We start from the raw sequence: 109,293 nt of genomic DNA, 5'->3' as shown, positions 1-109,293 counted from the left end.
TTTTAACCATTTTAAGATGTATTGTAATCTATTTGCAAGAAAGTAATTGTGGAAGTTAGGTAATTCTAATCCTCCACAGCTTTTTGCAGATTTTAAAGTTTTTAGACTAATTCTTGCAGGTTTATTGTTCCATAAAAAGCTTGATATGGATGAGTCTAATGTTTTGAACCATTTTAATGGCGGTTGTGTGGGAATCATTGAGAAGAGATAATTAACTTTGGGTACGATTTTCATTTTTACTGTGGCTACCTTGCCCATAAGGGACGGAGGCAGGTTGGTCCAGCGTGTTAGATCGTCCTGTATGTTTTTCAGTAATGGGGTGTAGTTTAGCTGCACCAGTTCTGATAGTTTGGGGGAAAAATTGATACCTAGATATTTGATATTTCCTGATTTAAATGGTATTGTGAGTCTTTGCTCCGCATTATTGTTCAGTGGTAATAAAACAGACTTATTCCAATTAATGGAATAGTCTGATATAGAGGAGAATTCATTAATGATTGTTGCCGTTTCATTTACAGAATGTAAATTACTTAAAAACAGTAATATGTAATCGGCATAGAGACTAATTTTATGATGGCTGTGTTTGGTTTTAATTCCTTTAATGCTCTCATTCTGTCTTATTGCTGCAGCTAGAGGCTCAATAAATATAGCAAAAAGAGAAGGAGAGAGTGGGCAACCCTGTCTGGTTCCTCTTCCAAGAAAAAACCTGTTGGAAGTCTGTTTATTAGTTCTAACTGATGCATTGGGGTTGTGGTATAATATTTTGATCCAATTGATGAATGATTCTCCAAACCCAAACTTATGGAGGGCAGCAATAAGGAACTTCCAATTTACTCTATCAAAGGCTTTTTCAGCATCCAGTGATAGTATAGTCATTTCCTGTTTTTTGAAGGTGACAAAGTCTATTATGTTAACGAGTCTGCGGACATTGTCATCCGAGTGTCTGCCTTTGATGAATCCAGTTTGATCAAAGTCAATTATGTGAGGAGTGACTTTTTCTATTCTCTGTGCTAGTGCTTTGCAGATAATTTTTACATCAGTCATTGGATATGTCTCTTTCAATCCAACCCCAATAGTTTTGCTCCATTCAAGTTTTGTCCTTTTCCTCTTAAATGTATTTTTTTTTTCTTTTTCTGATTTGTTTAATTCAGTCAATGGTGGGTAATGACCCGTCAACAGAGAAGCAGTTGGATCCTGATAAGGAGGTGGTGAGAAATCGTCTGGATTCTGCTACCCCATTCTCTTAACTTGTTCATCCTCAGGCTGCAGTTCTGCTGCAGGCTTCTGCAGGAGTCTGGGTTTTGTCACAACTGACTCATCATCTTCTCTCTTTGCCACCAGACATGCTTCTCATGTTTAACTTTTCTAAATGGCATTCTTTCTTTTTGTTGCTTCATTTAACCACAGCTTTGCACAAGTTAATTCTTCACTATTTTTGTTTATTTTTTATTGAATTTTTAATTTGTAACCGTTGAACTAATTAAAATTGTAGTTTTTATCCCATTTTCTCAACAATTTACTAGAACCTGGATAAGCCCTTTCCATGTACTTTGGATCCCCTGTTAATTCTAGGTTTGTATCCAAATTCCCCATTTTGTATTTATTTATTTTAGTCACAGAGTGATCAGAACCAACAGAGAATGCCTCTCTGGACCGAATTTCACTCTCCGTGCAACAAGATTCTAGGACAGGCCGATTGTTTTTTTGCAACTTTTAAGTTTCTTTAAGAATTCTAGGCCTTTTTGGGACTCTAACCCTTAGCTGTCTCAACCATTCAACTATTAAAATGTTCAGACAATTATTATCCTTTAAGTTTCATTTTCATTCAGCAATATTGCATTCAACCCTGCATTTTCTTCTGGAAATGCAGCTCCTTCTAGTTAGTATTATGTTTACATGTCCCATCTTATTTTGTTTCCTGCTCTTTTTGTTACAGTGGGTTTATAATTGTTAGTCTTTCATTGTTTGTTATTTCTCTCATTTATACTCATATAGTCTTTAACAGATATATAACAGGGAAAGGCCGATCCCAGCACGTGATGCTGTAGTATCGCGAGAGCCGACGAGAGGAGTGTGGTGAGTTTACTTGGCGGCGCGTAAGTTGTGAACAAACATTTTTGATTTATTTAATTACACCGCCATATTTAAATAATCCAGAAAGTTTAAAAAATAAAAATCTGAAAAAGTTTGTCAAGCATTTGCCAGCCTGGATGACCTGGAGGACCTGGAGGATCTGGAGAATTACATCGACGAGTGTTTCAATACCTGCCTCATGAAGAAATCCAACACCGCCACTCCGTCCACCAAACGCAACCGTCCCGAAGACTCCCCGGGGGCTGCCTCCTCCCCAGGCAGCAACATGAGTGATATCCTGGATTCAATTGATAAAAGGCTCTCCAGCCTTGATTGCCGTTTAAATCTGCTGGAGATCCTCCATAAGGAATTCCAAGGTCTGCGAGAGTCTCTGGAGTTCAGCCAACAGCAGGTACAGGAGCTCGCAGCGGAGAACCAGGCCCTCAGAGAGACCGTGAAGATCTTGGGCCACGACACCGCCCGTCTCTCTGAGGAAAACCGATCCATCAAGGAAACCCTCCTGGATCTTCAGGCGAGGAGCATGAGGGACAATCTAGTGTTCGCAGGGATTCCAGAAGAGGCAGGGGAAGTCCCGGAGAACATTGTTAAGTCCTTTATAGAGGTCCACCTGAAACTCCCCAAGGAAGAAGTCCAGAAGATCTCCTTCCACAGGGTTCACCGGCTCGGAGGAAAAAGGCCGGACAATCAGCGTCCCCGTCCTATTGTTGCTAAATTTGAACATTATAAACAAAAGATGCAGGTAAAAAGCAGAGGGCGCGAGCTGAAAGACACACAATACAGCGTGAATGATCAGTTTCCAGGCGAGATCCTCCGCCGTCGGAAAATCCTCTTCCCGCTGAGGAGGAAGCACCTGTCTGCTGGAGCACGCGCGGTGGTTGCTGTTGATAAACTTTTTGTGAATGGCAAGCTGTTCCGGGACCCCGAGGTAACACCCTGGCTGTGCTGAAGGCTTTCAGAGGCGCACTGACATCTGCGCTGCCCAGAAGAAACCCGCAAACTTATTTAACTAGGAAATAATCGGATCATCAATAATCCACACCTCTCAGGAAAAGTGTTTTTTCTTTCTCTCACATTCATGTTTCTGTTGTTGTTTCGTTGTTTTTGTTTTTTGTTCTTTCTCTTTCCCTCTCTCTTTTCTCTTGTCCCCCCCCTTCCCATGTCCTCATATGTGAATCAGGTAAAGTCAACGCAACCATGGTGAGTATTTATTTATGCACGGAACGGGCGCGCGCGCATACTAGCGCGCATAAGAGCATGCACACGCGATCCCGCACACACACGTTGATAAACTGCAAAAACCTCACTTAGGCTCACACAGGACGCACATAACATGCAGCTCATAGCCAAGACACGTTCACCCACAACGCATAGCGCTTGTCAGTGTAGCAGGCACGCACAGCGGGCACGCGCACACGGACGGGCACACGCACTATTTAGCCTTGCACTCTCCCGGTTAGAACAGCTATGAGCAGTCTTAACATCGTTAGCTGGAATGTGCGTGGACTTGGTTCTGGGCCAAAGAGATTGAAAGTGTTAAATAACCTGAATGATCTTAAAGCAGATATAGCTCTGCTGCAGGAGACCCATTTATCTTTATCAGCTGGTCATCTCCTGTGCTGTTCCCAGTATCCAGCTATGTATTCTGCCAGTTTCAACTCCAAACAAAGAGGGGTTGCAGTTTTGATTAATAAAAATGTTACATTTACTCATAAGGATACAGTTACTGACCCAGAAGGCAGATTTGTAATCATTAATATATCCATTCAGAATAAAGACTTTTGCATCGCCAGCATCTATGGCCCGAATGTTGACGACTCTTCCTTCTTTCACAGATTCTTCACCTCACTCTCAGTTCACTCTGACTCCACAATCATTATAGGAGGAGACGTCAACCTTGTTTTGGACCCTGAACTTGACAGACTCAGCACAGCAGCAAACCAGCGTACATGGCAGTCTGCAAGTATTCTAAAGCAGTACATGAATGATCTGGGTCTCTGCGACGCTTGGCGCTCATGTCATCCAAGCACTAAGGGGTTCACCTTTTTTTCTCCAGTTCACCATTCACAATCTCGTTTAGATTATTTATTAGTCAGTAACTCCCTTTTGAAAGAAATTAAAAGTTCCAACATTCATCCAATTATTATCAGTGACCATGCACCAGTTTCTGTTACTATTTCAAGGGAAGTACCCAGACCCTCGGGTTCAACCTGGAGGTTTAATACGTCTCTGTTAAAAGACCAGGAATTTATTGAATTCTTTAAAAAAGAGTGGGCAACCTTCTTAGAATTCAACGATACTTCTGAAATATCACCAAGTATTCTTTGGGAAGCAGCAAAAGCAGTCATGAGAGGGAAAATCATCTCTTATTCAACGCATAAAAAACGCAAGGAGAAAGCAGATTTATTAGAATTAGGAAATAAAATAAAAACTCTGGAGACTGCTTATGCTGCTTCTGCACAGGAACACATACTGGGCGACCTGAAAAATTTAAAACTGCAGTTAAATGACATCATCAATAAACAAACACAATTCCAGATACAAAGGCTTCGACTGGAAAGATATGAAAACTCAAATAAATCTGGCAAATTTCTAGCTAATCAGCTTAAAATTAATAAAGAAAAATCAACAATCACTTCGATTATGGACCAAACAGGGAATGTCACCCATGACCCGGTAAAAATTAATAATGCGTTTAAAGACTTTTATCAAAACTTATACACTCCACAGATCAATCCATCAGAACAAAGCATCAACTCATTTCTCAACAATATAAACCTGCCCAAGTTAAACGAAGATCAAATCACAAATTTAGACTCTCCGCTCTCGTTGTCTGAGCTTCATGAAGCTCTGTTACTTATGCCTAATGGTAAAGCACCAGGGCCTGACGGCTTTCCTGCAGAGTTTTATAAGGACTTCTGGGAACAACTGGCACCAACGTTTTATAAAACGGTAAAATTTATCAATGAAAGCCAATCTCTACCACCTAACATGAACTCTGCCAACATTATCCTTCTTCTAAAACCAGACAAAGACCCCACGAGTCCTTCAAGCTATCGCCCCATTTCTTTAATTAATGCAGATGTAAAAATTATCTGCAAAGCACTAGCACAGAGAATAGAAAAAGTCACTCCTCACATAATTGACTTTGATCAAACTGGATTCATCAAAGGCAGACACTCGGATGACAATGTCCGCAGACTCGTTAACATAATAGACTTTGCCACCATCAAAAACCAGGAAATGACTATACTATCACTGGATGCTGAAAAAGCCTTTGATAGAGTAAATTGGAAGTGCCTCATTGCTGCCCTCCATAAGTTTGGGTTTGGAGAATCATTCATCAATTGGATCAAAATATTATATCACAACCCCAATGCATCAGTTAGAACTAATAAACAGACTTCCAACAGGTTTTTTCTTGGAAGAGGAACTAGACAGGGTTGCCCACTCTCCCCCTCTCTTTTTGCAATATTTATCGAGCCTCTAGCTGCAGCAATAAGACAGAATGAGAGTATTAAAGGAATTAAAACCAAACACAGCCATCATAAAATTAGTCTCTATGCAGATGACATATTACTGTTTTTAAGTAATATACATTCTGTAAATGAAACGGCAACAATCATTAATGAATTCTCTTCTATATCAGACTATTCCATTAATTGGAATAAATCTGTTTTATTACCACTGAACAGTAATGCGGAGCAAGGACTCACAATACCAGTTAAATCAGGCAATATAAAATATCTAGGTATTTATTTTTCCCCCAAAATATCAGAACTGGTGCTGCTAAACTACACCCCATTACCTGGACCAACCTGCCTTTGTCCCTTATGGGCAAGGTAGCCACGGTTAAAATGAAAATCTTACCCAAAGTTAATTATCTCTTCTCAATGATTCCCACACAACCGCCATTAAAATGGTTCAAAACATTAGACTCATCCATATCAAGCTTTCTATGGAACAATAAACCTGCAAGAATTAGTCTAAAAACTTTAAAATCTGCAAAAAGCTGTGGAGGATTAGAATTACCTAACTTCCACAATTACTTTCTTGCAAATAGATTACAATACATCTTAAAATGGTTAAAAAATAATCCAGAAACCAACTCATGGTTAGACTTGGAACAGGCGTTATGTGGAAAGATCAACCTGTCAGATCTTCCATTTATTAGTCAAATAGTTAAAAAACAGGATTGTTTCAAAAGTATTAATATAAATGCCACTTTAACAGCCTGGTGGGAATTTCTCAAAATATCAAAATCATCAATTCAACCGTGCAAAATGACACCCATCTGGAACAACCCAGACATCCTCATAAACAAAAAAATTATCCACTTCCCAGCTTGGCAAGCAGGGGGCATAAAACAACTAGAGCACATAATTATTGATAGAAGATTCATAACTCCCCAGGAACTTCAAGACAAACATGGAATATATAACTTCTTGGAATATCAGCAACTTAAATCAATTATTACTAAAAAGTTTAAATACAGAGACAACGATTTAAAGCTACCAGATGTAGTTACCACTCTGATCAATTTCTCAATGAATAAAACACTCTCCAAAATATACAAACTTTTATGTAATTTAGATAACAATATTTCACTTCCGACAACAAAATGGGATGCGGATTTGAGCATCAGCACAGATGAAAGTTTTTGGTCAGAACTTTGTCTAAACACCTTTAAAATGACAAAAAATCCAAATCTGCAGCTAATCCATTTCAAAACTCTTCACAGAATTTACTACACTGGACAGAGGATGTTCAAGATGGGTCTCAGTAACTCAGACATTTGTCAGCACTGTGACAGTAATCTACCCGACAATTACATGCATGCACTATGGTTCTGCACGCCTGTCCAGGCTCTCTGGCAGCAGGTATGTGCCGATCTATCAGTCTGGCTTAAGGTTTCAATCACAGCTTCACCGTCACTTTGTGTGCTTGGTGACATGAGTGCCATCGATGTAGAAGGAGGATTAGGCTCTATCATTTTCATAACTCTTTGCATTGCTAAAAAAACTATTTTAATAAATTGGAAAAGCAAACAAAATATAAATATAAGTCAACACAGAAATCTGCTGCTTGATCATATCAGCTTGGAAAAAATGTCAGCCCAAAGTTCAAGTAACTTTGAAAGAATTCGGTCTCTCTGGTCTCCCATAGCTAACTCCGTGACTTAGGGGGTGGGGGGGGCATGGTCGTCGCTGCTCCTTGCCCTTCTGCCGTGGGCCGGGGTGGGGGTCGGGGCCTCCGGTGCCTGGCCGGGGGTGGTGGGGGCTCCGTTGGTCGGGGGGTCGGGTCCGGCGCCTGGGTGGGGCGGCCTGGGGCGCTGCGTGGTCCTCTGGGCTTGGGTGTGGGGGTGCGTGGTGGGGGGGGTGGGGTGGTGGTCTGGCTTGGCTTGGGGGGGTGGTCCCTTTGCCTGTGCTGGGGGGGTTGGCGGGGGGCGCTGCTCGGGGGGGGGGGCCCAGCGGCGCTGGATGGGCTTCCCGTCTACACCTGGGGCTGGGATCGGCCCTTCCCTGGCTCTGGGGCGGGACGGGACAACCCTCTTGGGGCCCCCGGTCGCTCTGGGTGTCATCCGCTTCGGCTGCGGGGTCTGGGGGTGGGGTGGGGTGGGGGTCTTGTCGGCCCTGTCCTGTGGGGGGGCATTCTGGGGGAGGGGGGGGGCCACTATTGGTACGGGGCAGGGGGGGTTGACGGGTCGGGGTCTCCGCTGAGGCCATCGGCGGTTTCCCCGGCCGGTTGGCTGCCTCGGTCCCGTCGAGGCCTGACCAGAGCTCTTCTAGGGCCGGCGTTTGGGGGTGGGGGCCTGGGCTTGCTCCGGGGGGGGCCGGCGCTTTCTGGCTCCCCTCTCTCTGTGTGGGGGTGGTGGTGCTGGGCCTGGGGTGTCTGCGCCTCTGGGGGTGGGGCCCCGGGGCTGGGTGGGCCTGGCCCCCTTGCTGGGGGGGGGGCGGGGGACGGCTGTTTGACCACCGGGGGACAGTCTATCATCTGTCCCCAACTTACCCCCTTCCTCATATAACCTCATAATAGGGTGAGGGGGTGGGGGGCTTAGCCTGCGATGAGCCTTGGGGGGGGGGTTTACTAGGCAGTGACCCCCCTCCTGTGGTTGCCGTATGGAGTGGGCCCCCCCTCTTTCGGTTTTATTTGCACCTTAGACATGTAGGGCCCTTGGTAGGGGGGGTGCTTGGACATCACTGCCAGCAAGCAGCGGATGTCCTCCTAGCACCCTACCCGCCAATTTTAACCGCACCTTAGACATTTAGGGCCCCTTGGTGGGGAGGGTGAGGGGACGTCACTGTGAGTAATCAGGAGACGTCCCCTTAGTGCCCTACCCGCCAATTTTAACCGCACCCCCCTTAGTACACACACCCCTCCCCCCTCAATATATACATCCCAACATAAACACACACACATGCACACACACACTCTCTCAAACACACATACACATTTTGCAAGGAAGGTGGGACCTAGGACCATCTGTCCCCTGCCTCTTCCCTGGTGGGGGGTACGGGCCCCTTTGCAAACGGCGGCTGTGTCCCCGGGGTGCTGGCTTCCTGGGCCCGGCGGTGCTCTCTCCGCGCGGTGGGGGGGTTCACATTACATCTGAGCCGGGGGTGTTCGTGTCCCTGGGGGGTGGGTTCTGGTCCTTGCTCCTGAGTGCTGGGCCCCGCCAAATTTCCAACTGTGGCCGAGCCTGGTCGGGCCATATTTACAACACCCCTTGTGGGCCCTCTTTTTTCCCCGGGGTTCCCCCCTCCTGGGCGGGGGCGGCGGGCCCCTGCCTCGCTCCTCCCTGGACCAACCGTTGGCCGGGCGGATGGCTACCTGGAGTGCGGAGTGGGTCTCCCTTGGGGGGTCCTGGCCCGTACCTGGGGTTGGGGCGGGGGGATGCCCGGAACTCCTGGGTGGTGGTGGGGTGCTCGTCTGGGGCTGTGGGCGTCCTTCTCCGGTGGGGCCCTGCGTTGGGTTCTCCCGGCGCGGCGGGGGGGCTGCTCTCCTGGTTGGGCTGGGGCGGCGCCCTCTTTCCCTCCGTGCCTCCCTGCTCTCTGGCTCTGGGGGCCTTGCGGCGGCCCTGCTGGCCCTGGCCTGGGTGGCGGGCTTGGTCGCCCGGGCGGCGGTTGTTCCCTGCCGGTTCCCGTGTGGTGTTGGGGGGAATCCGGCTGCCGCTGCTGGTGCGGTGGGGGTCTTGGGGTGGGGATGGCTGGGCACTCTCCCTCCTTCTTTTCACGTTCCACCATCCATTTTAGAAGAATATAAACACTCACCTGAGCACAGGTGTCAGCTCAACAGACTGAATGACTGAAATATTTCACACTAGTTGGTTTTAAGGCATAAGTATGCGTGTGAACACTATCTGTTTTGTGTACATGTCGACAGGTGGACATTTTTGCAACTAACAGGTGTGTTTATAACATTTGAGTGTGTGTGTGGACAGGCTCCGCCCTTTTTTTGTTTTGTTTTTTTTTTACATTTGAACCTTACCATAATGATTAACAACCAGTAAACTTGTTGCTTTATGCTGCTTCATGGTCTTATCCCCCTTCCCCTCCTATTATCACCCCCTACCCCCCCTCTCTCTAACGTCCCTCTTTCTTCTTCCCCTCTTTCCTTTTCCGTCCGGTCCAACACCAAAGATTTTCAGACATGTTTGAAATTAATAAAGTTTGGCCTCAATTACAAAAGGGGTTTATTCAGACATACCTTTGGTTTGTCTGAAGATTAATAACCCCTCTTGTTAAAGTAAAATATGTCCAACCCAAGAGGCCCTCAGCTCTCATCTGACTGCCTAGCTGTTGGACAGGACAAGTTAAAAAAAAAAAAAAAAAAAAAAAAAAAAAAAAAAAAGAAAGGCCGATCCCAGCCCCAGGTGTAGATGGACAGCCCATCCGGCGCCGCTGCCCCCCCCCCCCGAGCAGGGCCCCCCGCCAACCCCCCCAGCACAGGCAAAGGGACCACCCCCCCAAGCCAAGCCAGACCACCACCCCACCCCCCCACCACGCACCCCCACACCCAAGCCCAGAGGACAACGCAGCACCCCAGCCCGCCCCACCCAGGCGCCGGACCCGACCCCCCGACCAACAGAGCCCCCACCACCCCCCGCCAGGCACCGGAGGCCCCGACCCCCACCCCGGCCCACGGCAGAAGGGCAAGGAGCAACGACGACCAGGCCCCCCCACCCCCTAAGTCATGGAGTTAGCTATGGGAGACCAGAGAGACCGAATTCTTTCAAAGTTACTTGAACCTTGGGCTGACATTTTTTCCAAGCTGATATGATCAAGCAGCAGATTTCTGTGTTGACTTATATTTATATTTTTCTTGCTTTTCCAATTTATTAAAATAGTTTTTTTAGCAATGCAAAGAGTTATGAAAATGATAGAGCCTAATCCTCCTTCTACATCGATGGCACTCATGTCACCAAGCACACAAAGTGACGGTGAAGCTGTGATTGAAACCTTAAGCCAGACTGATAGATCGGCACATACCTGCTGCCAGAGAGCCTGGACAGGCGTGCAGAACCATAGTGCATTCATGTAATTGTCAGGCAGATTACCGTCACAGTGCTGACAAATGTCTGAGTTGCTGAGACCCATCTTGAACATCCTCTGTCCAGTGTAGTAAATTCTGTGTAGAGTTTTGAAATGGATTAGCTGCAGATTTGGACTTTTTGTCAGTTTAAAGGTGTTTAGACAAAGTTCTGACCAAAAGCTTTCATCTGTGCTGATGCTCAAATCCGCATCCCATTTTGTTGTCGGAAGTGAAATATTATTATCTAAATTACATAAAAGTTTGTATATTTTGGAGAGAGTTTTATTCATTGAGAAATTGATCAGAGTGGTAACTACATCTGGTAGCTTTAAATCGTTGTCTCTGTATTTAAACTTTTTAGTAATAATTGATTTAAGTTGCTGAAATTCCAAGAAGTTATTTATTCCATGTTTGTCTTGAAGTTCCTGGGGAGTTATGAATCTTCTATCAATAATTATGTGCTCTAGTTGTTTTATGCCCCCTGCTTGCCAAGCTGGGAGGTGGATAATTTTTTTGTTTATGAGGATGTCTGGGTTGTTCCAGATGGGTGTCATTTTGCAGGGTTGAATTGATGATTTTGATATTTTGAAAAATTCCCACCAGGCTGTTAAAGTGGCATTTATATTAATACTTTTGAAACAATCCTGTTTTTTAACTGTTTGGCTAATAAATGGAAGATCTGATAAGTTGATCTTTCCACATAACGCCTGTTCCAAGTCTAACCATGAGTTGGTTTCTGGATTATTTTTTAACCATTTTAAGATGTATTGTAATCTATTTGCAAGAAAGTAATTGTGGAAGTTAGGTAATTCTAATCCTCCACAGCTTTTTGCAGATTTTAAAGTTTTTAGACTAATTCTTGCAGGTTTATTGTTCCATAAAAAGCTTGATATGGATGAGTCTAATGTTTTGAACCATTTTAATGGCGGTTGTGTGGGAATCATTGAGAAGAGATAATTAACTTTGGGTACGATTTTCATTTTTACTGTGGCTACCTTGCCCATAAGGGACGGAGGCAGGTTGGTCCAGCGTGTTAGATCGTCCTGTATGTTTTTCAGTAATGGGGTGTAGTTTAGCTGCACCAGTTCTGATAGTTTGGGGGAAAAATTGATACCTAGATATTTGATATTTCCTGATTTAAATGGTATTGTGAGTCTTTGCTCCGCATTATTGTTCAGTGGTAATAAAACAGACTTATTCCAATTAATGGAATAGTCTGATATAGAGGAGAATTCATTAATGATTGTTGCCGTTTCATTTACAGAATGTAAATTACTTAAAAACAGTAATATGTAATCGGCATAGAGACTAATTTTATGATGGCTGTGTTTGGTTTTAATTCCTTTAATGCTCTCATTCTGTCTTATTGCTGCAGCTAGAGGCTCAATAAATATAGCAAAAAGAGAAGGAGAGAGTGGGCAACCCTGTCTGGTTCCTCTTCCAAGAAAAAACCTGTTGGAAGTCTGTTTATTAGTTCTAACTGATGCATTGGGGTTGTGGTATAATATTTTGATCCAATTGATGAATGATTCTCCAAACCCAAACTTATGGAGGGCAGCAATAAGGAACTTCCAATTTACTCTATCAAAGGCTTTTTCAGCATCCAGTGATAGTATAGTCATTTCCTGTTTTTTGAAGGTGACAAAGTCTATTATGTTAACGAGTCTGCGGACATTGTCATCCGAGTGTCTGCCTTTGATGAATCCAGTTTGATCAAAGTCAATTATGTGAGGAGTGACTTTTTCTATTCTCTGTGCTAGTGCTTTGCAGATAATTTTTACATCAGTCATTGGATATGTCTCTTTCAATCCAACCCCAATAGTTTTGCTCCATTCAAGTTTTGTCCTTTTCCTCTTAAATGTATTTTTTTTTTCTTTTTCTGATTTGTTTAATTCAGTCAATGGTGGGTAATGACCCGTCAACAGAGAAGCAGTTGGATCCTGATAAGGAGGTGGTGAGAAATCGTCTGGATTCTGCTACCCCATTCTCTTAACTTGTTCATCCTCAGGCTGCAGTTCTGCTGCAGGCTTCTGCAGGAGTCTGGGTTTTGTCACAACTGACTCATCATCTTCTCTCTTTGCCACCAGACATGCTTCTCATGTTTAACTTTTCTAAATGGCATTCTTTCTTTTTGTTGCTTCATTTAACCACAGCTTTGCACAAGTTAATTCTTCACTATTTTTGTTTATTTTTTATTGAATTTTTAATTTGTAACCGTTGAACTAATTAAAATTGTAGTTTTTATCCCATTTTCTCAACAATTTACTAGAACCTGGATAAGCCCTTTCCATGTACTTTGGATCCCCTGTTAATTCTAGGTTTGTATCCAAATTCCCCATTTTGTATTTATTTATTTTAGTCACAGAGTGATCAGAACCAACAGAGAATGCCTCTCTGGACCGAATTTCACTCTCCGTGCAACAAGATTCTAGGACAGGCCGATTGTTTTTTTGCAACTTTTAAGTTTCTTTAAGAATTCTAGGCCTTTTTGGGACTCTAACCCTTAGCTGTCTCAACCATTCAACTATTAAAATGTTCAGACAATTATTATCCTTTAAGTTTCATTTTCATTCAGCAATATTGCATTCAACCCTGCATTTTCTTCTGGAAATGCAGCTCCTTCTAGTTAGTATTATGTTTACATGTCCCATCTTATTTTGTTTCCTGCTCTTTTTGTTACAGTGGGTTTATAATTGTTAGTCTTTCATTGTTTGTTATTTCTCTCATTTATACTCATATAGTCTTTAACAGATATGTGTTCACTTTTACACTCATACACTTACATGCACACACATCTACACACAAATACATATTCATTTTCATAACTTACAGACATACATTACCTTTTATAACAATTAATTTATTTTAACAATTAACTTGTTATAATTCAAGGAAGAGAAGAGTCAGTATCCTCATGAATAAAATAATTAATTTTGTGGTCAATAAAACAATCACATACCCGGAGGGATGCTTTGTATATCTATAAATATATAAATATATCTATCAACAATAACACAGTAACAATTGGTAATATTTATGGGTCCAATATAGATGATCCACTGTTTTTCAGAATTTTTTTCAGACATTTTAGATATTTTCACCTGTCCAATCAACAAAAAGAATAGTACTGTAATTTCCGGATTATAAACCGCTACTTTTGTCACATGCTTTCAACCCTGCGGCTTATTCAATGATGCGTCTAATTTGTGAATTTTTTCTAACGGCCCCTAAGGGCGCACGAGCAGAAAAGGTAAGCGTGAGACAGGGGGAGTGCGGTATATGTGTTGGGGAAGATGCAAGTTTATTGTGTAATCCCACTTAATGAACATTTAGCAATAACAGAGCTGAGCTGTACGTCAATTTAGATGACAGTCTGTACTGGACAGTCAATTATGGCCTCATCCCACAATCCCTTGCTGCCATTAGACCCAACGTGCACGTGACCGCAACTACAATATGAAGCAGCTTCCAAGTTAAAAGCAATCGTTAAAAGCAGTGTGAAAAAATCCACCATCACCAACGGGTTTGGAAAAGCCGGTCTGCTGTGTGACGGAAAGGACAGCACAAGCTCAGGAGTGAATTTGCCTCAGGAAGAGCGTGACACTGGAAAGGAAAGACTGAGAGAGTGTGTGGCGAAGAATGTCTGACGATTCCAATCCGACACTGAGGAGGAAGACTTCCATAGTTTCAGTGCACAGGAGGAAGATAAGGAAAGCTGTTAGTGAGTCACAAGTTACCGCTGCTCTCATGTTTTTTTAACCAGCCCTGTTACTACCATATTACTGCCGTGTCACAGGCACTTTTGGAAAGAAAAGCTCAGGTTTATTATTATAACTTTGAAAACTCTTTCTGTGTACCATCTTTCTTTGTAAAATTCCGCCGCAGGCGGATCTTCTTGGTTGTTCACTTCCCCGTTTGGAAGAAAGAATAGGGTTAAAAAAGAATAGGGTTAAAAAAGAATGGGTTAATAAAGAATCATTCATCGTTCTTCTGAGGGAAACCTTCTTTTAGTACAGTTCTCTTTCACTCTGTATAACAAACATAAACGCACACCCCCCACACACTTTCACTGCTCTTGCTCTCACTCCCTCTTGCGCTGCACGCACGCTCTCCCCTCCTTCCACTGCAGCGCTCCCTTCCTTCTTACAGACGCGCGCGGTTTTAGCACATACTCATCCTCAATCTACGACACATGTTCCAACGTGGGCACATGCAGCTTATAGACAGTAGACATGTAGAAAATGGTTTATCATTTAAAAATGTAATGGGTGCGGCTTGTAATCAGGTGCGCTCTATAGCCCGGAAATTAAGGTACAAGTATTTGGGAATCCACAATTACAGTAAAACAGTTCATGGAGGAATTCGGCCTTGCAGATTGTTGGCGATCACAAAATCTCAAAACCAGAGAGTTCACATTTTACTCATCAGTCCATTGTACTTATTCTTGCATTGATCTCTTTTTAACCAGTAACTCTATTATATCAGAGTTCTCTGATTCAAAAATCCATTCAATCATAGTTAGTGACCACGCTCCCCTTACGTTTCAGTGGAATCTGTTACATAGGTACAAAAAATCACAGCATCAGATGGCGATTCAATACATAGCTCCTTCAAGATCCTGAATTTAATAATTATTTTGAGAAAGAATGGGGATCCTTCCTAGAAATTAATGACATGCCAGACTTGTCATCCAAAGTGTTATGGGAAACAGGTAAGGCAGTTCAACAAGGAAAAATCATATTATACTCTCTTTATAAGATAAAGAAACTTTATCTTATTTTATAAGATCTTCTTCAACCTTTTTGAATAATAATTTTTTTTTTTTTTTGAAAAGAATGGGGATCCTTCCTAGAAATTAATGACATGCCAGACTTGTCATCCAAAGTGTTATGGGAAACAGGTAAGGCAGTTCAACAAGGAAAAATCATATTATATTCTCTTTATAAGATAAAGATAATTTATCTTATTTCATAAGATCTTCTTCAACCTTTTTGAATAATTATTATTTTCAAATCCATTAGGGCAGCTACCAATTAATTTTCATTAATTTGTTCTTTAGTGAGTTGAGGATGCTCAATGCTATTAAAAAGTGAGTGAGAAGCCATGGACTCACTTAATTGATATGTAATTATCATCTGCTTACACGCTATTATCACCATAATATGATTGTCTCATTTTTTCTTTCAGTAAGAAAACAATGACCTGAAAAGTTCTGATTATACAAGAATATGATGTTCCTGTTGTTCCTGATTAAATAACCCACATTAATGTTTGCAACCTTCAGCTTTCAATAAAAAGAGGCTCCATGCACTAGGAAGGCAGAACTCCTCTGTGACAATTCGCGCTGTCACACACTGATTCTCCTTCTATAGAAGTCTAGCAAAAGTTCTGATCTCCTGCGTGGTTCTTCTCTTTATAAAGGAAAAATTCATAACCCTAACACACTACATGGGCATGCAAGGCGGGAGTCAAACCTGCATTCTTAGGACCATGGGTCGACAGCCCTACCGCTACACCACGGCCACCCCCAGCAGTCAAACTGGCTTTGTTAAAGGAAGACAATCCTCTAGTAACGCAAACAGATTATCTAATTTAATACATTTTTGCAGCAAGAAGACACCATTTTAGCTACCTTAGATGCAGACAAGGCCTTTGATAAAGTCAATTGGACCTTTCTCTTCAATGCTATGAAAAAATTCTGTTTTGGGGAGCCATTCATTAACTGTATCAAGACTCTCTACAACGCCACTTGAGCCACAATAACCACCGATGGTATTACATCCCAGAGCTTTACGTTGCATAGAGGAACTAGACAAGGTTGCCCACTCTCTCCTTCTTAATTTATTTCTTTTTACTGATCCATTAGCAGCAGCTATTTGACAGAACCTCAACATAACAGGAATCCAGACATCTCAAGCCCACCATAAAATTAGTTTATATGCTGATGATATTTTACCCTGAGGCCTTATTGCTTCAACTTTTAGTTATTGTTTGATGCTATTTATTAATTTGTAAATACATTGGTTATTTTATGGAGACAATCTTTTGGTGTTTTTGTTTAAAAAAAAAATTTCTTCTATCTGATGCTCCTCTAGGTCCCCATGGATATAAAAAGGGGCATAACAACACAAATTAAACAATTTCGGGAAGAAATTACCCAAACTTTATCTACCTTCTTGGGCTCCCTCATCTCATTATCACCCACACTGGAGACCTATGAGGATACCTTTCAGAGCTATCACTATTGAAACTTGACCAGTCTAAAACTATGTTTATTCTTGTTGTAGCAATAAAAAATGGTAAAAAAAAAAAATACAATAAAAAACTATCTCTATGAGCTGGAAATCACAGAACACCATAAACTTGTCTATGTGGAAAAACCTGTGTCTTGAATACATTTCTTTAGCCAATTTATTACCTTCTTCCACTGATATGACTGAACTACAATCTGTTTGGTCGGCTCTCACTGAGTTCCTAAAAGAACATTGGACATTAAACATTCCTAAATGAACATAAGACTAATTAGTAAGTAAATAATGAAAAGAAAAACTTAGATTATGATGAAATGCAAACTTTATTCACATCTTATAGAAAATCTCTTTAACAGTTGTTTCATGTTTCAGAAATACTGTTAAAATGTTAAATCTGGATCTTCTCCCTTATTCTGCACTTTCAGACTGTAAAGAAAAATCACAAAAATTACCAGTCACACATGAAGTTGATTTAGATTTTAACCCTTGTGCTATCTTAGATGACCCCACCCTTGCATTGACGTGTTCTCCCTACCATGACAAAGGTGGATAAAGGTGGAAAAATTTCATGTAATCCAAGGACACCGGTGAGGTTCACAAATCATTGAAGAAAAAAGGTTCACCGCACTGTCTAGTGGGTCTAAATGACCCAACTCCCAATGTTAAAGTGCCTAGGATAGCACAAGGATTAATACTAAAAGATTAAACAATAAAGAATGTGTAGATTATAAACAGGTGAAAAATCAATGTTTTGGAGGGTTTGTATTGCATAATGCATTATCATTTACCTTTCCAGCATCACGACTCTTGACTCTCAGCTTGTTAACCTGGGACTCTGCAATGTCAGCACGTTCTTGAGCTTCCTCAAATTCATTCTGGACTTTTCTGAGCTTTGACATATGTGTGTTGGCCATCTCCTCCTGTGTAAAATTACATTCAAATAAGTTTTTATGCTTGTTTTACTTTTCTTGTCTGTCACTGCAAAATTGTCATTCTTTAAAAACTATTTTACTTACAGCTTCCTCAGCCTGTCTTTTGTAAGCCTTGACTTTGAGCTGCAGCTTGTCAACCAGATCCTGAAGCCTGGCCACGTTCTTCTTGTCTTCCTCAGTCTGGGTAAATAAATAAAAATAAAACAGATACTTACACACAAAATCCTTTTTTTTAGTTGTTAGATGTAAAATTAGGTATGTACCTGATAAGTGAGCTCCTTCACTCTCCTCTCATATTTGCGAACTCCTTTGATTGCATCAGCTCCACGTCTCTGCTCAGATTCAACTTCACTCTCCAGCTCACGCACCTGTGTAAAAATAATGAAACAAATGTTTTGCTTTTATTTAGGGTACAATCTTTTCCATTGTTTATTTAACAAAAACACAAATCATTTTAATCTCATACCCTAGACTCCAGTTTCTGGAGCTGCTTCTTTCCACCCTTCATAGCCAGGTTCTCAGCTTCATCCAGACGATGCTGCAGGTCCTTCACTGTGACCTCCAGGTTCTTCTTCATCCTCTCCAGATGAGAGCTGGTGTCCTGCTCCTTCTTTAGCTCCTCAGCCATCATGGCAGCCTGAATTAAATGTAATTTTAAATTATAGATTGAAGGGAGCATAAACAAGACCTGTGCAAATCTATATCAAAGTATTATGAGAAACAATGAAGAACCTACATCAGTAATGGCCTTCTTAGCTTTCTCTTCTGCATTTCTTGCTTCTTGAATAGCGTCATCCACTTCACCCTGAACCTGGACAAGATCAGACTCCAACTTCTTCTTGGTGTTCAGAAGACTGGTGTTCTGAAAAGAGGAATTGATAACAGAGTTTAGTGATTCTCTAGTTGTGGACAGCTTTTAACTGTTTCGTGAAATATCAACCTGGGAGTGAAGCAGTCCGACACGTTCACTGGCATCCACCAGCTCCTGTTCAGCCACTTTACGTCCTCTCTCTGTCTGTTCCAGAGCGGCTCTCAGCTCCTCAATCTCAGCCAACATCAGACCATTCCTGCGCTCCACCATGGCAACCTGTTCCTTCATGTCCTCTTGTCCTCTCAAAGCATCATCAAGGTGCAGTTGGGCATCCTGAAAACAACAATAAAGGTTAGAGAGACACAACTCACTTTCTATTTTATGAACATTTGAATGCACTTAAAGTGTCTTCAAACTCACCTTGAGTTGTCCCTGAACATTCCTGAGTTGTTTCTGGGCCTCAGCAGCCTGCCTGTTGGCATGGCTGAGCTGAATCTCCATCTCATTCAGGTCTCCCTCCATCTTCTTCTTGACTCTCAGGGCATCATTTCTGCTCCTGACCTCAGCATCAAGAGTGCTCTGCATGGATTCAATCACTCTCTGACTGTTCCTCTTGATCTGTTCCAACTCCTCGTCCTTCTCTGCCAGCTTCCTGTCAATCTCACCTTTGACCTGGTTGAGCTCAAGCTGTACTCTGAGAATCTTGGCCTCCTCATGCTCCAGAGTGCCCTTAATAATTTCAAACAAACATCAAAAAAGTCATTTACAATAATAAAATAAGGCAGTTAACCAAAATGTGTGCCGACATTTCAGTGGTTGTCAGTACTCAGCATGAAGAAGTTTTACCTCAGCTTCCTCCAAAGCTGTCTGAATTTCACTCTTTTCAGTCTCCACCGACTTTTTGGCTTTCTCCAGCTCATGGATGCTCTTTCCAGTCTCACCAATCTGCTCCGTCAGGTCTGAGATCTCCTCTACAATGAATAAAGTTTATAAAGCCAATAGTTAAACCATTTATTTTTATAGTATAAAATTCTCTATCATTTTAGATGAAGTCTAAATTGTCTTAAATGTGCATATATCGGCACTTTCCATTTATGAGTAGTTATATCACTTCTGAAAAACATACGTTGCAGGTTTTTGTTCTCCCTCTTCATGGTCTCCAGCTGATCCAGGGCCTCCTCGTAGGAGTTCTTCATCTTGAACAGTTCTGTGCTGAGAGAGCGAGCCTCTTTTTGAGCTCCTTCAAGCTCTGCCTGGCTCTCCTCATACTTCTGCTTCCATTCTGCCAGGACCTACAGGTTATCCATTGGTTGCAGGTTTGTTACTAAAGTAAGTGTATCTTCCCAACATGTTTTACTTTTTTTAACTGTCAGATGAACATGGTACCTTGTCAAAGTTTCTCTGTTTCTTGTCCAGGTTTGCAGCAAGAGAATTAGCTCTCTCCACATCAATCATGAGGTCCTCCACTTCACCCTGCAGCCTCTGCTTGGTCTTCTCCAGAGAGGCACACTTGGAGTTCACAGCCTCAATGGACTCCTCAGCCTCCTGCAGGCGCTGGGCAAGCTTTTTCCTGCAGCAAATGGATGGAGTGAATGTTTTAAAAGAAGTAAGAAACAGAAAAGTTTGATAAAATGATGAACTGCATTGACTAACTTGGACTCCTCCAGTTCCTCAGTGCGCTGGATGGCATCAGTTTCATATTTGGTTCTCCACTGAGCCACCTCACTGTTGGCCTTGGACATTCCTCTCTGCAGCTCAGCCTTGGCCTCCTGCTCCTCCTCAAACTGCTCTCTGAGCAGATCACAGTCATGGCGGGCTGATTGAACACCATGAGCCAGAGCGTTCTTGGCCTGACAGAATAAAAAAAAATAGATCTAAGTAGTGGTCTCACCAGTCACTCAATTCTGTAAAACACCACAACTAAGAATATAAACAGTAGTTAAAGGTTCCCATGCCTTCACTTCCTCCTCCACAAGTCTTTTCAGCTCCTCAATCTGCTGAGTGAAGGCCTGTTTGCCTCTGGTCAGCTGAGAAACTAGAGCTTCTTTCTCTTCAAGCTGGCGAGAAAATTCACCTAGAAATTTAAAAGTAAAAGAATATTAATTGAAATATTCCAAAAAGGGACTTTTTTTCTGTGTCAAGTGACTGACCATTTTCGGTCTGAAGTCTTGCCCTCTGTGCATTCAGGTCATTCAGTTGCCGAACGTTTTCATCATTTTTGGCCTTGAGCTCACTCAGCTGATCCTCCAGAGTTCTGCACATTTTCTCCAAGTTGCCCTTAAAAAATTACATGTTTAAATTTAGACATTATATGTTGACAAAGAACATTTAAAAGACTGAACAAACAAAACCTTTGATTTAGCAACACCCTCCATGTTGCTGCTGAGATCATCAATCTCCATCTTGTACTCGCTCTTCTCCTTCTCCAGCTTCTGTTTGACACGCTGCAGGTTGTCGATCTGTTCTCCCAGCTCTGCAACGCTGTCGGCCTGCTTCTTGCGGAGAGCTGCTGCAGTAGCTTCATGCTGCAGCGTGGACTCTTCAAGATCTCTCCTCAGCTTCTGGAACTCAGCTTCCCGCTTCTTGTTCATCTCAATCTGAGCAGCTGTTGCCCCTCCAGCTTCTTCAAGCCTCTCACTGATCTCCTCAAGCTCTCTTGAGAGATCAGCTCTCTGCTTCTCTACTTTGGCCCGAGCAGCTCTCTCAGCCTCAATCTCCTCTTCCAGCTCCTCAATACGAGCCTAAAATTAAAGTCCAGACAAATATTTTCAAGGTGTCTTTCGAAACAACTTTTGACAATTTCAAAGATAAAAGTACACATAGAGATGTATATTTATATTTATAAAATTACCTGGAGTTCCTTAATCTTCTTCTGAAGCTGAGCACCAAGGGATTGTTCATCCTCAATCTTGCTAAGAAGCTGACTGATTTCAAAGTCCTTCCTGTTTACAAAGTGATTAAAAAGTAGAAATACATTTTTAAAATGTATATAAGCAGCAGATTTAATCAAAATTGTTTCTTAGAAACAAATTGTGTTTGGTTATATCAAAAATCAGGTAAATCAAGATTTTGTCTGTCCCTATAAAATTATTCAAATTAATTTTTATAAATATTGAAAAAACATCAACCAATGTTTGGACAGAAATTAATATGGTTTTAAATACCGTTTAACAAATCATACTCAATTTTACAATCAAACTAAGATTTTGTTGATCAATGTACACTCATTATGTATGTTTCTTCATTAGCAGATTTCCTCATATGTTTGTTAGAACAAAGTTTTTTTTAAATTGTGTTTGGCTGTATCAAAGTCAGTTAAATCAAGATTTTTGTTTTTCCCTTTACAATTTTTAGATTGATTTTATAAACAGTGACATAACAAAAAAACAAAGTTTGGATAGAAATTAGTCAATACGGTTAAAATACCATTTAACCTATAATACTCAATTCTACAAACTATCATACTTCTTGATCTTCTCATCAGACTGCTGCTTGTCATTTTCCAGATCCATTATGGATTCCTGGGCTAGTTTCAGATCTCCTTCCAGCTTCCTCTTGGCTCTCTCAAGATCCATGCGGAGCTTCTTCTCTTGTTCCAATGAACCTTCAAGCTGTCAGATAAAAATATTTCATTGTTAAATAACATCTTCAAATCATCTATTTCAGACAAATTTTACAAATCAAGTGATTTTTTCTTACATCATCCACTTGCTGTTCCAGCTTGGTCTTGGCTTTGGTCAGAGTGTTGACTTTGTCTTCCTCTGCCTGGAGATCATCCAGTGTTTGTTGATGGGCCTCTTGGAGGGCTTTCTTCTCCTTGGTCAGCTTTGCAATGGACTCATCTTGAGAAGCCATTTCCTCAGTCAGGTTTTTCACCTTTGTTTACCATAAAAAGTTAAAATTTATATTTTTAATATATATATATAAAATTACAAAACATTTGTTTGTGCTGAATATACTAGTTCAATATTAACCTTGTTTTCAGTGGCATGTTTCTCCTTCTCCACTTTAGCCAGGGTGAGCTCCAAGTCATCAATGTCCTTCTTCAGTTCAGAACATTCATCCTCCAGCTTCCTCTTCTTAGCAGTCAGCTCAGCATTGATTTCCTCTTCATCCTCCAGTCTCTCAGTGGTCTCTTTGAGTTTGGCCTCCAGCTGGATTTTGCTTTTAATGAGTCCCTCACACCTTTCCTCAGCATCTGAGAGATTCTCAGTTTCCTGTAGTTTTAACAAATTCAACAGCTAACGGTCTGCAACTTATTGTTGTCATTAAAAACAAAAAATGGTTTAGTGCTATTTTGGTTGTAATCAATGTCCTCCAAAATGGACACAATAGAAAAATGAAAGCATTTTTATTTATTAATGTAAATGTTTTACTTATAATTTCATCTACCCTTTCAACAGATTAATGACAGAAATGTTTTAGGTAATTTTCCTTTCATGTTTGCAGCTACTTCTAACTTACAGAAGCCACTTGAAGCTGCAGGTCATTCTTCTCCTGCATCAGAGAAACCATTTTCTCCTCCAGTTCCTTCTTCTTGGCCAGAGCAGCAGCCAGGTCTGTTTTCATCTTCTCATAGTTTCCTTTCATCTCCTGCAGCTCCTTCTCAGTCTCAGCGCTTTGCAGAAGAGGCTTGATCTTGAAGTAGAGTTTGAGCCATGGCCAGTTCTTCACATTCATGAATGAACGGACGTTGTACTGGATGGTGTAGATAGACTCTCTGTTTGCACAAATACACAGTGTACATTATAATACAAACATTTTCCGCTGTAAACTTGCCATTAAATACGTTTGAAAAAAATCTCAATTAGTTTACCTCCTCTCCATCATCTTAACAAACTCCTTCCTCATAACGTATCCTCTGCAGAGAGCCTGAGTCATGGTCACCAGTGAAGCCAGTTTCTCATCTCTCATCTCCTCAAGTGTACCCAGCAGACCAGCTTTGAAGAAAACCTGAGATTGACATCGAACAATAAATTTACTAAGTCTGCACATGAATTACTCGTTTCATTTGCAAAATTATCCTGTTAATAACATTTCTTTAAATGATACCTTAGTGTGTCCGAACTTGTACTGACTGTGGTCAACATCAATGGAGCCAAGCAGCTTCTCTGAAGCTTTCTTGTTGTCGATGAACTGTCCCTCAGGGATGACACTGGCATTCAAAACTTTGTATCTAAAAAAATAAAATAACATTATTTTTTTTTTTGTTTTGATTATTTTGTTAAGTCATTTACACTGATTCCCTTTTACATAAATCCAGGTTTTACCTCTGCTTGAAGTCACCATAGAGGATTCTGCCAGGAAAACCCTTTGTGCAGATTCTGATGCCCTCCAGCACACCATTACACCTCAGCTGGTGGATGACCAAGAAGTTCTCCATAAGACCTGAAAAAAAATGGATTAAGTTCACAATAAATATAATGAAATCTCAAAATAATTATGTCAAACATTAGCACTGTGGCTTTATAACCTGGAGTCTTTGATTCATTTGGAATCAGGCAACGCACAAAGTGGGGATGAGTGCTCTTCAAGTTTGTCATCAGTTTGGCCAAGTTCTCCTGCGGGTCCATATTAGGACATAAGAGGTCTTTTTTTCACCACTGCTATATTGTTTCAAATAAAAATATTTCGGAAGACTTACCCTGAAAAGAGCAGACACAGTCTGGAAGGAGCCACCCTTCTTCTTGCCACCCTTCTTGGCACCACCAGCATCTGTTAAAAAAACAAAGATCTGAATGAAAAATGGCAGAACTGTGTTTGTGTTTAATCTTGTCTCGCATGAATGTGTTAAGGTAATCAGTGATGAGCAGTATTAAATACCCACACTTTTTGGGTGACAACATTACGCAAGTCATTTAAAAATAATTGCTAATTTGGGAGGAAATGATACAAACTTGACTTGATAATTGTATCACATTTTCTTCGTTTCCTCCTATTATGATATATTAAGCATGAAATGAAGGAATTAATTTTTAATTTTATACAGCCACTCTGAACTTCAGTACCTCTCAAAAATGAACATAGACAACATAAATCACATGTTCATACAATATTTTGTGAAAAAGAACAAAAAAGCTTATATCTCAGTTTTAAGACGAAAGTATTTTCATAAAGCAATTACACATCATTTTGATCACTATTCCTCGAACATTTGCAAGTTTTTATGTGGTGACTTCCATTCTTACCTTCAGCTCCTGCATGGGCTGCATAGAGGTAGCACAGCAGTTTGTTTGAAGACTTCTGGTAGAGCTGCACCACTGAGTCATTCAGTGGGTCCTTGTTCTTGTCCAGCCAGCCAGTGATGTTGTAATCCACTGTTCCAGCATAGTGAACCATGGCAAAGTGAGCTTCAGCTTTTCCCTTTCCAGGTTTAGGCTTCTCAAAGGCCTTGTTTTTGCCAAGATGCTGGTCATACAGCTTGTTCTTGAAAGTTGTATCAGAAGCCTTGGGGAACATGCACTCCTCTTCAAGGATGGAGAAGATGCCCATTGGCTTGGAAGAAGTAATATTTCATGTTAAAATAGCTGAACACCTCCCCATCATTTCTGTTGACCTAAAAATACAAGTAATTAAATGGTTCATCACCTTCTCAATAAGCTCAATGCAGGCAGCCAAGTCCATGCCAAAGTCAATAAACTCCCATTCAATGCCTTCTTTCTTGTACTCCTCTTGCTCCAGGACAAACATAGTGTGGTTGAAAAACTGTTGCAGTTTCTCATTGGTGTAGTTGATGCAGAGCTGCTCCAAGCTGTTGTACTGTAAGTAAATGTAGGGGAACATTTCAATCAGCTTGATTTCCTGCATTTTTTTAAATCTTCTCAGCTGCAACTCACATCAAAGATCTCAAATCCAGCAATGTCCAGCACTCCAATGAAGAACTGTCTTGGCTGCTTTGTGTCCAACATCTCATTGATGCGGATGACCATCCACAAGAACATTTTCTCATAGACAGACTTGCACAGAGCACTGACAGAATTGTTGACCTAGACAAGAAAAAGTTTAGTATCATTTGCATATTCAGTATGAGCTCTGTTTATTGTCAATGGCCACGTTATATTCTCAATTTTACCTGTGGGACGGTCTGACCTTTGGTGACCATCTCATTTCCAACCTTGACTCTTGGGTAGCACAGAGCTTTCAGCATGTCAGCTGAGTTTAGGCCCATCAGGTAGGCAATTTTATCAGCCACTGAAGAAAAGAGGAATAAATGTGTTAATGAAAAAACATTTTTTTTTATCTCTGACATTACTTTGGTAATTTGGCAGTTACCCTCTGTGCCGTCAGGTTCTGCCTGCTCCTCTCGCTGCTTCTGCTTAAACTTCATGTTACCATGATGCATCACAGCACCAGTCAGCCTGTAGATGCCTAACTTTTCCTCACCGTTAAAGCCCAAAATATCAATGGCAGTCTAGATTGCACATCACAAGTACAGATTAATGTATCTGATCTTCTCTCTCGATTTTCAAAATATAATTTAAGAAAAAGTATAAAGTATTTGTTTTACATCAGTTGCAATGAACTCCTCAACGTCATTGATGCTCTTGACAGTGATTTCACCCATGCTGATCAATGGGAAGTCATAGGGGTTGGTGGTGATGAGAAGAGCCTCTAAAAGAGAAAAAATACATTTTTATGGGCTTGTAAGATAAATGTTGAGTTTCCATATATTCAAGTTTTATAATATCATACCCAGGAGCTCAGGTTTGTGGCCCGTCATCAGCTGGTAGAAGATATGGTAGCTCCTCTCAGCAGACAACTGGTAAGTGACACGAGACTTCTCCAACAGATCTGCAATCAACCAGTTAAAAGAAAGTTAGTATTTCTGAATTACAATTTAGCTACAGAAGTACATGTTAAAGACCAATAGAGGCTGTTTTTCATGCCACTTGTTTCTCTGTTAACTTACAAGTTTCAATATCAGCGGAAGCCAGTTTTCCACTGGAACCAAAGTGAATCCTGATGAATTTACCCTGAACAGCATAATGATAAACATTATTGCATGTAAGAGGAAAGTGACTCATATTCTCAAGCCATTAGATTGATTCAAACACTTACAAAACGGGAGGAGTTGTCATTCCTCACAGTCTTGGCGTTACCATAGGCCTCCAGCAGAGGGTTGGCAGCAACAATCTGATCCTCAAGCGAGCCCTGCAAGGATACAGGATATTTTTACATTACATGCATATGCAATCACATTACAGCAATCTCAGACCAATTCAATGACTTTACCTGAATTTTTCCAGAGCTTTGCTGCTCCTTCTTTCCACCAAGAGCAGCAATTGTTGCAAAGTACTGGATGACACGCTTGGTGTTGACAGTCTTCCCTGCACCAGATTCTCCACTGGGGTACACATTTCACATTTTATGCCTTTAGGGTAAGTTTCCTTAAGTTGACAAATCTTTTGTATTTAAATATGTCTAATACTCACGTAATCAGGATAGACTGGTTCTCACGATCTAAACAAGCAAACATCCAAGGGTTACATAAGTTTCCCCATAACATAACCAACATAAACTTGTTATTATGTTTGAAAATTCAGGGTCACCTGTGAGCATAAATTGATAGGCATTGTCAGAGATGGAAAAGATATGGGGCGGAGCCTCAATCCTCTTCTTTCCTCTGTATCCTGACACACATTGAGCATCATACACAGGAAGCCACTTGTATGGATTCACGACCACGCAGAACAACCCAGAATAGGTCTATAAGAGAAAACAAAACATTATTTTGTTTTTTTTCTAAAATGGAAAATTGCAATTGCAATTATAAAATAAAGTAAAACCAGATAAACTAAAACTCACATAGATCATCCATGATGCATAACGCTCTTTGAGGTTAAACAGCACAGAGGGCTCATTAAGGTGGGTCATCATGGCCATGTCCTCCATCTTATCAAACTTTGGAGGGTTTCTGGGATGGATATCATCCTCTTTCACAGTGACAGTCTGTAGAATAATAGTTTAAGTTGTATATTCAAAAGATGTCACATCATATCACATCATAAAAGCCCTTTCATATTAAAGAAGTGATAAACTAAGTTGACCCACATTATAAAGTTAATATGATCTCCTTTTTTCTTTTTCTTACCTTCCCTCCTTCAGTCTCCACAGTGGCTTTGCCACCCTCCCTTTTGATTAGTTTACACTTGAGATACATCTCATCTGCATCAACAACGAAAAAGGCCGTTTTGGCATCAAATGGTGACGTCTGGGCCTCAATCCTCTCCCTTTCTGGCTTCCGGAGGTAGATGGCCGCCGGGCCATACTGCTCCATTTCAGCATCCGTACTCATGATGGCACTTTTAGTGGGGCCTACAGTTTATAAAAATAATATTCTTTGAGAGCTTCTTCACAGCAGGAAAAAAACAAAGATCCGTCTGATATAGTGTACCTCAGCAGATGGAAACCCTTGGTATGATGAGTACCAGTATATCAAAATGCTGCAAAAACAATTTTCCGCATATTACATGATTACTTAAATTGTAAATTGCAAAATAAGCACATTTCCAAGCAAAACTTTTTTTTACCTATAATGCTAACATTTATACAATATGATTGATAATAACACATTTTATCTTAAAAAAAAAACTTTTTTTGTAATTAACAACTAGATCATTCATACCATACAGAAGCACGGAAAAATTGGAGAGTTTATTGCACTGACCTGTCTGAATTGCCTTTCAATTAAAGCACATGCCCCATGACTGCCGTTCTTATATACTGCATCTCTGCTTCATCAGCAAAAGCCCCCACTAGATTTGGTCATGCAAGCTTGACACCTTGCTGCTTGATATCAAAGGAGTCAAAAATAAACAAATATTTCTGCTTTATGTTTCATGTTTCATGATATAATAAATACACATAAGTGCATATTTATTTCAAGAATATTTAATTAGCAATACAATAACAATGTCACTGCTTTTTACAGATGTATTAAAATGATTGGAGTTCAGTTTTTGAATAATTTAGAAGTTAAAAAAAATCAGAAATCTCCCATGATTTTGATCAATCTTAGTATGAAAAAAGTTTAACATGATTTATTTATTTGTTTAATAAAAAAGACATTATTGTTGTTAAGTGTCACCTTTTTTGTTTTAGATTAAAAATACCCCTTCATTGTTAAGTACCTTTATGATGTGAATCCATTTGGGAAAAAATGTTTAAAGATTCTTTTTCTATGTCCTCCTAATTTTAATACAACAGTAAAAAAATAAAGTTTTAGATTCAGAGAAGGATTGGGAGACCAGTGGTGTTTAGTTACTGCACATAAAAGGTAATGACATCTATAATAATATTCCAGTTGGTCTTTCCATTTGCATTGGATAAGTATTGCATGTCCATGTGTAATGAGATTAATGCAGAATTGGCAGCTGACAGTTCACACCCAGCAAAAAATGACAAAATAATTTGTGACAGTTAAAGACAAAGTAATAAACTGTGTCTAATTTTTTTTTTTTTTTTTCATTTCTAGTGAGCAGGTAACCTGGGAAAATGTCAAAAATTGTCTATGGTTGCCAAGTTTAGTGTGGACTGGTCTTATAATTCTCTATTTGGCAGGTAACGATGATGGTTTTAGTGTGCTCGAAATAAATCCACCTTTAGCAGAGAGCGCTGAGTCATGTTTGTCGTTGAGAGAACTGCTTATTTATAGGACAGATTTAGAAATGTTGTTAACCCATTGCCTAACTTTACTGAGGCTTGTAATATGAGTTTTAAATTTAAAACATTCTTTTTTATCTTTAAGAATAGAATGCTTTTTCTTTGTATTTCTCAGAAATCCAGAATTTGTTGTAATCTTAATCTAGGTCTAAGTAGAAATGTTAGCACAGACTGTAACACTTAAATTACGACCAAAAGGACAACATGACAGAACCATTTTATTAGTGTGAAACTGTCTTGCAAATATTGCTTTAAAAGGCTTTTTGTTTTAGAAAAAAATGCACCACAAGTAAAAAACATTTTTGATCGTGATGTTTTTATTTTCATGAGATTTGGGGTTGAAGCACAAATCAAAACCAAACGGCTGACCTTAAATCAATGATACTTTGGTCGAATGTCAGTTGTGTAAAATATTTACGTCCTGCTTTTTATTAAAGGTTTTTGTTGTGGTTAGCTAGGGAGGATAAACCCAGGAATAGGAAGACTCTGACACATCCAGATGTTTTCAAAGATTCAATCAAATGCCAAGCATAGGCGACAGCATACAATATGCTCCATAACCAAACACAGAATGAACAGTCCTTCAAATAAGGAAGCTAGATTAGATAAGTGCAGGCAGCTGTGACCAATTCGGGAGAGGCCACAGCCAACCAGCAAAGAAACAGGACCTAACAGCAACACTAGGGGGCAACCCATCACATGACCCCTCTAACAAAATCTGGCTCCTAGACATGTGAGGTTGGTCAGAGTGGTCCCGGCGGTAGCGTTCGATGCAGCTTCCCCTTTTTCAGCGGCACATCGGGCGAAGAGAGAGACACTCTGTCTTTCACCCTGTATTCAGGAGCAGCTGACTGATGACGGTATGACACTGCAGTGAATCTCTCCTGATTTTGTAGAAGCTGGTGTCGATATCTGCTCCATGTATGCCAACAATGGCTCACAAATGCAGCGGGACCAGAGGTAGAAGGTGATTGTTCCTGGTGGGGAAAAAGGGGTGCCTGATAACTGTAGGCTGCTTGAACAGGGGAATATCACGAAGAATTTTGGAGGGTGTAATGTGAATACACAGCCCAGGGCAGCTGAGAAGACCAAGTGCTTGCAGAATTCTCTCCAAAAGGTGGCAACAAAATGCAGTCCTCGATCCAAAGTTATGTTTTGTGGAAGGCAATGTTAACAAAACACATGTTTAGTGACTTAAACAGCCAACTCCTTGGCTGATGCAAAGGCACAGCATCAACCAGTTTGGAAAACCTATCTACAATGGATAGGATAACAGTGTTACCTTCTGAGATGGGTAACCCAGTAAAGAGTTCCATCAGAGAATTCCACCGAAGAGAAGGTCCGAAGAGAAGAGGTAGAGGTTGTTGGTATCCAGCGGGTGGCTTTCTGGATACAAATACACTTGGACACACAGGGCACGAGGACAAAAAAGCCCTAACGTCAGAGGACATGATGGGCTACCAAAACGTTTGAGCCACTATCAACGCAGTCCTCGGCACTCCAGGCTGGCAAGCTAACAGAGAAGAGTGACCCCACTTGAAAAGTGCAGCAAAGAGAGGGAGGAACAAACAGGCAGTCAGAAGGACATCCTACAAGAATGGTAGTTACATCAGGAAAAGAAGCTTTGACCATGCAATCCAAGGCCCATCAAGAAGCTCCCAGCACAAGATAAGGAAAAACAATGGTGGCAGCTGCAGTAGAATCAGATTCGTCCTCTCACTGAAACTGGTGTGAAAGAGCGCCCGGCTTGAAATCTTTACTGCCCGGCCAGTAGGAGAGGGAGAAATTGAACCTGTCGAAAAACAGGGCCCATCTGGCCTGGTGTGGGTTAAGGCTTTTGGCTGTTTGAATGTATTCCAGCTTTTAAGGATTATTCCAAATCAGAAATGGTTATTCAGCCCCCTCCAACCAGTGACGCCACTACTCCAAGGCTAATTTTACTGCCAGCAGCCCTCAGTCACCTTTGTTGTGGATTTCCTCAGCAGGAGTGATCTTGCAGGATGAACTTTATTTTCAGACGCTCTCTGACACAAAACTGCCCCCACTCCAGACTCAGACGCATCCACCTCCACAATGAACTGTTTGGAGAAAACGTCTTTTCAGCTCAGTAAACGCCTTATTTGCTCCCTCATCCCAGACAAAACGTACCTTAGCCAAGGTGAGTCTCTAAAAGCCTTGCATGAAATGCCTGTCGAAATTTGCAAACCCCAGGATGCGCTTTAACTGTTAACATCCAGAAGGGACAGGCCATGCGAGAACGGCTTTAACCTTGACCATTTGCATAGTCCCAGGGGTAATCACGTGGACAAGAAACTTGGTCTGAGTGGTGTGGAACTTGCATTTTTTTTGGGTGGTACAGCTGGTTCTTGAGAAGGCTGTGTAAAATGCCTCTGATATGCTGCACGTGGGTGTCGAGATCTGGGTAGAATATCAAAATGTCATCAAGGTACACAAACACAAATTTGTTTATCATATCCTTGAGTACTTCATTGATAAGACTCTGAAACATTGCAGCAGCATTTGGGAGTCCAGTGACCCCGAAAGGTACAAACGCATTAAAAGATGAATGAACTCATGCCACAGATGCTTAATATAGGACAGGGGCCATCATTCAAATGCAAATTTATGATAATAACTAATGCCACAGATGCTTATCTCTTTGTACTCTTTATTCTGTTCTTCCTTTATTTCAGAATGCTGAAATCAAAGTCAACTTTATTGTCGATTCTTCACATGTGCATCACATACAATGAATCGAAATTCCGTTTCTTACTCTCTCATGTCTGTTCAAGAGAAGAAAAAAATATATATATATAACCCAGGATGAGAATTTTATTGACAAGAAAGCACAATGTAATCGATGACATTGTTGTGATGGCACATTAAATATAGATATTACTTTTAAATGTAGAATATATTTAGACTCTTGTTAATATTGGACAGAGGGATAAGGTATATAAGGTATTGTTGAGATATTTTTAAGATTTAAATAATTTTATAACTGGAATTTAAAAGTTGACATGAAACACACCTTTAAATAAAACAATGTTTTCAGTAAAATGGTAAATGGTAAACAGCAAATAATTGTATATTGTATAGGGCTTTTCTACCTTTCTCGAAGGCCGAAAGCGCTTTACAGTCACAGTCCCATTCACCCATTCACACACGTTCACACACTGATTGTGGCTCTGCTGCTGCCGAACACTGGCACCAACCTTCCACCAGAGGCAAGTTATATATATGTCATTAACCATATGAAAATTAGCTTTTATGACTCCCCAACATCTTTTCACGAGGTATATTTGGTGTAAGTACAAAAACTTTTGGATACATGATTAAAATAGTCTATGTTAAAATATGCACATTTGGCTACCCTCCAAACTGAATACTTGTTGACTTCAAAGCTAAGATATATAGAGTAAAAAATGAAAGTAAACTCTTTAAAATAATAGGTGAAATAGTAAAGTCTGTCAAAAAAAGAGCTAAAAATCATACATTCTCAATTGTTTTCTTTAAAAATTAGTTTTGCAACAACATTTGTAATTTTTTTTCGTTATGTTTATATGTAATGTGATGTTGTTTACTAGAAGAATTGACTGGCATTTACAGAAACAGGACACCAGTCCTCTTAACCTTCTGAGCAGAAATGAGCAGTGCTGTGGGGGAGATATCATGTTATGCAGCTGCCTGTTAAATTTATTGGATGACCATCTACATTTTTCAGACTGGGGCAGGGTAGACTCCATAATCAAAAGTAGGACAGTGTCAGCAAGTGTTGCTTTATGTATCAGGGATATAAAATGATGACGGATGATCTCCCACAGCATTTGAAAGGGGTCTGTGAGCCCTCGTAGTTGGCTCATTTTTGTTGACTCAGTTTTTAACACAACTCTACATCTTTTTTTACTCCATAGCAGATGCAGTCCTGTAACAACTTCATGAATTTGAGGTCCTTAGTGCCTGAAAAGTAAGTGTTTGAAGACTTTAAGTGACCTTACATTGTTTTGTTGTTTTTTGGTGCCGTTTGTCTTGTAGTAAAATTGTTGCCTGCTGACAGCTCTGAAATGTTTTTCACCTTGGGAGATGTAATGTGGCGTGCTCAGTTAACTGTGACACAGCATGACACACAAACTTGTTTAAAATATTTGCCTCACGTGTAGTAACTTTAAGAGTTTACATAGATGTTAAATGAAAAACTGCCGTGGCTGCCTGACAACTTGAATTAAGGATCTTGGTCAAATATGCAGTTTGGGAAATTGTAAACAAAATATTTCATGACATTTTCATCTTTTTTCCTCAGAAACTATCCTAGGGTATTTCTCCAAAGTTTTAGAATTTTTTGGTAACTGGTCTAATGGAAGGAAAAACGTGTGGAAAACATCTGTCACATTCCTGATTCTTATTTGTTATTTCACTGATTAAAACTTGTTGAGGAAAACATCTCTGTGTCTTTTTCTTTTTTTAATTACATAATTCTGGGTTCAAAAGTTGATTTTTGTGATGCTACCTGTTTATTAGAAAGACAATGTTTGAGGACAAATCAATAGATGGTTCATATTTTATGACCAGTGGTGGTTCTGGATGAAATGACGCCCTGGGCGAGCCACACCAGTTGCGCCCCTCGGTGCTCCCCAATCACGACACTGAAATGTACAATTGCTTATTATGGTTACTTTATTGTTCAAATATTTAACAAATTAAAATGATCAAAAGTGCAAGTAGATGCTTGTAAATTCTTACAGCTTGTAGGACTGTTCTATTCTAAAAGTAACAATAACTCTTTCAAGGATTACATCACGCATGTTTACTTGAGATTTAAAATGAACTCATTATAAAATTAAAAAAAACTATATTGAGACAACTATTGTTGTAATATTGGGTTATATAAATAAACTTGAATTGTATTGTAAATTCACAATCCACTTAAATCCTGAAACAATCCACACAACTGGGCCAGTAAGGGTATTACATATCTTAAACATATTTTTAATTCCAGTGGTCTAATCCCATTTTCCTATTTTATCCAGGAATACAACATCAGGAACAGTGAATTTTTTAGAATATTTACTACTTAAATCTTCAATTGAAGCTAAAAATTTCTGCAATTAAAATGAATCTAGGTTCTTCTGCCTGCAGTAACAGATTAAAAAAAAACATCAACAAAGAAACTTCTCTCTAAAATATACAAAATAATCGTGCTCTCAGATGACTTTTCATCACTTCCTAAAATATAGTGGGGAAATGATCTTTTAATTTCTCATAATACTGAGTACTGGGCTCAAATATATAAAAATATCTATATAATGACAAAAAACACTAATTTACAACTAATACATTACAAAACCCTCCATAGAATTTCCTACACAAGATGAAAAATGCCAAAAAAAGGGATTTGAATCAGAGATTTGTCCAGTATCCGGTATATTCACTCTACTTGGGACAGCCAATTGAGAGGGGCGTGCGTCCTGAGTTTAGGGGCGTGTTTTGTGTGGAACGTACTGAGTTTGAGGGGCGCGTGCCTTGAGGGGCGAATGCCTTGAGGGGCGTGCGTCCTGAGTTTGAGGGGCACGCTCTAAGTTTGTGTGGCGCATCTTGTGTTGTACGTCCTGAGTTTATGTGGCGTGTCTTGATTTTGTGTGGCATGCTCTGTGAGAGCAACCGCTTTCTGTAGATGCTCGTTCTAGGATAAATGCTTCTTTGGGAAAGAAGTTTAATTTTAATCTTGGGTAAGTGGGTGTGACGGCTGTGGCCGTGTTTAGTAGACTTTTTCTTTTTTTTCTGTCTTGTTCAGGCCCGCTCTGAGTAATCTTTTGTTTGTAGTTATGTTTAAGTGAAGCTATGGTGGGAACTGTCCTTTTCTTTCACGTATGTTTTATTCTGTTTATGTTAGTCTAGGGAGGTTAATGTTTTGTCAGTGATTTTCCTTCTTTTTTTTACAGGTTAGGTTTCATATTTCAGTTAGGTGGGGTTTTGTTTGTGATTTTGGCCTTGGTTTACCCTGAGGCCTTTTTCCTAGAACTATCACTATTGAAACTTGAACAGTCTAAGAATATATTTATTCTTGTTGTAGCAATAACCATTGCAAAATTTTTTTTTAAAATAAATAAATAAAACTATATTTATGAATTGGAAATCAAAAAACACCACAAACTTGTCCATATGTAAAAACTTGTTTCTTGAATACATTTGTTTAGCCAATTTATTACCTTCTTCCACTGGTATGACTGAACTACAATCTTTCATTTAGGAACGGCTTGTCTCTTAACTTTGTGCTTGTAAGGATTGTATGCTACCACTTGATTTACATTTTTCATTCCTATGCCGGTTCCAGGTGAGCAGTGGGGGGGGGGGGGGGGGGACTGTCTCAGCCTCTCTGGTATTGGGTGTGTTGACCTTGCTCTCCCGTTTCTCCCCCGACTCTCTCTACTGTACCCCATTCATGTCATCTGAAAAGGGTCTGAATAGGGCATCTGATGGTTGGGGGTAACTACTCGATATTTTTTGTAATAATGACAAGATGATTTTTGTTTCTATTGTTGGTTTTGTGCTTGACTTTTCTATTATCCTAAACTTTCCTTTCTATCTATATGAATCTCTATTAATGTATCCCTAGATTTGTATAGCTATCAGAATGCATGATTGTCGGTTCAAGATTGTGTGTATATAATCGAATGGAATTCTCTCTCTTGTTGTCTTATTCTCACATGCACATGCATACACACCCACACACACAGAAACTTTTCCTCTTTTCCCCCTTTTTTCTTGCGTTTGTGATGGTTGTTATCTTTGTTTATCAGATCTGTTTGTCCAGTGTATTTTTTGTTGTTGTTGTTGTCTCACTTAAATAAAAATTTGGGGGGAAATGAACAAATAGTTTCTAATAAAAAATATTTTGGAAAGCATACTCAGAAGACAACAGACACAGTCTGGAAGTCCAAAAACATAGGTTAGATAGTGACTCTGAATTGTTCCTTTGGTTAGTTCAATAAAGTTCATAGTGTCTGTATTATTACTGGCTTTTTCGTTTTTTTCTATTATTAGACACAGTTGTGTTTTTTTTACATACCTGACATGTTTTGACTGATGTCTTCCGTCTTTATCAGAGTCGTCATCAGATGGTAGAGATGTGACGTATATTAAAGCAGATGATTGTGACCGATGCGGAGTCACCTGTCAAACTTTGACAGGTGAATCCGCCCCTTGATGTCCGTTTTCTACTGGAGGATGTTACTCCATGTTTGAGAGAGCAGGAAGGCCCCCTCATCCCGGTTCGTGGTGTGTGGGCTCGCTTTTGGATCTCCACCGCCTCCATGATCCATCTGTGGAATCTGTTGTATCAGTGTGGAGGACTTTGGCCTTTTCCCAGTCCATGATGTGGTTTATTGTTTGCAGTGGTCCGTTATGACTGATTTCATGTTTTCTTGAGCTGCCTGATGTCGTCTTGCTCTTGTTAGTCTTTTCTTTGTTTCCTTTTTGCACTCTTTTTGATGTTCATTTTTTTTGTGATGAAGGTGCGTTCTGTTTCTCCGATGTATGTTGTGTGGCAGGTGTGACATGGTATTTCGTGGATGACGTTTCATTCATTGTTTTGTTCAATCGTCTTTTGGCTGTACCAGTAGTAGCCTGAGTATTTTATACGATTTGACAGGGGTGCTGATGTCATGTTTTTTCATGGCCCTTTGGATGCATTCTGTTACTCCTCTGATGTATGGTAGTCTGACCATTCCTTTATTTTCTGTCTTCTTTGTCTATTTTTTCTTCTCTGTTTCCTTGTATTTCCTCTGTGTGGTCAAATAAGGTTCTTACTACAGATATCTTGTGAGTGGTAGGGTGTTCTGATATCCATGATAAATATTGGTCGGTATGAGTTGGTTTCCTGCATACTTTGATTTTTTATGTCCCTATTTCCTGTGTGAGTGATGTTTATATCCAAGAAATTGATGGAGTTGTCCTTTTCCTCTTCATGTGTGAATTGGATCTGTCCCGTGTCGTCCATGGTGTTAAAGTTGTCTGTGATCTGCTGTGTGTGTCCATTTTTGATTTTTCCAGAACGTTATCAACGTAGCGTTTCCATTGGTTTGGCTGGCAGTGCTAAAGTGCAGATGTTAGTGCGTTCTTCTCCAGATATTCCATGAAGAAGCTGGACATTGTGGCTGACCCACTGTCAGCCATAATGGTCATACACACACACACACTCAGACAAAAAAAACGTATTATCAGTGGTTATTTTTAGCTTCCTCAGGTACCAGACTGAATAAAATGTATTAATTTCACTCATATTTAAAAAATGTCAAGTAATCTGTTAAAATACAGCCGACATATTTTGAGAAATAAAATAAAGTCCTCTTATTCGGATCCAAACGAATTTTAAAATATTACAAACTGCATGCAATTTTCCAGGATTGTAAAATTTTGACAAATGACAGGTCTGTGTCTATCTATTAGAGTGTCGGCAAACTTAACAGCCAAGTTTACTCCGAATGCTCCAGTAAAGCTGCTGCCTGAACTCCTTTCCTGTTTGTGTGTGTCTTTGTTTGCACTGTCAGCTATTTTAGTTGGTGGCTTGGCAGTGGTTTGACAATTCACAACAATTAATTGAAATAGCTGCTGTCAGCTTGTTATTATTAAAAAAGATTCCAAAGTCTTCTAATTTAAGATTTACAAGTATTGTAAGTGTTTGTGTAGATCGTAAATACATAGAAATTTTAGGTTTTGTATGTTTATCCTGAGGTTTTGAACTAGTGATGAAAATGGAAAAAAACAAAACAGAATTAAATTTTTAAGACTAATTAGTAAATAAATAATGAAAAGAAGAACTTAGATTATGATAAAATGCAAACTTTATTCACATTTTATAGAAAAACTTTTTAACAGCTGTTTCATATTTCAGAAATACTGTTAAAATGTTAAATCTGAATCTTCTCCCTTATTCTGCACTTTCAGACTGTAAAGAAAAATCACAAAAAATACCAGTCACACATGAAGTTGATTAGATCTTAATGCTAAATGGTTAAATAATAAAGAATGTGCAAATTATAAACAGGTGAAAAATCAATGTTTTGGAGGGTTTGTATTGCATGATGCATTATCATTTACCTTTCCAGTATCACGACTCTTGACTCTCAGCTTGTTAACCTGGGACTCTGCAATGTCAGCACGTTCTTGAGCTTCCTCAAATTCATTCTGGACTTTTCTGAGCTTTGACATATGTGTGTTGGCCATCTCCTCCTGTGTAAAATTACATTCAAATAAGTTTTTATGCTTGTTTTACTTTTCTTGTCTGTCACTGCAAAATTGTCATTCTTTAAAAACTATTTTACTCACAGCTTCCTCAGCCTGTCTTTTGTAAGCTTTGACTTTGAGCTGCAGCTTGTCAACCAGATCCTGAAGCCTGGCCACATTCTTCTTGTCCTCCTCAGTCTGGGTAAATAAATTAAAATAAAACAGATACTTACACACAAAATCCTTTTTTAGTTGTTAGATGTAAAATTAGATATGTACCTGATAAGTGAGCTCCTTCACTCTCCTCTCATATTTGCGAACTCCTTTGATTGCATCAACTCCACGTCTCTGCTCAGATTCTACTTCACTCTCCAGCTCACGCACCTGTATAAAGATAAATAAAACAATGATTTGCTTTTATTTAGGGTACAATCCTTTTTACAGTTTATTTAACACAAATGCAAAGCATATTAATCTCATACCCTAGACTCCAGTTTCTGGAGCTGCTTCTTTCCACCCTTCATAGCCAGGTTCTCAGCTTCATCCAGACGGTGCTGCAGGTCCTTCACTGTGACCTCCAGGTTCTTCTTCATCCTCTCCAGATGAGAGCTGGTGTCCTGCTCCTTCTTTAGCTCCTCAGCCATCATGGCAGCCTGAATTAAATGTAATTTTAAATTATAGATTGAAGGGAGCATAAACAAGACCTGTGCAAATCTATATCAATGTATTATGAGAAACAATGAAGAACCTACATCAGTAATGGCCTTCTTGGCTTTCTCCTCTGCATTTCTTGCTCCTTGAATAGCATCATCCACTTCACCCTGAACCTGGACAAGATCAGACTCCAACTTCTTCTTGGTGTTCAGAAGACTGGTGTTCTGAAAAGAGGAATTGATAACAGAGTTTAGTGATTCTCTAGTGGTGGACAGCTTTTAACTGTTTTGTTAAATATAAACCTGAGAGTGAAGCAGTCCGACACGTTCACTGGCATCGACCAGCTCCTGTTCAGCCACTTTACGTCCTCTCTCTGTCTGTTCCAGAGCGGCTCTCAGCTCCTCAATCTCAGCCAACATCAGACCATTCCTGCGCTCCACCATGGCAACCTGTTCCTTCATGTCTTCTTGTGCTCTCAGAGCATCATCAAGGTGCAGCTGGGCATCCTGAAAACAACAATAAAGGTTAGAGAGACACAACTCCTTTTCTATTCTATGAACATTTGAATGCACTTAAAGTGTCTTCAAACTCACCTTGAGTTGTCCCTGAACATTCCTGAGTTGTTTCTGGGCCTCAGCAGCCTGCCTGTTGGCATGGCTGAGCTGAATCTCCATCTCATTCAGGTCTCCCTCCATCTTCTTCTTGACTCTCAGGGCATCATTTCTGCTCCTGACCTCAGCCTCAAGAGTACTCTGCATGGATTCAATCACTCTCTGACTGTTCCTCTTGATCTGTTCCAACTCCTCGTCCTTCTCTGCCAGCTTCCTGTCAATCTCACCTTTGACCTGGTTGAGCTCAAGCTGTACTCTGAGAATCTTGGATTCCTCATGTTCTAAAGTTCCCTTAATAATTTCAAACAGACATCAAAATAAGTCATTTACAGTAATAAAATAAGGCAGTTAACCAAAATGTGTGCTGTCATGTCAGTAGTAGTAAATTCTCAGATGAAGACGTTTTACCTCAGCTTCCTCCAAAGCTGTCTGAATTTCACTCTTTTCAGTCTCCACAGTCTTTTTGGCTTTCTCCAGCTCATGGATGCTCTTTCCAGTCTCACCAATCTGTTCCGTCAGGTCTGAGATCTCCTCTACAAAGAAAAAGGTGAATAAAGCAGAAAGTTCATCTATTTTTAGAGCTTCAGATGAAGTCCACTTTATGTTAAAAGTTCCCTTGTAGCCACATCTCCATGTATGGGTTCTTTAGGGGACTACATACGCTGCAGGTTCTTGTTCTCCCTCTTCATGGTCTCCAGCTGATCCAGGGCCTCCTCGTAGGAGTTCTTCATCTTGAACAGTTCTGTGCTGAGAGAGCGAGCCTCTTTTTGAGCTCCTTCAAGCTCTGCCTGGCTCTCCTCATACTTCTGCTTCCATTCTGCCAGGACCTACAGGTTATCCATTGGTTGCAGGTTTGTTACTAAAGTAAGTGTATCTTCCTAACATGTTTTACTTTTTTTAACTGTCAGATGAACATGGTACCTTGTCAAAGTTTCTCTGTTTCTTGTCCAGGTTTGCAGCAAGAGAATTAGCTCTCTCCACATCAATCATGAGGTCCTCCACTTCACCCTGCAGCCTCTGCTTGGTCTTCTCCAGAGAGGCACACTTGGAGTTCACAGCCTCAATGGACTCCTCAGCCTCCTGCAGGCGCTGGGCAAGCTTTTTCCTGCAGCAAATGGATGGAGTGAATGTTTTAAAAGAAGCGAGAGACAGAATAGTTTGATGAAATGATGAACTGCTTTGACTAACTTGGACTCCTCCAGTTCCTCAGTGCGCTGGATGGCATCAGTTTCATATTTGGTTCTCCACTGAGCCACCTCACTGTTGGCCTTGGACATTCCTCTCTGCAGCTCAGCCTTGGCCTCCTGCTCCTCCTCAAACTGCTCTCTGAGCAGATCACAGTCATGGCGGGCTGACTGAACACCATGAGCCAGAGCGTTCTTGGCCTGACAGAATAAAAAAAATAGATCTAAGTAGTGGTCTCACCAGTCACTCAATTCTGTAAAACACCACAACTAAGAATAAAAACAGTAGTTAAAGGTTCCCATGCCTTCACTTCCTCCTCCACAAGTCTTTTCAGCTCCTCAATCTGCTGAGTGAAGGCCTGTTTGCCTCTGGTCAGCTGAGAAACTAGAGCTTCTTTCTCTTCAAGCTGGCGAGAAAATTCACCTAGAAATTTAAAAGTAAAAGAAGTTAGGTTAATTGAAATTCTCCAAAAAGGGACTTTTTTTCTGTTACAAGTGACTGACCATTCTCGGTCTGAAGTCTTGCCCTCTGTGCATTCAGGTCATTCAGTTGCCGAATGTTTTCATCATTTTTGGCCTTGAGCTCACTCAGCTGATCCTCCAGAGTTCTGCACATTTTCTCCAAGTTGCCCTTAAAAAATGACATGTTTAATTTAGAAATTATATGTTGACAAAGAACATTTAAAAGACTGAACAAAGAAAAACCTTTGATTTAGCAACACCCTCCATGTTGCTGCTGAGATCATCAATCTCCATCTTGTACTCGCTCTTTTCCTTCTCCAGCTTCTGCTTGACACGCTGCAGGTTGTCGATCTGTTCTCCCAGCTCTGCAACGCTGTCGGCCTGCTTCTTGCGGAGAGCTGCTGCAGTAGCTTCATGCTGCAGCGTGGACTCTTCAAGATCTCTCCTCAGCTTCTGGAACTCAGCTTCCCGCTTCTTGTTCATCTCAATCTGAGCAGCTGTTGCCCCTCCAGCTTCTTCAAGCCTCTCACTGATCTCCTCAAGCTCTCTGGAGAGATCAGCTCTCTGCTTCTCTACTTTAGCCCGAGCAGCTCTCTCAGCCTCAATCTCCTCTTCCAGCTCCTCAATACGAGCCTAAAATTAAAGTCCAGACAAATATTTTCAAGGTGTCTTTCAAAACAACTTTTGACAATTTCAAAGTCAAAAGAACACACACACATATACACATATACATATATATATATATATATATATATATATATATATATATATATATATATATATATATATATATATATATATATATATATATATACACAAACAGTGTACATGTATATATATATATTTTTTACCTGGAGTTCCTTGATCTTCTTCTGAAGCTGAGCACCAAGGGATTGTTCATCCTCAATCTTGCTAAGAAGCTGACTGATTTCAAAGTCCTTCCTGTTTACAAAATGATTAAAAGTAGAAATATATTTTTTAAATCTATATACACAGCAGATTTAATTGAAAAAAATTCAAAGGAACAAATTGTGTTTGGTTATATAAAAAATCAGGTTTACCAAGATTTTTGTCTTTCACTATAAAATGATTCAAATTAATTTTTATAAATACTGAAAGAACATCAACCAATGTTTGGACAGAAATTAATATGGTTTTAAATACAATTTAACACATCATACTCAATACTACAATCAAAATATGATTTTGTGGATCACTGTACACTCATTAAAATGCATGTATGTTTCTTGATTAGCAGGTTTCATCAAATTATTTTTCTTCGAAAAAAGTTTTTTTAAATTGTGTTTAGTTATATCAGAGTCAGGTATATCAAGATTTTTGTTTTTCCCTATACAAATATTACATGGGTTTTATAAAAATTGACATAACAAAAAAACAAAGTTTGGACAGACATTAGTCAATACTGTTAAAAAACTATTTAATATATTACTCTCAAATTTAAAATCATACTTCTTGATCTTCTCATCAGACTGCTGCTTGTCATTTTCCAGATCCATTATGGATTCCTGGGCTAGTTTCAGATCTCCTTCCAGCTTCCTCTTGGCTCTCTCAAGATCCATGCGGAGCTTCTTCTCTTGCTCCAATGAACCTTCAAGCTGTCAGATAAAAATATTTCATTGTTAAATAACTTCTTCAGATCATCTATTTCTGTCTAATTTGACAGAAGTTTTTTTCTTTTCTTACATCATCCACTTGCTGTTCCAGCTTGGTCTTGGATTTGGTCAGAGTGTTGACTTTGTCTTCCTCTGCCTGGAGATCATCCAGTGTCTGTTGATGGGCCTCTTGGAGGGCTTTCTTCTCCTTGGTCAGCTTTGCAATGGACTCATCTTGAGAAGCCATTTCCTCAGTCAGGTTTTTCACCTTAGAGTACCATAAAAGGTTACAATTTATATTTTTAATATATATAAAATGTGTACAATAGTTTGACATTAACCTTGTTTTCAGTGGCATGTTTCTCCTTCTCCACTTTAGCCAGGGTGAGCTCCAAGTCATCAATGTCCTTCTTCAGTTCAGAACATTCATCCTCCAGCTTCCTCTTCTTAGCAGTCAGCTCAGCATTGATTTCCTCTTCATCCTCCAGTCTCTCAGTGGTCTCTTTGAGTTTGGCCTCCAGCTGGATTTTACTCTTAATGAGTCCCTCGCACCTTTCCTCAGCATCAGAGAGGTTATCTGTTTCCTGTAGTTTAAACAAATGCATCAGCTAATGGTCTGCAACTTTTGTGGTCGTTACAAACAAAAAACGGTTTAATGCAATTTTAGTTGTTATCAATGTCCTCCTAAATGGATACAAAGAAAAACATGAAAACATTTCTTTTTAGTCATTAATCAGCTCCATGGTACTTAAAAATATCACAAAATGATTGACTAAAAAGAACAAGTCACTACCAGTCACAATCACACATTAGTAAGACAAAATCCTACAGTGTCACTCAGTTCAAAGTGTTGTGTGGGTAAAAAATAAGTATCTTAATTGACATACATCAAATAAAATATTTCATAGATGCACAAAGGCCAAGGTGTGTTTTGAAATCCAAGTTATATGTGTGTTGAACTAGATCTGCTGTTCAGGCCTTAGCAAGGAAACTCTTTTTGACCTAATCCAGAGTAAACGTAAGACTATAAAGGGTTTGCAGAAACTGCATATTTTACATCGTCTCTGTCTGCACATTTTTACCTAATTCCCATTTTACTTTATTTGAATCACCTAAAAACTACAGCTGGTCAATTGTTTATTTATCCCAGCCACTTTGAGCTATTATACTTTCTTTATCTACCCTATTAACAGATTAATGACATCAATGTTTTAGGTAGTTTTTATTTCATGTTTGCAGCAACTTCTAACTTACAGAAGCCACTTGAAGCTGCAGATCATTCTTTTCCTGCATCAGAGAAACCATTTTCTCCTCCAGTTCCTTCTTCTTGGCCAAAGCAGCAGCCAGGTCTGTTTTCATCTTCTCATAGTTTCCTTTCATCTCCTGCAGCTCCTTCTCAGTCTCAGCGCTTTGCAGAAGAGGCTTGATCTTGAAGTAGAGTTTGAGCCATGGCCAGTTCTTCACATTCATGAATGAACGGACGTTGTACTGGATGGTGAAGACAGATTCTCTGTTTGCACAAAACACAGTGTACATTTTAACACAAATGTTTTCTGTTATATATTTGTCATTACATATAAAAAAAGGATCCTCAAATAATTTACCTTCTCTCCGTCATCTTAACATACTCCTTCCTCATAACGTATCCTCTGCAGAGAGCCTGAGTCATGGACACCAGTGAAGACAGTTTCTCATCTCTCATCTCCTCAAGTGTACCCAGCAGACCAGCTTTGAAGAACACCTGAGATTGACATCGGACAATAAATTCACTAAGTGTGCACATGAATTACTTATTGTATTTGCAAAGTTAGCTTGTTAACAACATTTCTTTAAATGATACCTTAGTGTGTCCAAACTTGTACTGTTCGTGGTCTACATCAATGGAGCCAAGCAGCTTCTCTGAAGCTTTCTTGTTGTCCATGAACTGTCCCTCAGGGATGACAGCAGCATTCAATACTTTGTATCTAAACAAATAAAATAACATTTTTTTTTTTTTGTTTTGATTATTTTTTTAAGTCATTTACACTGATTCACTTTTACATAAATCCAGGTTTTACCTCTGCTTGAAGTCACCGTAGAGGATTCTGCCAGGAAAACCCTTTGTGCAGATTCTGATGCCCTCCAGCACACCATTACACCTCAGCTGGTGGATGACCAAGAAGTTCTCCATAAGACCTGAAAAACAAGAATGCATTAAGTTCACAATAAATGTTCTGAAATCTTAAAAGAATTAGGTCAAACATTAGCACTGTAGCTTTTTAACCTTGAGTCTTTGATTCGTTTGGAATCAGGCAACGCACAAAGTGGGGATGAGTGCTCTTCAAGTTTGTCATCAGTTTGGCCAAGTTCTCCTGTGGGTCCATATTAAGACATAAGAGGTCTTTTTTTTCCACCAACGCTTTAGATTGTTTTTAACAAAATATTTTTTGGGAAGACTTACCCTGAAAAGAGCAGACACAGTCTGGAAGGAGCCACCCTTCTTCTTACCACCCTTCTTGGCAGCAGCTTCTGCTCAAAAAAAAAAAGATCTGATTGAACAATGATAATTGTATCACAATTCCTTTTTTTTCTTCCTAGAGTTATATATTAAGCATGAAATGAAAGATTTAGTTTAAACTTATACGTCCTCTCTGAACTTCAGTATCTCTCAAAAATTAACATAGGCAACATAAATCACATGTTCATAAAATATTTTGTGAAAAAGAACAAAAAAGCTTATATCTCTGTTTTGAGACAAAAGTATTTACATAAAGCAATAGTGATCATTTTGATCACTATTCTTCAAAAATCTGCAAGTTTTTATGGGGTGACTTCCATTCTTACCTTCAGCTCCTGCTTGGGCTGCATAGAGGTAGCACAGCAGTTTGTTTGAAGACTTCTGGTAGAGCTGCACCACTGAGTCGTTCAGTGGGTCCTTGTTCTTGTCCAGCCAGCCAGTGATGTTGTAATCCACTGTTCCAGCATAGTGAACCATGGCAAAGTGAGCTTCAGCTTTTCCCTTTCCAGGTTTAGGCTTCTCAAAGGCCTTGTTCTTGCCAAGATGCTGATCGTACAGTTTGCCCTTGAAAGTTGTATCAGAAGCCTTGGGGAACATGCACTCCTCTTCAAGGATGGAGAAGATGCCCATTGGCTTAGAAAAAGTAATAGTTCATGTTAAAATAGCTGAACACCTCCCCCTCAACTTTGTTGATCTAAAAACACAAGCAATTAAATGGTTCATCACCTTCTCAATAAGCTCAATGCAGGCAGCCAAGTCCATGCCAAAGTCAATGAACACCCATTCAATGCCTTCTTTCTTGTACTCCTCTTGCTCCAGGACAAACATAGTGTGGTTGAAAAACTGTTGCAGTTTCTCATTGGTGTAGTTGATGCAGAGCTGCTCCAAGCTGTTGTACTGTAAGTAAATGTAGGGGAACATTTCAATCAGCTTGAATTCTTGCATTTTTTTAAATCTTCTCAGCTGCAACTCACATCAAAGATCTCAAATCCAGCAATGTCCAGCACACCAATGAAGTACTGTCTTGACTGCTTTGTGTCCAACATCTCGTTGATGCGGATGACCATCCACAAGAACATTTTCTCATAGACAGACTTGCACAGAGCACTGACAGAATTGTTGACCTGGAAAATAAAGAGTGTAGTATCATTTGCATATTCAGTATGTGCTCTGTTTATTGTCCATGGCCATGTTTTAATTTTCATATTTACCTGCGGGACGGTCTGACCTTTGGTGACCATCTCATTTCCAACCTTGACTCTTGGGTAGCACAGAGCTTTCAGCATGTCAGCTGAGTTTAGGCCCATCAGGTAGGCAATTTTATCAGGCACTAATGAAAAGAGAAATAAATGTGTTAATGAATAAAAAACACATTTTATCTTTGACACTATGAGAACTGTGGTAATTTGGCAGTTACCCTCAGTGCCGTCAGGTTCTGCCTGCTCCTCTCGCTGCTTCTGCTTAAACTTCATGTTACCATGATGCATCACAGCACCAGTCAGCTTGTAGATGCCTAACTTTTCCTCAGCATTAAAGCCCAAAATATCAATGGCCAACTGCATTGCACATCACAAGTACAAATTAATATCTCTTACCTTTTTCAAAATATAATTTAAGAACAAGTATAAAATATTTGTTTTACATCAGTTGCAATGAACTCCTCAACGTCATTGATGCTCTTGACAGTGATTTCACCCATGCTGATCAATGGGAAGTCATAGGGGTTGGTGGTGATAAGAAGAGCCTCTAAAAGAGAAAAATCAGTGTTTATGGGTTTACAAGATAATTGTTGAGTTTCCATATATTCGAGTTTTACAATATCATACCCAGGAGCTCAGGTTTGTGGCCCGTCATCAGCTGGTAGAAGATATGGTAGCTCCTCTCAGCAGACAACTGGTAAGTGACACGAGACTTCTCCAACAGATCTGCAATCAACCAGTTAAAAGAAAGTTAGTATTTCTGAAATACAATTTAGCTACAGAAGTACATGTTAAAGACCAATAGAGGCTGTTTTTCATGCCACTTGTTTGGCTGTTAACTTACAAGTTTCAATATCAGCTGAAGCCAGTTTTCCACTGGAACCAAAGTGAATCCTGATGAATTTACCCTGAACAACATAATGATAAACATTATTGCATGTAAGAAGAAAGTGACTCATATTCTCAAACCATTAGAATGATTCCAACACTTACAAAACGGGAGGAGTTGTCATTCCTCACAGTCTTGGCATTACCATAGGACTCCAGCAGAGGGTTGGCAGCAACAATCTGATCCTCAAGCGAGCCCTGCAAGGACACAGTATATTTTTACATTACATGCATATGCAATCACATTTTGTAAAACAATCTGAGACCAATTCAGTGACTTTACCTGAATTTTTCCAGCGCTTTGCTGCTCCTTCTTTCCACCAAGAGCAGCAATTGTTGCAAAGTACTGGATGACACGCTTGGTGTTGACAGTCTTCCCTGCACCAGATTCTCCACTGGGATACACATTTCACATTTTATGCCTTTGGAGTAAGTTTCCTCAAGTTGACAAATATTTTGTATTTAAATATGTCTAATACTCACGTAATCAGGATAGACTGGTTCTCACGATCTAAACAAGCAAACATCCAAGGGTTACATAAGTTTCCCCATAACATAACAAACATAAACTTGTTATTATGTTTGAAAATTCAGCATCACCTGTGTGCATAAATTGATAGGCATTGTCAGAGATGGAAAAGATATGGGGCGGAGCCTCAATCCTCTTCTTTCCTCTGTATCCTGACACACATTGAGCATCATACACAGGAAGCCACTTGTATGGATTCACGACCACGCAGAACAACCCAGAATAGGTCTATAAGAGAAAACACATTTTGTTTTTCTGAAATGGAACAAAAGCAATCGCAATTATAAAATAAAGTAAAACAAAATAAGCTAAAACTCACATAGATCATCCATGATGCAAAACGCTCTTTGAGGTTAAACAGCACAGAGGGCTCATTAAGGTGGGTCATCATGGCCATGTCCTCCATCTTATCAAACTTTGGAGGGTTTCTGGGATAGATATCATCCTCTTTCACAGTGACAGTCTGTAGAATAATAGTTTAATTTTTTTTTTTTTTTTTTTGAAAAGATGTCACATCATAAAACTCCTTTAATAACAAAAAAGTGCTAAACTAAGTTGAGCCACATTATAAAGTTAATATGATCTCCTTTTTTCTTTTTCTTACCTTCCCTCCTTCAGTCTCCACAGTGGCTTTGCCACCCTCCCTTTTGATGAGTTTACCCTTGAGATACATCTCATCTGCATCAACAACGAAAAAGGCCGTTTTGGCATCAAATGGTGCTGTTTGGGCCTCAATCCTCTCCCTTTCTGGTTTCCGGAGGTAGATGGCCGCCGGGCCATACTGCTCCATTTCAGCATCCGTACTCATGATGGCACTTTTAGTGGGGCCTACAGATTAGGAAAAATATTCTTTGAGAGCTATTTCACAATTCAAAGCAGGAAAAAAAACAAAATTCTGTCTGATATAGTGTACCTCAGCAGATGGAAATCCTTGGTTTGATGAGTCCCGGTATATCAAAATGCTGCAAAAAAAAGTAAGAAAAAGTTCAGTTTTAAATTTTTAAGTTGTATTTTTGCCTAAAGTTCTCAGCATATGACATGATTACTTAAATAATAAACTGCAAAATAAACACAATTTACAACCAAAACATTTACCTATAAATGCCAATATTTACACAAAATGATAAAAAAAATTATTTTGAAAACAAGTTTTTTTTGTAATTAACAACTAGATCATTCATACCATATAGAAGCACTGAAAATCTGGAGAGTTTATTGCACTGACCTGTCTGAAATGCCTTTCAATTAGAGCACAAGCCCCATGACTGCCGTTCTTATATACTGCATCTCTGCTTTATCAGCAAAAGCCCCCCACTAGATTTGGTCATGCAAGCTTGACACCTTGCTGCTTGATATCAAAGGAGTCAAAAATAAACAAATATTTTGGTTTCATGTTTCATCAGATAATATAATACACCTAAGTGCATATTTATTTTAAGAATATTTAATTAACATTATAATAATATTTTCAAAGCTTTTTACAGATTTACTCAAATTATTAGATTTCAGTTTTTGAATAATTTAGAAGTTAAAAAAAATAATACATCTCCCATGATTTTAATCAATCTTAGTATAAAAAAGTTTATCATGATTTATTTATTTGTTTATTATAAAAATCCATTATTATTATTGTTGATAAGTGTCACATTTTATTTTCCGATTCACATTATCCCCCTTTGTGAAGTACCTTTATCTTGTGAATCGTGTTGGGGAAAAATGTTTATGTATCTTTTTCAATGTCCTATCACTTTTAATACAACAGTAAAAACTAAAGTGTCAGATTCAAAGAAGATTTGGTATACCCGTGGTTTATAGTTACTGGACATAAAGGTCATGACATCGAAAATAATATTCCAGTTGATGGTCTTGTATGTGTTGTATGTGTTACATGTCTCTGTGGAATGAGGTTAATGCAGAATTGGCAGCTGACAGTTTTACACCCAGCAAAAAAATGACAAAATAATTTGTGACAGTGAAAAACAAAGTAATAAACTGTGTCTAATTGTTATTTTTTCAAAATACTGACAGGATAACAATTTCTAATGAGCAGTCAACCTGGGAAAAGGTCATAAATTGTCTATGACTGCCAAGTTTAGCGTGGACTATAATTCAGGTAACGATGATGGTGTTCCTGTGCTTGAAATACATCCACCTTTAGCAGAGAGAGCTGAGTCATGTTTGTCATAGAGAGAACTGCTTATTTATAGGACATAATTAGAAATGTTGTTAACCCATTACCTAACTTTACAGAGGCTGGCAATGTGAATTTGAATTTTAAAATATAAATCAGAAATATTTTTTCTTTCTATTTGTTAGAAATCCTGAATTTTCAGTGCTCTTAATCTAGGTCTAAGTAGAAATGTCAGCACAGAATATAACAATTAAAAATGACCAAAAGGGCAAAATGACAGAACTACTCCATTACCTTGGAACTGTCTTCCAAACACTGCTTTAAAATGCTTTTTTTTAATAGAAAAAAATGCACCATAAGTAAAAAAAAAATTTGCACAATTTTTGTTTTTTTTATTTTCTTCATCAGTTTGGGGGTTGAAGCACAAATCAAAACCAAATGCCTGCCCTTACATCAATGATACTTTGGTTGAATGTCAGTTGTGTAAAATGTTCAGTTCCTGCTTTTTATTAAGGGTATTTGTTGTGGTTAGTCAGGGAGGATAAACCCAGGAGCAGGAAGACTATAACACATTCAGAAGGTTTCAAAGATTTATTCAAAATGCCAAACATAAGCGACAGCATAAAAGATGCTCCATAACCAAACACAGAATGAACAGTCCTTAAAATAAGGAAGCTAGACTGGATATTGCAGGCAGCTGTGACCAATTCGTGAGAGGCCACAGCCAACCAGCAAAAGAATAGGCCCTAACAGCATCACTAGGGGGCAACCTATAACATGACCCCTTTCACAAAGTCTGGCTCCTAGACATACGAGGGTGGTCAGAGTGGTCCGGGTGGAATCAATTGATCAGGTCCTGGGCCGGAAAATGACTCTCTGGAACCCATTGACGATTTGCAGGGCCATAACCCTCCCAATCAACAAGGTCCTGGACACTCCGACCAACCCTCCTAGAGGCAAAAAGGCGGCTAACAAAATAAGCTGACCCGCATCCACAAAACAGGGCACTGGAGAAGACCTTGCAGTGGGGCTAAGGGGACCATCTTTCTCAGTTTACAGACATGAAAGACCGGGTGGATCTACAAGCTTTTCTGAAGTTCCAATTTGACAGCCATGGGGTTAATGATCCGAGTGATTGAGAGTGGACCAAAAAAAAAAAAAAAAGAATGGACCACTATAACAGGGATGCAGCTTCCTTGTTCCCCCTTTCGGCGGCACATCGGAGGAAGAGAGCCACACTCGTCTCTTACCTTGTATTCAGGAACAGTTGACCTATGATGCCACTGAATCTCTCCTGGTTTTCCAGAGCTGGCGTCGATATCTGCTCCACGTACACCAACAATGCCTCACAAATGCAGCAGGACCAGAGGTAGAAGCTGATTGTTCCTGGTGGGGAAAAAGGAGTGGCTGATAACCGTAGGCTGCTTGAAAGGGGGAATATCCTGAAGAATTTTGGAGGGTGTTATGTGAATTTCAGCCCAGGACTGCTGAAAAGACAAAGTGCTTGCAGAATTCTCTCGAAAAGGTGGCAAAAAACTGCGATCCTTGATCCAAAGTGATATTTCACGGAAGGCCATGTGAACAAAACACATGCTTAGTGATAAAACAGCCAACTCCTTGGATGACTCCTTGGCATTTTACGCAAATGCACAGCATGAACCAGTTTGGAGAACCTGTCTATGATCGTTTGGATAACAGTGTTACCTTCTGAGTTGGGTAACCCAGTATTAAAGTCCATTGTAATATGGGACCGAGGTTTGTAGGGCACAGGTTATAGGAAACCAGTGGGTGGCTTTCTGGATACCTTGACACTTGGACACACAGGGCATGAGGGCACAAAAGCCCTAATGTACGAGGACATGATGGGCCACCAAAACCTCTGAGCCACTAGGAGCGCAGTCCTCAGCACTAGAGGATGGCAAGCTAACAGAGAAGAGTGACCCCACTTGAAAAGTGCAGGACAAAGAGAGGGAGGAACAAACAGGCAGTCAGAAGGACATCCTACAAGAATGGTAGTCACATCAGGAACAGAAGCTTTGACCTTGCGTTCCAAGGCCCATCAAGAAGCTCCCAGCACAAGATGAGGAGTAACAATGGTGGCAGCTGCAGTAAAATCTTTAGATTCCCTCTCTCACTGAAACTCCGGGCTTGAAAATTTTACTGCCCGGCCAGTAGAAGAGGGAGAAATTGAACCTGTCGAAAAACAGGGGCCATCTGGCCTGGCTTGGGTTAAGTCTTTTGGCTGTTTGAATGTATTCCAGCTTTTAATGATTTTTCCAAATCAGAAATACCTAGTTAGCCCCTTCCAACCAGTGACGCCACTCCTCCAAGGCTAATTTTACTGCCAGCAGCTTTCTGTTCCCTATGTTGTAGTTTCTCTCAGCAGGAGTGATCTTGCAGGATGAACTTTATTGACAGACGCTCTCTGAGACAAAACTGCCCCCACTCCAGACTCAGACGCATCCACCTCCACAATGAGCTGTTTGGAGAAGTCAGGCCGAGTCAGGATAGGAGCTGCAGAAAAACGTCTTTTCAGCTCAGTAAACGCCTTATTTGCTCCCTCATCCCAGACAAAACATACCTTAGCCAAGGTGAGTCTGTGAAGGGGTGCAACCATGCCATTGAAGCCTCGCATGAAATGCCTGTCGAAATTTGCAAACCCCAGGATGCGCTTTAACTGTTAACATCCAGAAGTGACAGGCAACGCAAGAACGGCTTTAACCTTAACCATTTGCATTGTCCCAGGGGTAATCACGTGGACAAGAAACTTGGTCTGAGTGGCGTGGAACTTGCATTTTTTGGGTAGTACAGCTGGTTCTCGAGAAGGCTGTGTAAAATGGCTCTGATGTGCTGCACGTGGGTGTCGAGATCTGGGTAGAATATCAAAATGTCATCAAGGTACAAAACCACAAATTTGTTTATCATATCGTTAAGGAAGGTCATTGATAAGACTTTGAAACATCGCAGCAGCAGTTGTGATTGAAAAAGGCCAGAAACCAGATACTCGAAATGAACACTGACCACAAGATTTACATAATTTTACAATTGGAAATTAAAAGTCGACATAAAACACACCTTTTATAAAAAACACATTATTATAAGTGATTTGGTAAATGGTAAACAGCAAATACTTGTATAGAGCCTTTTTACTTTCTTCAAAGGCCCAAAGCGCTTTACAGTTACAGTCCAATTCACCCATTCACACACACGTTCACACACTGATTGTAGCTCTGCTGCTGCCGAACACTGGTGCCAACCTTCCACCAGAGGCAAGTTATATATATATATATATATATATGTATATATATATATATATATATATATATGTCATTAGCCATTTGGAAAATGAGCTTTTATGACTCCCCAACATCTCTTAATGATGTATATTTGGTGTAAGTACAAAAACTTTTGGATACATGATTAAAATAGTCTACATTAAAATATGCATATTTGGCTACCCTCCAAACTGAATACTTGTTGACTTCAAAGCTAAGATATAGAGTAAAAAATGAAAGTGCAGCTCTTTAAAATAATAGATGAAAGGAGTCTGTCAAAAAAATGAGCTTAAAATCATACATTCTCAATTGTTTTCTTCAAAAACATTTAAAAATTTTCTTTTACATTAATAAATAGGCTATATGAATATATATATATATTATATATATATTGAGAGATAGAGAAAAAGCATAGGAAAGTAGAGTCCTTCAAATATGTCTGTAATGTTGTTTACTAGAAGAATTAGCTTGCATTTACAGAAACAGGACACCAGTCCTCTTAACCTTTTGAGCAGGAATAAGCAGTGCTGTGGGGGAGATATCATGTTTTGCAGCTGCCTGTTGAATTTATTTGATGACCATCTACATTTTTCAGACTGGGGCAGGGTATACTCCATAATCAAAAGTAGGACAGTGTCAGCCAGTGTTGCTTTATGTATCAGGGATATAAAATGATGACGGATGATCTTCCACAGCATTTGAAAGGGGTCTGTGAGCCCTCGTAGTTGGGCTAATTTCTCCAGTAATGTGTTGCCCCAGTTTTTAACACAGCTCTACTTCTTTTACTCCATGGCAGATGCAGTCCTGTTACAACTTCATGAATTTGAGGTCCTTAGTGCCTGAAAAGTAAGTGTTTGAAGACTTTAAGTGACCTTACATTGTTTTGTTGTTTTTTTGGTGCCGTTTGTCTTGTAGTAAAATTGTTGCCTGCTGATAGCTCTGAAATGTTTTTCACCTTGGGAGATGTAAAGTGGCGTGTTCAGTTAACTGTGACACAGCATGACACACAAACTTAATTAAAATATTTGCCTCACCTGTATTAACTTTAACAGTTTACTTAGATGTTAAATGAAAAACTGCCTGCTAATCTCTTTTAAAAATCTTGGTCAAATATGCAGTTTGGAAAATTGTAAACAATATATTTTAAGGATACTTTTATCTCTTGTTCTTAGGAAACTATCCCAGGGTATTTCTCCAAAGTTTTAGAATTTTTGGGAACTGGTCTAATGGAAAGAAAAACGTGTGGAAAACATCTGTCACATTCCTGATTTTTATTTGTTATTTCACTGAATAAAACTTGTTGAGGAAAACATCTCTGTGTTTTTTTTATTAGATATTTCTGAGTTCAAATGTTGATTTTCGGGATGCAACATTAAATATACATGTCTGGTAAAGCAGTTACACCACCAGTATGATAAGTAAAATTGCAAACATTTTCATGCAGTCATTTTTTATAAGAAATTAGTTTAGATGTAATCTGTGGCTAAAATACTTACATAAATGCAGCGTATTATAATCTACATGTTGACTAAATTTAATACGTTTTTCTCTATATACTTTTTCTGTTTATAAGCACACCAGGTATCTAATAAATGAGAATGGCCAACTGTCAGGCAGCAACATATCCGGATGGGGATTGAAATTTCTTAAGGGGCTATTAAAGACTCCATCCATGTCAACGTATTTGTAAACGTATTTTATCTTTTGTTCCATCCATCCATCTATCCATTCATCCATCCATCCATCCATCCATCCATCCATCCATCCAAGATATTAGGTGTGAAATTGTTTCAACCAAAAAAGTTGTGCAGAAGTCAATTTTTGTCAAGGGGGGACCTTGTCCTGGAGCTGGAAGTTGTGTTTTTTTATGAAAAAACATAATCTTGACTAAAGATCTATTTTTTTAAGAAAGAGAATGTTTAAAAATCATGAACAAAAAAAATGACACAGAAATAATTGTTTGTTAGCTACCTGTCTATTAAAAAGTCAATGTTTGAGGACAAATCAATAGTTGGTTCATATTTTATGACCAGTGGCGGTTCTGGCACAAATGACTCCCTGGGTGAGCCACACCAGTAGCGCCCCTCGGTGCTCCCCAATTACGACACTGAAATGTATAGCGTGCTTAAATTATTTTTTAAGAGACACTGGTTTGTTTGTTTTTTATAAAAGGTACCGACATGTTTCGTTTCGGTGGAATACCTTCCGCCTTCGTTAGGGTGGGAAAAGGAAAAGTGCGAAAAGGAAACAAATAAAATAGTAACAAGAGCAAGACGACAACCGGCAGTACAAGAAAACATGAAATCAGCCATAACGGACCACTGCAAACAAGAAAACCACATCATGGACTGGGAAAAGGCCAAAGTCCTCCACACTGATACAACAGATTCCACAGATGGATCATGGAGGCGGTGGAGATCCAAAAGCGAGCCCACACTTCCATAAACCGGGATGAGGGGGCCTTCCTGCTCTTCCACACCTGGAGCAACATCCTCCAGCAAAAACGGACATCAAGGGGCGGAGTCACTTGTCAAAGTTTGACAGGTGACTCCGCCTCGGTCACAATCATCTGTTTTTAAAGACGTCACACACCACCAGATGATAACGACCCTGACGAAGGCGGAATGTATTCCACTGAAACATGTCGGTACGTTTTATAAAAAACAAACAAACCAGTGTCTGATAAAAAATAATTTAAGTACGCAGTATAATTTATAGACACAATGAACCTTTTTGAATCACTGAAATGTAAAATTGCTTATTATGGTTTCTTTATTGTTCAAACATTTAACAAATTAAAATGATCAAAAGTGCAACTAGATGCTTCTAAATTCTTACAGCTTGTAGGACTGTTCTATTCTAAAAGTAAGAATAACTCTTTCAAGGATAACATCATACATGTTTGCTTGAGGTTTAAAATGACCTCGTTATGAGATTTAAAAAAATGATATACAACTAGTCCAACTTAAAGTTTGAAGCCCATTGAAACAACTATTGTCGTAATATTGGGTTATATAAATAAAATTTACTCAGACGCATCCACCTCCACAATGAACTGTTTGGAGAAGTCAGGCCGAGTCAGGATAGGAGCTGCAGAAAAACGTCAATTCACCTCAGTAAACGCCTTATTTGCTCCCTCAACCCAGACAAAACATACCTTAGCCAAGGTGAGTCTGTGAAAGGGTGCAACCATGCCATTGAAGCCTCGCATGAAATGCCTGTCGAAATTTGCAAACCCCAGGATGCGCTTTAACTGTTAACATCCAGAAGGGACAGGCCACGCAAGAACGGCTTTAACCTTAACCATTTGCATTGTCCCAGGGGTAATCACGTGGACAAGAAACTTGGTCTGAGTGGCGTGGAACTTGCATTTTTTGGGTAGTACAGCTGGTCTTGAGAAGGCTGTGTAAAATGGCTCTGATGTGCTGCACGTGGGTGTCGAGATCTGGGTAGAATATCAAAATGTCATCAAGGTACAAAAACACAAATTTGTTTATCATACATCATATAAGGAAGGTCATTGATTAGACTCTGAAACATTGCAGCAGCACTTGTGAGACCAAAAGGCCAGAAACCAGATACTCGAAATGACCACTGGGATGTTAAATGTGGTCTTCCAGTCATACCCCTCCTGTATGTGAACCAGATGGTATACACTCCGCAGGTCCAGTTTGGTGAAGATCAGGGTCCCTAGGGAGGGGATAAGTTTTCTGGACAGTGATGTTATTCAACCCCCCTGTAATCAATACAAGGCAGTGGACCCCTATTCTGCTTGCTTACGAAGAAGCTTGCCCTGCTTGCCCCTGCCGGAGAGGAAGAGAAATAGATTATTCCAGCCAGTAGACTCTCCTGTAGGTACTCCTCCATGGCCTCCCATTCGGGAAGAGAAAAAGGGTAGATTTGACCTGTAGGTGGTTAAGTCCCTGGTAGGAGATCTATAGCACAGTCATAGGAGCGGTGAATGGGCAGAGACTTAGCTCGAAGCTTACTGAATACCGCACTCAGATCATGATACGCAGAGGGGACATTGTTGAGGTCCAGAGGTTCAGGAGGAGGTTGTCTATTAACAGTGGAACGCTCAGCCGCCTCAACCAAACAATTCATCATACAAAAAAAACTCCAGGACAATACACGTCCGGAAACCCAGTCAATGTAAGGAGGATGTTAACATAACCAAGGAAAACCTAATATTACCTGTGGTTTCAAAGATTCCACTATGTAAAACCATATGAGTTGATTGTGGTTACCTGACACAGTCACATTCATATTTACAATGTGTGCAGAAAACCAGTGTGTGACTGAACCGTTAAATGCATGAATTAGCAAAATTGTAGTTAAAGGCTCAACAGAGAGTTTGTTCACCACGTCTTGTGAAATCAGGTTGTCATCAGAACCAGAATCAATCAGGGTATCAAAGTCCAGAAGGTTTCAAGGATTTAATCAAAATGCCAAACAAAGCAACAGCATAGAAGACGCTTCAACACCAAACACAGAATATGCAACCCTTAAAAAACGAAGTTAGACAAGATAATTGCAGGCAAATGGGACCATTTTGGGAGAGACCACAGCTAAACCTGCAAAAACAGAACTTTAAAACATCTCCAAGGGGCAACCCATAACAGCATTTGTATACATTTCCTACTAGCTTCTTATTGACCAGTGATGTGAGACTTTAGTAACTCTAATAGTATGCTTTACTGTTTCATGGTGTAGTTTGTCTGTTGCAGCAGGAAAAGACTCTGACATCAGTGCACTTTGATCTCCATTGGGGCAAAGAAACTCAGTGCTATTGGTTAGTCAATGTAATTTCCTTTCTTATTACTTTTCAGTTTATTTAGCTCTACTTTTATTAGTTCTGGTTTGTTTTTGGCCTTGATCCCGGTCGGTGTCATACCAAGCATCCACAGTCTATTCCTGATATCAAGGGCAAGGACCCAGGACCCGTGGGTTGACTCATTAAAACTATAATTTTACCCTGTCCTGTCCATTTTCTGAAGGTATTTGAGTTTGGTGGCGGTGACATGCCGAAACCACTTTAGGCTTCATTTTCACCACATAGAATTCTGTGGGTATCGTCAGATGCTATCAGTTCAGTGTGCTGCCTGAGAGTGTCACTGTGTTTATTTCTGGCACCAAAAAAGTCAGATAAACTGGTTTTACAGTTTTTACAGTACATCTAATCCTGACAAAGACTACTAAATGAAGGACAGGGGCCATCGCGCAACTGTAATTTTATGTTTATAACTCATGCTTATCTCTTTGAAACCTATAATCTGTTCTTCCTCCATTTCAGAATGGTGAAACATAACTCGGGATGAGAATTTTGTTGACCAACAAGCACAATGTAATTGATGACATTGTTGTGGTGGCACATTAAATATAGATATTACTCTTAAATATAGAGTATATTTACAGTCTTGTTACTATTGGAGAGAGGGTTAAGGTTTTGAAGGTCATGTTGAAATGTTTACAAGATTTACATAATTTTATAATTGGAATTCAAAAGTTGACATAAAACACACCTTTGAATAAAACCTATTATTATAAGTGATTTGGTAAATGGTAAATAGCAAATACTTGTATAGGGCCTTTCTACTTCCCGCGAAGGCCCAAAGTGCTTCACTGATTGCTGCTCTGCTGCTGCCGAACACTGGCGCCAGCCATCCACCAGAGGCAAATTATATATATATATGTCATTAGTCATATAGAAAATGGGCTTTTATGACTCCCCAACATCTCTTAATGAGGTATATTTGGTGTAAGTACAAAAACTTTTGGATACATGATTAAAATAGCCTATGTTAAAATATGCATATTTGGCTACCCTCCAAGCTGAATACTTGTTGACTTCAAAGCTAAGATATAGAGTAAAATATGAAAGTGCAGCTCTTAAAAATAATAGGTGAAAGAGTGAAGTCTGTCAAAAAAAGAGCTAAAAATCCTGGATTCTCAATTGTTTTCTTTAAAAATTTGTTTTGGAACAACATTTGTAAAGCATTTCTTTATGTTTTTATACAGGCTATAAGTATATGAATATATATACATATATATATATAGAAAGAGAAAAAAAAGCAGTGGAAAGTAGAGTGCCTCAAATATGTCTGTAATGTTGTTTACTAGAAGAATTAGCTTGCATTTACAGAAACAAGACACCAGTCCTCTTAACCTTTTGAGCAGGAATGAGCAGTGCTGTGGGGGAGATATCATGTTTTGCAGCTGCCTGTTGAATTTATTTGATGACCATCTACATTTTTCAGACTTGGGGAGGGTATACTTCATAATCAAAAGAAGAACAGTATCAACCAGTGTTGCTTTATGTATCAGGGATATAAAATGATGACGGATGATCTTCCACAGCATTTGAAAGGGGTCTGTGAGCCCTCGTAGTTGGCTCATTTTTTAAGGACTGTGTTGACTCAGTTTTTAACACATCTTTACATCCTCTTTTACTCCATAGCAGATGCAGTCCTATAACAACGTCATGAGTTAGAGGTCTTTAGTGCCTGAAAAGTAAGTGTTTGAAGACTTTAAGTGACCCTACATTGTTTTGTTGTTTTTTGGTGCAGTTTGTCTTGTAGTAAAATTGTTGCCTGCTGACAGCTCCAAAATGTTTTTCACCTTGGGGGATGTAATGTGGCGTGCTCAGTTAACTGTGACACAGCATAACACACAAACATATTTAAAATATCTGCCTCATTTGTTGTAACTTTAACAGTTAATATAAATGAAATGAAAAATTAAATGAAAAATTGCATGCCACTCTTTTAAAAAAACATTTATGACAACTTAAATTAAGGATCTTGGTCAAATATGCAGTTTGGAAAATTGTTAACAATATATCCTATCTCTTGTTCTCAAGAAACTATCCCAGGGTATTTCTCCAAAGTTTTAGAATTTTTTTGGGAACTGGTCTAATGGAAAACATCTGTCACATTCCTGATTTTTATTTGCTATTTTACTGAATAAAAGTTATTGAGGAAAACATCTCTGTGTTTTTGTTTTTATTAGATACTTCTGAGTTCAAATGTTGATTTTTGTGATGCAACATTAAATATACATGTCTGGTAAAGCAGTTACACCACCAGTATGATAAGTAAAATTGCAAACATTTTCATGCAGACATTTTTACATTAAATTATTTTAGATGCAATGTCTGGCTGAAGTACTTACATAAATGCAACGTATTATAATCTAAATGTTGACTAAATTTAATACGTTTTTCTGTTTATAAGCACACCAAGATGAGAATGTTTAAAATTCATGAACAAACCAACATGACACAGAAATAATTTTTAGTTAGCAACCTGTTTTTTAAAAAGACAATTTTTGAGGACAAATCAATAGTTGGTTCATATTTTATGACGAGTGGTGGTTCTGGATGAAATGACGCCCTGGGTGAGCCACACCAGTTGCGCCCCTCGCTGCTCCCCAAATACGACACTGAAATGTACAATTGCTTATTATGGTTACTTTATTGTTCAAATATTCAACAAATAAAAATGATCAAAAGTGCAACTAGATGCTTGTAAATTCTTAAAGCTTGTAGGAATGTTCTATAACTCTTTCAAGTATAACATCACGCATGTTTGCTTGAGGTTTAAAATGACCTCATTATAAGATTAAAAAAAATTACATCCAACTAGTCCAATTTAAAGCTTGAAGCCCATTGAGACAACTATTGTTGTAATATTGGGTTAGATAAATAAAATTGAATTAAAATTGGTCTGCTTCTCTTAGTAGCAAACCAAAAATGTGCCTTAATGCAGGCAAAGTCATCAATCAAATCCTCATGTTAGTTTCTCAGCAATGGTGTGGTTTATACATAACACTACTAAACCAGATAGCTGATATTGAGCCATAAATGATCTTAGGAATATTTTGCTAAGCTTAAGCTTTTTTATTCTTACAACTAGTTCTTTCTACGTTTTCATGCAGTGGTTATGATCCGAGCTATTGTCATGTGAGATGATCAAAGAACTGGCATGCCACCAGTCATTAAATCCAGGGTTTGTTAAACTAATTTTTTATTTTGGTAAAAAGGTTTGAAGCAAAAATCACAAGAGCCGAACATATTTTTCCGAGTACACCAACCATGTTATTTTCAGCACTTCTCCACTAACCAAAGTTTATTTAAAGTACTGGTGATAGCAGCTTCTTCCATCATTGTCATTCCTGGGAAAAACAAATGTGGATAGCTCCTCAATTGGTTCTCTGCAAACCAGATGTGTTCGATTCCTGCCAGTGATGGATAAGGGCCAGTTAGCTGGGTCAGTGGACAGTTCTTCATCCACTGAAGCTGCTGGATGGAGATGTTTTTGTGTTTGTAATCCTAAAAAAGGCACATATTTTGTGAATAAATAAGTGTTTACGTAATTTGTTGAGGCAATATGGACTGTCATACATTTTATGAAATTATGTACACACTTTGACTGACTATGAAAATATATACCATATCACCTTGTAATTTACAATAATGTGCAAACCTGATGTTTCTTGCCATTGTGGAGAAGATGCAAATGGCCCTTCAGCGTCTGTGCGAATGTTTGGCTCTGCATCCTACTCTAAAACAAGTTCTGAAGTGGTCTTCGTCTCCTTCTGAATGACTGAGGTAGATGGCTGTGGGACATCTTTATCAGCATGGACCACAGCAGGTGCTTCCAAATATTTTATCTAATATGACTGGCAAAATAGAACATTCTTACAAAATATTTAGACAAATATACCAAGGTACAAGGGATTGAAACTGTATATTTTTAATGCAATTCCTGACAACAAGCTGAGGAACCACCACAATGTATTTCTAATAATACTAAGAATAAGATACAAAGTACTAAATATATGTAAGGACAAATATCTAAACAACGTGACAACAGGTCATCATATCGTATTATGCTTTTTCAATAATGGCATGAGTGAAGGAATTAATTAAAATTGGTTGGATATGAGTGAATATAAAATTGAGATCTAAATATTCATCACTAACTGGTTGAATTTCTTGTTCAGATTCATAATCTTTTCTTTTTTTTCTACCATCTAGTCAGTCTGATTTCTGCCTTCCATCACAATCTCACACCCAATGATCTCTCAGTCTACATATCCAACATCCATCATCATCTTGCTCTGACCCTCTGTCGCCACTTCCTCTAAACCAGGGGTGTCAACCATGGGGCCCGCGGGCCGTATCCGGCCCGCCAGGTGCTTTAGTCTGGCATAGACATGAAGAGTAAAAATTAAAAGTATGTTTAAAAAAGAAAGCACGTTTTTAGTCCATTCCTGTGGCGAATTATGAGTTTTTAAAGAAGTAATCGAAATGTGCAATTCCGCCACTAGGGGGAGCAAAGGAAAAGCAGAACAGGAGAAACAGCATATCTCTGCATGTGACAAAAGCAAAGCCTAACAGCTCTGCGTCTGGGTAGGCAATAGTTTGGTTCCCTGTGAGCCTCACCAATGTTACGTTGCTATAAGAATGATCAGTAGTGACACCCTAATGACCAAAATGTTGGCAAAAAAAAAAAAAGGTTGAAGTGAAGTCCTGAGCTTTCTGGGAAAAATTTACAGTTTTATTTGTTCACAGAGCTGAATTCAAAACCTGCATGCTTGGTATGTCATCAAAAGGTCACAGTGCTCAGAGAATATAACTTTCAGCACCACAATGAGACTCACCTTATAGAAAAGATACACCATTTGCAGTTAAGAAAAAATAAGATTTATCAACTCTTAGCTGGACTGATAAATAACTGTCTGCATTTACTGAAGCTGTGATGTCAGAGATGGAGCAGTGACACCTTGTTACCTTATTGCAAACAAGTTGGTGCAAACATCCTAACCATTTTTAGATGGTAAACTTGTTAAAAGATGCTGAAGGCTACAGAAAGGTTTTATCCCAAAAAGCAGTCGACCTTTGCTAGCAAAAGTCTGTCAAGGATCACGATTACAGATCCAACATCTCTGAGGAGACTTGGGCGCCAAATGAAGGAATCCAGTCATTTATTGCATTTTCAGTTGCTATTGATGAAAGCACAGACATCACAGATATATACAGCTGTGCATATTTATTAGAGGTGTTAAAGAGACCATCACAGCGAAGTTTCTGGAGTTGTTGGACACAACAACAGCTGATGACATAGTCAGCTCTCTAGTTACTGTGCTGGACGATGTTGGAGTAAACTGGTCACGAGATGTCAGTTTGGTCACTGATGGCGCCCCATTAAAGGTCAGGATGTAGACAGGTGTTCCCACTGTGTTTTGCACACTTGAATGACAGTAAATGTGTTGCTGCACAGGATTTGAATCCTGACATTGATGGCCTGGTGAAGTTTAAGGAGAGAAAGGGAGGTTAATTCCAAACTCCTGTGTTCACAAATGTTTGCAAGTTTAATTTAGTGTAATTTTTTAATGGTTTGGACATTTACATTTTAGGCAGGTGTTTCAGTTGTTTCCCGTAGCCCCTTTTGAGTTTATTATCGGGTTTGCTTCAGTGTCAGATGTGAAATCTGTATAAAATTAAATAGACCTTTTTTTCTAAATGGCATTCTTTCTTTTTGTTGCTTCATTTAACCACAGCTTTGCACAAGTTAATTCTTCAATATTTTTGGTCATTTTTTTTTTTTTATTTGTAACCGTTGAACTAATTCAGTACATGACTGTACTCCAAGATTCCCTTAAAACTGTAGTTTTTATCCCATTTTCTCAACAATTTAGTTGAACCTGGATGAGCTCTCTCCATGGATTTTGGATCCCCTGTTAATTCTAGTTTTCTGTCCGAATTCCCCATTATGTATTTATTTATTTTAGTCACAGAGTGTGATCAGAACCAACAGAGAATGCCTCTCTAGACCGAATTTCACTCTCTGTGCAACAAGATTCTAGGACAGACTGATTGTCTGATCCGGTCACACGTTGTAGGGTCCTCCCAGCAGTAATCTAAAGCCTAATAAGATGAAGCTAGTTCTATTTTAACTGATCAGCAGCCTTGTGTTAACACCGCAAGGTTTCCAGCTGCCTGCTGCTTCGAACAAGTTCACTCCATTTACACATTGTGAAAGAAATTTTTTTATTATTATCATTGTTTAAATGTATTTGGTTAAATGTATGTTTAAATGTTAACTTAGATTGGCCTTTTTACCTTTTTAGAAAACAGTTCTGTGTTTGTTAATCTGTTTCTCCTCCCCAGCTAGGATGAGGGGGTTTTACGACACACTGTCCTTAGCTAATAAGGAATACTGTTTGAACTGAGAATCCTCCCAAATAGTTCACTATACGACACCCCCTAATTTACATTTTTCTTTGTTTGGAAATTGTAACCTCCTACTTGAATTCTTAATAAAAGGAGCACTGGGAGAAGCAGACAATTTGAGAAGAGAAGGGTGGTGGACTTTTTCTGTCACACTTGCTTTCCTCTTGTTGTGGTTGGTTATTTCTAATTGTGTTTTTCTTTACTGCCCAGATGTATTTATCTGACACACATGCACTTTCATTCACACACACAAAAACATTTTTTTTGACACTTTTAAGTTTCTTTAAGAATTCTAGGCCTTTTCGGGACTCTAACCCTTATAGGCTAGAGGACTCAGCGATCTGAGCAACCTGGCAACCTTCAGTTTTCAATAAAAAGAGGCTCCATGCACTAGGAAGGCAGAACTCCTCTGTGACAATTCGCGCTGTCACACACTGATTCTCCTTCTAAAGAAGTCTAGCAAAAGTTCTCATCTCCTGTGTGGTTCTTCTCTTTGTAAAGGAAAAATTCATAACCCTAACACACTACATGGGCATGCAAGGCAGGAGTCAAACCTGCATTCTTAGGATCATGGGTCGACAGCCCTAACGCTATACCACGGCCACCCCCATGCACAGGAAACCATCAACTTACTTTTTAATAGCATTGAGCATCCTCAACTCACTTAAGAAAAAGCGGACAAGATGAATCTTTAACAGAAAATGAACTGGTAGCTGCCCAAATGGTATTGAAAATATTAAATATTCAATACCCGATGGCTTCCCTGCTGAATTCTACAAACATTTTTGGAATATCATATCTCCATTATTCATTAGAGCAATTAAAAAATAAAATAAAGCAATAAAACAAATCTCAATAACACATGAACACAGCAGGCATTTCTCTGCTCCTAAAGCCTAATAAGGATCCAACCCTCCCATCTGCAGAGCCATAGCCTACAGGATTGAAAAAGTAACCCAATAATATAATTCATCCAGATCAAACTGGTTTTATTGAAGGAAGACAATCCTCTAGTAACACAAACAGATTATTTAATTTAATACATTATTCAACTTTGCAGCACCATTATAGCTACCTTAGATGCAGACAAGGCTTTTGATAAAGTCAATTGGACCTTTCTCTTCAATGCTATGAAAAAATCAGTTTTGGGGAGCCATTCATTAACTGGATCAAGACTCGACAATGCCACTTGAGCCACAATAACCACCAATGGTATTACATCACAGAACTTTACGTTGCATAGAGGAACTAGACAAGGTTGCCCACTCGCTCCTTCTTTATTTATTCTTTTTACTGAACCATTAGCAGCAGCTATTTGACAGAACCTCAACATAACAGGAATCCAGACATCTCAAGCCCACCATAAAAATAGTTTATATGCTGATGATATTTTACCCTGAGGCCTTGTTGCTTCAAGTTTTAGTTATTGTTTGTTGCAATTTATTAATTCGTAAATACATTGGTTATTTAATGGAGACAATATTTTGGTGTTTCTGTTAAAAAAACAATTACATTTCTTCTATGTTATGCTCCTGTAGGTCCCCTTGGATATATAAAGGGGCATAACAACACAAATTAAACAATTTCGGGAAGAAATTACCCAAACTTTATCTACCTTCTTGGGCTCTCTCATCTCATTATCACCCACACTGGAGACCTATGAGGATACCTTTCAGAACTATCACTACTGAAACAGTCTAAGAATATATTTATTCTTGTTGTAGCAATAATCATTGCAAAAAATAAGTAAAAAATAAAACTATATTTATGACCTGGAAATCACAGAACACCATAAACTTGTCTATGTGGAAAAACCTGTGTCTTGAATACATTTCTTTAGCCAATTTATTACCTTCTTCCACTGATATGACTGAACTACAATCTGTTTGGTCGGCTCTCACTGAGTTCCTAAATAAACAGTTGACATTAAACATTCCTGAATGAACATAAGACTAATTAGTAAGTAAATAATGAAAAGAAAAACTTAGATTATGATAAAATGCAAACTTTATTCACATTTTATAGAAAATCTATTTAACAGTTGTTTCATGTTTCATAAATACTGTTAAAATGTTCCATCTGAATCTTCTCCCTTATTCTGCACTTTCAGACTGTAAAGAAAAATCACAAAAATTACCAGTCACACATGAAGTTGATTAGATCTTAATGCTAAATGGTTAAATAATAAAGAATGTGCAGATTATAAACAGGTGAAAAATCAATGTTTTGAAGGGTTTGTATTGCATTATGCATTATCATTTACCTTTCCAGTATCACGACTCTTGACTCTCAGCTTGTTAACCTGGGACTCTGCAATGTCAGCACGTTCTTGAGCTTCCTCAAATTCATTCTGGACTTTTCTGAGCTTTGACATATGTGTGTTGGCCATCTCCTCCTGTGTAAAATTACATTCAAATAAGTTTTAATGCTTGTTTTTCTTTTCATGTCTGTCACTGCAAAATTGTCATTCTTTAAAAACTATTTTACTCACAGCTTCCTCAGCCTGTCTTTTGTAAGCCTTGACTTTGAGCTGCAGCTTGTCAACCAGATCCTGAAGCCTGGCCACATTCTTCTTGTCCTCCTCAGTCTGGGTAAATAAATTAAAATAAAACAGATACTTACACTGAAAATCCTTTTTTGGTTGTTAAATATAAAATTAGGTAAGTACCTGATAAGTGAGCTCCTTCACTCTCCTCTCATATTTGCGAACTCCTTTGATTGCATCAACTCCACGTCTCTGCTCAGATTCAACTTCACTCTCCAGCTCACGCACCTGTATAAAGATAAATAAAACAATGATTTGCTTTTATTTAGGGTACAATCCTTTCTACAGTTTATTTAACACAAATGCAAAGCATATTAATCTCATACCCTAGACTCCAGTTTCTGGAGCTGCTTCTTTCCACCCTTCATAGCCAGGTTCTCAGCTTCATCCAGACGATGCTGCAGGTCCTTCACTGTGCCCTCCAGGTTCTTCTTCATCCTCTCCAAATGAGAGCTGGTGTCCTGCTCCTTCTTTAGCTCCTCAGCCATCATGGCAGCCTGAATTAAATGTCATTTCAAAAGATAGATTGAAGGGAGAATAAACAAGACCTTAGCAAACCTATATCAATGTATTATGAGAAACAATGAAGAACCGACATCAGTAATGGCCTTCTTGGCTTTCTCCTCTGCATTTCTTGCTCCTTGAATAGCGTCATCCACTTCACCCTGAACCTGGACAAGATCAGACTCCAACTTCTTCTTGGTGTTCAGAAGACTGGTGTTCTGAAAAGAGGAATTGATAACAGAGTTTAGTGATTCTCTAGTTGTGGACAGCGTTTAACTGTTTCGTTAAATATCAACCTGGGAGTGAAGCAGTCCGACACGTTCACTGGCATCCACCAGCTCCTGTTCAGCCACTTTACGTCCTCTCTCTGTCTGTTCCAGAGCGGCTCTCAGCTCCTCAATCTCAGCCAACATCAGACCATTCCTGCGCTCCACCATGGCAACCTGTTCCTTCATGTCTTCTTGTGCTCTCAGAGCATCATCAAGGTGCAGCTGGGCATCCTGAAAACAACAATAAAGGTTAGAGAGACACAACTCCTTTTCTATTCTATGAACACTTGAATGAACTTAAAGTGTCTTCAAACTCACCTTGAGTTGTCCCTGAACATTCCTGAGTTGTTTCTGGGCCTCAGCAGCCTGCCTGTTGGCATGGCTGAGCTGAATCTCCATCTCATTCAGGTCTCCCTCCATCTTCTTCTTGACTCTCAGGGCATCATTTCTGCTCCTGACCTCAGCCTCAAGAGTACTCTGCATGGATTCAATCACTCTCTGACTGTTCCTCTTGATCTGTTCCAACTCCTCGTCCTTCTCTGCCAGCTTCCTGTCAATCTCACCTTTGACCTGGTTGAGCTCAAGCTGAACTCTGAGAATCTTTGATTCCTCATGTTCTAGAGTGCCCTTAATAATTTCAAACAGACATCAAAATAAGTCATTTCCAATAATCATATCAGGCAGTTAACCAAAATGTGTGCTGACATTTCAGTGGTTGTCAGTACTCAGATGAAGACGTTTTACCTCAGCTTCCTCCAAAGCTGTCTGAATTTCACTCTTTTCAGTCTCCACAGACTTTTTGGCTTTCTCCAGCTCATGGATGCTCTTTCCAGTCTCACCAATCTGTTCCGTCAGGTCTGAGATCTCCTCTACAAAGAAAAATGTGAATAAAGGAGATAGTTGTTAGTAATGTATTTTATTGAAAAAAATCTTCCATTGGGTTTAGATGAAGTCTATTTTATCTTAAAAGTGCATATATAGCCACTTTCCATTTATGAGTACTTTAGGGGACTACATACGTTGCAGGTTCTTGTTCTCCCTCTTCATGGTCTCCAGCTGATCCAGGGCCTCCTCGTAGGAGTTCTTCATCTTGAACAGTTCTGTGCTGAGAGAGCGAGCCTCTTTTTGAGCTCCTTCAAGCTCTGCCTGGCTCTCCTCATACTTCTGCTTCCATTCTGCCAGGACCTACAGGTTATCCATTGGTTGCAGGTTTGTTACTAAAGTAAGTGTATCTTCCCAACATGTTTTACTTTTTTTAACTGTCAGATGAACATGGTACCTTGTCAAAGTTTCTCTGTTTCTTGTCCAGGTTTGCAGCAAGAGAATTAGCTCTCTCCACATCAATCATGAGGTCCTCCACTTCACCCTGCAGCCTCTGCTTGGTCTTCTCCAGAGAGGCACACTTGGAGTTCACAGCCTCAATGGACTCCTCAGCCTCCTGCAGGCGCTGGGCAAGCTTTTTCCTGCAGCAAATGGATGGTGTGAATGTTTTAAAAGAAGCGAGAGACAGAATAGTTTGATGAAATGATGAACTGCTTTGACTAACTTGGACTCCTCCAGTTCCTCAGTGCGCTGGATGGCATCAGTTTCATATTTGGTTCTCCACTGAGCCACCTCACTGTTGGCCTTGGACATTCCTCTTTGCAGCTCAGCCTTGGCCTCCTGCTCCTCCTCAAACTGCTCTCTGAGCAGATCACAGTCATGACGGGCTGACTGAACACCATGAGCCAGAGCGTTCTTGGCCTGACAGAATCAGAGAAATAAGATCTAAGTAGTGGTCTCACCAGTCACACCATTCTGTAAAACACCACAACTAAGAATATAAGCAGTAGTTAAAGGTTCCCATAAAAGAAAAATGGTCATACTTTCACTTCCTCCTCCACATGTCTCTTCAGCTCCTCAATCTGCTGAGTGAAGGCCTGTTTGCCTCTGGTCAGCTGAGAAACTAGAGCTTCTTTCTCTTCAAGCTGGCGAGAAAATTCACCTAGAAATTTAAAAGTAAAAGAATATTAATTGAAATATTCCAAAAATTGACTTTTTTTCTGTTACAAGTGACTGACCATTCTCGGTCTGAAGTCTTGCCCTCTGTGCATTCAGGTCATTCAGTTGCCGAACGTTTTCATCATTTTTGGCCTTGAGCTCACTCAGCTGATCCTCAAGAGTTCTGCAAATTTTCTCTAAGTTGCCCTTAAAAAATTACATGTGTAATTTAGAAATTTTATTTTGACAAAGAATATTTAAAATACTGAACAAAGAAAACCTTTGATTTAGCAACACCCTCCATGTTGCTGCTGAGATCATCAATCTCCATCTTGTACTCGCTCTTCTCCTTCTCCAGCTTCTGCTTGACACGCTGCAGGTTGTCGATCTGTTCTCCCAGCTCTGCAACGCTGTCGGCCTGCTTCTTGCGGAGAGCTGCTGCAGTAGCTTCATGCTGCAGCGTGGACTCTTCAAGATCTCTCCTCAGCTTCTGGAACTCAGCTTCCCGCTTCTTGTTCATCTCAATCTGAGCAGATGTTGCCCCTCCAGCTTCTTCAAGCCTCTCACTGATCTCCTCAAGCTCCCTGGAGAGATCAGCTCTCTGCTTCTCTACTTTGGCCCGAGCAGCTCTCTCAGCCTCAATCTCCTCTTCCAGCTCCTCAATACGAGCCTAAAATCAAAGTCCACACAAATATTTTCAAGGTGTCTTTCAAAACAACTTTTGACAATTTCAAAGTCAAAAGTACACATAGAGATATATATTTATATTTATAAAATTACCTGGAGTTCCTTAATCTTTTTCTGAAGCTGAGCACCAAGGGATTGTTCATCCTCAATCTTGCTAAGAAGCTGACTGATTTCAAAGTCCTTCCTGTTTACAAAGTGATTAAAAAGTAGAAATACATTTTTAAAATCTATGTGCACAGCAGATTTAATTAAACAATGTTTCTTAGAAAAAAATTGTGTTTGGTTATATCAAAAATCAGGTACATCATGTCTTTCCCTATAAACTTATTCATTAATTTTTATAAATATTGAAAGAACATCAACCAATGTTTGGACAGAAATTAAGTAACATGGTTTTAAATACCATTTAACATATCGTACTCAATTCTACAATCTAAAAATAATTTTGTTGATCATTGTACACTCATTAAAATGCATGTATGTTTCTTGATTAGCAAATTTCATCAAATTATGTTTCTACAAAAAAGTATTTTTAAATTGTGTTTAGTTATATCAAAGTCAGTTGTATCAAGATTTTTGTCTTTTCCTATACAATTATGGGTTTTTACAAAAATTGAAATAACAAAAAACAAAGTTTGGACAGACATTAGTCAATAATGTTAAAATACTATTTAATATATTACTCTCAAATTTAAAATCATACTTCTTGATCTTCTCATCAGACTGCTGCTTGTCATTTTCCAGATCCATTATGGATTCCTGGGCTAGTTTCAGATCTCCTTCCAGCTTCCTCTTGGCTCTCTCAAGATCCATGCGGAGCTTCTTCTCTTGCTCCAATGAACCTTCAAGCTGTCAGATAAAAATATTTAATTGTTAAATAACTTCTTCAGATCATCTATTTCTGTCAAATTTGAAAAAAACAGAAGTGTTTTTTTTTTCTTACATCATCCACTTGCTGTTCCAGCTTGGTCTTGGCTTTGGTCAGAGTGTTGACTTTGTCTTCCTCTGCCTGGAGATCATCCAGTGTTTGTTGATGGGCCTCTTGGAGGGCTTTCTTCTCCTTGGTCAGCTTTGCAATGGACTCATCTTGAGAAGCCATTTCCTCAGTCAGGTTTTTCACCTTTGTTTGCCATAAAAGGTTAAAATTTATATTTTTAATATATATATAAAATTACAAAATATTTGTTTGTGCTCTATACATTAGTTTGACATTAACCTTGTTTTCAGTGGCATGTTTCTCCTTCTCCACTTTAGCCAGGGTGAGCTCCAAGTCATCAATGTCCTTCTTCAGTTCAGAACATTCATCCTCCAGCTTCCTCTTCTTAGCAGTCAGCTCAGCATTGATTTCCTCTTCATCCTCCAGTCTCTCAGTGGTCTCTTTGAGTTTGGCCTCCAGCTGGATTTTGCTTTTAATGAGTCCCTCACACCTTTCCTCAGCATCAGAGAGGTTATCTGTTTCCTGTAGTTTAAACAAATGCATCAGCTAATGGTCTGCAACTTACTGTTGTCGTTAAAAACAAAAATGGCTTATTACAATTTATTTGTTACCAATGTCCTCCTAAATGGACACAAAAAAACATGAAAACATTTCTTTTTAGTCATTAATCAGCTCCATGGTACTTAAAAATATCACAAAATGATTGACTAAAAAGAACAAGTCACTACCAGTCACAATCACACATTAGTAAGACAAAATCCTACAGTGTCACTCAGTTCAAAGTGTTGTGTGGGTAAAAAATAAGTATCTTAATTGACATACATCAAATAAAATATTTCATAGATGCACAAAAGCCAAGGTGTGTTTTGAAATCCAAGTTATATGTGTGTTGAACTAGATCTGCTGTTCAGGCCTTGGCAAGGAAAATCATTTTCACCTAATCCAGAGTAAACGTAAGACTATAAAGGGTTTGCTGAAACTGCACATTTTACATCGTCTCTGTCTGCACATTTTTACCTAATTCACATTTTACTTTATTTGAATCACCTAAAAACTACAGCTGGTCAATTGTTTATTTATCCCAGCCACTTTGAGCTATTTTACTTTCTTTATCTACCCTATTAACAGATTAATGACATCAATGTTAAATGTAGTTTTTATTTCATGTTTGCAGCTACTTCTAACTTACAGAAGCCACTTGAAGCTGCAGATCATTCTTTTCCTGCATCAGAGAAACCATTTTCTCCTCCAGTTCCTTCTTTTTGGCCAAAGCAGCAGCCAGGTCTGTTTTCATCTTCTCATAGTTTCCTTTCATCTCCTGCAGCTCCTTCTCAGTCTCAGCGCTTTGCAGAAGAGGCTTGATCTTGAAGTAGAGTTTGAGCCATGGCCAGTTCTTCACATTCATGAATGAACGGACGTTGTATTGGATGGTGAGAATAGATTCTCTGTTTGCACAAAACACAGTGTACATTATAATACAAATGTTTTTTGTTATATTCAAATTCAAATTCAAATTAATTTTATTTATAAAGCACCTTTCATGTCAAACAGACAGCATGAAGTAAAAACAAACAGACACACATGAAGTAAAATAATAAATAAGCCCCTCAAAATAAAACACACAAAAACAAGCACAAGTAAAAGAGAAATAACAGAGCTTAAGAAAAGAGAACCCAGAAGGCGCCGTCCGCCCTGTCCTCCTGTTGGCCGGGGTGTCAGCATCTAAGCAACACAAGCACAACTCATCTCCAGCACCCCCACCCCAGAGACCCCCAACCCCCAGGCCCAGAGCACCAAACGTGGGCGCACCAGGCCCGGCAGCCCGGGGAGTCGGAACAAGAGGTGCCAGAGGGCAAGCATGGACAGAATCTCTTCGAGCCCGAACATTAACACCCCGGCCAAGGGTGAGAAAACACTCAAACAGTCTAAAATGTAAAAGTAATAAAATAAGAAAGTTAAAATATAAAAACAGGTAAATTTAAAAAAATTAAAATAAGATAAGATGATTTAGTGCCTAAAAAAGTCTAAAATATAAATTAGAATAAGTTAGAATATAAAAAGACTAAAAGACATTAAACAAATAAATATTTGATAAAACAGCATATAAAATATAAGAGTAAAAATACCACATATAAGATCTAATTAAAAGCTAAGTTAAATAGATGAGTCTTTAGTTTCTTTTTAAAAACCTCAACAGAGGATGAGGTCCTCACATCCTCAGGCAGGCTGTTCCACAGACGAGGCCCGTAGTGTCTAAACGAGGCCTCGCCTTTCATTACATATAAAAAAAGGATCCTCAAATAATTTACCTTCTCTCCGTCATCTTAACATACTCCTTCCTCATAACGTATCCTCTGCAGAGAGCCTGAGTCATGGACACCAGTGAAGCCAGTTTCTCATCTCTCATCTCCTCAAGTGTACCCAGCAGACCAGCTTTGAAGAACACCTGAGATTGACATCGGACAATAAATTCAGTAAGTATGCACATGAATTACTTATTGTATTTGCAAAGTTAGCTTGTTAACAACATTTCTTTAAATGATACCTTAGTGTGTCCAAACTTGTACTGTTCGTGGTCTACATCAATGGAGCCAAGCAGCTTCTCTGAAGCTTTCTTGTTGTCCATGAACTGTCCCTCAGGGATGACAGCAGCATTCAATACTTTGTATCTAAACAAATAAAATAACATTATTTTTTTTTTGTTTTGATTATATTGTTAAGTCATTTACACTGATTCACTTTTACATAAATCCAGGTTTTACCTCTGCTTGAAGTCACCATAGAGGATTCTGCCAGGAAAACCCTTTGTGCAGATTCTGATGCCCTCCAGCACACCATTACACCTCAGCTGGTGGATGACCAAGAAGTTCTCCATAAGACCTGAAAAAAAGAATGCATTAAGTTCACAATAAATTTACTGAAATCTTAAAAGAATTAGGTCAAACATTAGCACTGTAGCTTTTTAACCTTGAGTCTTTGATTCGTTTGGAATCAGGCAACGCACAAAGTGGGGATGAGTGCTCTTCAAGTTTGTCATCAGTTTGGCCAAGTTCTCCTGTGGGTCCATATTAAAACATAAGAGGTCTTTTTTTTTCCACCAACGCTTTAGATTGTTTTTAACAAAATATTTTTTGGGAAGACTTACCCTGAAAAGAGCAGACACAGTCTGGAAGGAGCCACCCTTCTTCTTACCACCCTTCTTGGCAGCAGCTTCTGCTCAAAAAAAACAAAGATATGATTGAACAATGATAATTGTATCACAATTTCTTTTTTTCTTCCTAGAGTGATATATTAAGCATGAAATGAATGAATTTGTTTAAACTTATACGTCCTCTCTGAACATCAGTATCTCTCAAAAATGAACATAGAAAACATAAATCACATGTTCATACAATATTTTGTGAAAAAGAACAAAAAAGCCTATATCTCAGTTTTAAGACAAAAGTATTTACATAAAGCAATAGTGATCATTTTGATCACTATTCTTCAAATATTTGCAAGTTTTTATGGGGTGACTTCCATTCTTACCTTCAGCTCCTGCTTGGGCTGCATAGAGGTAGCACAGCAGTTTGTTTGAAGACTTCTGGTAGAGCTGCACCACTGAGTCGTTCAGTGGGTCCTTGTTCTTGTCCAGCCAGCCAGTGATGTTGTAATCCACTGTTCCAGCATAGTGAACCATGGCAAAGTGAGCTTCAGCTTTTCCCTTTCCAGGTTTAGGCTTCTCAAAGGCCTTGTTCTTGCCAAGATGCTGATCGTACAGTTTGCCCTTGAAAGTTGTATCAGAAGCCTTGGGGAACATGCACTCCTCTTCAAGGATGGAGAAGATGCCCATTGGCTTAGAAAAAGTAATAGTTCATGTTAAAATAGCTGAACACCTCCCCCTCAACTTTGTTGATCTAAAAACACAAGTAATTAAATGGTTCATCACCTTCTCAATAAGCTCAATGCAGGCAGCCAAGTCCATGCCAAAGTCAATGAACACCCATTCAATGCCTTCTTTCTTGTACTCCTCTTGCTCCAGGACAAACATAGTGTGGTTGAAAAACTGTTGCAGTTTCTCATTGGTGTAGTTGATGCAGAGCTGCTCCAAGCTGTTGTACTGTAAGTAAATGTAGGGGAACATTTCAATCAGCTTGAATTCTTGCATTTTTAAAATCTTCTCAGCTGCAACTCACATCAAAGATCTCAAATCCAGCAATGTCCAGCACTCCAATGAAGTACTGTCTTGACTGCTTTGTGTCCAACATCTCGTTGATGCGGATGACCATCCACAAGAACATTTTCTCATAGACAGACTTGCACAGAGCACTGACAGAATTGTTGACCTAGACAAGAAAAAGTTTAGTATCATTTGCATATTCAGTATGTGCTCTGTTTATTGTCCATGGCCATGTTTTAATTTTCATATTTACCTGTGGGACGGTCTGACCTTTGGTGACCATCTCATTTCCAACCTTGACTCTTGGGTAGCACAGAGCTTTCAGCATGTCAGCTGAGTTTAGGCCCATCAGGTAGGCGATTTTATCAGGCACTAATGAAAAGAGAAATAAATGTGTTAATGATCAAAAAAACATTTTATCTTTGACATTATGAGAACTGTGGTAAATTGGCAGTTACCCTCAGTGCCGTCAGGTTCTGCCTGCTCCTCTCGCTGCTTCTGCTTAAACTTCATGTTACCATGATGCATCACAGCACCAGTCAGCTTGTAGATGCCTAACTTTTCCTCACCGTTAAAGCCCAAAATATCAATGGCCAACTGCATTGCACATCACAAGTACAAATTAATCTCTCTGGTCTTTTTCAAAATATAATTTAAGAACAAGTATAAAGTATTTGTTTTACATCAGTTGCAATGAACTCCTCAACGTCATTGATGCTCTTTACAGTGATTTCACCCATGCTGATCAATGGGAAGTCATAGGGGTTGGTGGTGATAAGAAGAGCCTCTAAAAGAGAAAAATCAATGTTTATGGGTTTATAAGATAAATGTTGAGTTTCCATACATTCGAGTTTTACAATATCATACCCAGGAGCTCAGGTTTGTGGCCCGTCATCAGCTGGTAGAAGATATGGTAGCTCCTCTCAGCAGACAACTGGTAAGTGACACGAGACTTCTCCAACAGATCTGCAATCAACCAGTTAAAAAAAAGTCAGTATTTCTGAAATACAATTTAGCTACAGAAGTACATGTTAAAGACCAATAGAGGCTGTTTTTCATGCCACTTGTTTGGCTCTTAACTTACAAGTTTCAATATCAGCTGAAGCCAGTTTTCCACTGGAACCAAAGTGAATCCTGATGAATTTACCCTGAACAACATAATGATAAACATTATTGCTTGTAAGAAGAAAGTGTCTCATATTCTCAAACCATTAGATTGATTCAAACACTTACAAAACGGGAGGAGTTGTCATTCCTCACAGTCTTGGCATTACCATAGGACTCCAGCAGAGGGTTGGCAGCAACAATCTGGTCCTCAAGCGAGCCCTGCAAGGATACAGGATATTTTTAAATTACATGCATATGCAATCACATTCTGTGAAACAATCTGAGACCAATTCAGTGACTTTACCTGAATTTTTCCAGCGCTTTGCTGCTCCTTCTTTCCACCAAGAGCAGCAATTGTTGCAAAGTACTGGATGACACGCTTGGTGTTGACAGTCTTCCCTGCACCAGATTCTCCACTGGGGTACACATTTCACATTTTATGCCTTTGGAGTAAGTTTCCTTAAGTTGACAAATCTTTTGTATTTAAATATGTCTAATACTCACGTAATCAGGATAGATTGGTTCTCACGATCTAAACAAGCAAACATCCAAGGGTTACATAAGTTTCCCCATAACATAACAAACATAAACTTGTTATTATGTTTGAAAATTTAGCATCACCTGTGTGCATAAATTGATAGGCATTGTCAGAGATGGAAAAGATATGGGGCGGAGCCTCAATCCTCTTCTTTCCTCTGTATCCTGACACACATTGAGCATCATACACAGGAAGCCACTTGTATGGATTCACGACCACGCAGAACAACCCAGAATAGGTCTATAAGAGAAAACACATTTTGTTTTTCTGAAATGGAACAAAAGCAATCGCAATTATAAAATAAAGTAAAACAAAATAAGCTAAAACTCACATAGATCATCCATGATGCAAAACGCTCTTTGAGGTTAAACAGCACAGAGGGCTCATTAAGGTGGGTCATCATGGCCATGTCCTCCATCTTATCAAACTTTGGAGGGTTTCTGGGATAGATATCATCCTCTTTCACAGTGACAGTCTGTAGAATAATAGTTTAAGTTATTTTTTTTTGAAAAGATGTCACATCATAAAACTCCTTTAATAACAAAAAAGTGATAAACTAAGTTGAGCCACATTATAAAGTTAATATGATCTCCTTTTTTCTTTTTCTTACCTTCCCTCCTTCAGTCTCCACAGTGGCTTTGCCACCCTCCCTTTTGATGAGTTTACCCTTGAGATACATCTCATCTGCATCAACAACGAAAAAGGCCGTTTTGGCATCAAATGGTGCTGTTTGGGCCTCAATCCTCTCCCTTTCTGGTTTCCGGAGGTAGATGGCCGCCGGGCCATACTGCTCCATTTCAGCATCCGTACTCATGATGGCACTTTTAGTGGGGCCTACAGATTAGGAAAAAATATTCTTTGAGATCTTTTTCACCATTCAAAGCAGGAAAAAAATAACATTCTGTCTGATATAGTGTACCTCAGCCGATGGAAACCCTTGGTTTGATGAGTCCCGGTATATCAAAATGCTGCAAAAAAAATTTAAGAAAATGTTCAGTTTTAAATTTTTGAAGTCGTATTTTTGCCTGAAGTTCTCAGCATATAACATGATTACTTAAATAATAAACTGCAAAATAAACACACTTCACAACCAAAACTTTTATCTATTAATGCCAATATTTATACAATATGATAAAAAAATATTTTGAAAACATTTTTTTTTTGTAATTCATTCATTTGTAATTCATTCATTCATACCATATAGAAGCACAGAAAATCTGGAGAGTTTATTGCACTGACCTGTCTGAAATGCCTTTCAATTAGAGCACAAGCCCCATGACTGCCGTTCTTATATACTGCATCTCTGCTTTATCAGCAAAAGCCCCCCACTACATTTGGTCATGCAAGCTTGACACCTTGCTGCTTGATATCAAAGGAGTCAAAAATAAACAAATATTTCGGCTTCATGTTTCATCATATAATACAATACACTTAAGTGCATGTTTATTTTAAGAATGTTTATTTATCAATATGAAAATAATGTCACAGTTTTTTTACAGATTTATTAAAATTATTAGATTTCAGTTTTTAAATACTTAAGCAGTTTAAAAGAATAATAAATCTCCCATGAATTTGATCAATCTTAATTTGAAAAAGTTTAAAATGATTTATTTATCTGCTCAATATAGAAATAAATTATTTTTATTGTTATTGAATGTCACCATTTTTTCCCCCTGATTCATTGTTAAGTAACTTTATTTTGTGAATCCTTTTGGGAAACAAATGTTTAAAGATTCTTTTTTCTTTGTCCTCTTAATTTTAATTCAACAGAGAAAAAAAGTTTCAGGTTAAGAGAAGGATTGGGATACCAGTGGTGTATAGTTACTGGACATAAAAGGTCATGGCATTTAAAATATTATTCCAGTTGGTCCTTCCATTTGCACTGGATAAGTGTTGTATATCTATGTGTACTGAGATTTAATTCAAAATTGGCAGCTGACAGTTTCACACCCAGCAAAAAAATGACAAAATGATTTGTCACAGTTAAAGACAAAGTAATAAACTGTGTTGAATATTTATTTTTCAAAATGCGGACAGCAAATCAATTTCAAATGAGAAGGCAACCTGGAAAAAGGTCAAGAATTGTCCATGGCTGCAAAGTTCAACGTGGACTTAGCTTATAGTTCTCTATCTGGCAGGTATCGATGATGGTGTTACTGTGCTCGAAATAAATCCACCTTCAGCAGGGAGCGCTGAGTCATGTTTGTCATCAAGAGAACTGTTTATTTATAGGACAAATTAAGAAATGTTGCTAACCCATTACCTAACTTTACAGAGGCTTGCAATTTGACTTTGAAATTTAAGATATTCTTTTTTCTCTCTCTAAGAATAGAATTCTTTTTCTTTGTATATCTTAGAAATCGACAATTTGTTGTACTCCAATTTAGGTCTAAGTAGACCTAAATGAGCAGATTTCTTCAAATTGTTTGATTTAGGTCTAAGTAGACCCGAATTAGCACAGAGTATAACACTTGTGTAATGACGAAAAGGGCAAAATGACAGAACTACTCCATTACTTTGGCACTGTCTTGTCAATATTGCTGTAAAAGGTTTTTTGTTTTAGAAATAAAATAAACCAAAATTTAAAAAAAAACATGTAACTTGATTTTTTATTTTTTTATTTTCTTTATCCGTTTTGGGGTTATAGTACAAATCAAAACCAAAAGGCTGCCCTTAAATCGATACTTTGGTTGAATGTCAGTTGTGCAAAATATTTAGGTACTGTTTTTTTTACTAAAGGTATTTGTTGTGGTTAGTCAATGAAGATAAACCCAGGAGCAGGAAGACTTTAACACATCCAGAAGGTTTCAAAGATTGTATGAAGGCAGGCAGCTCTGACCAATTCGGGAGAGTCCACAGCCAGCCAGCAAAAAACAGGACCTAAAAGCATCCCTTGGGGGCAACCCGTCTCACAAAGTCTGGCTCCTGGACATACGACATACGTCCCGGTTTAAGCGATCAATCAGGTTCTTGCCCAGAACATGACGCTCTGGAACCTATTGACGATCTTCAGGGCCATAACCCTCCCAATCAACAAGGTACTGGATACCCCGACCAACCCTCCAAGATTCAAAAAAGCGGCTGACAGTATAAGCTGAACCCCTACCCACAAAACAGGGCACTGGAGGAGACGGTACAGTGGGGTGGGGAGGACCGTCGTTCACAAGCTTCAGTTTACACACATGAAACACCAGTGGATCCGCAAGTTGTTCGTAAGGTGCAGTTTAACAGCCATGGGGTTAATGATCTGGGTGATTAATTATGGACCAATTAAAATTTTTTTTAAAAATGACCTTGAACCACTATAATGGGGATGCTGCAGTCATTGATCTAAGTGATATCTGCGGAAGGCCACGTAAACAAAACACATTCTTGGTGATAAAACTGCCAACTTCTTGGCTGATGGTATGTTCCGCAAAGGCACAGCATGAACAAGTTTGGAGAACCTGTCTATAATGGTTAGGATAACAGTGTTATCTTCTGAGCAGGAATGAAGTCAATTGCGATATGGGACCAAGGTGGAGGGCACAGGTAGAGGTTTTAGGTAATCAGTGGGTAGATTTCTGGATACCCTGCATACACAGGGCAAGAGGACACAAAAACCCTACCGTCCGAGGTCATGATGGGCCACCAAAAACTTTGAGCCAATAGAAACGCAGTCCTTTTCACTCCAGGATGGCAAGCTAACTGAGAGGAGTGACCCCACTTGAAAACTGCAGGACGAAGAGAGGGAGGAACAAACAGGCAGTTAGAAAGACATCCCACAGGAATGGTATTCACATCAGGGACGGAAGATTTGACCCTGCGCTCCAAAGCCCATCAAGAAGCTCCCAGCACCAAATAAGGAGGAACAATGGTGGCAGCTGCTGTTGAATCTTCAGATTCCTTCTCTCGCTGAAACTGGTGTGAAAGAGCAGCCGGCTTGGCATTTTTACTACCCGGCCAGTGGGAAAGGGAGAAATTGAACCTGTCGAAAAACAGGCCCCATCTGACCCGACGTGGGTTAAGTCTTTTGGCCATTCAAATGTATTCCAGCTTTTAATAATCAATCCAAACCAGAAAAAAGTTTTCGGCCCCCTCCAACCAGTGACATCACTCCTCCGAGGCTAATTTTACTGCCAGCAGCTTTCTGTTCCCTATGTTTTAGTTTTTCTCAGCAGGAGTGAGCTTGCAGGAAAAATACGCACAGGGATGAGCTCTCTGAAACAAAACAGCTTCCACTCCAGACTCAGACACATCCACCTCCACAATGTACTGTTTGGAGGAGTCAGGCAGAGTCAGGAAAGGAGCTTCAGAGGAACGTCTTTTCAGCTCGCTAAAAGCCGTATTTGCTCCCTCATCCAAGACAAAATGTACCTTAGCCAAGGTGAGTCTGTGAAGGGGTGCAGCCTTGCTACTGAAGCCTCGGTTGAAATGCCTGTCGAAATTTGCAAACCCCAGGAAGTGCTATAACAGCTTCGTTCACAAGGGACAGGCCACTCAAGATCGGCTTTAACCATGATATTGACCATCTGGACAGTCCCAGGGGTTATCACATGCCCAAGAAACTTGGTCTGAGTGGCGTGGAACTAACATTTTTTGGGCTTGCAGTCCAGCTGGTTCTCGAGAAGGTGATGTAAAATGGCTCTGATGTGCTGCATGTGGGTGTCGAGATCTGGGTAGAATATCAAATTGTCTTCAAGGTACAAAAACACAAATTTGTTTATCATATCCTTGAGGATGTCATTGATGAGACACATTAAACTCTGCGGGAGCATTTGTGAGTCCAAAAGAAATTACCAGATACTCGAAATGACCTCTGGAGTGTTAAATGTGGTCTTCCACTCATCCCCCTCCTGTATGTGAACCAGATAGTATGCACTCAGCAGGTTCTATTTGGTGAAGATCTGGGCCCCCTTAACCAGATCAAAGGCGGTCTGTAAAAGAGGGAGGGGATAAGTGTTCCAGACAGTGATGTTGTTCAACCTCCTGTAATCAGTACAAGTCAGTATTCCCCCATCCTGCTTGCTCACGTAGAAGAATCCTGCCCCTGCCGGAGAGGAAGAGGGGTGGATTATTGCAGCCAGAAGACTCTCCTATAGGGACTCCTCCATGGCCTCCTATTCAGGAAGAGACAAAGGGTAGATGTGACCCTTAGGTGGTTAAGTCCCTGGTAGGAGATCTACAGCACAGTCATAGGGGCAGTGAGGGGGCAGAGACTTAGCTCGAAGCTTACTGAATATTACACGCAGGTCATGATACGCAGAGGGGACAATGCTGAGGTCTAGAGTTTTGTAAAAGGTTGCCTATTACTGTAACAGTGGAACATTCAGCAGCCGCAACCAAACAGTTTAACATGCAAAAAGGACTCCAGGACAATACATGTGCGAAAACCCAGTCAATGTGAGGAGTATGTTTGTACAACCAAGGAATACCTAATATTACCTGTGGTTTCAAAGATTACTCAATGTAAGGGCGGCAGTGGCTTAGGGTTAAGCAGGTCATCCAACGATCGAAGGGTCGGTGGTTAGATACCCGCTCCCCACAGTCAACTGTTGTTGCGTCTTTGGGCAAGACACTTCACCCTCCTTGCCTCCAGTGTAGCTCCACTGGTGTGTGAATGTGCATAAATGTCCCAGTAATGGTCAGAGGAGCCGTGGGCACGAACTGGCAGCAACGCCTCTGTCTGTCTGCCCCAGGGCAGTTGTGCCTACATCAGTAGTTGCCATCACCAAGTATGAATGAGGAGTAATGAATAATCAACACATTATAAGTCCTTTTAGCATCTGGAAAAGCACAGATAAATACAATCCATTATTATAAAATCAGATGACTTGACTGTTGTTACCTGACATAGTCACATTAATATTTACAGTGTGTACATAAAACTGGTGTGTGACTGAACCGTTTAAAGCATGAATTAGCAACATTGCAGTTAGAGACTCAACAGCAGTCAGAGTTTGTACACTACAATCAAAACCAGAATCAATCAGGGTCTCAAAGTCCTCCCTCGCTCCTGCGTCCACCACTAGGACTTTTATCCATGGTTGTGAGGGTGGGGAAAAGGAGGAAACATGACTCACCAAGTCGCTCCAATTCTTAGGGCGTCCCAGACACTTAAGGAGGAAACGTCTGGACTGTCAATAGCACAAACATGGCCCACCCCCATGCGCCTTTGTCACTCAGCAGGATACCCACACGTGGGCGGTGTAAGAGAGAGGTCTATCGAGTAGCGTTCTTGTCATCCTCGTTCTGTCATTCTCCGATCAATGCAGACAGCCAGATTGATCATTTTCTCCAGCTTGTCTGGAACCTCCCTTGCCCCCAGCTTGTCTTTTAGTGCGCTGGAAGGACCTTGAAGAAAAAAAGCAGGTGCTGGCAGCCAAAGTCTATAATTTTACAGTGTAATCCCCATCGCTGCGGCCTTGTTGCAAGAGTCGGAGGAACTTTGCAGCAGTGGCTCGGTGGGGCGTAGTGGGGTTGAACACGAGAATAGTTGAGTGGAAAAAAACTTGAAATGAACTGCAGAGCTTGGCTCCACTGTGTCTCTCCACCAAACCCAGTTCTTGCCCCGACCAGTCAGGAAATTCAGAGCAAAGGCCACTTTTCTCTGCTCGGAGGGGACCTCACTGGATAAAACTTAAAATGAGTGGCCAAAATGAGAGCCAGCAGGAAGACCGAAACGCTTAGTCCTCAGCAGTCCCACCAAATGGCTCTGGAGATTCCAGTTGGATTTGTTTAGGAAAGAATGGAGTAATGGGTTCCAATGCTGTGAGATGATCATGGAGCAACTGTAACATACCGGACATATAGCCTTGCAGTTCTCGGTTCAAGGCTGACAAAGCAGCAGAGTCCAGATCTGTGGATGGTTGCGGTAAGTCTCTGTTCTCCGTACTTCCCGCTGGGTTTGACATGTTTGGAGCTTAGTGTTACGGTTAGTCAGGAAGGATAGACTCGAACACATCCAGAGGGTTTCAAGGATTTAATCAAAATGTTCTTCCTTTATTTCAGAATGCTGAAATTTGACACAAGATTACACTTTTATTGACCAACAAGCACAATGTAATAGATGACATTCTTGTGATGGCACATTGAATATAGATATTACTCGTAAATTTAGAATATATTTACACTCTTGTAAATATTTGACAGAGGGTTAAGGTTTTCATTGAAAAGGTAAAATATTTTCAAGATTTACATACTTTTATAACTGGAAATTAAAAGTTGCCAAAAAATACACCTTTGAATAAAATATATTATTTTCATTGATATGGTAAATGGTAAATGTATAGGGCCCTTCTACATTCCTTGGAGGCCCAAAGCGCTTTACAGTCACATATCCATTAACCCATTCACATTCACACACTGATTGCGGTTCCGCGGCCAAACACAACTCTTTAAAATAGTAGGTGACATAGTACAGTCAAAAAAAGAGATAAAAATAATACATTTTCAATTGTTTTCTTTAAATAATAGTTTTGCAACAGCATTTGTAAAAATTACACTTTACGTTTATGTACAGGCTATGTATATATATATATATATGCATATTTATGTATGTATAGAAAGAAAGAAAAAAAGCAGTGGAAAGCAGAGTGCTTCAAATATGTGTGTAAGTTGTTTACTAGAAGAATTGGCTGGCATTTACAGAAACAGGACACCAGTCCTCTTAACCTTCTAAACAGGATTGAGCAGTGCTGTGGGGGAGATATCATGTTTTGCAGCTGCCTGTTGAATTTATTTGATGACCATCTACATTTTTCAGACTGGGGCAGTTTGACTGCATAATCAAAAGTAGGACACTGTCAGCCAGTGTTGCTGTATGTTTCAGGGATATAAAATGATGACAGATGATCTTCCACAGCATTTGAAAGGGGTCTGTGAGCCCTCGTAGTTGGGCTAATTTCTCCAGTAATGTGTTGCCCCAGTTTTTAACACAGCTCTACTTCTTTTACTCCATGGCAGATGCAGTCCTGTTACAACTTCATGAATTTGAGGTCCTTAGTGCCTGAAAAGTAAGTGTTTGAAGACTTTAAGTGACCCTACATTGTTTTGTTGTTTTTTGGTGCAGTTTGTCTTGTAGTAAAATTGTTGCCTGCTGACAGCTCTGAAATGATTTTCACCTTGGGAGATGTAATGTGGCATGCTCAATTAACTGTGACACAGCGTAACACACAAACATATTTAAAATATCTGCCTCACCTGTTGCAACTTTAACAGTTTGAATACATTTTTATATTATTTTTAAAAACTGATCCTTTAAAACATTAATAAACAAATATGTTGGCTTGCACATTATGACAAACTAAATTAAGAATCTTGGTCAAATATGCAGTTTTGGCAATTGTAAACAATACATTTTAATGACACTTTTATCTTTTGTTCACAGGAAACTATCCCAGGCTATTTCTTCAAAGTTTTTGAATTCTCTGGGTAGTGGTCTGATGGAAAGAAAAAACGTGTGGAAAACATCTGTCACATTCCTGATTATTAATTGCTATTTTTACTTATTAAAACTTGTTGAAGAAAATATCTCTGTGTCTTGTTTAAGAAAGATTACATATTTTCTGGGTTCAAGTGTTGATTTTTATGTTGCAACATTAAATATAAATATCTGGTTAAAGCAGTGACACCACCAGTTTGAGAAGTAAAATAGCAAAGATTTTCATGCAGACATTTTTATATTAAATTATTTTAGATGCAATGTGTGGCTGACTTGACTCAATTTAATAAGTTTTACTGTATAAAATCACATCAGTTGTTTAATAAATGAGAATGGTCAACTATCAGGCAGCAATATGCCCAGATGGGGGCATACTTCTCCAGTACCCTCAGCTTCAGTGTACGGCACCGCAGGGGTCAGTGCCGTCTCCTCTTCTCTTCACTCTGCATACGTCCGACTTTCGCTGCGCGACCTGCCACATGCAGAAGTCCATGGAGGATACAGCTATTGTGGCCTACATCAAATGGGAAGAGGAGAGGGAGTACAGGTGGCTGGTGGAGGACTTTTTGGCCTGGTGGAGGGAGAACCAGCTTTAGCTGAACGTCTAGAGAACCAAGGAGATGGTTCGGGACTTCAGAAGGAAAGCTCGAACACCTCACCCCATGCACATAGAGGGAGAAAGCGTGGAGATGGTACAGACCCACAAGTACCTGGGGGTTGTGTTGGACCACAAGCTGGACAGGACTACTAACATAGACCAGCTTTACAGGAGGGGCCAATCCAGGCTGTACTTTCTCCGTAAGCTGCACTCATTTGACATCTGCACAAAACTCCCGCATGCATTTTATCTGTCGGTGGTGGAGAGTGCTCTCCTCTACACTGCTGTGTGCTGGTGCATTGCCAGCAAGAACAACATCTGCCTGGGTAACAAGATCATCAAGAGCTTGTGGTGGGACTGAAGCTGGCTCTTGTGGAGGAGGTGGCAGAACAGAAAACTCTGACCAGGTGGGCACTGAGTGCCTCATTCCAGCATGTTTTCCAACATACCCTGCTCTGGAGTGTTCTGATTGGCTGGACACAGCTGAACCAGGTATTCAGCCATTAGTAAGGCAAAACAATCTGGTAATCGTGCAGACACACCGGCCCTCGAGGCCTGGAATTGCCCACCTCTGACGTAGGGCCATCACGAGGAATCACTTACATCCCCTGAATTACTGCTATCCGAGCGCTGCTCCACAGACAGACTGAAGAAATCATTTGTTCCTCATGGCATCAGGCAATAAAACTCTCTGACAGAGCATATAAGAAGCAATTCCTTCTAACTAATGTAACCCACTGATTTAAAAAAAATATTTAATCCATTGATTTTTAATCTATCAAATCCATTCATTGCTCTTTTTTATTTCCTCAGGGATCATTAAAGACTATCTATCCATCTGTCTGTCTGTCTGTCTGTCTGTCTGTCTGTCTGTCTGTCTGTCTGTCTGTCTGTCTGTCTGTCTGTCTGTCTGTCTGTCTGTCTGTCTGTCTGTCTGTCTATCTATCTATCTATCTATCTATCTATCTATCTATCTATCTATCTATCTATCTATCTATCCATCTACAGTGGTATGAGAATGTTTGGGCACCCCGAACCAGCTGTTCAACCAGCTTTGAACCAGCTGTTGATTTGTCTTCAAACATTGTCTTTTAATAAACAGTTAGCTAACTAAAAAATCTTTCTGCCTCAAGTTGTTGTTGTTGTTTTTCATGAATTTTAAACATTCCCTTTTTGAAAAAAAAATAGAACTTTATTCAAAATTATGTTCATTCATTAAAAAACACATGACTTCCAGCTCCAGGACAAGATCGACTTCTTTTTGGCTGAAACTATTTCACACCTCATATCTTGTCTTGGTAGATACAGTGGTATGAGAAAGTTTGGGCACCCCTGATAATTTTCAAGATTTTTCTTCATAAATCATTGGTTGTTCGGATCATCAATTTCAGTTAAATAGATCATATAGCATATAAACACAATGATATTTAAGAAGGGAAATGAAGTTTGTTGGATTTAAAGAAACTGTGCAATAATTACTTAAACAAAAATAGGCAGGTGCGTAAATTTGGGCACCCCTGTTTTATTGATTTGACTACCTTTAGCAATAATTATTAAAACACAAAATTCGTTTCACAAACTCATTGATCCTTATCCTATATACACATGTGAAGCCAATCATGAGAAGAGGTATTTACAGTTTTTCTCAGTCGCTTTAGTACAATTCTCAGATCAGAATGAAATTCCCAAAACTATTTGTTCAATCTTCACATCATATAAGCAGTTTCTCACTTCTTTGAACAAGTTGCAATTGCTTTGGTACATCCATGCAAATGATTATGTACAATTCTCTGCTCTTTGCTACATTATCAATTGTTTATGTCATGTTGATCAAAATGTATTATATAGTTCACTGTGCAATAGTCTTAATCCTCAAAACACCTAGTCATTAGTTCATCGTATAAATCATTAACAGCAAAATGGTTGACCAAGTTGTCATAATGTGACAAACATATTTCACTGCATTGCAAGAGAGGATATTCGCTGTGATGTGGATGAGAATTTGTGGCCTAACATACAGGAACGACAAGAGGTGTAGGAAGACCACACCAATTCCTACTGCACTGCCTGTACTGTTGTACAGAATATTGTCCTATATTTTTTTTCCCTTTGTGTTACTGTTTGCAGTGGGTTTTTTCTATGTTGGTATGACATGGTCTGTCAACAAATTACAATATGAACAATAAAAGTGTAAATGTGAATCTTGTCCAGTCTCTTGGAATCAAACAAAAAAGGTGTAACTTACATTTTACAATAATTGTCATCAAAACTTTAGCCATAGTTTACATCAGAACCTCCCTTTAAAGTACACAGTTATATTGACAACATGACTAAGTAATTTGACTGTTTTGTTCGTAGACAGTGACACAAGGACTTGACATTCTGATGGCACTGACATGTTCAATGACATAAAGACTTAGTTTTGAGAGATGAACTAAAGATTTTGAGCAAGTTACAGGCTTTTGCAAGAAATCCATAGTGTTTTGCTGTTTGTACAAATTGTTCTGAGAAATGCACACACGTTTTGCAAACTTCAATTCTGATCTGAGAATTGTACCAAAGCGACTGAGAAAAACTGTAAGGTGGCCAAGAGCAAGTTTTTCTCCTCTTTGCATCTTCTCTGATGACTGTCAACATGGGAAACTCAAAACAGCTGTCAGATGACCTGAAAACAAAGATTGTTCAACATTATAGTTTAGTTGAAGGATGCAAAAAGCTTGCTAAGAGATTTCAGCTGACAATTTCCACTGTGAGGAATATAGTGAGAAAATGGAAGACCACAAGCACAGTTCAAGCAAAGCCCCGGAGTGGCCGGTCCAGAAAAATCTCAGATAGGCAGAGGTGAAGGATGGTGAGAACAATCAAACTCAACCCACAGACCAGCTCCAAAGACCTACAACGTGATCTGGCTGTAGATGGTGTCACTGTGCATCGTTTAACCATTCAGCGCACTTTGCACAAAGAGATGCTGTATGGAAGAGTAATGTGGAAGAAGCCTTTTCTGTGCACATGCCACAAACAGAGTCACTTGACGTATGCTAAAGCACATTTGGATAAGCCAGCTTCATTTTGGAATAAGGTGCTGTGGACCAGTGAAACTAAAAAGGAGTTCTTTGGACATAACAAGGGGCGGTATGCCTGGCGAACAAAGAACACAGCATTCCAAGACAAATATTTACCACCCACAGTAAAATTTGGTGGCGGTTCCATCATGCTTTGGGGCTGTGTGGCCAGTGCAGGTACTGGAAATCTTGTCAAAGTTGAAGGTTGCATGGACTCCAGTCAGTATCAGCAGATTCTTACAAACAATGTTCAAGAATCAATGACAAAGTTTAAGTTGCAACGGGCTAGATATTTCAACAAGACAATGATCCTAAACACTGCTCTAATTCTACAAAGGCATTCATGCAGGGGAACAAGTACAATGTTCTGGAATGGCCATCTCAGTCCCCAGACCTGAATATTATTGAAAATCTGTGGTGTGATTTAAAGCGAGCTGTCCATGCTCGGAAGCCATCAAGTCTGACTTAACTGGAGATGTTTTGCAAAGAGAAATGGTCCAAAATACCTTCAACCAGAATCCAGACTCTTATTGGAAGCTATAGGAAGCGAGTGGAGGCTGACATTTCTTATTTTGTCTTTTTTCTTTGTATTTTTTTTTTGGACTTGTCCTGTCCAATAGCTTTGCAAACAGATGAGAGCTGAAGGTCTCTTGTGTTGGACATATTTTATTTTAACAACAGGGGTTGTGACCCTTCTGACAAACCAGAGGTATATCGGAATAAACACCTTTTGTAATCGAGGCCAAACTTTTTTCATTTTAAATCATATTTGAAAATCTTTTGTGTTGGACCGGACGGAAAAGGAAAGGAGGGAAGAAGATAGGGGGATGTTAGAGAGGGGAGGATAGGAGGGTGATTATAGAAAGGGGGGGGGGGGGTAAAACCAGGAAGCAGCATGAAGCAAAAAGTGTCTGGATGGTTAGAATCATTACAGTTAGGTTCCGATGTAATACAAGTTTATAAGGGCGGGGCCTGTCCACACACACACTCAAATGCTATAAGCATACCTGTTGGCTCCAAAAATGTTCACATGTCAACATGTACACAATACAAATATTGTTCTCACACGCATACTTATGCCTTCAAACCAACTAGTGTGAAATATTTCATTCAATCACGCAAAATATTAGTGCAAAGGTGAGCTAACACCTGTGCTAAAGTGAGTGTCCATGTTCCTCTAAAACGGATGACAGCTGGTAGACTGTCCCCGCCGTCCCCCAGCCCCCCCAGCATAGGGCCCAGTTCCCCCCAGCCCAGGGGTCCCATCCCCCGAAGCGCCGACCCCCCAGGCCCCACACCACCCACCCCACACATAGAAAGAGGAGCCAGAAAGCGCCACCCCCCCGGAGCAAGTCCAGGACCCAGCCCCCAGGCGCCACCCGTGGGAGAGCTCTGGTCAGGCCACGAGGGGACCGAGGCAGCCAACCAGCCGGGGCGACCGCTGGTTGCCTCAGAGGAGACCCCGACCCGTCAAACCTCCAAGGTCCCGTACTGATACACACCAATACAATACACTCCTTCCCTGGCTAAGGGGTGACCCCAGCCCCAGGTGCAGCCCATACAGCACCACTGGGACCCCCCCCCCCCCCCCCAAGCAGGGCCCCACGCCAACCCCCCAGGACAGTCAAAAAGACCACCCCCCAAGCCAAGCCAGACCACCACTCAACACCCCCCCACACACACACACACACACACACACACCAAGCCCGGAAGACCGCGCATCATCCCAGCCCGCCCCACCCCGGCACAGGACCCGACCACCCAACTAACGGAGTCCCCACTGCCCCCCATAAGGCACCGGAAGGCCCCGACCCCCACCCCCTAACCACGGCAGACAGACAAGAAGCAGCGACGACCAGGCCCCCCACCCCCGAAGTCATGGAGTTGGGAGACCAGAGAGACTGAATTCTTTCAAGGTTACTTGAACTTTGGGCTGACATTTTTTTCCAAGCTGATATGATCAAACAGCAGATTGACTTACATTAATATTTTTCTTGTTTTTCCAGTTTATTAAAATTGTTTTTTTAGCAATACAAAAAGTCATGAAAATGATAGATACTAATCCTCCTTCTTTATTGATGGCACTCATGTCACCAAGCACGCAAAGTGACCGTGAAGCCGTGATTGAAACTTTAAGCCAGACTGATAGATCGGCACATACCTGTTGCCAGAGAGCCTAGACAGGTTTGCAGAACCACAGTGCATGCATGTTACTGTCGGGTAGATTACTATCACAGTGCTCACAAATGTCTGAGTTACTGAGACCCATCTTGAACATCATCTGTCCAGTTTAATAAATCCTGTGGGGAGTTTTGAACTGGATTAGCTGCAAGTTTGTTTAGACAAAGTTCTGACCAGAAGCTTTCATCTGTGCTGATGCTCAAATCTGCATCACATTTTGTTTTCGGAAGTGGAATATAATCATCTAGGTTGCACAAGAGTTTGTATATTTTGGAGAGAGTTTTATTCATTGAAAAATGAATCAGAGAGGTAACTACTTCTGGTGGCTTTAAATCGTTGTTGTCATGGTGCCTCTGGCAGCTCTCCTCCCCCTCCCCTCTCTACTCTGCTCCTGAGGATTCCCAGCTGTATTCACTCAACTCATCAACCTCCAGCAGTCTTAAGGAGATCCAGCTCCAGCATTCATTGCCAGTTTGTTGCTCCTCCATGGTGCTTGTCAGGTCACTCATGTTTTAGCCATTGAATTATTCTTGTCAAGTAACTTTGTTTTACACCTCACTTCCAGGATTATTTCACCATGAGTGTTACCTGGGATTACCTCCGTACCTGTCCAAACAAACCACACTCGCCACGTCTGCTGTTCATGCCTGCTCAGCCTTCACAGCAAACAGAGAAACCCTCCAGCCACGCCACGTCATGAGCTACTCACCTGCTGCATCAAGCCGAAGACCCATGTCCTTGGGAAACATCCTGCAAGAAAATAAACCAAATTACTTACCATAAATCTCTCCTGTTTTCCTTCCGGGTTCCAGCATATGGGTCTGTCTCGAAGTCTCGAAAATAACGACAGTTGTCTTTGTATTTGAACTTTTTAGTAATAACAGATTTAAGTTGCTGATATTCCAAGAAGTTATTAATTCCATGTTTGTCTTTTAGTTCCTGGGGTGTTATGAAATTTCTATCAATAATTTAGGGCTCAGGTAATGTTACGCCCCCACCTCGACAAGCTAGGAAGTGTATCAATTTTTTTGTTTATGAGGATGTCGGGTTTGTTCCAGATGGGTGTAATTTTGCACGGTTTGATATTTTGAGACATTCCCACCAGGCTGTTAAAGTGGCGTTTATATTAATACTTTGGAAGCAGTCCTGTTTTTTTTTTGTTTTTTGTTTTTTTAAACTTGTCCTGTCCAACAGCTAGGCAAACAGATGAGAGCTGAGGGCCTCTTGTGTTGGACATATTTTATTTTAACAAGAGGGGTTATTAATCTTCAGACAAACCAAAGGTATGTCTGAATAACCCCCTTTTGTAATTGAGGCCAAACTTTATTCATTTCAATCATGTTTGAAAATCTTTGGTGTTGGACCGGACGGAAAAGGAAAGAGGGAAAGAAGAGAGAGGGACGTTAGAGAGAGGGGGGGGTAGGAGGGTGATAATAGGAGGGGAAGGGGGGTAAGACCATGAAGCAGCATAAAGCAACAAGTTTACTGGTTGTTAATCATTATGGTACGGTTCAAATGTAGTACAAAAAGGGCGGGGCCTGTTCACACACACTCAAATATTATAAACACACCTGCTAGCTGCAAGAATGTCCACATGTCAACATGTACACAAAACAGATAGTGTTCACGAACGCATACCTATGCCTTTAAACCAACTAGTGTGAAATCTTTCATTCATTCAATCATGCAAACTATTAGTGCAAAGGTGAGCTAACACCTGTGCTCAAGTGAGTGTTTATGTTCTTCTAAAATGGATGGTGGAATGTGAAAAGAAGGAGGAGGAGCGCCCAGCCACCCCCACACCCAGACCCCCGCCGCAGCAGCAGCGGCAGCCGGAATTCCCCCAACGCCATACGGGAACAGGCAGGGAACAACCGCCCCCCGGGCGACCAAGACCGCCACCCAGGCCAGGGCCAGCAGGACCGCCGCGAGGCCCCCAGAGCCAGAGAGCAGGGAGGCGCGGAGGGAAAGAGAGCGCCGCCCCAGCCCAGCCAGGAAAGCAGCCCCCCCGCCGCGCCGGAAGAGCCCAACGCAGGGCCCCACCGGAGAGGGACGCCCACAGCCCCAGACGAGCACCCCACCACCACCCAGGAGTTCCGGGCATCCCCCCGCCCCGACCCCAGGTACGAGCCAGGACCCCCCAAGGGAGACCCGCTCCGCACTCCAGGCAGCCACCCACCCGGCCCACGGTTGGTCCAGGTAGGAGCAAGGCAGGGGCCCGCCGCCCCCGCCCAGGAGGGGGGAACCCCGGGGAAAAAAGGGCGGCCCACAAGGGGTGTTATAAATATGGCCCGACCATGCTCGGCCATGTTGGAAGTTTGGCGGGGCCCAGCGCCCAGGGGCAAGGACCAGGACCCTCCCCCCAGGGACACGAACACCCCCGGCTCAGGTGTAATATGAACCCCCCCACCGTGCGGAGAGAGCACCGCCGGGCCCAGGGAGCCGGCACCCAAGGGACACGGCCGCCATCGCCAAGGGGCCCGCACCCCCCACCAGGGAAGGGGTAGGGGACAGATGGACCCAGGTCCCACCTTCCTTGTAAAATGTGTGTGCGTGTATGGGTGTTTGAGAGGGTGTTTGTGTGCATGTGTGTGTGTTTATGTTTGAATGTATATATTGAAGGGGGAGGGGTGTGTGTACTAAGGGGGGTGCAGTTAAAATTGGCGAGTAGGGCACTAAGGGGACATCTCCTGATTACTCACAGTGATGTCCCCTCACCCTCCACACCAAGGGGCCCTAAATGTCTAAGGTGCGGTTAAAATTGGCGGGTAGGGTGCCAGGAGGACATCTGCTGCTTGCTTGCAGTGATGTCCAAGCACCCCCCCTACCAAGGACCCTACATGTCTAAGGTGCAAATAAAACCGAAAGAGGGGGGGCCCACTCCATACGGCAACCATAGGAGGGGGGCCACTGCCAAGTAGCCCCCCCCCAAGGCGCATCGCAGGCTAGACCCCCCACCCCCTCACCCTAATATGAGGTCATATGAGGAAGGGGGTAAGTCCTGTTTTTTAAATGATTGGCTAATAAAAGGCATATCTGACAGGTTGATCTTTCCACATAACATCTGTTCTCAGTCTAACCGTGAGTTGGTTTCTGAATTATTTTTTTAAGCATTTTAAGATGTATTGTAATCTATTTGCAAGAAAGTATTTGTAGGAGTTAGGTCATTCAAAGCCTCCACACCTTTTTGCAGTTTATAAAGATTTTAGACTAATTCTTGCAGGTTTATTGTTCCATAAAAAGCCTATAATGGATGAGTCTAATGTTTTGAACCATTTTAGTGGCGGTTGTGTGGGGATCATTGAGAAAAGACAATTAACTTTGGGAAAGATTTTCATTTAAACCGTGGCTACCTTTCCCTTGAGGGACAGAGGCAGGTTGACCCAGCGGGTTAGATCGTCCTGTAGGCTTTTTAAGTAATGCGGTGTGGTTTAGCTGCAGCAGTTCTGGGCAAAAATTCTGGGTTCATTTGGGGGAAAACTAAATACCTAAATATTTGACATTGCCTGATTTGACTGGTATTATGAGTTTTTGCTCCGCATTACAGTTCAGTGGTAATAAAACAGATTTATTCCAATTAATTGAGTAGTCAGACATGGAGGAGAATTCATTAATAATTGTTGCTGTTTCATTTACAGAATGGGAATTGTTTAAAAACAGTAATATGTCATCTGCATAGAGACTAATTTTATGATGGCTGTGTTTGGTTTTAATTCCTTTAATGCTCTCATTCTGTCGTATTGCTGCAGCTAGAGGCTCAATAAATATAGCAAAAAAAAGAGGAAAAGAGTAGGCAACCCTGTCTGGTTCCTCTTCCAAGGAAAAAACCTGTTGGAAGTCTGTCTATTAGTTCTGACTGATGCATTGGGGTTGTGAAATAATATTTTAGGAGGCTGTCATTTCTGCAAAAAGAGGATCTACTAAATATTGATGGCATGTTTCTGTTGGGGTGCCCAAATTTAAGCACCTTCTTATTTGTGTTTGAAAAATTATTGCACAGTTTCTTTACATCCAATAAACTTCATTTCACTTCTCAAATATCACTGTGTTCATCTGCTATATGATATATTTAACTGAAATTGATGATCTGAACAATCAATGATTTATGAAGAAAAATCTTGAAAATTATCAGGGGTGCCCAAACTTTCTCATACCACTGTATCTACCAAGACAAGATATGAGGTGTGAAATAGTTTCAGCCAAAAAGAAGTCGATCTTGTCCTGGAGCTGGAAGTCATGTGTTTTTTAATGAATGAACATAATTTTGAATAAAGTTCTATTTTTTTTCAAAAAGGGAATGTTTAAAATCCATGAAAAACCACAACAACAACATGAGGCAGAAAGATTTTTTAGTTAGCTAACTATTTATTAAAAGACAATGTTTGAGGACAAATCAACAGCTGGTTCATATTTTATGACCTCTGCCAAAGTGTTCCAAACAGATGTTGTCTCTCACTCTTCAGACTGTAAAAAAGCATAAAAATAATTATTTAGTAACCAGAATTCGTAATTTTAGTCAATCTTACAGTATTATTGGTTAATTTACTTGTTATATATTACTTATGTAGAAGTTTGTCAAGATATAGAAGTTTAATTATTACTATAAATTACCTTTCCAGTGTCACGGCTCTTGGCTCTCAGCTTGTTGACCTGGGACTCAGCAATGTCAGCACGCTCCTGAGCTTCTTCCAGCTCATGCTGTACCTTTCTGAGCCTGGACATGTGGGTGTTGGCCTGCTCTTCCTGTGTAGTTTACATAAACAAATTATGAACTTTACCCACACTTACCTTCTAAAACTTAAGTTTGAGTATGTATCAATTCTTCAGATGGGATAAAACAGTATTTAACTTACAGCCTCCTCAGCCTGTCTCTTATACCCCTTGACTTTAAGCTGCAGCTTGTCAACCAGATCCTGAAGCCTGTTCACATTCTTTTTGTCCTCCTCGGTCTGGATCAATAAAAGATTGAAAAAAGACAATTTCAGTACTACACATGAAAATATTTTTTATTTTTTGTTGTTGTAAAACTAACTATGTACCTGATAAGTGAGCTCCTTCACTCTCCTCTCGTATTTGCGAACTCCTTTGATTGCATCGGCTCCACGTCTCTGCTCAGATTCAACTTCACTCTCCAGCTCACGCACCTGTATATAGATAATTAAAAAAATGTTTTGCTTCTATTTAGGGTACAATCTTTTCCATTGTTTATTTAACAAAAACACAAATCATTTTAATCTCATACCCTAGACTCCAGTTTCTGGAGCTGCTTCTTTCCACCCTTCATAGCCAGGTTCTCAGCTTCATCCAGACGGTGCTGCAGGTCCTTCACTGTGACCTCCAGGTTCTTCTTCATCCTCTCCAGATGAGAGCTGGTGTCCTGCTCCTTCTTTAGCTCCTCAGCCATCATGGCAGCCTATATTGAGAAGTAGGATGAAAATATAAGACTAAGCAGGAAAAAACTAGAGCTTTTTTAAAATATCTTGAAATAATGAAAAATACAAAATAAAAATGGTTTACATCAGTAATGGCCTTCTTGGCTTTCTCTTCTGCATTTCTTGCTTCTTGAATAGCATCATCCACTTCACCCTGAACCTGGACAAGATCAGACTCCAACTTCTTTTTGGTGTTCAGAAGACTGGTATTCTGAAAAGAGGAACAGACCATTTATTCCATTTTTCGTTTCTAGAAACTGTAGTTGAGTTTTTCAAAAATAGAATATTAACCTGAGAGTGAAGCAGTCCGACACGTTCACTGGCATCCACCAGCTCCTGTTCAGCCACTTTACGTCCTCTCTCTGTCTGTTCCAGAGCGGCTCTCAGCTCCTCAATCTCAGCCAACATCAGACCATTCCTGCGCTCCACCATGGCAACCTGTTCCTTCATGTCCTCCTGTGCTCTCAGAGCATCATCAAGGTGCAGCTGGGCATCCTGAAAACAACAATAAAGGTTAGAGAGACACAACTCATTTTCTATTCTATGAACACTTGAATGCACTTAAAGTGTCTTCAAACTCACCTTGAGTTGTCCCTGAACATTCCTGAGTTGTTTCTGGGCCTCAGCAGCCTGCCTGTTGGCATGGCTGAGCTGAATCTCCATCTCATTCAGGTCTCCCTCCATCTTCTTCTTGACTCTCAGGGCATCATTTCTGCTCCTGACCTCAGCATCAAGAGTACTCTGCATGGATTCAATCACCCTCTGGCTGTTCCTCTTGATCTGTTCCATCTCCTCGTCCTTTTCTGCCAGCTTCCTGTCAATCTCACCTTTGACCTGGTTGAGCTCAAGCTGTACTCTGAGAATTTTGGCTTCCTCGTGCTCCAGAGTGCCCTTGAGATAATTTAGGTTCAAATAAATTACTTGAAGACAATTGCGACTTTTAATTTAGGATTTTCTTAAATTAGTACCTCAGCTTCCTCCAAAGCAGTCTGAATTTCACTCTTTTCTGTCTCCACAGACTTTTTGGCTTTCTCCAGCTCATGGATGCTCTTTCCAGTCTCACCAAGCTGTTCAGTCAGATCTGAGATCTCCTCTAAGATACATAGAAAATGAATTTTTTTAGAAATCTGTCCATGAAAATGGTGTAAAGAAGGTATAGGAGCATACGCTGCAGGTTCTTGTTCTCCCTCTTCATGGTCTCCAGCTGATCCAGGGCCTCCTCGTAGGAGTTCTTCATCTTGAACAGTTCTGTGCTGAGAGAGCGAGCCTCTTTTTGAGCTCCTTCAAGCTCTGCCTGGCTCTCCTCATACTTCTGCTTCCATTCTGCCAGGACCTACAGGTTATCCATTGGTTGCAGGTTTGTTACTAAAGTAAGTGTATCTTCCCAACATGTTTTACTTTTTTTAACTGTCAGATGAACATGGTACCTTGTCAAAGTTTCTCTGTTTCTTGTCCAGGTTTGCAGCAAGAGCATTAGCTCTCTCCACATCAATCATGAGGTCCTCCACTTCACCCTGCAGCCTCTGCTTGGTCTTCTCCAGAGAGGCACACTTGGAGTTCACAGCCTCAATGGACTCCTCAGCCTCCTGCAGGCGCTGGGCAAGCTTTTTCCTGCAGCAAATGGATGGAGTGAATGTTTTAAAAGAAGTAAGAAACAGAATAGTTTGATGAAATGATGTAATGCTTTGACTAACTTGGACTCCTCCAGTTCCTCAGTGCGCTGGATGGCATCAGTTTCATATTTGGTTCTCCACTGAGCCACCTCACTGTTGGCCTTGGACATTCCTCTCTGCAGCTCAGCCTTGGCCTCCTGCTCCTCCTCAAACTGCTCTCTGAGCAGATCACAGTCATGACGGGCTGACTGGACAGCATGAGCCAGAGCGTTCTTGGCCTGACAAAACAGACATTTTTTTTACTATCTCATGTTCTGCAAAAATGGTGGTAGTGGTTTATCTGTAGACTTTACTTTTGGTTTAATTTTTAATTTTTTTAACACCGTAGTAAAGTGTAAAATGGTCATGCCTTCACTTCCTCCTCCACTTGTCTCTTCAGCTCCTCAATCTGCTGAGTGAAGGCCTGTTTGCCTCTGGTCAGCTGAGAAACTAGAGCTTCTTTCTCTTCAAGCTGGCGAGAAAATTCCCCTAGAAATTTAAAAGTAAAAGAATATTAATTGAAATTATCCAAAAAGGGACTTTTTTTCTGTGTCAAGTGACTGACCATTTTCGGTCTGAAGTCTTGCCCTCTGTGCATTCAGGTCATTCAGTTGCCGAATGTTTTCATCATTTTTTGCCTTGAGCTCACTCAGCTGGTCCTCAAGAGTTCTGCACATTTTCTCCAAGTTGCCCTTAAAAATTATGTGTTTAGTTTAGAAATTATATGTTGACAAAGAACATTTAAAAGATTGAACAAAGAAAACCTTTGATTTAGCAACAGCTTCCATGTTGCTGCTGAGATCATCAATCTCCATCTTGTACTCGCTCTTCTCCTTCTCCAGCTTCTGCTTGACACGCTGCAGGTTGTCGATCTGTTCTCCCAGCTCTGCAACGCTGTCGGCCTGCTTCTTGCGGAGAGCTGCTGCAGTAGCTTCATGCTGCAGTGTGGACTCTTCAAGATCTCTCCTCAGCTTCTGGAACTCAGCTTCCCGCTTCTTGTTCATCTCAATCTGAGCAGATGTTGCCCCTCCAGCTTCTTCAAGCCTCTCACTGATCTCCTCAAGCTCTCTGGAGAGATCAGCTCTCTGCTTCTCTACTTTGGCCCGAGCAGCTCTCTCAGCCTCAATCTCCTCTTCCAGCTCCTCAATACGAGCCTAAAATTAAAGTCCACATAAATATGTTCAAGGTGTCTTTCAAAACAACAATTAAAACTTTGAGAACAAAAGTATCCATATTTTTCATAAGTAGAAAGTCTGTTAAAATGACCCACATAACAGCCAAGATTGGCTGCAGAAATCGTACCTGGAGTTCCTTGATCTTCTTCTGAAGCTGAGCACCAAGGGATTGTTCGTCCTCAATCTTGCTAAGAAGTTGACTGATTTCAAAGTCCTTCCTGTTCACAATGAAATTAAAAATGGACTTTATTGACAGTCTTGAAGTATTTCCTAATGTGTTTGTTTGAAATGCAATGCATGAAAGTAACATTGTAGTTTTATGAAAAATGACTCTTTATATCTTCTTAAAAAGATATATGGACAAACTTTTAAAAACTTCTCAAAGCGGATAAAAACTGTTTTTAGGTTTTATTTATCTAAGTAATTAAAATGTATTATCATACTTCTTGATCTTTTCATCAGACTGCTGCTTGTCATTTTCCAGATCCATTATGGATTCCTGGGCTAGTTTCAGATCTCCTTCCAGCTTCCTCTTGGCTCTCTCAAGATCCATGCGGAGCTTCTTCTCTTGTTCCAATGAACCTTCAAGCTACCGGATGAAGATATTTCATTGTTATACTTTTTTTACACATTGTCCTTTGGGAAAATTCAAAAATGTGTTTTTTTCTTACATCATCCACTTGCTGTTCCAGCTTGGTCTTGGCTTTGGTCAGAGTGTTGACTTTGTCTTCCTCTGCCTGGAGATCATCCAGTGTTTGTTGATGGGCCTCTTGGAGGGCTTTCTTCTCCTTGGTCAACTTTGCAATGGACTCATCTTGAGAAGCCATTTCCTCAGTCAGGTTTTTCACCTTAGAGTACCATAAAAGGTCACTTTTTAAATTAAAATAAAATTACATAACATTTGTCTGTAATGTATAGATAGTTTGACATTAACCTTATTTTCAGTGGCATGTTTCTCCTTCTCCACTTTAGCCAGGGTGAGCTCCAAGTCATCAATGTCCTTCTTCAGTTCAGAACATTCATCCTCCAGCTTCCTCTTCTTAGCAGTCAGCTCAGCATTGATTTCCTCTTCATCCTCCAGTCTCTCAGTGGTCTCTTTGAGTTTGGCCTCCAGCTGGATTTTACTCTTAATGAGTCCCTCGCACCTTTCCTCAGCATCTGAGAGATTCTCTACTTCCTATGCTTACAGACAAGTGAAGTGGATGTTACTACAACAAAAGGTAAAAAGCATTTATATTTAGTTAAAAGTGAAAAGCATTAATAAGCATTAATATGCTCTTATCAATTTAAAAGCATTAATATTTCATTTGGATTTGTTAACTATTATATTGTATATATATTACTTGTATTTGGTTTAGGGGTTGTCATCTGGACTTAGTTTTTTTAAAGATGAAGACATTTCACCTCTTATCCAAAAAACTAAGTCCAGATGACAACCCCTAATCCTACTACTATGATGGAATCATCCTGGATGATTGAGAGTCTTAATCAACATATTTATTAACTATGTTTAACATCCTACACACAACTACTTCTAACTTACAGCAGACACTTGAAGCTGCAGATCATTTTTCTCCTGCAGCAGAGAAACCATTTTCTCCTCCAGTTCCTTCTTCTTGGCCAGAGCAGCAGCCAGGTCTGTTTTCATCTTCTCATAGTTTCCTTTCATCTCCTGCAGCTCCTTTTCAGTCTCAGCGCTCTTCAGAAGAGGCTTGATCTTGAAGTAGAGTTTGAGCCATGGCCAGTTCTTCACATTCATGAAGGAACGGATGTTGTATTGGATGGCGAAGATAGATTCTCTGTTTGCATAAATGCAAAAAGTAAATGTTTTTTTCAAACTTCTCCATTGTATCCTTTATTATCTAAATAAAATATTCATTGCTCCTACCTCCTCTCCATCATCTTAACAAACTCCTTCCTCATAACGTATCCTCTGCAGAGAGCCTGAGTCATGGTCACCAGTGAAGCCAGTTTCTCATCTCTCATCTCTTCCAACTGACCCAGCAGACCAGCTTTGAAGAACACCTGAGATTGACATCGAACAACACAGTATATTTAAGTCCGCACATGAATTGCTCCGTGCTTTTGCAAAAAAAAACTATGACATTTCTATAAATGACACCTTAGTGTGTCCAAACTTGTACTGAGTGTGGTCAACATCAATAGAGCCAAGCAGCTTCTCTGAAGCTTTCTTGTTGTCAATGAACTGTCCCTCAGGGATGACACTGGCATTCAATACTTTGTATCTGTAAGATAAAAGTAGATTTATCCACGTATTCCTTCCTAATTTATGTTAATTTGCTAAGTTGTATATTTATTTTAAATCACATCCTTCAGTGAAAACTGCGTTTACCTCTGCTTGAAGTCACCATAGAGAATTCTGCTGGGGAAACCCTTTCTGCAGATTCTGATACCCTCCAGCACACCATTACACCTCAGCTGGTGGATGACCAAGAAGTTCTCCATAAGACCTGAAAAAAATATAATTACTATATCCTTAAAATAATTATGTAAAACATTAGCACTGTAGCCTTTTAACCTGGAGTCTTTGACTCGTTTGGAATCAGGCAACGCACAAAGTGGGGATGAGTGCTCCTCAAGTTTGTCATCAGTTTGGCCAAGTTCTCCTGTGGAGACAGAACATAACAGGTCATTAAATTATTTATACAAACTAAATGTCCTCTCTCTCAAAACTCATATTAGCAGACATACCCTGAAAAGAGCAGAGACAGTCTGGAAGGAGCCACCCTTCTTCTTACCACCCTTCTTGCTACCACCAGCAGCATCTAATGGATTGGTCAAGGATTATTGTGTTAGGAATTTCAAGATTCTTGACAGAAAGAAACATGAAAGCTTGATAGAATGAATCTAGTACAAAAGATTACCGTATATTTACTTTTCAAGTGCCTGACATTAACAACAAATCTATTGCATATTTTTCTCATTCATAACCATATCAAATCATGTGTATAAGATAAATTAAATTAATAGAAAAATCTCTAACATTTATTTGTAAGGACAAAATTCCACCAGCAAATGTTTAGAAAAGTATTGGTTTGCATTCCAGCTGTTTCTACTATTTAGAACTGGTTAAAATAGAATACATTACTCTTACCTTCAGCTGATGCATGGGCCGCATAGAGGAAGGCCAGCAGTTTGTTTGAAGACTTCTGGTAGAGCTGCACCACTGAGTCGTTCAGTGGGTCCTTGTTCTTGTCCAGCCAGCCAGTGATGTTGTAATCCACTGTTCCAGCATAATGAACCAGCGAGAAGTGAGCTTCAGCTTTTCCCTTTGCAGGTTTAGGCTTCTCAAAAGCCTTGGTCTTGCCAAGATGCTGATCATGCAGCTTGTTCTTGAAAGTTGTATCAGAAGCCTTGGGGAACATGCACTCCTCTTCAAGGATGGAGAAGATGCCCATTGGCTTGGAAGAAGTAATAGTTCATGTTAAAATAGCTGAACACCTCCCCCTCAACTTTGTTGATCTAAAAACACAAGTAATTATATGGTTCATCACCTTCTCAATAAGCTCAATGCAGGCAGCCAAGTCCATGCCAAAGTCAATAAACTCCCATTCAATGCCTTCTTTCTTGTACTCCTCTTGCTCCAGGACAAACATGGTGTGGTTGAAAAACTGTTGCAGTTTCTCATTGGTGTAGTTGATGCAGAGCTGCTCCAAGCTGTTGAACTGTAAGTAAATGTAGGAGAACATTTCAATCAGCTTGAATTCTTGCATTTTTTTAAATCTTCTCAGCTGCAACTCACATCAAAGATCTCAAATCCAGCAATGTCCAGCACTCCAATGAAGAACTGTCTTGGCTGCTTTGTGTCCAACATCTCGTTGATGCGGATGACCATCCACAAGAACATTTTCTCATAGACAGACTTGCACAGAGCACTGACAGCATTGTTGACCTACAAAAAAAAAAGAACACGAATAGTATCATTTTGATATTCAGTATATTTATTTTCCATGGCCACGTTTTATTTTCATAATTACCTGTGGGACGGTCTGACCTTTGGTGACCATCTCATTTCCAACCTTGACTCTTGGGTAGCACAGAGCTTTCAGCATGTCAGCTGAGTTCATACCCATCAGGTAGGCGATTTTATCAGCCACTGAAGAAAAGAGAAATAAATGTGTGAATAATAATTTCTTTTTTATCTTTGTCATTATGAGAACAGTGGTAGTTTGACAGTTACCCTCAGTGCCGTCAGGTTCTGCCTGCTCCTCTCGCTGCTTCTGCTTAAACTTCATGTTACCATGATGTATCACAGCACCAGTCAGCTTGTAGATGCCTAACTTTTCCTCAGCAGTAAAGCCCAAAATATCAATGGCAGTCTGCATTGCACATCACAAGTACAAATAAATCGCTCTGGTCTTCTCTCTCAATTTTTCAAAATAAAATTTAAGAACAAGTATAAAGTATTTTTTTTTACATCAGTTGCAATGAACTCCTCAACGTCATTGATGCTTTTAACAGTGATTTCACCCTGGCTGATCATTGGGAAGTCATAGGGGTTGGTGGTGATGAGAAGAGCCTCTAAAGGAGAAAAACAATGTTTATGGGGTTGTAAGATAAATGTTGAGTTTCCATGTATTCAAGTTTTACAATATCATACGGATCTAAACGGATCTTAATGTAGGTAAAACTGCATGAACAATTTTTCTTTAATTTACCCAGGAGCTCAGGTTTGTGGCCCGTCATCAGCTGGTAGAAGATATGGTAGCTCCTCTCAGCAGACAACTGGAAGGTGACACGAGACTTCTCCAACAGATCTGCAATCAACCAGTTAAAAAAAAGTTAGTATTTCTGAAATACAATTTAGCTACAGAAGTACATGTTAAAGACCAATAGAGGCTGTTTTTCATGCCACTTGTTAGGCTGTTAACTTACAAGTTTCAATATCAGCTGAAGCCAGTTTTCCACTGGAACCAAAGTGAATCCTGATGAATTTACCCTGAACAACATAATGATAAACATTATTGCATGTAAGAAGAAAGTGACTCATATTCTCAAACTATTAGATTGATTCAAACACTTACAAAACGGGAGGAGTTGTCATTCCTCACAGTCTTGGCATTACCATAGGCCTCCAGCAGAGGGTTGGCAGCAACTATCTGATCCTCAAGCGAGCCCTGCAAGGATACAGGATATTTTTACATTACATGCACATGCAATCACATTACAGCAATTTCAGACCAATTCAGTGACTTTACCTGAATTTTTCCAGCGCTTTGCTGCTCCTTCTTTCCACCAAGAGCAGCAATTGTTGCAAAGTACTGGATGACACGCTTGGTGTTGACAGTCTTCCCTGCACCAGATTCTCCACTGGGGTACACATTTCACATTTTATGCCTTTAGAGTAAGTTTCCTCAAGTTTACAAATATTTTGTATTTAAATTTCTCTAATACTCACGTAATCAGGATAGACTGGTTCTCACGATCTAAAAACATAAACATGTGTATTATTTTGGTTATGATTGTCATTATATTTGAGCTTCCTTGGCTTCTTTGTTCTTACCGGTTAGCATGAACTGATAGGCATTGTCAGAGATGGAGAAGATATGGGGCGGAGCCTCAATCCTCTTCTTTCCTCTGTATCCTCCCACAACGACTGCGTCATACACAGGAAGCCACTTGTATGGATTCACGACCACGCAGAACAATCCGGAGTAGGTCTATGAGAAAAAAGAAAACTTTGTTTTTTTTCTGAAATGGAAACACAAACAATTGCAATTATAAAATAAACTAAAACTCACGTAGATCATCCATGATGCATAACGCTCTTTGAGGTTAAACAGCACAGAGGGCTCATTAAGGTGGGTCATCATGGCCATGTCCTCCATCTTATCAAACTTTGGAGGGTTTCTGGGGTGGATGTCATCCTCTTTCACAGTGACAGTCTAAAACACAAAAAAAGAGGTTTTGGTGTACTTAAAAAATATAACACATCGCTTTTCAAGAATAGGCCAGCTTAGAAATTTAGAAGAAATTCGTATCATCACAGATAACAAAGCAAACAGACATTACTTAAAAAGAAAAGATTCAAAACTTTCTAAACATACTGTTTTAACGGTTAAATAATGTTACCTGAATTTATTTAGAATAAATTCAGTTTAGTGCATATGGTACTAACATAACTGATGAGAAAGACATAGATAACCAGTTACAAAGATCTTAATAAACTTTATGAGCTAGGTGAGAATGAAAGATACACAGAGATAAGAAATAATATTTATCCTTGATAGCAAAACTGATTCATGAAACTTTTATACTAAAAAATGAAGTCAACCTTGTCCTACCTTCCCTCCTTCAGTCTCCACAGTGGCTTTGCCACCCTCCTTTTTGATTAGTTTACACTTGACATACATCTCATCTGCATCAACAACAAAAAAGGCCGTTTTGGCATCAAAAGGTGCCGCCTGGGCCTCAATCCTCTCCCTCTCTGGCTTCCGGAGGTAGATGGCCGCCGGGCCATACTGCTCCATCTCTGCGTCTGTACTCATGATGGCACTTTTGACTAAAGAAGAAAATATCAAAATGGTTAGGAAATGTAAAACACATTTTTTTTTCTATTTTTGTTCATATTGTTTATTGTTACCTCAGACCACCCTAGGAGAAAATAAATTATGCAGTCCTGGTTGGTTTCCTTAGATGCTACATAAATAAAACACACAATTTCAATAACTTAATATGCCTAAACCAGTCAATCAGAGATAAGAAAGTACTGAGAATAGCAAGTGACACTTTTCTTTGTTACATTATTCTGCTCTGTCTTTTAAATTACATTTTCTGGCTTATTTTCACCATTAGGAAAACATTAAACTATTTCATGGTGTAAGTGATGCTGATGTAAGAACTTTTCTGAAATTGCACCAACAAGAACAGCAAAAAAGGAAAATAAGTTTTCTAAATCTTTTTGGGAGAATTTTCTCCATCTAAAATACTTTAGTTTAAACTTCATGGATTTGGGAGTGTTTGGGTAATTCAGTCAAGTACCTGATATAGAAGGGCACCAAAAAAAACAACCTGAAGTCACACTGGATACACTCACCTGTGATGGGAGCCTATCAGTTCAAGCAGACATGCAAAGCTGCCTCATTTATAGAGGGTGGGAGTGCCTGGTCAGCAGGAGCAGCTCCCTTGTTTTGGTCATGAACTCTCATGATCCTGTTGCTTTTTTTGTGTTAGCGATGTTCTTGGAAGAGATACTCATAATTCTTAGTTACTACCACTATAAATTGTATTTTGATATGACCATGTAGCTTGTAATTGAAGTTCATTTAGCTTTAAATTTGAATGGTAAAACTAAAGTACTGTACAAACATTGTCAAACAAAAACAAGAAATTATATTACAGTTTTTGGACAAGTTCCTATTAACTATTGAAGTTATTTTTATATTTTTAAATATATGTTTTTTTTATGGTGAGGAAAATGATGCTCAATTCTAAACAAATACATTTAACTTTGAAGTTACTGCCTCTGATCTTCTCACATATCCAATATCACCACTTGCAAGCTTATAAAAGGATGACCAAGTAACAGTTTGCTGAATTTTGCATTGCATGGTTTGTCCTTAGAAAAATTTTAATCAAATGTTAATCAAAGGTGTTCAAATTAAGATGTTCTGCGATTAACGAAAATCTTTTTAAAATGTTGGTAGCAAGGCTACAGAAAGTCGTTTGAATTCCATGGGTGTTCAGTTGTAGAACACTTGCACACTTGAAATCCCTTCAATGACAGATGGATGGTTTACCATTGAGCAAGAAGCGTCACTATAGTAACCACTATCAATGATAAGGTTACATTATAATCTGACTGCACATCTAACGGAAAGGTCTCAATAAAAAAAAGTCCATAAATATACTAAAAAGTGTAATTATATCTTTCAATGCCTAAAATATATAATGTTGTCTTCTATGTTTTAAATCAAAATCTGTAACTTTTTTGGTAATCAAAACCCTTCATTAACCTTTTTTAGTCAATGCCAGATGAGTGAATGACATTTGAGCATAAAAATATTTGTGGTCAAAGTTATCCTGCTTAGAAGGATTGCATATGATTGACTAAATTTAAGATTATGTATATGTTACGTGTCTTACTACATTTAGATAAACAAAGTGTCTCGTATTTGGGTTCAAAACTGCCGGCACAAAAACCAAAAAGGATGCCAGCTGATAAAGTATGAGTTAGGGCAACAGCAATGATGGGTTCTTAGTTTCTAATAAGACAATATCTAAAGGAACACATTGTAATACAGATTGTGTAAGTATTTTATTCAATGGATGACTTCTTTAATATATTTTTTAGATAAGTTGGAGAGGGGTAGTCCATCAACATGTGTCTTTTATACAAGGGAGTTAATTTTGTTTCTTTTAGTGTCAGCATTTTCTCTTAGGATGGTACCAATGTCATTTGAAATCCAAGTAACCTCCCAGAACCACACACATACATAAAAGTCCACAGATAGAGTGTGAAGATGAAGGATCACACTGCTACAGTAGAAACCGTAGTCTGCTCCAAGATTCCACATCAAACTTCAGTTCCTTCCAAGAAACTCAGACTTGCATGACTTGGCAACAAATTGGTACGTAGGCTTATAATATCCAAAATACAACGCTGTAGAAGTGTAGGAGAAGACTCATTTGTGAATTCCATTGTGCAGAATTGGACTCATCAAATACTTCGCGGATTTTTCTTTTGCTTTTCAGATTTGATTATTTTTTGATAAGAACATAGTTTTTTATATCATTTATTTACAAGTTACTAAATCTGATTTTGTCAATTGACAGAAACACTCCAATGCAGCAAAAGGATATAAACTTTACACACTTCTTGGTCCAAGATCTGGTCTGCTGTTGCCTTCAAGTAACGCGTGAGCATCTATTCGAAAAGCATTATGAATTCCCATCATGGGACCAGGAAAGTCTATTCTATTTTGTAGGAATGTTGTCAGAATAGCATAAATGGGTTTTGGACAGGATTCCAGAGAACATTGTTCTTGATTCTAGAAATGATTGAAGTGAGTAGCACTGTACACATAAAAAATCTTGGGATTGTTGTATTGAGAACTGGGGAAAATCAAGTAACGTTGACAAAAAACCTTATAAAGTAGGCTCGACATTTGCTAACTAAATGATACAACTCTTCTCTTACTTTAAGGAAATGAAAAATAAATGCAAGTCTTTGCTGTAGCTTACAGTCTTGTACCCTCTGTAAATAGATATAAATTAAATCACCTTAATATTAGGCATTACATCA

The 109,293-nt window shown here is 39.8% G+C and overlaps 4 protein-coding genes and 3 long non-coding RNA genes across 7 annotated transcripts; 2 read left to right on the top strand and 5 right to left on the bottom strand.

Annotated features, from left to right (window-relative positions):
- Positions 1 to 17,282: 17,282 nt before the first annotated feature.
- LOC101163631 (myosin heavy chain, fast skeletal muscle-like) lies at positions 17,283 to 27,912 on the bottom strand. Its single transcript, XM_023957480.1, has 39 exons — positions 27,709 to 27,912; positions 27,423 to 27,566; positions 27,167 to 27,323; positions 27,050 to 27,077; positions 26,850 to 26,961; positions 26,676 to 26,768; positions 26,527 to 26,590; positions 26,310 to 26,408; positions 26,125 to 26,228; positions 25,890 to 26,028; positions 25,690 to 25,808; positions 25,454 to 25,603; positions 25,206 to 25,376; positions 24,806 to 25,112; positions 24,262 to 24,332; positions 24,091 to 24,178; positions 23,888 to 24,005; positions 23,670 to 23,793; positions 23,434 to 23,570; positions 23,082 to 23,337; positions 22,592 to 22,834; positions 22,317 to 22,493; positions 22,083 to 22,228; positions 21,469 to 21,559; positions 20,969 to 21,358; positions 20,768 to 20,894; positions 20,573 to 20,691; positions 20,271 to 20,467; positions 20,004 to 20,187; positions 19,744 to 19,909; positions 19,464 to 19,588; positions 19,038 to 19,346; positions 18,747 to 18,950; positions 18,543 to 18,668; positions 18,273 to 18,443; positions 18,070 to 18,174; positions 17,891 to 17,986; positions 17,663 to 17,794; positions 17,283 to 17,300 (listed from the first exon to the last, which is right to left on the bottom strand). Exons 1-39 carry the CDS (start codon positions 27,910 to 27,912, stop codon positions 17,283 to 17,285), a joined length of 5,811 nt encoding a protein of 1,936 aa, XP_023813248.1.
- A 1,867-nt stretch (positions 27,913 to 29,779) lies between these two features.
- Positions 29,780 to 30,646, bottom strand: LOC110014018. The gene is made up of 2 exons (XR_002289187.2): positions 30,562 to 30,646; positions 29,780 to 30,256 (listed from the first exon to the last, which is right to left on the bottom strand). It is a non-coding gene; the product is annotated as an uncharacterized LOC110014018 (long non-coding RNA).
- Positions 30,647 to 31,096: 450 nt separating this feature from the next.
- Positions 31,097 to 54,856, top strand: LOC105358324. Its single transcript, XR_002873679.1, has 2 exons — positions 31,097 to 33,246; positions 54,717 to 54,856. It is a non-coding gene; the product is annotated as an uncharacterized LOC105358324 (long non-coding RNA).
- LOC111947749 (myosin heavy chain, fast skeletal muscle-like) lies at positions 38,200 to 48,946 on the bottom strand. Its single transcript, XM_023957483.1, has 39 exons — positions 48,743 to 48,946; positions 48,458 to 48,601; positions 48,210 to 48,366; positions 48,093 to 48,120; positions 47,893 to 48,004; positions 47,715 to 47,807; positions 47,566 to 47,629; positions 47,349 to 47,447; positions 47,165 to 47,268; positions 46,940 to 47,078; positions 46,734 to 46,852; positions 46,497 to 46,646; positions 46,249 to 46,419; positions 45,849 to 46,155; positions 45,466 to 45,533; positions 45,289 to 45,376; positions 45,083 to 45,200; positions 44,866 to 44,989; positions 44,630 to 44,766; positions 44,280 to 44,535; positions 43,367 to 43,609; positions 43,117 to 43,293; positions 42,883 to 43,028; positions 42,264 to 42,354; positions 41,656 to 42,045; positions 41,455 to 41,581; positions 41,256 to 41,374; positions 40,955 to 41,151; positions 40,688 to 40,871; positions 40,428 to 40,593; positions 40,175 to 40,299; positions 39,749 to 40,057; positions 39,458 to 39,661; positions 39,254 to 39,379; positions 38,984 to 39,154; positions 38,781 to 38,885; positions 38,604 to 38,699; positions 38,376 to 38,507; positions 38,200 to 38,223 (listed from the first exon to the last, which is right to left on the bottom strand). Exons 1-39 carry the CDS (start codon positions 48,944 to 48,946, stop codon positions 38,206 to 38,208), a joined length of 5,808 nt encoding a protein of 1,935 aa, XP_023813251.1. The 3' UTR covers positions 38,200 to 38,205.
- Positions 54,857 to 66,769: 11,913 nt separating the features above from the next.
- Positions 66,770 to 78,320, bottom strand: LOC101164699 (myosin heavy chain, fast skeletal muscle). The gene is made up of 39 exons (XM_023957484.1): positions 78,117 to 78,320; positions 77,838 to 77,981; positions 77,590 to 77,746; positions 77,473 to 77,500; positions 77,273 to 77,384; positions 77,095 to 77,187; positions 76,946 to 77,009; positions 76,729 to 76,827; positions 76,545 to 76,648; positions 76,320 to 76,458; positions 76,115 to 76,233; positions 75,878 to 76,027; positions 75,631 to 75,801; positions 75,231 to 75,537; positions 74,848 to 74,915; positions 74,670 to 74,757; positions 74,465 to 74,582; positions 74,248 to 74,371; positions 74,012 to 74,148; positions 72,892 to 73,147; positions 71,982 to 72,224; positions 71,709 to 71,885; positions 71,469 to 71,614; positions 70,859 to 70,949; positions 70,359 to 70,748; positions 70,159 to 70,285; positions 69,964 to 70,082; positions 69,645 to 69,841; positions 69,378 to 69,561; positions 69,118 to 69,283; positions 68,843 to 68,967; positions 68,417 to 68,725; positions 68,126 to 68,329; positions 67,922 to 68,047; positions 67,652 to 67,822; positions 67,449 to 67,553; positions 67,272 to 67,367; positions 67,044 to 67,175; positions 66,770 to 66,891 (listed from the first exon to the last, which is right to left on the bottom strand). Exons 1-39 carry the CDS (start codon positions 78,318 to 78,320, stop codon positions 66,874 to 66,876), a joined length of 5,808 nt encoding a protein of 1,935 aa, XP_023813252.1. The 3' UTR covers positions 66,770 to 66,873.
- A 6,854-nt stretch (positions 78,321 to 85,174) lies between these two features.
- On the top strand, positions 85,175 to 86,015 carry LOC110015470. The gene is made up of 2 exons (XR_002290671.2): positions 85,175 to 85,500; positions 85,875 to 86,015. It is a non-coding gene; the product is annotated as an uncharacterized LOC110015470 (long non-coding RNA).
- Positions 86,016 to 96,184: 10,169 nt separating this feature from the next.
- Positions 96,185 to 106,537, bottom strand: LOC101163414 (myosin heavy chain, fast skeletal muscle). Its single transcript, XM_023957485.1, has 39 exons — positions 106,334 to 106,537; positions 105,791 to 105,934; positions 105,553 to 105,709; positions 105,448 to 105,475; positions 105,248 to 105,359; positions 105,074 to 105,166; positions 104,925 to 104,988; positions 104,708 to 104,806; positions 104,467 to 104,570; positions 104,230 to 104,368; positions 104,027 to 104,145; positions 103,792 to 103,941; positions 103,544 to 103,714; positions 103,144 to 103,450; positions 102,741 to 102,814; positions 102,568 to 102,655; positions 102,382 to 102,499; positions 102,151 to 102,274; positions 101,917 to 102,053; positions 101,572 to 101,827; positions 100,963 to 101,205; positions 100,700 to 100,876; positions 100,472 to 100,617; positions 100,156 to 100,246; positions 99,618 to 100,007; positions 99,419 to 99,545; positions 99,224 to 99,342; positions 98,896 to 99,092; positions 98,629 to 98,812; positions 98,369 to 98,534; positions 98,170 to 98,294; positions 97,784 to 98,092; positions 97,493 to 97,696; positions 97,287 to 97,412; positions 97,012 to 97,182; positions 96,809 to 96,913; positions 96,623 to 96,718; positions 96,381 to 96,512; positions 96,185 to 96,233 (listed from the first exon to the last, which is right to left on the bottom strand). The coding sequence occupies exons 1-39, from the start codon at positions 106,535 to 106,537 to the stop codon at positions 96,222 to 96,224; spliced, it is 5,808 nt and encodes a 1,935-aa protein (XP_023813253.1). The 3' UTR covers positions 96,185 to 96,221.
- Positions 106,538 to 109,293: the final 2,756 nt, after the last annotated feature.

The sequence above is a fragment of the Oryzias latipes genome, chromosome 8 (assembly GCF_002234675.1).
Source record: "Oryzias latipes chromosome 8, ASM223467v1".
NCBI lineage: Eukaryota > Metazoa > Chordata > Actinopteri > Beloniformes > Adrianichthyidae > Oryzias > Oryzias latipes.
This window is presented reverse-complemented; position numbering and strand designations above follow the sequence as displayed.

Excerpts from the sequence above, each read along its gene's own strand:
- LOC101163631 (XM_023957480.1), bottom strand. The coding sequence starts at position 27,912 with ATGAGTACGGATGCTGAAATGGAGCAGTATGGCCCGGCGGCCATCTAC. Across the intron at positions 20,468-20,572 it reads TTGTGGAGGAGGAAGTGAAG|GCCAAGAACGCTCTGGCTCA; the intron begins GCATGGGAACCT and ends TTATTCTGTCAG. Across the intron at positions 18,669-18,746 it reads TCGGACTGCTTCACTCCCAG|AACACCAGTCTTCTGAACAC; the intron begins GTTGATATTTCA and ends TCCTCTTTTCAG.
- LOC111947749 (XM_023957483.1), bottom strand. The coding sequence starts at position 48,946 with ATGAGTACGGATGCTGAAATGGAGCAGTATGGCCCGGCGGCCATCTAC. Across the intron at positions 47,808-47,892 it reads AAAGCGCTGGAAAAATTCAG|GGCTCGCTTGAGGATCAGAT; the intron begins GTAAAGTCACTG and ends GTGTCCTTGCAG. Across the intron at positions 46,156-46,248 it reads GCATTGAGCTTATTGAGAAG|CCAATGGGCATCTTCTCCAT; the intron begins GTGATGAACCAT and ends ACTTTTTCTAAG.
- LOC101164699 (XM_023957484.1), bottom strand. The coding sequence starts at position 78,320 with ATGAGTACGGATGCTGAAATGGAGCAGTATGGCCCGGCGGCCATCTAC. Across the intron at positions 77,010-77,094 it reads ATGACAACTCCTCCCGTTTT|GGTAAATTCATCAGGATTCA; the intron begins GTAAGTGTTTGA and ends TATGTTGTTCAG. Across the intron at positions 71,886-71,981 it reads AACATGCCACTGAAAACAAG|GTGAAAAACCTGACTGAGGA; the intron begins GTTAATGTCAAA and ends TGGCAAACAAAG.
- LOC101163414 (XM_023957485.1), bottom strand. The coding sequence starts at position 106,537 with ATGAGTACAGACGCAGAGATGGAGCAGTATGGCCCGGCGGCCATCTAC. Across the intron at positions 100,008-100,155 it reads AGAAGATCAAGGAACTCCAG|GCTCGTATTGAGGAGCTGGA; the intron begins GTACGATTTCTG and ends CTTTAATTTTAG. Across the intron at positions 96,914-97,011 it reads TCCAGAAACTGGAGTCTAGG|GTGCGTGAGCTGGAGAGTGA; the intron begins GTATGAGATTAA and ends ATCTATATACAG.